Source organism: Gymnogyps californianus, chromosome 10, assembly GCF_018139145.2.
Source record: "Gymnogyps californianus isolate 813 chromosome 10, ASM1813914v2, whole genome shotgun sequence".
Classification (NCBI taxonomy): domain Eukaryota; kingdom Metazoa; phylum Chordata; class Aves; order Accipitriformes; family Cathartidae; genus Gymnogyps; species Gymnogyps californianus.
In genome coordinates, this window is record NC_059480.1 from 6,090,227 (window position 1) to 6,234,405 (window position 144,179).

General features: G+C 42.2%; 4 protein-coding genes across 6 annotated transcripts; 2 read left to right on the forward strand and 2 right to left on the reverse strand.

The window, feature by feature from the left end:
• Window positions 1-12: 12 nt before the first annotated feature.
• Window positions 13-1,741, forward strand: LOC127020352 (transcription cofactor HES-6-like). Its single transcript, XM_050902867.1, has 4 exons — window positions 13-75; window positions 536-631; window positions 773-851; window positions 1,293-1,741. Exons 1-4 carry the CDS (start codon window positions 13-15, stop codon window positions 1,739-1,741), a joined length of 687 nt encoding a protein of 228 aa, XP_050758824.1.
• A 31,560-nt stretch (window positions 1,742-33,301) lies between these two features.
• LOC127020162 (transcription cofactor HES-6-like) lies at window positions 33,302-34,496 on the forward strand. The gene is made up of 4 exons (XM_050902628.1): window positions 33,302-33,382; window positions 33,468-33,554; window positions 33,631-33,712; window positions 33,794-34,496. The coding sequence occupies exons 1-4, from the start codon at window positions 33,302-33,304 to the stop codon at window positions 34,234-34,236; spliced, it is 693 nt and encodes a 230-aa protein (XP_050758585.1). The 3' UTR covers window positions 34,237-34,496.
• A 15,816-nt stretch (window positions 34,497-50,312) lies between these two features.
• Window positions 50,313-93,090, reverse strand: PER2 (period circadian regulator 2). 3 transcript variants are annotated; one of them, XM_050902231.1, is made up of 25 exons: window positions 93,046-93,090; window positions 91,955-92,008; window positions 89,666-89,816; window positions 82,561-83,035; window positions 81,910-81,978; window positions 78,631-78,785; window positions 77,989-78,110; window positions 76,167-76,368; window positions 74,558-74,609; window positions 73,616-73,758; window positions 73,195-73,273; window positions 68,290-68,396; window positions 67,516-67,669; window positions 66,993-67,101; window positions 66,424-66,555; window positions 64,830-64,926; window positions 63,914-64,070; window positions 63,704-63,831; window positions 61,914-62,087; window positions 61,392-61,652; window positions 59,097-59,950; window positions 56,395-56,581; window positions 55,677-55,869; window positions 53,837-53,987; window positions 50,313-52,767 (listed from the first exon to the last, which is right to left on the reverse strand). In XM_050902231.1, exons 4-25 carry the CDS (start codon window positions 82,932-82,934, stop codon window positions 52,618-52,620), a joined length of 4,050 nt encoding a protein of 1,349 aa, XP_050758188.1. In that variant the 5' UTR covers window positions 82,935-83,035; window positions 89,666-89,816; window positions 91,955-92,008; window positions 93,046-93,090; the 3' UTR covers window positions 50,313-52,617. The 3 variants fall into 3 exon arrangements, with proteins under 3 accessions (XP_050758188.1, XP_050758189.1, XP_050758191.1); XM_050902232.1 differs by lacking the exon at window positions 89,666-89,816 and adding an exon at window positions 89,845-89,908; XM_050902234.1 differs by lacking the exon at window positions 89,666-89,816.
• A 32,715-nt stretch (window positions 93,091-125,805) lies between these two features.
• On the reverse strand, window positions 125,806-137,789 carry LOC127020163 (vesicle-associated membrane protein 2-like). The gene is given in 7 exon segments (XM_050902629.1): window positions 125,806-125,862; window positions 128,057-128,108; window positions 130,107-130,265; window positions 133,865-133,979; window positions 137,124-137,146; window positions 137,148-137,252; window positions 137,784-137,789. Coding segments are annotated over 7 exon segments (477 nt in total). The 3' UTR covers window positions 125,806-125,845.
• Between the last annotated feature and the right edge of the window lie 6,390 nt (window positions 137,790-144,179).

Genomic DNA, 144,179 nt, shown 5'->3' on the forward strand with positions numbered 1-144,179 from the left:
AGCTGGATTAGAATGACTGCCGCAGCCACTGCTGGCGGCACCCACAAGCTCGCCAGCACCAAGGAGGAGAGGAAGGTAGGTCCCCTCCGCGCTGCTGCACCCATGCGTGCCCGACGGCAGCCCCCCGTGTGGCACATGAATGATGAGTGCCGGGGCTATGGGCAGTGCTTCTGGGAAAGAGAAAGGGGACTTTTTTCCTCGTTATAAAGATGCTTTCTCTGAATTTAAGCCATGTGGCTGGTTTTTCTGCTTTTCTCTGCCTTAGAAAGGCTTCTCTCTGTTTCATTTGGGTAAACTCTGACTAAAATGAGTGGAAGTGGGAGAATTGAGACCTGATACCGTCTAAGGGACAGGCCGTGATGGGAGCTGGAGATGGCACACTCTCCATCCGTATCTTGTCCCTGCTGAGCATCGTGTCACCCTGCGCTGGCTTCACGCAGAGGGTGGGGCTCTCTGCCCTCGCTGAACTGCAGCAGGGAGAGGAAGTAAAAAAATCAATTGCAATTTTTCCTCCTCCTTTTCTTTTCCCTGCCAGTTAAGGAAACCCCTCATTGAGCGGAAGCGAAGGGAAAGGATTAATAACTGCTTGGACCAGCTGAAGGAGACTGTCGTTGGCGCGTTTCATCTGGATGTAAGTGCTCATTTTTACGCAGCTTTTTGTCCTTTTGCTGGTGGGGGATCGGATTTTGGGGGGTGCGTCCCTCTCTTTTGAGAAACTGGGCATTGTACAAACCCTTCATTGCCTCTAACTGCTGCACTCTTTCCTTATCAGCAGTCTAAACTGGAAAAAGCAGACATCCTCGAAATGACGGTAAAGCACCTCCAGAACATCCAGAGCAGCAAGCTGATGGGTGAGTGCCTGCTCGGGGCAGGAGAGTGCCAGCAGGTTTAATGCGCTGGCAGCTTGACAAAAGCATCTTTCAAACCTGTTGAGGCCCGGCCTGCTGCTCGGGTTTGGCTGTCTCCACTAGATGGGGAGATGGAGCTGGGCACTGGTTAACTCACGGAAGGTTTTTTTTCCTTCCAGAGCCGCTTTCTGCTTTTTGGTGTAGTTTTGCCCTTGGCAGTGGGCAGCAGGACGCGGGGGCTGGCTGCCGGGGCGGCTCGCACCCTGCATCACCTTCCCCCTGAGCTCTGCAAACGATTCACCTTATAGTAAAGCCCAGTTGGCTTCAGCAACGAGCCCCCCCAGCGCCTGTGCGCACGGGAAACCTGGTGAATGCTTTTAAGCAGGAACACACCGGGCAGCTTTTACCCACTCACCAACTCCCCTTGTCTCCTCTCCAACGCAGCCGACTCCAAAGTGGGTCTGGAAGCCCAGCAGAGGTACAGCACCGGGTACATTCAGTGCATGCACGAGGTGCACAACCTCCTCCTCACCTGCAAGTGGATGGACAAGACCCTCGGGGCGCGCCTGCTAAACCACCTGCTGAAATCCTTACCCAGGTCTGGCGAAGACACCTGCAAAGCGGCGTTAAGGTCTTCAAGCCCATCTCAGCAGCCTCTCCTGATGCCAAAAAGCCCCCTGAGCCCGAAGGGGAGCACTCGGGGCACAAACCCATCATCACAGGAGCGCTTCTACCCCGCGGAGAACAAGCAGGCTTCGAAAAATTCCTTCCAGCTGCCATCGCTGTCGGTTTTCAGCCAGGTTGATGCTGCACCTCCCAGACAGGTCCTGCAGCCAAATTTTTCCCATAACAACCCTAGAATGGGGTCATTAGATATGTGGAGACCGTGGTAAAGTGCGTTTTAAAATGTTTATCCTAACCTTAGACACTCTTACATATGTATCTTATAGATATGTTTCTTTAAAACACTTGTGGAGCAAGTCAGTTCCTGTAGGTGTACTAAAGACCAGGGTACTTCAAGCCGAAGTAAACCTATGTGTAGCCTGCATTGTAGAAGGCTGCTATTATTTTTTATTTATTTAATACATCTAAATTATTGTATAGAATCCTCTCATGCTCTTTAGTGTATATTAATTATATAGCTTTCTTGTCTTAAATTCTTAAAATAATTAACTTTCTATTAATAAAAATACAAGACAACAAGCAACGACCCTCTCTGGCATCAAGCTTACCTCTCAGATCTCACATAAGCCACTGAGATCACTTCGTTGGATAAAGGGGTAAACGGCCGATCTCTTCTGCTTTTTATTTTTATTATTATCCCTGTGCAGCTGTAGGAGATTCCAGTTCTGATTCCTGTAAAAATGCTGCAGTGATTAGGAAAAAAGAGAGAAAGGGAGAGACTTGGTTTGGACTTTTTAGGCTGTTTAGAAATGCTCTCTGGATTGCTCACTCTGGCTGTGCTGTTCCCAGCCACCTGGACATCCTGACATTACTGTTAAACTAGTGAGCTACGTGTATGTATGTACATATGTTACATATAGTTATATTTAGGGGTTTTGTTTGTTTGTTTCCGTAACTAAAAGTTCTAAATAAACTTTTGGAAGATAACGAGTGATATTTCTCCCAGCCTTGTCCTGTCTGCTCTGAATAAACAGTACTTGGGGATCTGCTTTTGTTTTCTTCTTTCACAAATGGTTTTTCCTGAATGTGGTTGAAAGAGATGGTTTGGTTTTTGCCCCTGATGCTCTGTAGAAAAAGCAGTGTGCACCACACACACACAGAGTCAGAATCACCTGGATCACACTAACGCTTAGAAAGTTATGAAAGAAATCAGGAGTTGGATTTATCAGCCTGGATCAATGCTTTAGCTTTTAACTTATAAGGGAATCGCAGAGATAATCTAAAGGGCAGAAGGTAAAATTCCCTGCAAATCGGACCAAGGAGACTGGGACAAATCTGCTCGGCTTGTTGGCAACATTTGGTCCCAGTTTTTCATCTCAAAGTTAAAAGTTCCTCGCAGTTAAAATAAAAGAGTAAGGAGCTCTTAAACAAACACCGCGCATACTAATTAATGGACCCACAGTTCAGAGGGGCTCATTATGCAGCGAGATCTATTTGATGATGTGCCGAAGGAGTGAAAACCATCACCTCTGGGTTTAGCATCTTTTTTCTGTGAAGCTCTCACTTTTATCCAGCCCTCTTGAAAAGCTATTAGGAGCGGTGGCATAAGGGTGGTAGGAGAAACAACTGGCCTACATATGGCTGTGCAGAGGCAAGGCAGGTTCCTTCAACCATGGGGTCAGAAGGCAGGTAAAGACACAGAATTGTACAGATCTAATCGCAACCTCAGTTTCCACCCTCTGCCTGAAAATTAGAACTTCCCCCTTTACTGATGGGAACCTCCAGAGTGACCATCAATACAGAAAATACATCCAAATCATCCCACCACAAAAATCCAGATGAGGGTGGGAGCTGGGGCCAGCCCAAGCAAACAGCCACAGCAAAGTGCACAGAATACTCAGAGGCAGGGAAAACATTCAGGCAAAGCAAACCACAAAATCCTGGAAGAGGAAAGACATTAAAGACCTTCCCAGTTTATTATCATGCATATTGCTGAGTTTAGCTAAAGCCCCCATGCCACAAAAGCCCGCATGGCTGCACCCAACCAGAGGAATCTCCATTGCCCAGCGCTGGGGTCTGCACACCAGTGGGGCAGATAAGAGGAGCAGATGGGGCCTGAAGTTTTCATTTACTTCTAGATGGTGTCAGTAATGCATCTCATGGCACTTGTGGCCACTTTATTGTTATGCTGGGAGAGGCTGTAATGAAAATATTTTACTATGGTTTGACAAGATCAACTTGAAAATGTACTTTCCCCCTAAAAGCTGTAAATCCCCAGTGACTATAATTATCGGCTATGGTTACCGTGCTGAAAAGAGATCAGTGGGAAATATGTATTTCTCACCATCTCTGCTTGTTTACTTTGCACATTTGAAAATACTTGGTGGTTAGTGAGTTTTATTATTTCCTGTTTCTAATCAGTAAGGTTTTTTCTGTTGTGGGTGTGGAGGGAAGGGTCACATTGCAACTGGCAAGAGAGTTTTAAAAATAGAAAAGTGAGACTGCAATACTTGGCCAACAATCTCCAGGAACAGTTTTAGTACAAGACACTCATTTTTCATTGCCTTCATTTCAAACTGATGGTGACCTTTTATATGATCTCCCTGTCACGTATCCAACTAATGCTGCAGGAATCCATTGCGAGTCACTAGTTTTCAGTAAAGAAAACATTTCTTCAGAAAGACAGAAGATTACTAATAGCACTTCATATACACGAATTTCAGCTATTACTTGTGTTTGACAAAGGAACTCTGTATTTACTTCAAACCCATCCAGTTTTACCAAAACCAGGACTGTACAAGAGCAATAATACTTTGCTCTTCAATATAGGCACCTCTCCACTGACAATCAAAAAACGCATTGCCAGCTACTACCATCTTCTCGCCAGGAAAAAGGAGGCAGAGCGAAGCTCTCCCAGCCAGCTGGCTAATGCAGAGTAGATAGCACTGTCCTCCTAAGTCGGCGTTTGAAGCTGCACCGTCACACACGCTCTGGACACAGCAGCAGGATCCATACTGATGCTATTTTCACATCTGCAGCAGGCGCCGGCAGTTGTGTCTCTTGGCTGCCGGGTGTGCCTCAGCGCAGCCTAGGGCTCGGTCCCCCAGCACCCAGATGAGGCACCTTCAAGACTGCACCACCGTTCCCACCTGGGACTGCATGCCCAAGGCACTCGGGGTTTGGAGGCGCAGACAGTGGGGGGATGCTGCACACCCAGGTTTTCACCTCATATGCAGACTGGAAATGGCCAAGATAAGCACCCAGACCAGATTCCTCGGCATGGGCATGGCCAGACAGACCTGTTTGCTAAAAGCAGTCACAAGATGCATCACATCTCACCCAGCACACGCAGGGCTGGGACAGCCTGGTGCAGATCTGGGCTCTGTTCCCTGCCAAAGTGCTATTCCAGATGCGTATTTGTGAACGGAGCATTAAAAAGCAGAGGCTGGTTGCTATGTACACGGGAACGTGGAGAAGGCTGGACCCGAGGCTCAGGACCCCACGTGCCTTTAACACAAAGCAACTACAGATTTATATAATAACATAAGCCCAGGTAGACAAAATATCCACGTGCGTAGCAGCTCCCTTTATATAAACTGCACTCCCAGACCAGCTCTCATGGAAACCAACAGGAAAACTCCCACTTATTTCTCAGAAAACGGGACCAAATCCTTTCCCATTAGAAAAGTACAGAAGCTTATGTGTATGTAAGAGAACTTCTGGCCCTGCATGCTGTCTTCTCCCAGACACACACAACCCTCGGGGCCTCTGAGCATTCCTGCCTTTTCCCTTACTCCTCCTCCCACCCGGAGGGCACTGGAGCAACCTCTTTCTGACCCACACAGTCCCACAGTCACCCACAGCAACCAGGCCAAAATGCTTTAGGGATTTAGGAGTGGTGCTGAGCCCCTGCAGATCATTACCCAAGAGGTCTGCGCATGCTGCTTAAAAAGGGAACACAAGCCAAATTTTCAGCTGACCTCTTCTTTGAGGGCTCCCTTTGGCAAAAAGGAGACTCCAGGCTGCTGGCATGACCTCTCCAGGAGCCGTGGAGGGGCTCCGAATCCTCCACACGCACAAGCAAGCAACCTTGCAAAACCCCTTGCAAAAGCAATTCTGGGGCAAAACGTTTGCAAACCGATTTGAACCACACCGCTGTGGCTGCGAGCCCTTGTAGCTCGCTAGCAAAGTGCTCCTCTTGGGAGGGAAGTGAAAACAAACCCACCGACAGCAGAACACCAAAGACCTCACTTTCCCTTTATATATGCCATTATCTCACAGCTTTCAGTGTATACATTCCTGTCTTAACAGGGACACGTTCATATTTCATCTCATGAGAAGTAATGTTGTGTTGAGAACCTAACCCAAAGTCTGTCACATTTTTCAGAGCTTTCACATACTCATGAATAACGCAACAGAAGCTGAAGCCAGCCCTGGATCTGATCTGCACTGCTCAGATGTTTCATTTATAAATCGCAGCCCTGGTGAGAACGTGGCTTGCTGCCCAAGGCATCACCGCAGACTTACCAGAGCCTGGGAACTCGCTCTGCTTCTGAGACTCTCCTGTGGTCCCTGCATTAGATGTGACAAATCCTACCACACATTTGGAGTTAAAAAGCATGTTAGAGCATTTTCATCAAGTTTGCTATGGCTAACACCACCAAGCAAATGGACTTCTTCAATCAATCCCACATCTGCTGCCACAGAGAGATCTGGTCCTCTAGAAACAGCTCAAAGGGGCTCTTCTTTGGGGCTGGAGGACTGTCCCTTCCGCTCTGCCAAACAGCAAATGCCCTCAACAAGAGCTGGGAATGATGCCTTCTCTCCAGGGTCTCCTTCCAGAGGAGGCCAGGGGAAACGGCAGGGCAGAAGCTTCACGGCTGTGGGAAAGCCACTCAGCAGAGAATGGCATCACTGGGGTAAGAGGGATGGAGAAACCACTGCCGAGCTATCCCTTCCTTCACTAGGAGCTTCCTAAAGTCCTCTCCTCTCTCCATCTGCCCCTGCCCAGCACCCATCATCCTTGAGTGTACCCACACAGCAGAAGTCTGCTATAGGATTTCCCACTCAAATTGGCATAACGATGCAACCTTGTTTTAAACCCACAGCCCGCAGCCCTGAAACTTTCTCTGCGTTCCTAGATAGTTCAGCTGTAAATTTGTTTGCAGAGAGGAGAAACTCAGTGGCCGGTCCTGCTACCCCATCAGAAATGCTGTCCTGTGCTGTAAAGAGCGGGTTTACTGCCTTTCACAGCCATCTAATGAAGTGCTTGCCTCTTCACTTTTATCCTCTATTGATATGGACATTTATGGCAGCTCTTGCATGCTCCTGGCACACCCTGTGTGCCGCACAGGACTTAGTCAGCTGTATGAAACAAGGCTTTACATAAACCACGCAGGCATTTCCACAGTTGTGGCGTGGCGTCTGCTTCGCCCTCCTGCGCAGCCTCTGTCAGGACCCCGCTCGCTCTCGCCGCCCAGCCATCAGCAGCTGGGCTTTGCACAGCACCCTAACAGGATTATCCGGGGACCCGGCCAGCCCCTTAGGAGCCATCTGTCACAGCCCCGGCATTGCCAACCCCCAAGACAGCACGCTGCAGCTCCACCACCTTTAGCCGAGATGTTGGCGTTTTCCAAAGCCCCAGTGCTCACCAGGAGATGCATTCCCATAGGGAGGTGGAGTTCATACCGTTCTGGGCCATGAGCATCATTTTTGGTGGCTGCCGAAGGGAATGGAGCAAACCCTGCTGGAAGCACCTTCCTGCCCCTGTACGTCCCTCACCCTTGGCTCCAGGCTGCTACAGTAAAAATGTTTTTCAGTTGAAAACTGTAAAGCCAGAAGGAAGCCCTACACAAATGCAAAACTACAAGGTGAGGAAAAACCCCAGAGTGGCTCTGGAAGGCCACTCCTTTTTGTCCCAGACAGCCAGTGGACAGAGTATGGATCATGCCAGGGAGCAGGTAACCTGCAACACAAGCCACGTGCAAAACTGAGCTTAGCAAACTGCTTAGCTTTCCCCCAGCAACCTCTCCGCATGGTCACACCATCTCCCACTGCTGAAGCTGTTTCTTTCTACCTCCTACGGACTGAGAAGGGAGAAAGAGAGAAATAAGCATTTCCACACAGTTCAGAAGAGCAGATGTTAGGCAGGATGGTGAAGTGAGCCAGGAGAGCCATGACTGAGCTCCTCAGGACAGAGGAGCTCCCACAGCAAGGGCAGAGCGTCACTGTGCAGGAGCTGGGACTTTCCTGGGTCCCTCTGGGGCTGTGGGAAGAACCACTCAGGAGCAACCACATCACCTCAAACCTCTCTGCCCCCTGCCCTTCCCCTGCCCTACCCTAGTTAGCCTACGTGAGTATTAAAGTACAAAGCCAAGCACTTTAAGATATGCACTCTTCCCACTGGAGAGGCTGTGAGAACAAGCAATCCGCAGGGGATAGCAATCACATCACTTCATGCACTCCTGAAAAGTGCTGAGATATTATTTTGATAGGTGTGATAGAAGAACCGTCCAGACCATCGAACACAACAAAAGCAGTACCTGGACAGACAGGTTCTCCAAACCAGACATGTTGCTGTCAAAATCCTCTAGGGAAAAGGAGACCAATGCCTCCTGGCATTTCCCATAGTTTGACACTGCACTCACAAACACACACGTATTAGAAGACCTCTGCAGCAGTCCAAGGCTTTGTCCTCCCTTGTCCATAAGAACCCATAAGCAGAGAGCACCTTCCAACTCAGAGCCGAGACACTAGTGTGTCCAGTACAACTTATCTCAGCCACGGCTTGGGACTTGGTGTCGATTGCCCCGTGGTTTTTCAGAGCAGATGCAGTTACAGCAGCGTAGTGTGGGGCAGCAGCTAAGCATGGCCGCATGAGACAGCTGATCTTGTTCTAAGCCCAACTCTCACCTCCACCTGCTCCGCACCTGAATTTTTCCAGTCTCCTACTTGGGGGTGATGATTGCATTCATCTCAGAGATCTCTAGATGAAAAGCACTAGCAAGATGCCAGGGATTACACAGATTAAAGAGATGAGGCAGGACTTGAAAAGCACCTCTCCAACCAACTGTCATCTGAATCACTTCTCCACTGTCTTCCCAACTCCAGCACTTGCCTCTTTGAAGTCCCTCCATACAAACATACCCTTGCTACCACTGGAGTCTTCCCCACAGTGCGGGCAGTGCCTGACCCAGCCTCCCTGCTGCTCTCAGCCTTGTCTGATCCACACTCCCCACCAGACTTGTGCCACTCAACTGCCCTCCTACCATTCTGCCCTTGTCTGCCCAATGGTACGGTCAACCCAGGTCTTGCTACCTGATCAAAACTGCCCAGCTCACTTGATGCACAGCATCAGTCCTGTCTGAACTCACCCCGACAGATGAAGTGCACGTCCCCCACCAGATCATGCATTGCTTGTCCTCCCACAGTTGACATAAAGGCAACACGAAAGCATGAAGCTGTGCTTGGGAAGATTAATTTGGGACATGCCTTGTTTTTGCAGAGTGACCCTCTGTTTCTTTCACGAGGAATTTTTTCCAGCCCTAGCCCCTTAACAGGCTGGGAGGCGACACCCGTATCAGAGTAGCAGGCTCTGCTCAGCATCTCTGCCCCTTCCTCCTGGAGGTGGTACCTGGTCAGTCTGGGAACTAGTGATTCATTCGGGAAGTGTGTGATTTGAGGTGATACCTGCAGCTGGGCAAGAAAACGCGGGAAAGCCTTGGCATTAAGCATGAAAAGAGCCGTTGTCTGTTCCAACTGTTCCTCTGACAGCTGCAGGGAAACTGGCACTGCTCTGAGCACTCATCGGCTGGTTACGCTGCCATACTCAGGTCAGTGGTAGCTGAAGGACAGAGCCCGAAGGCGGTGAGCTTAGAGGTGCTCCCGGGGGTATTCCCTGGCACACTGCAGCTCCTGGTCAGGTTGCTCAGCCTGGCTTCGGCAGAGCCAGAGCACAGTGCCTGGCAGCTGAGCATATCAGCCAGCAGTACTGCCGGCAGTGAGGCAGGCTGGCACACCTCACTGCCCAACAAAACGCTCCCAACAAACAAGCCCATTGCCTCCCACACCCTCATCTTCTCCAGTGGAGGTGCTTTTACAACAGGAGAGGGTGGCAGGCAGCCTCCCAGGATGGCTGCAATTACTTTCCAGACCACAGCGACCCCAGGGAAACCCCAGGATCTGTCCTGACGGAGGTCTCAGCAGACAGAGGTGGAGGAACAAAACCATTCTGGCCATTCCCTGAAACACCTAATGTATAAAACAGCAGCCTATGTTCTTCCTGCTGGCCCATGCTGATCCTATCACAAAGGGGGAATACTTAGCCCTCGCCCCGGCAGAGCGGAGCCTGCAAACACTTCAGCACAGGCCATACTGCAGTTGTAGGTGTGGGACACAAGCATGATGACCTATGGTCCCTGGAGAGCCAAACTTCAACACGCACTTAAGGCCACTACTCACCAAGGGCTCAAGGTCACATAGCTCAAGGGCAGCGTCTACATCAGCAAACAATTGTGTTTGATAGAGGAGATCAGTTGGCTGAAGCAGTTGGTTTTGAGGCTCCTACATCTACCATGTGTGCTGCTCAAGGATGCTACTTCCAGCTAGGCTTAGTCACCCGGACCAAACCCCTGGACATGCATGTGGTTCACAGCTGCCCAGAGGACCAGCTCCTGCTTCTGACCACCACATCCTCCTCTGCAGTTGGAGAACATCTGGTGCAAGCTCAGAGCAGAACTTCTGATCTAGTTTCCACCAAAATGAACCCAGTTTATATGCACAAAAATTGCGTCGCCAACTGATACAGTGGGCAGAGAGTGAGGACAATTAGGAAATTTGCCTCAAAACCACACGATTGCTCCAAAATGAAACGCCAGTAGAGTTGGAGCCTATGATCTCTCAACTCCCACTGGTTTTGAAGGGAAATATGGCTACCCCAGGTGGAGCCTAAAGTGTCTCCATAAACTTTTGGTTTCACAGCTTTAATCCTAGCCCCTCGGGGGGATTTTACACACCTTTCACCTTTCATCCAGCTGTCTGTGTCTATATCCAGCTCCTGGCACACAGATCAGAGAGGCCTCGCCCAGCGTGCAGACAGCTCTCCTTCCCTAAACACGGGACAGGCGCTGCTCCAGCTGCGTGTAGAAAGCCAGCCCGCAGTACTCCTGGGGATCAGGAAGCAAGTCTGAGCGGGAAGGGATCTGCCTGCCAAGGGCACACCCCTCTACCCGAAGGGCCACTGGGCCAACAGTCTTGAGACGCTTTTGGGTAGCACCCACCTGTCCTCAGCTGGATGGGGTCCCATCGCGAGCAGGGGTTTCTGCTCCACATCGTGTACCTCTGCAACCGCTCGCGTAGTCGGGGTGGATCCCAAGAGAGGACAGGGAGCTTGAGGTAGGCATTGGGAAAGCACCCATGGCGGAGGAGCAAATGCGGGCTGCGAGGTCCCCCTCTGATGGACCGACTGCTGCCAGCTTGAGAGGACAGAATTCTCCATTTACACGCGATTCTGCCTGAAATGAGAAATACTGTTTTTAGTGGCTTTCATCAGTCAAAGAGGAAATGCAGAGAAAAAAATGACCAACCAGGAGAGCAGGTACGCAAGCTGTATGTTTTAGAACAAGAGCAGGTTCACTCCAGCACCTATGTGCCTGCCATCCCCAGCCAGAAGTCCCGAGTCCTTCCACAGCTGGGACGTGAACAACAGCGAGGTGGACAATATCTGCCTCCTCAAAGGTGAGATGTCCTTGTCCCAGCTGTGCTTTCATAGCTTTGACAATACTCTTTCCAGCCTTGTCGCCTCTTCACAGAGAGGCAAAGAGCTGAGGAGGAGCAGATTCTGGCTGTCTCGAAGCCACGAAACATCTGGGGCTGAATCGAGTCCCCAGGTGTCTGCACTGCTGCGTGGTGCAGAGCTGACCTGGGGGTGGTTAGCCATGCCAGGGCTCTGCGCTCGCCACCGGTACGTTGCTGCCACCTATTAAAGTTCCTTAAAATATATGTGAAAAGCCCATCTCAATAAATACGTGAAGGCAATACACGCTCATTTTAAGCGACATTGCAGTAACACAACAACTAACACAGTTTCTTTGGCCCACCATATATATCCATATGTGTGCGTCTCTGTGTGTATGTGTATATATATATATAGGTGTATATGCATACATCTTTGTACATACCTATATACATACACATAAAGAAATATCTGTCAGACTACTTGGGAACAGAAAGATCAGGAAGCAGCAAAACATGAGGAGACTAAAGCCACTACACAAAACAATTGCTTCTCCAAGAACCTCCCTACGTTTTTCCACAATAAAGTCAACAATACTGAGGGCAGAAGAACCAGCCCAAAGCAGTGGTGAAACCCGTGGCAGTAGAGCAGAGAGAAACAACCACAGACAGAGAAATAAATGGAGCATAAGGTGAGCAGCAAATCGCCCTGTACACGCTGCCATCAGAGTCCTACTGTGGCATTTTTTGGTGTGTCCTGGCTTCCCAGGTATTCTGAAGGAGTCAGAGATCAGTTCCCGGTGTGCCCCTCATGCACAGCACAGAGACAGCTAACCTGGCGCGGGTGGGAAGACAGAGCAGATTTCATTTCAGGCTTCCAAAGATTTACTGTACTCACAGACAGGATGAAATGGCTTCGAGATTATGCAGCTTGTTTTCTGTGGAGAAGGGGCCTTGCCTTTTTTGAAGGAACACTTCACAGGTGCAAGAGCAGGAGGACTACCATTTTCAGGAAAAAGAAGGATAAAAATGCTAATTATTTCCATGCTCCCCTCCTTCTCCAGCACCCTCAAAACCATCAGCTCCTCTTTAGCGTCCCTCTCTCCCCAGCTCAAAAAAAGTCATTTCAAAAGGTTGTTTTGCCCTGGCCATTCCTAGGGACAGAGCACAGTGTGTATACATTAAATGAAGGAAATGCTGCATTCCTCCAGGGGAGATAAGGAGGCGGAGGGGAGGGACGCTTTCCCCCGCATGTCTGTGCATGACCTAGACCCAAACAGAAGCAGCATGCGACTGGGGAGCAGGCAGCTCCCCAGCAGATCACTCTCAAAGTGCTTGAATGCAAGTCAAGGTGGCAAAAACGATCAACCAAAAGGCTTGCCTGCAGACAGCCCTTGCAGACCTCTGGGACACGGCGAGAGGCCGCGGCACAACGCTGTCTGAGGGCTCCCTGCATGCTTGAGGACCTGGGTTTTACAGAGAGCTCAGCTCAGGCTTTGGATGCTGAAATATCTGGCTCTGGGGCACTCTCAAGAGAAACCCTCAACCTCAAGATATGATGGGGTATGGGCACACGAGCGTGGGTCCACACACGCGCATACAGTGAGTTCCCTGACGAATACTCTGCTCCCAATGATGGGAAGCCCAGCACACATTCCTGCTTCCAGATATGAGCAGGGATTGGCCGTGCCTTACCCACAACACATTGAATACTAGCTTAGGAAGCAAACACCCTCAGTCTTCATATCACTAAGCCAGCAGCAACTGAACGGGGAGATACGGTGTATTGGCTGCCAATCAATTGATATGCATCCAGCTCCTCTCACCTGCACTTAACCAGTCTTGCTGGCAAAACTCTCCACCACAGCAAAATCCACCAGTGGAATCAACATGTCAGACAAGCAAAATCAGCTTCGTTTACCCAGCACTTTTATGCTGGTATAACTGGTAGGGATTTTGCAGCAAAGCAGTGTAATTAAAATCAAACAAACAAATAAACCTTTGCCACCAACATCCTGCGCTGACCAGACTTGACAATGTGAGGCTGTTTGATCCAGGGGTCCTCTGCAAAGCAGGTACAAAGGACTATTTCAATGGCCAGTGAAAAACTCCGATCTCTGGGGTGAAATACAGATGCAGAAGGTGCTTTGGCTGAGGTAAGCAATCAAAAATACTGCAGGCAGCTGGAAATGGAGGAAGACAGAGAAGCAGAGGAGAACTCTTAGCATGAGGCTTTGCCCACCATTACTCTGGGACTGATGTACTTGGCCTCTGGCCTGGAGACCCTCCAAGTTGTGGGATGTACGCGTGCAGGCGTGTTTGGTGTCTAACAGCCAGGTTAGAGACCGGCATTTCCCCTGTTTGCACCGTTGCTTGAAATACTTGTTACGATACAAGAGCGTAAGAATTGCTTTAGATCAGAGCAGGAGCCCACCTAACACAGCATCCCGTCCCTAATGGCCCAGGGAAAGAGGAAACGGGGTGAGCACAGAGCTGTTATTCCACAGCATACAACCACCACCTTTACTTTTTTTTTTTATGGTTTCCATTTGCAGATGGCCTAATTATAATCCCTGTATATTGAAATCAGAATTAAGCAGGGCCAAAAAAATGAAGATTATGGAGACTTGAATTTCAGAGAGCTAGTGCTGAGGTTCCTTTTTTAGGTCCAGTCAGATTTAGGGCTGCCAATCAAAGGCTCACATTTGCCTTCAAAGACTGCTGTGCTATGAGGCATTTCCTGATGCTAAGCGCCCTGGCTTAGCTGCCCATTGCCACGGCGGGTGGAGAGCTGCGAGACCAATCACTCCGACATATCAAATACCCAGCAGCTCAGTGCTCTTGTCTGGGGGATATAAAAAAGTATTTGCCCTAATCTCATTTTCCAAGTGATGGTGCAGCCTCAAAGTGAAGGAGACGTTCTCCAGAAGAGCCTGCCTCTAGGGTGCATCGCCATCTCAGGGCGACACAGCCATGGTGTTGGTCTCTGCAACAGCATTTCTCCAGAGGTGTCCCTCCACCTCTAGCAGCCCATTGGTGAGGATATCTGATGTGGTGAGGGCCTGTATTTTGTTTCCGTGGTATCCAGTCTCTCCAGGGGAGGCTTCCTGATCAGCCAACACAGCTAAGAGGGAGGACATGGGTGAGTACAGACACGAGGTCCCTGCACGGGTACCCCTGGGAAGGGGGGAGCTCTGCCTGGGGCAGCTGCAGCATTGACAGAGCAGCCAGGGCAGAGATCTCCCTTGTGCTTCCCCTCTCCTCCCATCGCCTTGCCAAAGCTTTTACAATTACTTTTATGACTTTCCCCATGGGAATAAAAAGATTAAGGCATGAGTAAGAAAACCAGAGGCATGTGGAGTCTGGCCACGGCGCGGGGGCTGGCCCAGGCTCCCACCTGCACTCAGGGGGATGCTTTGATGCCTGCAGGACGCTGGAACTCCCATTTTGACTGCCGGGGACCATTTTCTCCAGCAATTTTGCCACACCTTGTGCTCCCACCATGTTAACCTCCTTTGCAGATCTGCCCCCGCACAGGAGCGTATCTCACCTCATCTGCCCAGGGACTGCAAGCTCTTCTCAGCTTACATCAGCAGTGGCTATTAATAGGGGGAAAAGCCATTTTCAGAGTTGAGTTTTGGCACCCCACCCCTTCCCCAGTCCAGGGGAATTTGGGATTCTGATCTGGTCCAAAGTCTGCACAACCAACCCCTTTTACCAGATCCATGATTCCTCAGCTGTCTGCAACAACTCAGCCTGTGGGGAGCCCTCACTTGCTTCCCATGTGGTTTCTTTGTGTTGCAGGAACACAGATTTGCAAAAAAGGAGGTGAAGCATCTTCTGGAGGAGACGAAGCACAGGCAGGCCAGGGGACGAGAAACTCCACACTGATCTCTCTGAAAGACCTCCTTTCACACGTAATTTTGGCATGGCTGACCACCAAACCTGCTTTGGGAAGCCAAAAATAATACAGGTACATTAGACCTGTGAGAAAAACAAGCATGGGGATGACTGCCATCAACGATGACTCCCCTGTACGGGTTGTGCTCCACTTAGGAACAACCTGCTCTGAGTGACCCCACATCCCAACCCCAGAGCATGGGAGTCAGAAATTTCAGATGCAGCCAGAGCCTGCCGAGGTACTGACCACGGGCAGCCCTTTCCAAACTGGGATCAGAGGGGTAAACCATTCTGCAAAGCCCTACAGGCCAGTTCCCCATGCCCGCAGGACGGCCCGCTGGAAAGCCTTGGCATGGGCAGAGTTTGCAACACCTCCCTGCTGGTATCTGAAATCAGAGTGCAGCAAGGGGCTCATCCACAGTGGTAACTAGTGGGGAACATCCTGATGGGGAGAGCATTTCAGTGCAGTATGACAATCTATATTTACGGGAATACAATATCCACAAGAATACACTGAGGACTTCCCAGCTGGCAGAAACGTGGCAGCTCCTGCAATTACACTCGACATACGAGAGACGGGATGCCAGCTAACACCTGCCTCGTGTTTGTACAACACCACAGTACAACAGCTGCTGCATGCCCTCCGCATCCCAGACCGCTTGGAAGGTAAATATACCAAGTATAGGATAACCCAAAATTTCTCAGCAGCTAGGGCAAACACTCGATGCGATTGCTGGGCTCTGAAAAGGAAGGGCACATGTGCAGGGATTTTTACCAGGTTCTCTGGGAGGGAGCTACCAAAACACTGATGCCCACGGGTATTTTCTTCTGTGAAATCTGCATCTCTTCCTTCTTCCCTTCAAGTCAGTGTGTTATTTGCAAAAGCCGAGTGAAACCCTGAAATCCCACTTGAATGAGCTCTAGGACACAAACCCACAGCTGAGAGCTTAGCTGCAAGCACTGACTGCAAGAGCAACCGATGCCTCTAAAAGCTGAGCAAAGCCAAATTTCAGCCCAGGTGAGCTGCTCTGAGGGAGTGCGGGCATATGTGGCCCTGGCTGGTATCTCTGTACAGAGCAGGAGCTGGCTGCTGTGGGCTGGGTGGAGGGATTGTGTGCAGATGCCATTCTGGTTTATGATCTGGAGAAAGGAGAAATACAGTCATTCAAGAACCGAGCAACCCTTTGGTCTCCTGAGGGAGAACACGCAGTCCCACACCACCACGCAGGACAGCTGGGCCCTGCCCTCAGCTCTGCTGCTGGTTTTCTCTGCGATGCTGCTGGAGTAACTCATTTTCCCTTTGCTCATCTCCTGCTTTCGCAGCCCTCTCCGTGCCTCCCTGGCGCTGCCGGGCTGGCGCTGCCCCTCGCCCCTGCTCCTGAGCCGGTGTGCATGAGGCGGGGAGTACTTTGCCCCGTTCTCCTTGAAAGGGCAAGCGAGAGGTTATCGTCTTGCACAACCCCAAACAAAAGCTCACAAACTTTCCCCTGGGTGTTTTTAATTGCTGTTTGAATGATTGGTTTCTCCCCCATCCTCCTTTGCATTCTGCATCAAGTGTGAAAGGCAATCATGCCAAGCTCCAGACCCTTTCCTGGCTTCAGACCATCATGGGACCAGCTTTTATGCAGCACAGTTATACTTAAGGAAAATGAAGAGCAAGAGAGAAAAATGGCCCAGGTTTGCTCTGAGCAGGCTGGATTCTGCTAAATTACAGCGCACAGCACTTAACCCACATGAAATCCTGCTAAATTTAGTGAAGCTAGACTCAGTGAAAAGCCAGGTAAAATAACATTCAGAAGTAAAGCTGCCAAAATACATCCCCCTGGGAGGCGTGGCAGACACTGCCCAGATTTCCATGGGACAACAGCTAACTTAAAGCCAGAGCTGATGCATGAAGATTTCAAGAGGATCCGCTGATTCCAGTGTATACCTTTAGTATGGTTTCAGGAGACAGATTTCACCAAGAAAAAATGGGATGATCTGAAAGAAAAAAACTCAACAAAGTGGTTCCATGAAGCGTGAAACCGTTGAGCATCCATGGACCTGTGCCACGATGGTGTGGGGTTCCCTGCTGTCTGAGAGGGGCTGAGCTCCCACTGCAGCATGTCCTGCAACTGGGATGCAAAGAGAGTCTCTTTATTTCCACCCGGCCGCCTACTACTCCAGCCCTGGAAAGCAGGGGCTGCGCAGCACCCAAACCCACCTGCTCGCCCCACGGCCCGGGCGGACGCGCAGTGGAGCCCCGACGGGAGCGTGGCAAAGTGCCAAACGCTCCCACTTCAAAGCCGAGCCAAGCAACGAGCTTGTCTGTTGGCTTTTATTATGCAGCTATTGCTTGCATGGTGAATTCCAGGTGGGGAATGTAATGACAGACGGGCTAGGATCGCCTTGCTCATGATAAAGTTCAGGTACAATGTGTAGCCTATAAAGAAGAAACCTCTGGAGTTTCATCCTGAAATCACTGCTCTGAGGTTTGCGTAGTGTGGATGGAAGGTGTGATGACTGGCAGTGTTTGTCACCTTTGGGAAGAAGGTGGATTTTTAGCCCAGTACTGGAGATAGTAAGAAGGTACCAACCAAGTTTATTCCTGTTAACAGCTGGCTCATCTGTTCAAATCCTTGAGCAGGGTGTTGGTTGCAAGTAGGGTGAGTTGTGGAGCTTTGTCTTCCAGATGGAGCTCAGCAGCCCAGCCTTTCCAAATCCATCCCCCCTCCACCTCACCCCACAGGCTGGAAGGAAGAAAGAACAAGGGAAGGGGATATACATAAAGGAATATCATGGGCCGTGTCTCAAGAAGGAACAGTACAGCGGCAATGCACTCTGGTGGGCAGGGCAACAGAACTACATCTGCCAGCTGTCTACTGTGTGACTTTAGGGGAAATCATGTCATTTCTCCACCTCACTTTTCCAGTCTATGGAATTATTTAGATGACAGTATTTGCAAACTAAAGAACAAAAGTCCTATATATAAAATAGGGCTACTCAAGCCCAAGTAACTTCTGTTTGCTATGTTCAGAAAAGGGCTGTTTTCTTTGGCCACAACTCTTACACACGTCTAAAGCCCAAAGGTGTATACTGGTCTGTCAATCCTTGTAATGTTACACCCCTGAAGTGTACAGCAAAGCAGAGAACAGAATCCAAATACTAGGAGAGCCAAAAATTCCCCCACACTATACCAACAAGCAGGTGATAAGTGAGCAATCGTACAGCCTGAGCATTTGGGACTGCTGGCACGTCTCTATCAGACAGTGACCCTAGGGGCTAACATCCCTTGAGGATTTTCAACAGCAGAGGCAGGGCCTGGCATAACAAATCAGTCACCGGCTGACAGCACCACTCAGATTTGGCACTGTGGCAGAGATAGTAGCAGAGATATTAGCAGCCAGGTGTACACATCTGGAGCAACATACACAGGGAAGACATTCAGACCCTTCCCTTCCTAAGACAGGCTGGGCATTGCTTGGATCTCTTAGGGCACCAATCCACCAAGACCAACACTACTTGCACTGACATACCCTCAAAAAAGCTGCGAATATGCCCCTGCTTTGCTGGAGTGACAGGCTGGGGAAAGGAGCAGGGAGTGTGGGGAGTGCCTGAAGGCAGCCAGAAGCGAGTGTATGCTTAATCAGCTTAGCCAAAATAGATCAATAGCCACTAAAATGGGAGGGTCCCCTCAGAGAGCCACGCAGCAGACAGAAGCCCGCTGGAAGGAATGGAATGTGCAAATGAGCAGCTCTCCCCAAGATATGATCTGAATCAACCTGAAGGAGCCCCAGCCACACGCACCATCTGCTCAGAGCATTCCACAAGGACATCCCGGTCGACGGTGTCAAAACCAGCAGACAGATCAAGGAGCGTTAATACAGGACATACCCCCGAGCCAGCTGGCAGGGAGAGATCACGGCAGACCTTCAAAAGGACTGTCTCAGGACCATGCCTCCTGCTTGAGCCAGACTGGAATTTATCAATGGCATCGTATACACAGAGGTGTGACTGCCGCTGTAATGCAATGGCTCTCTTGGAAAAGGGGAAGGAATGGCAGGATGGACGTCAGACAGCAGCTGACAAATCATCCAACAAAAGAGACGGCTGCCGCGAGACAGAAGACGAGACATCCAATTTTAGTGCTCTGACAAAACAATCTAGCAGTAAGGAAGCCCTGATAGAGGACACGGTTTCACAAGTATCGTTGGTACACTTGCAAGCAAAGGGTCACTCAATCAGATCATAAGGGTAGCAATGAATTCACATCACACTTGTAAAATTCACCTACTTGGTGTGATCTCCAGAGAGTTCCCGTAAGATGCAGGATGTGGCTGATAGAAACACATGGCTCACAAGTGGCCCACAATGTGGGGATGTAGTCCGATCTTATGATCTGCTGCCCATCTCTGGAAGGGCCAGGTTATCTCTGCTTTGCTTTTCCTCTTGTCATCTCCTGCAACAACAGATGCAATTTTCAAGAGTTCGTGGGCAGACAACGCAACTCCTCCTGGTCCTGTGTCACACAAAGTGAGCCAGTGCCCTGGAGTACTGACGAGCGTAAACAAGGCCAGCCAGCAGCAGGCCAGCACTGCATGCTCCTCTAAGCCTCACCTCCCTGCACGCTGCAGCAAGCACAAGTTTAGACTATCAGTCCTTTTGGAAACAGCATGCACAGTAGCCCCTGAGTCTCTAGAGGATGTAACCTGGAAGAGATCACTCTTGCCCTCACCCCAAGGACCCGTCAGTGTGCATGACTCCCTTCCAGACACCATCACTTCCCTCAACTCTCTGGCCACCATCATTCCTCAGGTGTCTGAGGTCCAGCAGACAGAAGAGCAGCATGTCCCTACTCTTCACAATCCTGGCACGCGGGGAGGAAATACAGACCAGGTGATTTTCTCTCTGCACCTCAGCTCCTCCGTGTGTTTCATACACCGCTGCGGCTGTCTGCGGTAACGGGGGGAGCAGAGGGAGCCATATTAGAAACCTAGCTTTCTTCCTTAAGGATTTCAAAAGGGGACAGGCATTAATGGGGAAGATGAGAATTATCCCTCTTTTCTTTATGGGACAGTTATATCAGCAACAACACGGATAACGCCTGAAATAGGCAGCTCAGGACGCTGGCTGGACATGGTGCTCATATCTTACCAGCAAGATGACTCAGTGCAAGAAAAACAAACAAACAAACAAACAAACAAACAAACAAACGCTGGAGGCCAGCCAAAGGCTAATTAGAACTGTACAGCATTTGCCAGAAAAGCCCCCTGCTGAGCTACAGCTTATCCTGGCAAAGGGAGTTGTTGTCTGTCTGTCCAAATGAATCACAACCTAGAACAGCTCATGAGCAGCCGAGGGGCGAGAGGGCTCTCCTAGGGGTGCCCCTCCCGCCACCTCCCCAGGACATCCTCAGCAGCACCCTGCAGGGCCAGGTGCCCTTTCTTTTTAACTCCCCGAAGACAAGGCTATGCTGTGAAAACGTATTTAGGCTGAAGGAATGCAATTCACTAGAGGACAAGCCTCTTCTGGCAACCTGGATTTTAAGAAAGAAATGTGAAAATTTTACAGGTCTTCCTGGGAAAGTTGGAGTGTCACCAGCCATTTGCAGTACAGCCAGGCAACACGGAGCCAGCTCAGTGCCACCGAGTATGCAGCTGCTTAGTAGGGCTCAACGGCACAACATCTTCACGCTTGGCTTGTTCGGTTGATCTCATTCATACACAAAAACAAGGCAGGCCCTGGGAACTCAGTGTATTTACTGTGTTTGAGGTGCATTTTAAAAACCTGATTCCAACTGCATTAAAATTGAATAACTTGGCAGAGAGTCTATAAAACAGACTGTATTTCAAGACATAGCAAGAAAGGAAGATGGTTCATACAATTATGCTGACAGTAAAATGCTGAACTTAATTATGACTTCAACAATGATGACATATTTGTGATGATTAAGTTCAAGATCTGCAGATAAGAGGACATGGGTAAACTGCTGGGTTCTCTGGACTCTCTTTTCTCCTCTCTTCTCCTCCCCTAAGGAAACAATCCCGCTGCAAGCCTCAGTCTCTTCCTCAGCCTGTCAGTCCTCCCCCAGTAACGTTCAGCTTCTCTAGCTAAATTTAACAAATGACCAAGGAAGGAAAAAACTATGAGGAAATGAAGTTCCTGTAAATTCTGTGAACATGGGCATCTGGGCCGAGGTGAGAGGTCCTGCAACAGGAGTTCACCTTTTGCTGAGATGCAGAGGAACAAAGTATGGACACGAAGGAGAGAGGGTCCAACCAGGGAACACAAAGCCATGGGGAATCAAGCTTCATCGCTCCCAGAAAAGCTTGCTAGATGGCAAGTATGGATGAGACTTTCTCCTGGAGTCTCACAGTACATCACAAAAGATATTAAAGATAGCTCCATGTCACTCCTCCTCTCTTTCACTGGCTACTTGTATTGCACAAGTGGTAAAGAAGCAGCTTGTTACCGCTCCAGGGTCTCCTGCACACCGTGCTGCACACACACAACAGGCCTTCTGCTGCCACAGCAAACTTTGCCTTGCTTCTATTCCAAAATTCAGAGTGGGTTCAAATGAAATTCCAGCCACCTTGGGCTGCTAGAACAGCTCCCTCGCCTTGCACCCACCTCCTGGTCCAGGGGCAAAAGTGACTCCATTCCACATCTACCCCACTTCCCGACCTGGTATTCTTCATATTGAGATCATACTACGCTAGTAAGCTGCAGCAGACAGCTTCCATCTAGATCTGGGTTGCTGTGTCAAACAAAAACCGCCAGAGATTTAGATCCAGAAATTCTCCTTGAAAACTCTAACAGCATGCTGGCAGTCTTACCAGAATGAACAGAGTGACCGAAATGCTTGTCGGAAGGGACCTGTGGAGGTGTCTAGTCCAAACCTCCCTGAAGCACAGCCGTTGCCAACAGTAGGTCAGGTTGACTGTAGCTCTGTCTAACTGAGCCTCAAAAGCCACCCAGGAGGGAGATTACTTGACTCCTCTGGGCAACCTGTCCCAGTGCTGCACCACCCCCGTGGGAGAGAGGGTTTCCCAATGTCTGATCTGAACCTTGCAAGCTGCATTGTGTGGCCACTGCCCCTTGGTTTATTATCTGCCACTGATGAGAAGAGTCTGACTCCACCGACTCTGTAACTGCTCTTCCAGTAGTCGTGGGATGTTGCTAGATTCCCCTCAGCCTCCTCCTGACCAGTCTAAACAAGCCCACCTCCCCCGGGTCCTGACCATGTTGGTAGTTCCCTACCAGACCCCCTCCACGTTCTCACAGCCCTTCTTGCCCCAGGGTCCCAGAATTGGATGTTACTGCACGTGCTGTTGGCACAAATCCAGAGTCCTGTCCATAGTCTGGCACTCAGCGTTTCTGGAGCTCAGAAGCAGCCTGATGCTGAGTAGTCTTACACAGGCAATTTCTATCCAGCAGGACCACAGAAGAGGTGTTGCAGTGAAATACTGGGCAGTCTAGGGTGAAAAGAGAACTTTTAATAATTTGTAATAAAGAGCAATACGATCGTTGAGCATTGCTCCATTATCTAGTGATGAGCTGCTCAAATGCAAAACATGTGGGTCCAGGATGTCAGCCCTGCTCACGCTGCTGCACCGACATGGCAATCTGCTACAAGTACCGACTGATGTTTCTCCTGCCCTCCCCAGGGACTTACCACACACCGTGATGGGGCCCCTCTAGTCTTGGGGAGCCTCAGGTAGTGGCTCAGTTTGGAAAAGGAGCAGGAAACTCATTTAGACCAGAAGATTTCAAGATCACTTCCTCCTTCAGACAAATTCTGTGCAAATAACTTTATTGATACAACAAAGAGACAGACGGCACTAAAGTAAATCAATCAATTGCCCCCCCTACATGGGCCTGAACACAAACATCATAAAGCCTTTTCCTGGGAAACACAACACAAAAAGAATAAAAGCAGGCCTTGGAGTCAGGACCCGAAACCACAGTTCCCCTCTCTGAACCCCTAGCCCACAGCCCACATTCCCCTTCCCTTCTTGCTTTCACAGTTCCAAGAGGTGGGTTTGCCTGGCCTGAAAGGAAAAATTGAAAGCAAGTCTCCTACTTGATGCAGGACTGGGCTCTCCAAGAGACTACAACAGCAAAGGCAGTACCTATCCTGATGGAAGCAGCGCTGCTCATGAGTGCTGTGTGTGCCCACCCTTACAAGATGGGTCTAGATCCAGAATGGATGACCACCTGTTTGAAGCCTTAGATCAGCTCCAGGGATCGGGAGGGTTTCAGATACACCCATACAATGTCTCCTACTGACAATTTCCAGACAGCTTCTTGTTAAGCACATGGACTTGTTAGACATCCCTTTCAAGAGACTTAACTCTCAGACACTATGTTTACATGGTAGATGTTTAAGTTCCTTCCTGGAGCTCAACTCTTCTCTCTGCAACTCTTTTCTTCTATATAAAGCCATAAGAAATACATGAATACACAAAACCAAAATAGTCATCATAATAAAGGAACTTTTCCTAGAAGAGAAAATCCTAGAAAACAGGAAGGGTTTTTGAAGAGATGACTGTGTCAGCAGAGCTGCGGGGAGACACTGAAGGAAACCACACACTCTGGCACTCACAGTACCTGCTAAACACAACCCACATGACAGCCAACAGGAACTTGTGACAGCTTCTTCTGGCTGCCCTTTGGACTACATTTATCACCAGAAGACTTTCCCCAAAAAACACCACATGCTTTTGGCAGTATACAGAATACTAAGGAATACATGAGTATCAGCTGATTGAGGAAAAGCAGCAGAAAAGCATGACTAGAACCTCCACGCATCTGTCTGACCCAGCTCCAGAGGGTGCAAAGCTGTCCAGGAGAGATGGGAGGAAGACAGTAAGAAACTGAAGGAGTTCAGGATGCCACAACATGTGACATGCCCAGAACAGAGGCTGTAATCACAGCACCAGGCAGAAACACGTTCAATAGTTATCTACCACTACCACATGTCATCCCCTGCCCTCCTGGGCTTATTGCTTTTCACAAGAAGGAAGAGCTGGCAGGCAGCGGGGCAAGCGCACATCCCGCTCCAACAGAAGGGCCCTCATCTTGTGGAGTACGGTGCCAGGCCCAAAGGGCTTGCCTTCTTGCTCCATGAGCAACAGCATCAGCGTCTCTGAGGACTCTCTCCTGGAGGATGCTGTGCCCTGTTGATCCTCTGCCCAGCAGAGGCACATTTGATCCTGCACTGCCTCGGTCCAGCCTTGACGGTCTGCCACTCACGGTCGCTGGTGCCCTCACTCTGCAGTAGTCTCGCACTCCAGCCACCATGCTGGAGTGCCCAGGGCTGAGCGAATTCTCCGTTCTTGTCGAGGTGAGGCCAAGGCTCTTCCCAAGCAGCTGCAGGAGGCAGCTCAGCCCCACCTGCCCAATCTGGGCTGTTTGAATTTCAAGCACTGACAGGTAGGGACTTGCAGTTTTGCCCATGCTTTCCATAATGAAAGTCCCCAGAGGATCTGTTTACACTGACATCTAGGGTCAAGCCTGAGGGTTGACTCCACCCAGCTTAAGCCTACCTCAGAGCTCGCACCAAAGCCATCCGCTCTGTCCTTCCTGATCCTCCAGATGAGCTCTTCAAGGAATCAGTCTTGTTTCTCCTTCTGGGCTTGTCTCTAATTACGGGTGTTAGAGACAGGAAGTGGGCTCCGCTCAAGACCAGGCAACTGTGGGTTTGGTGTTGGCCGACTGCTTGAGCTTACATCTTGCAGGTGAACGGTTTGATCCCAGGCACACAGCACGGAGGCGTGGGACTGACAAGTTGATTTCTTCTCAGATCCTGAAGTCTAGCAAAGCTGTGCCAGAAAGCCTCCAAGAGCAAAGCTAAGGGAGGTGTCAGAGTAGGTGGCCAGCAGAGCAGGAGCTGGAGGTGTCTCTAAAGTCAAGCTTTAGTGACTTCCCTGCTATGGCCTGAAACCACATCCCTAACAAAGTTTGTGCTATATACCCCTATAAGCCAGGGACATTTTATAGACCACCTGGAGCAAGGGCCACCTTCTGCACCTTCTCTTCTTCTGCACGTGCCTCTTGTGACACAAATGCGCTCATGAAGTCAGCAGCCGCAACCCCAGAGCTCTTGCTCCCCAACGTCTTGCTCTTTGATTCCTTGTTGCTCACCAAACACTTAATCAGGGACAAGCAGCTCTTCAAATGCCTGGTCTCCTACCTTTCATCGCCCTACTTTTATCCATAGACGGTTTAGATGGTACAGTTGTCAAGTGAGCTTGCTGGGATCCAGACAGCTCAGCAGCTCTGGGAACAAGCCACCCCTGCTCTCATGCCGCCCTGGCAGACCACATACCACACCTCTGAAAGGGGTTGGAGAGAAGGAAACCAAGAGGAGTAACTCAGACAGTGTACCAAAGTTGCCTGCATTTTCAGTTTGTATGTCATTTTTCAGAGCTGCCCTCTAATTACAGTTTTAGGCTGTATATCATTGGGATTTTTATTTGACACAGCAACATGCACTAGCCTCTAGTGAATCTAGTCCTACCACTTTGTTCAGAAGTCCCTGTTTGTGCATGTGTGCAAACTTGGTGTTTGCTTTGTCTATTAATTGCAAGGACACAGAAGCTATAGTTGTGCTAAGAAATTTTTACTGGAGTTTAGAGAACATCAAGTAATCCCCAGAAGCCAATAAAATGGCTTCCCCCCCAAACTAGCCATTTCAGAGTCCAGTTAAACTGGATCCTGAATTCATCAAGTAAATGAACCCCTTCCTAACATGCTCCATAAAACAAGGCATGCTGCAGAGGATAGTGCTGCCCTTTCTCCAGAGCTTAAAAACCCAAACCAACCCCCAAAACAAAATCAAGCATTTTTAATTCTCTAGAAAAAAATAATATTGTTTTATATGAACTAGCATTTTTTTCTCTTTTAAGTCGTCCTGCATAGCATAAATAAGAGCCTGCATGATGTTCCTGGCTTCCCGTGATTCCATTGCTCCTTCCTGAGCTTTTTTGTGTCTAGTCACGTGAGCTGGCTACAATGCTCTGTGCCTATTGACACAGGCATAATCATCGGAATGGCAATTGTTTCTTACAGATTTTGGAGGCACAGCACCTTCACTTCAGCCCTCTGAAGGTCCCTTCCATCACCACCCCATGACTGCTGAGAGGTGAGTGGAAGTACTGAGCAGCCCCACATGATCAAAAGTCAGCACATGGAAAACAGCAGGAAGACATTTTGCATTCTCCTGCAAACACCTATGTCCCACTAAAAAAAGACAGGAAGAAAAATTACTATCCAAGCAGAGGAATTATGTTCTCCTCTGCAAGCTGTAATCCTGCATCACATTCATGAGCCTTGGGAACCCACCAAGCCTTTGGGAACAGGAGAGCCAGGCAGGTAACATCCACTGGCCCCATCCAGAGAGAATATGCCTACCCATAGTTTGCAATGTCTTTGAACGGTTTTGTTTCCACCCCATTTCTGACACCCACAAGTAGCCCAAACAACATTTACTGGGACTGACTTGCCAGCTCCACATTGGTCTCCCAGTTGAACTGGAGGCAGCGGGTTTCCAGCCAGCAGCAGCCCCGTGCTCTGTAGCTGACTGGGTTCAACTGTGTATTGCCTGTATCAAAAAGCTGTGAAGAAGCACCTCGTAGAGGTTACATTTCTCTGTGCTGAAGTTCTAGAGCTATTTCTCAGTCCAAGTATTCAAAAACATTATGCTCCTCTTAAACTGTGCTAAGCTGCTCCAGAAAGAAGGGCAAACACATACGGAGAGGAAGGAATGACAGCACTCGTCACCTCTTTCAAATCTGCTTGCTAAGCTTCCTTCACACAACCTCCTCTCAATGCCTTCCAGCATCACTCTAACTGATGGCTCCTCACCAAGTTGGACCTAAGAAGCTTCTGCAGCAGATTAAGGGACTCAACCACCAACATAAATCAGCTGAGCAGTACGCCAAGTAAATGGGCAGTGCAGGACAGCAAGGCTAAAATCCACTCTAGACTTAGAGTAGTTAAAAGACAGGCTCTTCCATAGTACACAATAGACCAAGTCCTCAGAAGGGCCCTTTTCTGTACCATTAAAAGGAGTCTGGGCTATAAAGTGTCACCTCCTTGGAGAAACAACCAGCCCAGAGTGCGAGCATGGCACGGTTAAGACAAGATCCACAAATATCTGTTACTGTGGTCATGCCCCAGGTTGTCCATGGATACCTCCAGGAAACACATCTGTGCAATTTGAGGTATCTCTTGCAATAGGGTCAAACCCAGTATTTATACAAAACACCAAGAATGGGTGCCAGGACTCTCAAGTAAAGGTGATTGGTCTCTGCCTGTAAAATATTTCTCATTTTGATTTAGAAAAGACCAGTGTTTATCAAAACTGACCATAAAATACATTCTGTCATTGCTAAAAAGGATCTCTCAAACGTCTCCCTGAGAGCACAGAGTTTTTTCCCCCACCTACAGATACATGATTTGCAATGTGAATGCAAACCCGTGAGAGACTATGAAAGCAGGCATTTTCTAGTGCATTTCACAAAACACACGGGAGCAAAGTTCAGAGCCTGATTACGTACATGTTAATCTGATAAAAATAAAACCTGTGTCCTGTCAACAAACTTGGAGTGTCATTGCCAGAGGTACAGACTAGGAGTTACCCTGGCCACGCACCGCATGTCAGAAGAAATATGCTCTGAAGGGCACACACTTAAAAAAGCTTTCAGCCTTAGTCAGGATTGTGTTTAAGGGATTCAGCACCTTCTCTGAAGAAAATGTACTTTAACAAGGATGCCTGTAAGTCATTTAGGAACTAATAAAAATAACTTGCAGAGGAGGACCAGTGATATACACATCACTGCTACAAAGATAGGATAAAGCCTATGATGAAGTCAGCTCCATAATTAGGATAACTTCCAAATACCAAAAATATTAGTGATATTAAACACAAGAGGCTTCCCTGGAAACACCATGAAACTGCTCCCTGAAGCACCACAGGCAGATTACTTTTTTTAAATCCAACTGAAAAAAACTCTGTACTTGCTTCAGATAGTTACTCTCACCTCCCTGAAATAACTTCTACAAACACAATGCGACCAAGTGACGGTCTCTCTAACCTCACAAGACACGGGACCCTGCCACCGTCACTCACAACAGACCACAGGCTAAATGGTACGAGTTAAAACAGTTTGCAATGATATATGAGTTTAGACATATCTCTACTGGAGCCCAATAGGTTGAGGGGAAAGAAGGACAAGGTAATAAAAGTGGCCCACAGGGTTTTGCTGAGGGGAGCCCCCCAGTGCACAACACTCATCCGTCACCCACCCGCAGGGAGAGGCTCCGCTGTCCTCACTACCTGCTCAGCACAGCCCCCCACCATTTGTTGCATTTGAATATCACCACAAGTACCTTTGAAATGACGGAAAGCAGGGCCCACCTCAGTCAAGAGGGAACCTGAGCCTTCACAGGCAGCAAACGCAGTCTTGGGGCTCTCCTGTGAACGGACATAAGACCCTTTTGAGTGCCACTCATTAGCGTTGTGGCTGGCATGAACTGTTCTTCTGTGCCCCGGCGGATGAACATGGGCACTGCTGCCAAGTCTGCTGATAAATAAAAAAGGATAGGAAAAGCCTTATGGTTTTTGAAAGGGGCAACAGAAACTCAGCGCTCAAGGCAGCAAACACAATTTGCAGTAACAAACAGATTGAAGTCCAAGAGCAGCTCAGTGGTGATATTCAACCCGATTTTTCTCTTAAACATCTGCTTTTAACAGCAGAGAAACTGATAGCACTAAAGGCAACTAGGATCAAGCTGATGGGGAATGCTGCAAACTTCTCCAAACAGCCTTCCTCATTCACTTCATTTTCACCTACAGCCCTCAGCTATTCCAGCTCCAGGCATGCTCCCCTCCACCTCGGTTCTGCAAGCGCGACTAATTTTCATCAGAGACAAGGCAGGAGACTAATTACAGTACACATGTCATTTGTGAAGGGACCCCAGGGAGAGGAGGAGGGGGAAGATAGCTCTTTGCTTGCTCTGCCACCTAAACAGTTTGTGTTTGTTAGTGTAGAAATAAGTATGATGACAGCACACTGATGCCTAAGGAGCAATTCACCCATTAACCTAACATCCACCACAGTTCACACCCACCGCCATTTATATGAACCATTAATATTTATAAGGATGACGTGTCTCTTTGACAGAAACTTGTGCCTCCGACGACAACAGATGTTATACCATTTATGAAAGAAACTACTCAAGCATTTCCAATGGACCTTGTCCATGCTCATCATGTCTTTATCCCGTGCTCTGATTATGTTATCCACGGAGAGCCTGGGCGACCTACTGACTCGAGCCCAAGAACATGCATGGCAGCACACTTGCCTGTAGAGCCCTTAAAACTTTTCAGAGTTGCGTTATGTCTCTGTGGATGTTCTTCTGGGAGCCGGAGACGTTTCAAATGCACCTGATATAGCTCAAAGAGAAGTGTGTGAGGCATTACGTGGCAGACTCCCCCATCTCATGAGGATTTGCCACGTGGGCCTCCAAAACACATGGAAAGTAGCTGAGGCTGCAGCATTGTCTCCCACAGTTGCCTTTGCCACTGTCACCACAGCTGCGTTAGTGATCATACACAATCTACAAAGAATTAAAACCTGTTATTATATGCTGCATTATACTGCTCTACGCATGGACTTGCAGAAAAACACATGCAACAAGGCACTGATCCCATTATCTCTGCTAAAACTATGCCGCTCCTCAGGTAAACTGTAATTTATATCATGTGTGGGAGCACCAGCCTCTGGCAGGACAGAGCTCCCTGCTCTAGCAACGGTTAAACTCCTGCCCTCCACTGAGGAGAAAGCAGTGCCTGTACACCTCCCCATCAGCAGGCAGCAGGATGGGTTTAACCTGGAAAGAATGATATGGGTAAGTTGACGGGTTTACCGAAATCTCCTTCAGGAACCACCATGCATGGGCAAGCACTGAGGTATTAGACAAGGTATCTAAGGAACACTTTCTTTTACTAGACTGTAGTTGACATTTCCATTAAAATGCATGAGGTTATCATGAATCGCTTCGCCTGATGTGACGGAACTTGTTTAAAGTGGCACAAAAATGTCACATTATCTCTGCGGGCTAGAGCAGATATAGCCTGCAGTGACTTCCTCCTCCAGAATGGCAGCTCTAGTAATGCCCTGATATTTATGGCACATACATTTTTAATGCCCAGCACAAACGTCTCCAGCATTTGTCAACTCATTTGACCTGCAGCTTTTCAAAGAAAATACAAAAAGACATGCTGCAGAGCAAGAGCTAGCAATGTGTAAAATACCTTGCCATCAGCACCCATCAAGTCAGAACAGAAACAGAGTGTTAAAGCCATGGCCAACTCTCTCTGGCCATTCTTGGCCAAGATTTACTAGCCCGCTCCTGGAGTGTCCTCGTGCATCCAGAAGTCCTCATCCTGTGCCTGTGGCTCCTCACTGCTCAAAAACATGCAGATCTGAGGCTTGTGAGAAATCATTGCTGTTCAGCAGCCACCAGCGTTTCATCACCCAAGTCCTGACACATCTGAACCACGACTGAGGTGAATTCAGGAGCTCCTTCACTTCACATTTTCCTAGATTAACACTGCAGCATCTCTAACCTAAGTTAGCTCTGAAACACAACTGATACAAACAGTTGCAGTAAAGAGGCCTGACAGATTTGGGGACTGCATCTGCAGCCACAGCAGTGCAATGTTTCTTGTGTAAATCAGCAGAATTTACAGCAGTGTAAAACCCACTGTTTGAGTGTCTCTGATTACATATGCTAGGAAAAGCTAAGCTTTCTCTGAAAACAAGCTCACAAACTCTTGGAGTTCATCTTTTACCATGGGATTACATACATTCAGTGTGTTACTGCACATTTTATAAACGTGTGTGTGTGTGTGTATTCATGTGTTTTTATACATGTCTGCTGACCTTACTTGCCTAGTTTTGGTTAAGAACAAATATGGCTCCTTCAGAATCATGACACCCATTACTTCACTGTAGTTTGCACCCATACAATTGTCTTTTTTCCCCATTTAGGCTATCTATGAATAAACTATACACAAAACGCAGCCACAGGTGTCTCTACTTGCTTAAAGACAAAAATCTTATGTACCTAGCCTGGCCTAAACATTTCTGCTTAGTCTGTGTTAATGGTGTCAATTAAAAGGATGAGCCAGTTTCCACATTGCGTTACACGGAGCGTTGGGTGCATCAGAAGCAGAAGGACAGATTTAGTCATCCAGCCCCAGGTACATCCCACTCTGCTCCTGCCTGGTGCAAGTAAACGTGTCACCTACAAAGCAAACTCTGCCAAAATCCAAGCATCGTTGCTTTAAAATAAAAGGAAGAAACATTAATGGAAGCACCTTTCTGAAAATAAAATCTCCTGTCCATTGCGGTACAAAAAGCAGAGTGGTCTGAGCTTAGGTCTCCAGCCAAGATATCCTGTGTGCTGGCTTTATCTCTGATGCGCTCCTCTGCACGAGAAGACGGTGCTCAACATCTCTATCCCGGTTTGCTCTTTTATCAGACGTGGATTAGCATGTTACAGGCACGGATGTTTATACGGTGCTTTGAAGACGAACAGCGGCGTTAAGTAATAGTGGGACTAAGAGCTACCCTGGCCTTTCTCAGAGCACGTGCCATTACCCACTGGACCACGTGGGACGAGTCAAACACCAATCTACAGATGTGGATCAATAAAAAGTAATAGAGCCAGGGGTCCCCGGGCTCTCTGCGCAGCTGTGGGCACGCCAGCTCACGCCGGACCTCTCAGCAAGGAAAACCTCAGCACCACCAAAACCAGAGGGTTTTCCCTGGGCTTGTGAATGGTGAAATAAACCAGTATGCCAGAGCAGCAAGGGAGCTATGCCGGACACGTACAGGGAGGCAAGCGTGCGGCTCTGCGCCGGCAATGCCAATTCAAGCGGGGGACGCGTCTCCCATTTCCTCGGGCAGTAAAAATATGACATGCATTAGCGAGGAGAATAAAAGGAGGGAAACAAAGGAGCGGGAGCGAACACCTGTCGCTCTCCTCGGGGACGAGCCCTAATGCTTTTATTTGCCTCAGTCTGCTGGGGGAACTGCAGCTGCCAACTGTCATCAGCATCAAGTTACCCGCACAAAGCTGGCCTGCCCGGCTCTTTCAGCCAAGGGAGGCGGAGGGCTGCGACGCGCCCAGGGACGGCACTGAGCAGCCAGGGCCCAGCTCCCCACGGCCACCGGGCAGGTGAGCAGCCCCCCCGGGCTGGGCAAGGGCTGCACGGCCTCGCCTCGGCCAACCGCCGGAGAACAGCCGGGGTGCGTTACGAGGCACTGCTACACAGCCTGAAACGAGCGCGTCGTCCCGGGCAGGCACCCAAACCCCGGCCGGTCGCGAGAGGGCCTGACTTTAAAAGCCTCCCCATCCAGTTGGATGGGGACAGGACAAAAAGACCCGACCCATCGTCAGCTGTGCACGCTCAGTCCCCGCTGCTTTCCTGCTCGGGGCTCAAATTGGCCTCCTTCGCGCCCAGGTCGCTGCTGACGCCCGGCTGTCCCTGCCTGCAGCCGTAACCGCAGATGCGGCCGGCAGCGAGGGGCACCGACAGCCCCGAGCACGCACTCCGGCCGACGAGCGGCAGCACGCTCCAAACCCCCGCACAGGTTTTCCAAGGCTTTGAACCCGTAAATGGTGCAGGGTTGGGGCTTCGGGGGTACTACGGAAAGCGACTGACATGACCCAGTGCTTCGAGGCCGCAGCGGGAGCTGCCACGCTGCAGGCAGGGGGTACGTCCCCTCCCCAGCACCCCGGGCCCTGCCAGCCTCCAGGCTGCTGCTGCCCGGGCCGTGACAAGCCCCGGGGAGCGAAGGGACGCTCGGCCCGGCCCAGGCGGCGGAGCCGTGCCCGGGCCGGGCCGGGCCGCGCCAACAATGCCGGCTGGGCCGGCGCGCAGCGCGGCGGCCGACGGCAACCACAGGCTCGGCGGCGCGCACCCCCTCCCCGCCCCGCCCCGGCGCAGACAAAGCGCCCGCCTTCTATTGGCCCGTTCGGCCAACGCTCCGGCGGCTGCCCGCGCGGCGCGGCCAATGGGCTCATTGACATGCAAATCGGAGGGTATAAGTAGGGCGGCGCGGGGCGGGGAGCGCAGCGGAGCCGCCGGAGGGCAGCGGGGCCGAGCGGAGCTGCGCGGGTCGGGCGGGCCGCGCCGCGCCATGGCGCCCTGCTTCCGGCCCGGCAAGGGCCGCCCGCCGCGGGGGGACGAGGACTGCGCGGAGGCCAGGGCCGACAGGAAGGTGAGCGACAGGGGCGCCGCGGCGGGCGGGCGGGGCCGGGCGGGCGGCGGGGCTGACGGCGCTGTTGTCGCTGTTGTCCCCGCAGACGAGGAAGCCGCTGGTGGAGAAGAAGCGCCGGGCGCGGATCAACGAGAGCCTGCAGGAGCTGCGGCTGCTGCTGGCCGACAGCGAGGTGAGGCGGCGGGGCGGGGGCCGGGCCGGGCGGCGGGGCCCGGGGTCGTGCTGACGGCCGCGGCGCCCCGGGTCAGTTTCAGGCGAAGCTGGAGAACGCGGAGGTGCTGGAACTGACGGTGCGGCGGGTGCAGGCCGTGCTGGAGCGCCGCTCCCTCGGTGAGTGCCGGCGGGGCGGCGGCGGGGGGCCGGCCTGGCCCGCGCCTCACCCCGCTCCCCTCTCTGTCTCCCGCGGCGCAGAGGGCGGGCGGCTGCACCGCGAGGCCAGCGAGCGCTTCGCCGCCGGCTACATCCAGTGCATGCACGAGGTGCACACCTTCGTCTCCAGCTGCCCCGGCATCGACGCCACCACAGCCGCCGAGCTGCTCAACCACCTGCTAGAGTCCATGCCCCTCAACGAGGGCGGCTTCCCAGACTTGATCGCGGACATTTTGGCAGATCCCGCCCTCGGCCCCTGGCCTGGCGGCGAGGCGCTGGCCCCGGCGGCCGAGGCCTCCCTGGGTGCCCTGGGCCTGGCTCTCCCTGCCTCGGCACCCTCACCCTCCCCCAGCGAAGAGACCTGCTCCGACTCGGACGAGGCGGAGGCTGAGCCGGGCCAGACCGCCACCGATGGACTGGACACTTCCCGGACGTGCGGCCTGCCTTCGCCTAGCTTACCCAAATCGATGTGGAGACCCTGGTAACGGAGGAGCATGCAGGAGTCAACGCAGACCTACCTAGCGGGGAGAGCAGCCGGGCCCCGTGCTCCCCTGCAGCCTTCTGAGCAGCATGGGGGACTGCCAGCTCGCGTGCAGCTGGCATCGCTGCGTTTCAGGACTGCATCAATGGCACTCTTACGCTGTCACGCCCTGACAGGCTAATAGCTAAGCGCATTAACATTTCATCCGTGTGTATGTGTGTGCGTGTGTGGCATTTTGTAACTTTAGGGATTGTTTTTATGAGAGGTTGGGGAGGGGATGGGGGGGGGAGGAGGAGGAGGAGGAGGGAGTTGGGGTTTAGTAGCAAAGCTCTTTGGTGGATACACAGCAGTTATTTTATAACCCTGTCTCTTTCTCTTGGCCTTTATAAGTGGCCCAAATATCACTACCTTTTTCTTTTAAGAAAAAGCCCTTGTGCATTTTAAATCGTGATGGTTAACTCCATGAGAAGCTCGAGTTAAGTCTGCATGCGCAGTTTTAAGTGTTCTCAGTGATAGCAAAGATCCCTGAAAGGGGTTGGTGTGGTTAGCATCTGTACTTGGTAGCAGTCTAGAGTCTCACCTTCAGTGAAGGAAGAGAAAACTAGAAACCTGGTGGAATTAGACAAACATTTAAAAGATATTGGTGGCAGGGTGCCTTTTAGAAATGAGTGTCTTTATGCACATTTTGCTTTTAGCACATTTGAGTTTATTGTGACTTTATGTATATTAGGGTGTCAAATGTTTTTTATTTTTAATCTTTAATAAAAAAATACTGAATTCACAACTGATCGCATGTATTGTGGAATGTGATGCACTTCTAACCCATTTAAAAAATTAAAAATACAGTTCCCTATTGTTAACTATTAACAAAAGTATGTATGTATATATTGCGGAAACAATGCTGGTAATGAAGCACTTAATTCTTGTACTAAGCATTGTTAGCTCAAGTATTGGAATTCAGATGTTTCTTTTGTTCAATACTAGAAGACACTTAAGTTATTGCAGTGAGCAAGGTCATACTGGTGTAAGGTTGATCTTAGGCCACAGATTTCTGGGCTAGTTTATCTGGATGCCAGTCTCAAACCTAGTCTAGTTGATCTGCCATCTGAAGGTGTTGCTCATACATCTACAGTCCTAACTTCAGCAGTGCTAGGCAAATCCTGCCCTGGGGCATGACTTCACAGGGGTTTGGGGTTTGGTGGGTTTTCTCGTTTTGGTTGTTTGGAGTTGTGTTTTTTTGATCTTGAATGCAAAGTTGAATAGAGCGTGCAATGGATTTGGAAAGTATTCATTAAAATTAAAAAAAAAATGTTTCTAGGGGGCTGGGGGGGGTTCCTCAGCATTCTTGTACATGAGGTTTGACACCTCCCCTGTTCCTACTTTTAGGAGATGCCAGGTTATTTATGCTGTGATAATACCTTTCAGAGCGCTGTCATTGTAAAGAGAAAAAAAAAAAAAAGGATTGTAAAGTTGTTTAATACATGGAAGTTCCCATACATAGAACAAGCAAGAAAGGAAGCAACCTAACTACCAAGGGACTAGACATGTAACTTTCTTTTGTTAACAACCCTATGGAATAATAAAAATGGAAACTAAGATACTGGTAAGACCTCTCCTTTGTAATTTTCTTTAAGTTAGCTGAGGTGAGCGTTCTTATTCAAAGGTGGCCATCAGATTTGTTTGGTTCTTCTCATCCCCTTTTGTGCTAAATTCCCTTTGAACTGGAGAGAGAAGGGCAAAAAGCAGCTGAGCAGGGGGAGGTGAGAGCTTCTGTAGTGACCTTTCTGCTTTAGGGAGGGAGGTTAGCTTTCTGAAGTGTAAATGAAGGAGCAGCCTGGGACACTTGCACTAAAAGTAACACCCTACACACAAGATGACCTCTCGGACTGAGCCTGCACCTCTAGCCCCAGTGGAAGGCCAGGTTTATTTTTATAAAGCTACTTCCCCCAGGTATCACATAGTGTTTGATACTTCACTCTCCACTTCTGCTTAATTAGCCCAGAGAACAATACCTTGCTGTAATCACCACGGGAAGTTCACACATTACACATTGCAGTATGTTACCCTGCTACACTAAGACAGAGCCCCTTGCTTTTAACATCCAGAAAACACCCCTTTCTGTAAGGCGTTCTCACAAGAGGGAGGTAAAGCCGCAGCCTGTTTCCTTAACACAACAACAGCAGCCACAGCCCAGCCTGTGGCTCACAACAGCACACACGCACAGCAGCGTTAGGCTGCAGACACTTGCCTGAGCTGGCTGTCTTTGGGTGTGACATCCAGGGTTGATCCTGAACTGGCGCAGCCACTCCAGCCCCTCTGCTGCTGCAGGAACACCGGAGGCAGCTTGGCTTTGCTTTATTTCCATGACATGAAAGACCCCCAGGTTAGGGCTCTTCTGTAAAGCTCCTGTGAAAGCAAGTGCAAATCCTGACACTTCAGTGACAGAAACACAGCCAAGAGTCAACATAAAAGTGCCAGCTTTGGTTCAGCAGTGGACGGGGGGGCAGGGGGGCTAGCAGCAAAGTCATTTCTGCTAAGCAACATTGCAGATGTGTTGCTTAACTTTTCCTGTATTGGCCCTGGAGAACCAGAGCTGAAGCTGGCCTTCCCCATTTACCTGCTCCCTTTCCCATTCCTGTGTATATTGCTGCAAGTGCTGTTGCACTTCCCACACCTGGGGTAACCCTCACGGGCTGGTGGGCCCACACAGCTCCCTGCACATCTGCCACGACAGCTGGAGACCTGGGCACATCCCATCCCCGCTGCTGCAGAAGGAAACAGGCAGAGGGGCTGCAAGCTTGCTGGCCACGGCCGCCCGGCCAGCTGCTCTCCCAAAGCCGGGATGGTTAGGAAAAGCCACAGCAGAGGGATAAGAGGCCTTTTCCCTGCACAATTCTCAGTCCTGTATTAGCTGAAAAGAAAAAGCCAGGTCAAAGCAGTACTATTAAGAGTTTTTAAAAAAGTGTCAAAAGCATTTTAGAAATGTGTTAGCAATATGGCTTTTTTTTTTTTTAAATCCACAAATTAGGTTCACAGAAAGTTTACATCCTCTGATTAGGTGTTGCTGGATTTCTCCATTTGCATTTCTGTACCTTACTGCAAAGGTGTCAAATCTGACACTTCCCTGACAAAGGCAGGAAGAGGTGAGCATTTCAGGGGTGGGACTGGGGAAGGGGCAGTGGGGGAAAGGAAGGTTTCCAGCAGCTCTGATAAAAAAACCAGTGAAGCCTTTTCAAGTCCTTCTTTATAGAAACTACCTTTATTCTTTTCCATTCCAAAGTAATACAAACAGACTATCTGATCTGACAGTGCACCGCCTTGTAAAAGGAGAGAGGAGCAGCACACTAACAGGAGGACTCTCGTTTGATATGCAGTTGAAGAATAATAGAAAGAAGGGCTCATTTTCCCCTCCCTTTGGATGTCAGTCACCCACACCTGTTGCAGGGGAAAACTGCTCCTTGTTAGACCAGGTCAGCTGGGAGGACTTACAGTTCAAACCTTCTCCTAACCTCTTGGCAACACGTACCAGGTCTTTTGTCGGAGCCCTCTGGCCAGGAGGCAAGATCAAGCTTTTAGATTGTCCAAATCAACTTACATCTTCCTTTGTCTCCCACTAGCAAGTATCATGTAGCTCTCTACAGGGTTTTCCTCTCCAAATAAATAAATGTTTCAGTCTCTATTCCAATTAAAAATAAAGCAGAGGAACAAAAATTCAGTCCAGCCCTCAGCAGTAGGGTTAGGGGATGCACACAGACATGATGAGGGAAATTTCTGCTAAGCAGACAGTTCATTCCTGTCTGTAACACAGAGAACTTACATTTCTTACCTTCCAAGATGCTGTCATTAGCAGAATGTTATTGAAACAAGTCACAAAAAAGGAGGATTTATTTCTATGAGAAGCGTGCTGGGATGAGTGTTGGTTAATCCTGGCATCCAGAGCCTTGCCACATTATGGTAAACTCTTCACAGATAACATCTCCAAGGGGCCATCCAGTCTTGACATCTCCAGCTGTTGGAGCCCAGTTTCAGGATTTTCCAATTTATGGGCCCATCTCCAAGCATAGCTATGTGCACACACACACACACACACACACACACACACACAGAGAGAGAAGCAAGTCTCCAGCCCTAACCACTCTTCCACCCTGCAGGGACATGGGTGCAGACACATGGGTTTTACAAACCTGGTGTTCAGCTTTTGGAACACACCGAGACTTTTGACCAAGCAGCTTGCTCTTTTTTCTGGTGATGAAATACAACTGGGCCAAACAGCATGTCTCCTGCTGAGTTTGCCCCACCAGCCATGGCTTGGGCCATGCTCACCTGGACCACGGAAACACACAAGCCAGGACGGACGGGACCGGGAGGAGAACATCTCCTTGCTCCACAGATGGGCACAATGGTTTGAACAAGGTCATGCAGGAAGCACATGGAAAACTCAAGGATCCAAACAATCCACTAATCCAGCTGTCTTAACCAGAAGCCTATCCTTCCTCTGCTTCCTAAGACATATTTTCATTTTCTTGCATGAGATGCCTGGTTCCAAGTTGCACTTATACTCTTTCTTATAGAGATTTCCTGAGTCCACAGTTATCTAAATGGATAGTGTCACTAAATTGTGCACTTTAAGCCTCTCAGGCTTCTGCATGAGCTAAGCTAAAGAAAACGGGAAAAAATAATCTCTGTCCTTCCATGGGATTTTTAGGTCCCTATACAAAATCAGCATTTCATCACTGTTTTCAGCAAGTGCAATTCACTGCACTGCATTTTCAGAAGGTTCAAAAAAAAAAAAAAAAAATCAAAGCTTGTGCAGAAAACATTCAAACATGAAAATACACCTTACAACAGGAGACTTTAAGCTTAATTTAGTTAAGATGATGATTGAGGGCGATTTGATTAGTTATACTGCATATGTTATATTATACATATGTTATATTGCTCACCAGCTGAGGAAGTCATGGGTTCAAAAAGTCTTTTGATCCAATAAAGTAGAGCCTTAAATGCCAAGAGCTAGATAGTGGGTCCAAGCTGTTTGAAATGAGAAGGAAAAAGATTGAAGTTAGACACTGGAAGAAGCCATGCATTTCCTTTCTCTTAATGTCATCAGGTCAAGTGAGACAGAATACCTTTCCAGAAGCAAACACAAGTTGTTTTGGTCACAAACAAAAACTACTTAGTAAAACAACAACATACAAACAATTATATTAGCTGATCCCTTCTGGCCTTTAGATTTCTTAAGTATAAAATTACCTCAATTTGTGGTTTTATAGTTTTTACATCGATCTCAGGCTAAAATATAGGTTGAAAGCATGGTGAGTAGTTTTCTTTGCATCTGGGAAGGTGCAGACCTAGGGCATCTTCAAACATATGTTTGCAGACAGCTTCAGGAATTGCCCAGATTCATTCACCCTCAGCTGAACTCTGCAAAGCTCCTAGACCATTTAAGTACAAAGTAAAGCAGCCTAATTTAAAATCACCACCAAAGAGGCCCACTTTGAAGTATCCTTAAAATGATGTGCCCATTAAGAGGCAAGGGAAATTACTGGGCATCACCCAGAGCCTGCATATCCACCCAGATACGTGTTTCAAAATGGGTTTCAGCTTCTAGTGGCCCCCTGTGGAAGCCTTGCTGTGTTTTGGGGTTTGGACCATCCATGATTGAGAGGCACACTAGTAAAACTTTAGAATTTCATTCTCCCTACCCTAAACTGAGTTCACCAGAACCAACCTGTGCTAAGCAAAGTCACTGTAAAACTCCTTCTACTGTCACCATGCAACAGCCTTTGCAATTGGTGTTCCACAGATAGAGAAGGGGGGAAAAAAGCCCAGAAGAGACACATCAACTCCATTATCAGCCCCATCAAACTTTTCCACCAACTGGGAGAGGTTGTTCACAGCACCCATATGCCTCACTGAGGCCTGAATCACACAAGTTTCTAGCAAGTTTGTCTCCTTTCAGCCTGCAAATCCTATTTGGTGTTTATGACCAGCCTTCATAAAACAAGGGTGTCTTCATTACTCACGGCTGACCCCAACATGGGTGGTATCTACCTACACATTTCCCCTTTCCAAAACAACATACAGAGATGCCTTTCCCGCTCAACGGACCTTCACCAGACGCCTGCAGAGTACCACGAGTCCAAGACTACATTACACACATCTGAGCCTGGTCCAAGTTCTTTCTGTCCCTCACAGGAGCAGATTAACTGGTCAGAAAACAAGTGTAATTGAATCCCCTCATCCAGGCAGAGGGAGTGCACAGCTTCTTACCAAAATCTAGGATTCTGGAGCAAATCTCTACTGAGTAGCTGCTACTCTCACAGCAGCTGCAAGCCTCCCACTCATTAACCTCTCCATTGAACCAGCAGTTTCTTAATAAGCCAACACAGGTTCTCAGAGAAGTCCATGACAGCAACCTACAAGCAAGCAATGATGTGCTCCTCAGGAGCTTTGGGATGCCTGTACAGAGCGCCCAGGATGTCCTCTAGTTCCCGGAAAGCTTTATATGAAGTGACACATAATTTGGAAAGCTCCTGAACGGGCTTGGTCTCAAAAAGAGGGTTGTAAGACCCAAAGGGCACAACTACTCCCACATCATACCTTACATGCCCTGTGCAGGTGCACAGAAGCAGCTGCCCAGAGCAGCACTGTCATGTGGACAACAGGGACAACCAAGCCAACCAACAGGTCTACACAGCTGCTTTTCTGCTGTGGTGTGTTACCAGCAGCACTTGGCTGCTTAGCGGTGACCACGCTGGCTGTCACAGAGCACAGCCAGTCAGGGTGACTCAGTAACAGTGGGACAGACTGCACTTTCAATTGCTGCAGGAAGCAGGAAAAGTGATTCACATCCTTTCAGCCAACGCTGGACCAGAGCGTCGTTCCAAGGCTCGAAAACTCCAGTGACAAAGAGAGTCTTCAAAATACAAGGCAAAAACCCAAGCCCCTGATGCTCTGTGCTTAGGAGTCTGTTCCCACCCCCATTCCTTCCCAGAAACACCACTCCTCTCTATTTGTGAAATTATAATCTACTCCCTGAACCCTTTTTTAAAAAAAACAAACAAACCAACCAACCAACCAAAAAATCCCAACAAAACAACACACAGATTCTTACCTCTCAAGCTTTTTGCTAGAAGGTCTATTGCATGCATTTCCAGGGAGGACAAGTAGTAATACTTATCTGCTTGCTTTAGCACCTTAGAATTTATTTATTTTTAAAAAATTTTAAAAGATGCAATGAAAATATTATTATACTGATGCACCAGTTATAACGGCAACCAATAACATTTTGCTCTTGTATAGTTCTAACAACACTTCACAAAGAAGGGAGAAGTATTATCTCAGGGTTTTTTGAGGGGGGAAGAGGAGATAAAAAGAGAATTTGCCAATAAATTGCCTGTGTCTTTTGTGGGTTTATACAGTTACACACCAATTTACAGCTGTTATAATCAATTTATAGCACAGATACAAGGGGGGAAATGCTGCAGAGGAGCTGATGAAAAAGCTTTCCTATTGCCAGAGAAAAAAAAAGGGAAGGGGACTACAGTGAAGAACTCTCATTTAGACTAACAAGGAGAATGAATCTATAAGGCCAGAGCATTTCCTCATCTCTCAAAACTGTCAAGTTTTCCCTGAAATCAAGGCCCTTGCTGCCAGTCACAGGAGGGACTGCTGTTGAATGTAGCCAGTGGTTTCTTGCGCTTTAATTTGTATTATACATGAGATTCAAGTAAGTACACTCAAAGCAAGCAAAGGCTTCTCCGTTTCCTAGGACGGAGTCTGCCGCCAGACACTCCTCCCTCCATCCTTTATTTATGCAGTCTGGATTTAACTCCAGAATTACATTAATGAAGAACTGGTCACATGTCTCTCAAGGTAGGGTTTTTATTGCCTAACTGGCCAATTCAGCTGAGAAAAACCTCCTCAAAATTTATGTTCTGAAGCCTCCTATAACTGAAATATCATGAGACTCAAATATTGAGTGAAACACTAAGGTTTTGCATAAATAGCAAGTGTTGATGTATCTAGGGTGAATGACAGATGCATATGCTCTATCTTCTTGCTTTACTTGGTTACCCAAACAGGTTTTGTAAGTCTCATCCAATCCTGAACACTTCAGAGACGAGTTCTCTTTGGCCAGCCTAGCAATGACCACTCTGACTCAGCCACACACATGCATGTTAAATTAATAGAGGTAAATTGCATAGGCCAGATGGGAAATGAAATATGCAAACAAACATAAAGAAAAATCAGTGTCATGTAAAATACATAGATCAGGAAAGAAGAATTACATGCATTCAAACATTTTTTTGGTTTGGTTGTGGGGTTTTTGTTCTTCCCCTCTTGCTCCCAAATAGCATGCTTCCAAGCATACTGCCTGCCTAGTTTGGGAAAGCGGATCCCCACAGTGCTGGCAATACCAAGGGAATTCTCAAGTATTACCTCCCTCCTTGAATACATTAGATGCCACACCAAGTTCTTTTAAATCTTGTATGCACAAAGAGGTCGACTTTTTAGTCTGGTAATCCTACCGTTAGTCACTTTTACAATACAGCATATGCAGACAGTCACTACACAGTCATTCAACACATTGAATCACCTGCAACAAACAGGTCCTTGCCACAAGAAAATAGCGATGGTTGGCCAAGCAAGAAGTAAGGGATTTAGCTGTGGATCCCAGTTCGTTTCACCACTTCTGGGAAAACCTATCAGTTTGTGGGGAGGTCTCCAGCTAAGTGTGTTGCCTTCACCTTTCCTTCATTTCTTGTTGATGAGAAACCAAAACAAAACTATTGCTCATGATACATTCCCCCATGAAATGTAGCAGAACCCCACAATGTAGTGGGGAGGATTCGGCTCTCTGGCCCAAAGTAGAAGATTTTCACATCTGGTCCTTTCTGTTGCTGAAATGCATCAGCATCCAGCCTCGCTCCATTTCCTGTTAGAATCCCACTAGCGGGCAGAGAAATCAGGACTGCTGGAAAATAGCGGGGGAGCCTACCTGGTGCCACTGGTTTGTTTTCCGTAGTGCTTGTAACCATGGCATCTGAGCAGCGAGAAATAAAAACCACACACCTTCAAAAGCGGAAGGGCTTCCACTTCCCCTGTCCTTCCCCTGAAACAAAAGAGTATCATTTTTTACTTGTTTTGTACTTACTGATTTTGTTTTTAGAGAACATTTAATCTTAAGAAACTGTTTAGACAAAGTTATTTTATACATTGCTCTGAATAAAGCCATAGACAGATTCAAATGGCCCAATTACTTATTTGGGTTTTGGTTTTCAAAGATACCAAAATCTGAACTGTCTGAACACATAATTTTGATTTGACTCTGTTTCTAAATGTTACCTCAGAGTTCAGATCTGTACCAAGACTGACAATTCGGGAATGTAGCTTAGCAGAGAACCCAGGCGAACAGAGCCATTTATGGGGCTGGGTTCTGCAGCTGTAGCTTCTTTTGCCAAAAGCTCTAAACATCACTTACTTTCTCTCTCCCCCCCCCCCCCTTCTTTTTGCCCCTTTGTCTAGACATGGGGCAATTCCAACCTTCCCAGTTTTGACAACTTTCTCATTTGTTATGGTCACAGCCCATGGAGGCACTCAGATTTAACCCTGTGCCTTCCTTTTGTGTCTGTATTTTAACAACTCCCCGTCTCCATTCATCTAAACTGTTCTTAAAGGTCCAAATATCAACATGATTCAAGAGACATTTGTCTTCACCTCTTTCTCAAATTCTCTCTCTGACAAGGAACCACTACATCTTACCCAAAGAAAGATAAAAATTATGTTTTGCTATTGATAAAACTATTTTTAAAAAGGTAAGCATTAAGCAATTTCAAAGAGGACGCAGTGCCCTTTGGAACTGTGTTATTATCCTCTTCCTCCAATTCTTTCACAAAAGTCACAAACCAGAGTGCAACAACCCAAATGTTTCCAGAGCAGCAAACTGTCACCTTCTATATATAGCCCAGGTGTCACAGTTCAACCCTAGTCTTATCTAACAGGCTTAGAGGTATGGAACACACAATGCTTGGAACGCTGTGGATACACTTAATTACAGCAATTTACTCACAGTAAGTTTTGGCAATCGGCTTCAAGTCACTACTATGTGCGTTCATAAAGTCTGCAAAGTTTGGGGAAGGCTGTTAGCATCCATACTCCCAGGAACACTCCTGCAGAACAAATAATACAGATTTCTCTCTCTGACACCCTCCTCTCAATTGAAAAACAAATTTTATATCTGAAAGATTTAAAAGCATTTTTCGGAAATGCTTGAATAAGCAAGTTAGACTGTATAAACCAACTAGGTGATAAATACCATCTCCATTTATAGACGCTTCTTAAAACAGATTAGAATGCAGTGCTGTGCTTCCCGGACCTAATTTACTGCCGGCTCATTCAGACACATGGAGGATTTACATTATGGTGGCCAAGATATCCCAACCTTCCTCTGTATTACTTCAGTTTGTCCCCTTGGAAGGCACTATGGGCAGCGTCACTGTTCAACAACTTCCTGAGCATTTGGACCCTTTGATCCTGTCAAATACATTCAAAAAGACTCTACCTGTAAAGCCACTGTTGTCAGCATAATGAGTAAAAGTTAACACCATAAACTTCACAGGCCTATGAACGCTAAATTAGGTGACAAAGGCAGTCATATATCACTTCATCAAACTAATTCTGTCAGTAAGGGAAATCTGTAAAACCATTTACAGTATGCAGTCTGGTTCAATTTATGTAATTCTGCTGTGAAATCGACTCACAACTATAAACTGTTTACTCAGATTAGGATATAGACACCTTTATTTTGCTAATCTGTTAGCTAATAGACTATCAGACAAACTTCTAAAAAAACCCAAATCAACCAAAAACCACAAACAGATTTTCCTCAAAAATCCAAACCAGAAATCCCTGAAAATTCTATTCTTTACGTTTAAGACTTACGCATCACCTTATAACAGCAGAGTACATACAGGGAAGGGATTTTAGGTGGACTGGTACAACTAATAAAACAATGTTGTACGTAAGTGCTTTCATAATCAGGTCTTTATAGTTGATGTCATTTAAATTCACTGCTCATGTAACACAAGGTAATTATTATTAAAAGAATATTAAATACCCTGCCTGACAACATCCAAAGCTTTAGGAGCCTCCATTTGAAGTAGTTTGGTAACCATCTTTTTGGATACGCTTAGCTAAAGACAATGGAAGAATTTCCTAGTTCTTTACACGATGTGGGAATCCTTCATTGTTGACATGTGATTTCAGCAGTTACAAATTTCAACACAATTCTAAAATATATATATTTATATTTGGATTGTCTCTGAAAGGAGGGGAGGCAAAAGAGAACTTCAAGGCAGCCAACAGTGAACAAAAGTCTTCCAGCCTTCAGCAGCAGGCAGGGAGGTGGAGTTTAGGAAGAGGCATGCATCTTCCTAGAAATCAGATCTGAACAGAAGGCACTCCTCCCCATCCTCCCCTTTCCTCCCAGCCCTGCACTGAGCAGCTGGGACAAAGTCTTCGCTATTCACAGACAGGCAGCAGCTCTTCAGAACACAAAAAAGGAGGGGCTTGTAAAGACAACTGCATAGAGACACTGGAAATACCTCCCAATCGCCACATTCTTCACATTGTCACTTCCTTCTGCATTGTGTCATACCATATGCTTTTTTAAATGCACAAATTGCAATACTTAAGACGCTGCTTTTGGCCCCAGGCTAGTAACGGAGTCTCCGTATGAGGGCCTGAAGGCACAGGCGGAGCAGCCCCGGAGCTTGCAGAGCTCAGTTCAAGGGCTGGGGTTGTTACTGAGCCTTCCATGCCACGCCGGAGATCATCCTGCAGCCAGAGCAGTTTCAGGTCATTCTTGGGTTTTCCATGCCCTGATGCAGACACCTATTTTTTTTTCTTCAATTCCATTATTTCCTGGAGGTTTTGGGTTCTTGGTTTTTTTTAGTAAATTAAAACCTCATTTAGCCCAAACAGGAAGAGAAACTATTCTAGCAGATAGTTATTACATTGCACAATAAAAAATACAACAAAGTTCACTTAAATACCATCTGATACAGAAATATACTGGTTGGTATAGCAAATTACACATGTTCTGTTGCTGCAAGAGGAAAAATAACAAGATGTTATTTTATTTCTTAGAATTCTGTATTGCTACAGAAACAAAATACATATTTTAGGACTCTAGAAACAACCGTACCTCTGCATTGCAGCTATTGCCACTCCCAATTGCTTAGCACAAAGAAGTTGGTCTGCAATCTAATTAAGCGTTTTCATCATAAACCTCTGGTTTTACCAAATTTAGAAATGCAACTGAACCATGAAAAAACAGTTTTCCACAATATGGGAAGACAGATTTGTCAGTATTCAAAATTCAAACTGAAAGTTAAGGGAAGTAGGAGATGTTTACTAACATAAGCACAAGAAAAGCACTGAGCCCAATTTATGTATCAGCTTCAGTCTTTATATGTTCCAGTCACTTTGTATATGGTCCCAACAAAACTGCAAACACTTAAAAGCTGGAGAGATGCAGTCAGCAGGAGCACAAGTCACAGCATATAGAATGGACAGATGGTTCAGATTAAATCATTAGTATAAATGCCTGTGTACAACCCACACCATGGATGTGGCTCTTACCTGGAAAGCTGAGAGCACTGAGTCTGTCTCGCCAGGGCTCCGCAGAACTGAGCCATACCAGTCCCAGTGCTCACCTAAATCGGAGCAGAGGTAAGCACAGGGCCACCCAACCCTTCTTCTGCTTCCTGCAGCTAAGAAGATTAAAGATTAAAGCCAACTAGAGAAATGCATTTGCTAAATTTATCCAGCACTTGTATGATTGGGTTCCTGGGTTTTCTGGTTTCTACGTTTGGTTTTTTGTTTCTCTTATGCAAAAAGGAACAGGAAATTTCAAAGGGAGTCAGCTGGTGACAACAGAAGGGAAAGCAGTAGACCTTACCTTAGAAAAGCAATGGCCAAATACATTAAAAAAAAAAGTACAGCCAATACTTTCGTGGACAGAAGTAGAATTTTTGAAGTTGACAGTGCAACAGCAACACAAGCAATTTACTTTTAGACCACTATAACAATTTAAAGAGGGTAATAAATTCACTATGTTCTGTCTTATTGTATTAATACACAGACTACAGAGAGAAACACACCTTGATAAATCCTGGAATACCAGGAAATTCTAATCCATCCTCAGATTTGTCTCCTTTTGTCTAGTTAAAACAACAGATGAAGTGCGAAGTAGCATGGCCCTCTAAGGCTGATGGTAAGAGCTCCCCCACCAAGCCATCTATCCTGGCTGCCGCAGGTGCTTGAGAACTGTTCCCCGTTCTGTATTACACAGAAATCATTGTACCCACCACTGGAAATGCATCACAGTTATGCCACAGCACCTGCTCATTTTGGTTAATCCAGTGCTGAAAACAGTTCTGGGTTGTTTTGTTGGCATTTGGGGGGGGGGGGGGTGGTGTTTGGGTTTTTTGGCAGTGGGAGGGTGAGGTTTTTTCTTTTTTTACAGGTGTAAACATGTGTCCTGTGAGTAATACCAGAAGCAAAGGGCCTGCCACCTAACTGCTCTTTTATAGTGCCTCAGAACACTGGACCTCCTTCAGAGCGTGTTCTTCAGCTAAAAAGCATTTTCTTTATTAGTGAATGGCAAGAGTTTTCATACTTTCATATTGTCCACTAAGGTTAAACAGTATTCATGTGCTGCCACAGCATCTTTTTGTCTGCAACTACTAGAGCCAGAGCCAGAAATACTGTAGAATGAAACCCCATCACACACACTCCTATTGCACATGGCAGCCTGATGTACCTCTGATTTTTTCAGCAGATGCCAAGAGAAATACGCATGATTAAGAGTTCAGTTGTCTCAGTTTCGACCCAGTCTTATACTACTTCTCCACTTAGGAAGCCTGGCAGAAGTTGGTTTTTGGTTTTTTGGGGGTTTTTGTGTTGTTTTTTTTTTTTTAAGTTGCACCAGCAAAGCACACTGACAAAGTTGTTCTACACCTTGGTTACCAGCCCTAAAAATACTGTCCTCTTCCACAACCCCCAAGGAAAAGGAGCTGATGAGCTATTCATTACCTTGTTCAATAGATCAAATATATTTCTCAAGTTCCTAACCACTTGTGAGCAAGTAAACACTGGAATTTCTGGAAGTTACACCTACAAACGTTATTCTCCTTTTAAGTCATCCGTTTGTCACTTTGCCAGAAGCATGCAACTCATTTCACCATGTTCTTTGAGTCAAAGGCTTATCAATGCATTAGGTTCTTTCCACCCTTGCTAGAGAGACAAAAAGAACCATCAAGGATCTTAATTCTCAGTAAGGAGAGCATTTGTTTTTCCCCTCCAAATTCATGACAGCTGTTAAGTGGACTAAAATCTGGTGCTTTTCAGTAGTCCGTTTCCCTTTTCCAAGCAGAAAGTTTATATTTGCGTTCACTGTCATTGGGCCAACAGCTCTTTGTTATGAATTTTGTCATCATCTTATTTGAAATTCAAGACACAGATCCTTCCCTTTACATCAACTAATGTCATAGCAAACTCAACGGCCCCAAAATACAAGAAGCTGAATAGAGGAAAAAACAAGGCTGGCAAAACTGCCAAATATAATCACAGGACACCAGTGACGCCTAGGGGCTACTGAGGTGGGAGAAACTCTCTCTGATGAAGACTGTTGCCAACAGTTCTGCAGTGTAAAGCAAGCCATTATCTTTGAGTGCTGACAGAAGGCACATCACCAAGCAGGAGTACATGAATGCCTGAAGCCACATTTAACTCGTACTCTTATTATATTTACGACTGCAAAAAATTACCAGAAGCAGAAATAACTGTGAAACATTACCTGGTAATTTATTGCATCAGCAGCGCTTCAGTTCTCCCAATGTTACATATCAATTATCAAAACTTACATCCAAATGCTAGCACAATACTTTCTCTGCTGAGTTGCACAGATACCCTATGTACGGGCATGACACTCAGATTTGTAGTTCTGTAAACTGCTTCATCAATACATCTCCCCTCTGCATGTTTAGCTAACCAAGGAACCAAAGTGCTATTAGGACAAAAGTGTTTTCAGACTTCACATACACAGAACCGCTCATGTATTTAGGGTCAATTCAGAAGACTTCAAAGGGACTTGGATGATGTGTTGAACAAGTATGCTTTAAAATGCATGTCTCGACAACAGAGTGCACAACACTACAATTCTACCCTTGCTGTGAAGGCAATTCACCTGTGTGGTGAACTATTTTGTGGTACAGAAACACCTTGATTTTGCAGCTCTCAGAAATATCTGGGTCCCTCATGACCAAACTAGGGTTTGCACTAGCTTGTTCTGTTTTAAAAAACCACAAACCTCTCAAAACAGTCATGGAAAAAAAGACCTAATGAGGGTCTCATAACCCGAGTACCTCGTAAACTGGAGGGGTGGTCCAAAGCAGCATCACACACCCACTGAACTACATCACTGCTCAAAGTGAGAAAATAGAAATCTTCAAGCCTCCCCACTTTCTCCACTCAGAGTATAAAACAAGAACATCAACAGGAAAGTACACTAGCTTGACGAGTTTCAGCAATCTTCAGAAAACATGACACTTCACACCATGACAGACGACTAATAGTCACTGTACAAAGCAAATTCAAGGGGCGTAACTGGAATTCTCTACCTCTAAGCTACCAATATAAAACCACAGAGGGCTGCAGGAGAAAAGGTATCTACAGCTGACATTAAACAAAGCGAAAAGGACAATGTGTCTTCTGGTGGTTTTGAACAACAGACACAGAGAACCTAGCTGCACACGCTCTTCCAGGTAGTAAATTTGTACATGTTTTCAGAACGACTAGTCAATATAAAGATTAATCTTCCATTTGACCACTAAACTTACAGGTCAGACAAGCTGGCAACAATTTTACTTTAGGACAGTAAGCCACAACTAACTTCATAGCTCACAAGTTCTTCAGTTTGAAATACCAGTTCACATACCAGTAACACACATATTTTTGCTTCTTACATGGAGTAGAAGGCTCAAGGAACAAAAAGGCAACTAAAAATATATCTGTTTTATTTACCAGTTTTCTAAAAAGCAAAGTCATAAAAATTAGTCACAAGTGGCAAAACCAAAATATATTGCACAGTGTACAGAAAACATTGTTGACATGTTGACAAAGTGTCATCACAAATAAGTCATCTTACAACAGTTTGGAAAAATTACAGCTTCAGAATCTTATCTATAAATGGAGGCATGTAGATTTAAAGTTACAGGAAAATATTTTAATACCACCCTGTAAATGCAAACACTTTAAGGATGCAAGATTAAGTCCATAAGTAAGCACATCCACAAAATGCTCTAAATATACTTTTCTCTTCCTTTCACTAAGTTATGGTTACAAGATGGTCATTGAAAAAAACAAACAAAAAAGAAATGAGAACAAATAAAGGAAAAAAGCATGCTAAAGCAAAGAAGTTCAAAGTAGTTGAGAAGTCCCTGAAAATAATTTGGCTAATTATGATGCACTCCTTTATATAAAGCTTTTATTTTTCCCAAACCCTGGTCCAATTAAAACTATTTCTGTTTACATGTAAAAATGGAATATATTTAATATGTTGGTATAGCTGCACTGTTCCATTTATGATTAAAACATTTAATACATCAGACTTGAACACCAACATTTTAAAATTTCTCATTCAGTTTATATTTACATATATTTAAGTTTAACCTTGCTAAACTATTAAAGACAGGAATCAGATCTTGCTGGGTAGTGCTTCACACTACATTTAAGATGCTTATTTTTTAAATTGTGATTCTACTTGTTTCACAAGTTCACACACTCTGGTATCTGCAGAACCTGTCTCCAATGCAAATTTCCTCATGACACTGTCCAATTAATAACTAATTACTTTATACAAATTATTTCTTCCACTGAACAAATACCAGTCACTTCTGCATGTTTTTGGTGGTGTCAGATCTAACTTCACATCCTCTTTGTATGCAAAGAGAAATATTTTTATAGAATGAAAATAACCTTAAATTTCAGTGAATAGAAATGTTATCCTAATAAAAAAGGAAATGCTTTCCATGAAAAATATTTTAAGACAATCATATCAAAGTGAATTGAATTTCTCCGTGTTTTTCACCCCAAGACCAACAGCTGCTATCTAGCAATATTGCAACTAAATGTCCTTTAACTAACCAATATATTAAAGTTGCTCTTTCATGTTCTCTTCCCACATCCAACATGTATAAACAGCACAAGAACATAAAGTACACATATTCAAGTCAATACAATCTCAGAGGCATTAAAATTAAATCCTTGACAGCAAAGGATTCCAGCCACGCTAAGTTTTAGATTATGCAATTCAAATATAGTGAAAGTCAACGCTATTCTCAAAATCACTTCTTTTTTTACAAGAACTATCTTCAGATGACAAGAAATGTCTAATCCTCTCTTGCCACATACAAGTCTGATGTTTGTTTAGCCACACAGGAGAAAACTGACGGCCAACCTCCTGACAGAAAATCAGAAATAAAGGTTAAAGTTATACCAAGCTTTGTCTAACAGTCACTGGAGCATACGCAGTCATCCTCTGTGGTCTTAGTTTTTAAAATCTTTAAGCATAAAGATTTCTTGTGTATGAATTCTCAGAAATGATGCTTCAAGGTAATAAACAGTTCATAGTATTGCAGCGTCCATTTAAATAAAAGGCTACAAAGTTGTCAGCACTCATCTATACTTTCTTACACATTCACGTAAGTATTTTAACCCAAGACCATCTTACAAAATTAGTTCAACATTTCTCTTAGACAAAAAAGGTTCCTACATTGAAAACTATAGGAAACAAACAAAGAGGATGGGATCAACTGGTATGAGAAGGGCAAGTGCGAATTGATTTGCCTGAAGGTTATTTCTTCTACTATGCTGGACCACTTCAAATATTAAGAACAATGCTAAAGAGCCACTAAGCAAAATTGTTAAAACAATTTATAATGCTGAATCATTACCAAAAGGAGATTTGAATAAACCGTATGTATGTAAGGGGATTTTCAGTACTCATTAACCCACTTTACAAAAAACAGTAGGCATCAATGAAAGCTTCTATAGTTTATAAAGAAATATTCGAGGCATATAAGCGCAAAATATGAGTCTGTCTTTTTTAAAGAAAAGCTATACCATCTTCAACAATGTCCTTACTGGGAAGAGATTGCCACCATTTAAAAAAGAGATTCATTCACAAATGACTCTTCTAGAGCAAGGAAAAACACATTTGTTTTTATGAACTGGATTCATCTTGCTGGATACAAGATTAAAACCTTTATGGATCATCACTGTAGTTTTGAAGCAGCTTTGAAAACAACAGGCTCAAAGGCTATGTTTGTTCTTCACTGACTTGACTCAGGGAAACCAAGTTGTTTTCCCCACTGTCTTCAATCATTTCATTAAGGTCCATTTCATGGATTTCTTCATCATATGATGTATAAAAATTGCTCTGTATATTGTCCTCACAAAAAATACATTCCTAAAAAGAAAAAAAAAAGAAAATTATAGAAACACTCATAAGTGAAGGAAAGAAAAAAAGGGGGGGGGGGGCGGCAAAAAAAAAAAAAAAAAAACCAAAACTTTTTCAAACAACAGTCCATTTGCATGTGATCCCTGATTCCAAGGGAACCTTTACATCTGTGCTACAACTACCAGATATATTCCATTCCCCAACTTTCCCACACACAATCATTTTATAACATGTAGTAAATCAATACCGGTACTTGAGAACTCTACTGGAAGCAGTTATGTCATTTATAATGCTGACATTTTACATGCACTTCCAATCACCTTTTCCTCCATTTGATTGCTAACCCTGCAATAATATATTCATGTCAGTTGCAGTTCTTAAGAGACTGAAGTAGTATTAACATTGCAGTAACATTAACATCAGGATTAGGATTCCACTGCAATTCTGTTACACTGACTTTTGAAACACTCATGTGCAAAGAGAGCCTCTGCATTTGATAACTTATGTGCAAAAGAGCTACAAATGATGGAAAGCTCAGGGAAAAGAGAACGCAATCAGGTATTTGTGTGTGAATAAGTAAAATACACAGACAACAAATAAAACTGCAAGGATGCTTTGTTTTCTTTTTTGCTTTTCAAGCCATTAATCGACTTACAGAATCAAGGCAAGAGATGATCTTGCATGAGAAGGATAGAAAAAAGGAACAGTGTACTCCTATTAATTTTGTACTTTCTAGAGAGCAATGGGCATAAATTTCTGAGCACAAAATAAAGATTTTTATGTAGTGAAGTTTCTGGCTGTGTTGATAAAGGATTTCAAAACAGATAGACAGAAATTTAGAAATAGAAAGGAAATTTCTCATACTGTATTCACAACTACTTTGACTTTCCCCATTGGAAAGACGACTTATGGTAAATTAAATCTAGCCAGAAACCACTGCATGGAAGTTTGAATTAATTTTTTTCTCTGCATAATTGACCAAGATTTCATAGCAACAAGAATGGAAGAGTCTAACATAGGCAGCTAATAATTTAAGCACTGTTACACATGCAAAAGTAACTAACTCATTTAAACTTACGGAATTAGCAACAGTTTTTGGCAGTCCACCTTGCTGGATCCATGGATGAACTTCAATAAGCTCTCTTTTTTGTTCTTCTGTAAATTTTGGCTGTAGTTTCTGCATTTGCTTTAATTTCTGCTTATCTTCTTTTAAAACTGTTTCCAAATCTCTAAAATAAAACATATTTAGAAATTGAGTTTCAACAGTTTCTGGGCTTTATGCCTATATAAGGTTACACAGTCAAATACTAACAGTTTTAAAGACTATTTTTGTTCTGGAATGTTAAGCTTACAAATCTTATATTGGAAGAAAATTAAGTGTCATTACTTCAGCAGCTTTCTGCATTTGCAGACAACTTTAATGCATCTCTGCTGGCTCATTGTCTTTTTAAATTCCATCAGTGAAAACAGTTTTCTTAGAGCTATTCAGGCAGCACCACTGGTGAAACCACCAAGAACTCCAGTTTCCCTCTGCTGCTGCTGCAGTAAGTTCCAAGTTCCCCTTCACTGGGAGGACAACCCAAAACAGACGTTAGATGCACATATGAGATACTAAAGCAGAAGTAGTAAGATATGTTTAAGAAGGTCATCAAGAATGGATTAAACTTCAGGACTGAGAGGGAGAGGTTTAGAAAACATTGCTCTATTTCCGCAGCCAAAGTTCTTTCTCCCCATAACGCCCCACCTTGATTCAGAAACTTTAAAAAAACCCACACCACACCAAACATTTACAAGCTGTATACCTCCATAAAAGATGACAATAGAAAGCAAGTTCCAAGAAACCCAGTACTATTTCTGTTCCTTACAGCATACCCAAGAACAGGTTGGCTTTACGCTTCTCTTCTTGGGCATCACGCTCTGACAGTAAGCTTAACTCTTCTTATCACAATATCCTGTTTTATATCTACTATGTTCTCTTTGGCAGGCTTTGTTACTCTTAGAGTCTATGGGAATTCCCATCTATAGTTGTCAACCCTTCAGGCTACAACAACTGAGAAATGCCAAGGTATTTTTAAATCTAGGGAAAATTTGTGAAGTTCTTACGATGAGTTCTCTATTTTTTTCCCCATCGTCCCTGTGCTTCTGTATTTTGAAAGCTTGTTTTCCTTCCCTTTCAAAAGACTTGTCTTTACTGAAACTTCCTTTCAAAATACCATTTACTGCTCCCAAGAAAGATAAACAAGAAGATTAAAAAAAAAAAAAATCTGCAGACTTGTCACTCCCTCTCCCCCTATATCTGCTCTTTGCTATTGAAGCAGGGAATTTTTTTTTTTTTTTTTTTTTTTTTTTTTTTTTTAAGTAAAGGTTCTTCTGTTAGAAACCTTATGATTTTTACCTTCTACTTCCTTGTCCTGTTTGAATGGGGATTTATGGAGAAGAATGAACACATGGAAGTTAACAACCCAGGGAAAAAACAACACAAGGCAGAGAAAGCAGCGTGCCACTGAATGTGGCATCTCAAGGACACCAGCCAGGGAGTACAGATTTTCCATGCTACAGACCATCATTAGATCTAAGCATACTTGCCAGGATCTATTAATCGGACTACAAGGATTTCTAGGCAAGTAGTTACAAATCACTAACTGTAAAACAGCTTCAAAAAAAATACACACAGTTAATTTCAACTCAGGTAATTGATCTAAAAATATAGGTAAGCCTAATAAAATAATTTTTACTTTTTGAGAACTTGTGTAGTATACAAAAGATATAAAGGAAGCAAGAATTCTTCTTGACACTGAGCTAAACATTAAAACCAACTTACTTCTATTGAGACACAGATTCACATATGTCTTTCCTTCTGTACACCCTGCTCCCCCCACATATATATAGTTCATGAAGGACTACAACATTGGCATTACCGTGAAGGTATCTGGTAAGTCATCATAACAGTGTCATCTGTGTTTGCCATCAAAAGCCATATAGGATCCTGAAGGACATATTTAATGAAGTGCTCACTTTCTTCCATTTCTGCCTTCATTTTAGTTTTATGATGATTTTCTGAGGAATCAATACTCCCAAAGTATTTGCTGGTATGACTAGTTTCACTACTGCCTTTAAAAAGAAATTTAAAGTTTCATTTTAAATTGTCAAATACATAGATTATCTGAATGCTTTTGAAAATAGAGAAGATTAAAGAGAACTGAAAGTATAAATACAACCACTATTTTATTTCATTTTTTAAACAGAGGGAACTTCCACCTCTAAGTAACTGCATTAATATTTTTAAAACTCAAATCCTCAAGCTAAGTCTCCATTAAATTTCAACAGAATAATTAGCTTACTTAAATTAAAAACTCTGAAATGAAACATGGAGTACAGTATTTTCATTATTCTATCATACCTACATACTATCTTAATGGCTATTTTACACACACTTAAGGATTCTATACTGTAAATCAAGCACAAATAGAAAAACTTTCATGTTGCGTAATAAAAAAAGAAACCACGAATAAACTATGCAACGAGGATTAAAGACAAAGATTTTTACATAAAGCACTTGATGTTCAAGTGGTGTTTGCAATACCTCACGCTCCAACTCTTCTAAAATGCTAAGAGAGTACTCCCTGCCAGTGTTACCTGTTCTGCTCCCTGACATGCCACAGCCATTGGATCCAGACCCCAGAGACTCAGCAGCTGCAGATACACCACTCCCTGAAGAAGCTGAACCAGTGCCTGAACATGCGTCTTCTTGAAGTAAAATGTCAAGCAGGACACTAGACATGGAGAGTGCATCACTATTTTGAGCATCCATTGGAGATTCAGCCTAATGATAAGAAGGGGACGGGAAAAAAATAAAATTAAAAACCCCAAACCAAAACCCAAGGCTATTTCATTACTAATCATTTACATTTAGTATTGATCCATTTCACTTTATATTCTAATATGTTTACACAGTTATTCAAAGACAGACAACCACCAATAACATATGCCAAGACCAACTGAGGAATAATGAAGTGGACTGATAGGCAGACAAGTGGTCCTTCAGTAAGGCTGAGACTTCAATTCAATGTCTCTTTAAAAAAAAAATATATATAGTTTAGTGAGGAAGTAAGGAAGGCATTTGCTATTCACTTTTGACAGCCCCTACTGTCCTGGACGAGTCAGAATTTATCCAAGCCACCTAAGACATACTAGCAGTTGCTCCTACTATAATCTACCTCAAAGAGATTTGTATCAACAATCCATCACCATTACTACTCTCAATGCACGATGAGAAGGAAGAAGGTGTTCCCAGATCCAAGCTTCCTAGGCAAGATAATTTATTCGTATGTTTTTAAGGGAAAGAGCATTAACTACGCTGACTTCTAACATAAGCGAAGCCTCACTGCAAGTCAGTTTGAAGATTAAATATTAGAAATTAAGGTTGACAGAACTTCACAAAATACATAATAATGGAAAGAACTAGCTTTATCCTTAACACATTCCAGAACAAGTGCCTGTACACAACACATTTTCCAGTAAGTGATGAGGAAACTACAGAAAGTTACATTTTGCAGGTTTCTAAAGAACAGGAACTAATAGTTCAAGGAAATTCAAAATAATTTGCCAGCAAAATTGTTACTATTATGTTTTATTATCGAGCTTCTTTTAATCCAGCAGAGGCATCTCAGAGCATGCTGTAAGTTAGACTGTCACAGATGGCACTGTTATACCACAGCACAATTCAGAAGTCTTTATAGAGAAGAGATAAGATTCCAGACATGTTATGTAATGCACAGAATATATTAGTCCAACTATGGCACTGGATGCACATACCCCTGAAAATTTCTCCATAAGTGGCATTTGCATGACTAGTACGATAGAATTTTTTTTAATGAAAACCAAATGCATTTGTTCTCAAGATCATGAGATAACAAGCATGTAATAACAGAATGTGACAAGTTTTTGCACTGTATCAAACAAGTTTGGAAGTTTCTCTAGAAAAACATAGATACAACAAAATCCATTTCTCTCTGTTCTCCCTCCATTTGTCCCCCTTAAGGATCAATATCAAGAGTATTAGTTAAAATAAATCATCTGGAAACTAACCAGGGAGAAAAGTTTAACATGGAGATCTAAATGTTCCCCACAGTGTGGGGAAACAAGCATTTTCAGAATTTTTTCCTTGCTCCTCCTTTATAACTTCTAATATAGATACGTGCTTATGACTCACTGCACAAAGAAAATCATCTAATCAGCTGCTGGCATCAACACTAACAATGGTTTTTACTGATTACTTACAGTAGTTTAGATCTCAGACATGCCTAAAAGTAAAAGCCACCCCTTCCAATGCCTGCTTTCCTTTTATCAGCAGTGAACTCAAGTTCTACTTTGTAACTGCACCATTAGATGCAGAGACCAGTTACAAACCACAGCACAAGAAAAGCAGGAGGGAGGAAGGAGCCAGTCTAAAAGGTTTAGGTTGCAACTCAATCCCATCAGTGACTTAGCATTTACAAAGATATTCTATGGTGCCTTTAGAAAACCCTAATATTAGCCTACCTATTTCTGTCATAAAAACCTTTATGGACATATTGCTCCATCTGAAGTTTCTGTAAGGTTATTTGTTAAACTGACTCGTCAAATTTGAATGAGCCAGGAAAAAACCAACCCTGAAGTTACCAAATAGCTCAGCATAGTTTTAGTGTACCAAATAAAAATAAAGTTATGGTCTGCAAGTAATAATTCATTCTTCCTTTCCTTTGGTTGCTTGTTTGTGAACAAAGATGTTATTTTATTTTAAATCAGCTTCTTTCAGACCACTTACAGATTGTTTCCCCCTCCACACAAATTCACTAGCCCAAAAATTTTTGCTCAAAATAAAGTGCTCATATTATTTTAAATCTATTTCAGTGCTTTTCAATGGGCTTATCCATATTCATATTTAAAAAAAAAAGTGGAACAAAAATGTTTCAGGATGTATTGCCAAGCTTCCTAGTGTAACTTCAGAAGAACAACAAGAAGGTGGTTTTAATTTTTAAAGGTTAAGACTATTCTAATCATCGGATTTCATGTTTTACTCAGTTTGCTGAAGTTTGAATTTACTAACTACAATTGTGAGTCCATCTCCTGGCATTATATTGCCCGATTACTGTCCACCACTAAAAAACAGGTCCTACAAGTGAAAGGATTGAAAATGACGTAGCAGAGACAGGAAAACGGGGGGGAGAATAATCCATTTTAGGCATCTCTACATACCAACAACTTCAGATATGTCCAAGAATGTGAAGACTTTAAAAAAAAAAAAAAACCAAAAAAACCAAACCAAAAACAAACCCAAAACCCATCAGCATACTTACTGGTAAGGATCCCTTTCCACTACAGTTATCAGTTGTCATGATTTTGCCTACGGCTCCTTCCTCACTTAAACCTCCGCGTAAACCCACAGGAGCTCCACTTTCAGCAGTTTTTGTGGTTTCTTCTAATTGTAGAAGGTTTAGAGGAGAACTGCACCTTGACTGGAACAGAGGTGGTGAAGACTGGTCTTGAGGACCCACCGACTGTGGAGTGCAGGAACGAGATGGCTCATTTCGTGGCTCTGTGATAGGAACCTTTTCACTCTCTGCTGGTGGATTATAATGGAATGGCTGTGTTGGGAAAAACGCCTGTTGTGGGAAAGGGCTGGGTACAGCGAATGATGGCTGTGTCGGAAATACTGTCTGTGAAGAGAAAGTGGAATGGGCAGGGAAGTTGGGTTGGCTGTGGTACAGCGTTTGAGGCAAGTTACTGTTCATCTCTGGGTAGACATAGTTGGGGAGCACAAGAGCTACGACAGGTGTCATGAGGGGTGCGGAGAACTGGGATGGTTGCACAGGGCAAGGATTTCCAGAGTCTGGCAACTGATTAAAACCAGAGAGTGAAGTCTCAGGAGCTGGCGGCACAGTCCCTGCTGCTGGAAAAACAGGAAGTGGATACGCAGGCATAACAGTGGGAAAAGACATTGCTGAATAGCTTGCTTGTGAAGTGTCTGATGGTGACCAAGCAGTAGTATTTAAACCTTGAAGAGGGAACCGATGGGGGAATTTAGTTCCAGAGGTTGTACTGTCCGAAGACTCCTGTGGTTTAATGCGCTTTGATTTCCTGTTCTTTCCACTTTTCTTCCAAGGCTGATCCATTCCAGAAGTGCCATTTCTTTGTCCACGGCCACCTCCACCTGCGGAAAAAAAAACAAACAAAAACAAAATCAAACCCATCAGGAAGGATCTTACTTGCAATCTGATGGATCCCTTTCACCTTGTCATCCCTAGAAGTTGCTCAAAACTGCAGTTCTGGACTTAGCCTACCCAAATGAAAGCATTTGGGAAGGTGTCAGGTTCACTTTTACCTCTAGCACAAGAGCTGAGCTAACTGGGCAGTGAAAACCATGCTGACACACCATGGAAGAAAACAGTAGCAGTGGATCAATTCAGGCTCAAATGTGTATCACCCTAACAGCACAAAGCTGCAAAACAGCGGCTCCCAGAGTGGCAAACTTCTAATTACTCCAGTAATTACAATGAAAGCAGTATGGGACATGACTGAAAGCATTTCTGGAAAGTTAAGGTCATGCAGGTCCATAATTGAAAAGGTGGGGGGGGGGGGGGGGGGGGGGGGGGGGGGGGGGGAAAGCAGGAGGAAAGTATACATAAAGAAAAGAATTTCCTGAGGGGAAAAAAGCATGCTACCTTTACAACCTTATTTTAGGAGGTCAGCACCAAGCAACTCTTCCCTAGGTGCAGGCTGTCAGTTCATCTGATTACAGACATGGGGAAATCCATAAAATATCTTCCAGCACTAAAAGCTGCTCAAACTTCTAGTTTGTCTAAAGCTTATTTAGACAGCCTGCAATTTTATCATGTATAAAGAACACAAGGGGACTAAAGGGTTCCAGAACAGGTTTCGTAAATCAAGGACCTGCATAACTATTTAAATAAAAAATGAAATATAAGAACCTCCAAAAAATGCTTAGTAGTGTCTGACTTCTGTTCCAAGTCAAGTCAGGACTGAAATGGGAACAGAGTCAGATCAGTATCAAGCACTTCTGAAAATGCCATCCAGAGTTCCTAGTCCTAATAAACAAAACAATCTCACTATTACAGCTAGTCTGTGCCATTTCCATCCCACTGATCACATTATTAACTTAAAGGCAACCAAACAATTATCAGATTGTTTCACCAATTACACAACAGTGGAATGGGGGAAACTGGATGTAAAGCAAGGGGGCTGAAAACAAAACCAAACCACAAACCTGAAAAAAAGACAGATGGAAAGACAGAAGGAAAAGAAAAGCAAGGGAATACAAGCATAGATACAGTAAAGCAAACACACTAAAGCATGTTTTTTGTCCCTTGAAAGTACATGCATGAGAGTAATAATATAGTGAACAGATAAAAATCAAAACATTAGTTACTAAAACGTCAGTTATTACATTAAAAGCTATATTCCACTCTCTAAGCAAGACTTACCAGAAAGAATTTTTCTGTGGACTTTAAAAATAGCATGCAACTGTCACTATTCACAGTGGCCCCACAATACAGCTAAAAATGGAAATGCCCTCTCAACAGGATTTACTTCCTATATAAATACAAGTTTTATCGTGAAAACTATTGCCATACCACGTTCACCAGGCCGTCCTTTTGGTTTATCTTGTAAGTAGTAATTGCAGTGGGACTGAAAAATATTAAATCTCTTGATTTCTTTAAACTTATTCAAAAAGCTCTGCTCCTCTTTTTGCGTATGCACTGCAAGGACTTCCTTTGTAAGTCCCAGTTTTTTAAATGGCTCCTTTTCTTGATTTACATGCGCAGAGCTGGATGGAGGGGCAAGAAGTTGGCCATCTAAGAGTTCTGCTCCACTTGGACCATCTTCTATCATTTCTACAGAAATAGGAGGGAAAAAAATAAATCAAGATAAAGTAAAAAAAGCTCTATATATGCATTTTTAAGCTATTACAATTCTGTAATAATTTTGCTCTAAGTTTAAGATACAAATTCTGTCCCTGTTTATTCCATTTCTATAGGAACATTTTAGCTGTAAGAAAATGTAAGTCACAAGCAGATACTAGCTGTTCACATGTCTGAAGTTTAAACTTGCTAGCAATCACCATTTTGGAGAAAATTTATTAGCAAAAATCATACCTAATTCAGGTTGTGGTTTTTTGTCTCCAACATGAACAATAGTGCTACTGTAGCTGCACTGACTTGTGAGAGAGACAACACTTTCAGGCTTGCCAGGTAAAGCCAAAGACGTTAAGTGAGCACCAACCACTGGGGAACCATTTGATTTACCAGATGCCTTCAACACAGCAGGATCTATTAAAAGAAATAAAGTTGTAGTTTACTGAACATAAACAAGAGTGAATGCAAGTTATATGTTGCTAGGGTTGCAAAACAGTAGAGGCTAAACTGTGCTTGACAAGACACAAAATGAAGTTTTACTTTACTTTATGCATTCCACCAAGAACATTTAGGAATAGAACGACTTCTGAGCAACTACATCCAATCCTCTACTTTCACATACAGCCAAACCAAACCTTTTCAATGAAGGACTTCTTGCTCTTTCCTGATCGTCACTCATCTTTCATGGCACAATTTGGGAAGAAAGTTTCTAGCCTCTTCCAGCCTAAGATTAAGTCCCACCCAGCTCCAATATAGTTGTACGCTAATCTCTGTCATTAGCTGGTTATCCTGACAGCTTTGCTCTGAGCATCCACCTATTTAAATTCTCTCACCTGAAAGCTATACACAATAATCCAGCAGAGGTCATACCAGTGCCTCATAAAACAGCACTAAAACATTCCTTCTCTAGTAGGAATACTTAGCATAACACATATTTAGGACCTAAAGTTTGCCTTTTTCCTGATTAGAGTATGCTGATGGCTTCATCGTTCTCAGTCATCAGTGCACCAAAAAACTAGCAAACCCACATCTTCTCCTGTCAACTAGAACTGCACAGACTCCAAATGAGAGCAGAAATTGTGTTCCTAATTGCATGATGCTAGTTCCACCATTTCTTCCTCTCCAGTTCTCAAGGCATTCCAATTCCTTCTAAAGGACACTTTGTTCCTATGTATACTGATACCTTCCAATTTGATTCTAAAAGCTGCATTAGAACTTCTTTTTGAAGCTCATCAAAAAGGAAATATAGACAAGATCATTCCCAAGACCAATTTTTGAGAAACTCCACTAGACACTTCCCCTTCAGCCTCATATAATGACAAGGTTGAATCAGCAAGTATCTCACTGACATATAGTTCTTTACCAATCTCACAACTCTTGTACTAACCAAACAGTTACGTTTTTCACTTTAGCTCCCCATCCAGACAGGGACCATATCAAATGCTATACCTAAGTCCTAACAAATTAAGTTAATGTTTTTGCCTACAGCAGACTTTTTAGATAACTATCCTCAGTAATCCCCATCTTTTATATTCATGGCTGGACATTCCTTTCAAATGGGTTCTTGTGCCTCACACAACACAGAGCAGTCCGATGCTGCATTTTACCCTCTCTTGTTCCTTTTTTTTTTTCCCCTAGTGTCCACAAGGAAATAGAAGTGTAATATGCATATTTTTGTTGCAATTAATTAGCTGCCAGGTTCTTCAGCTGGTTGTTCCTACAAGTCCCAACTGTGAAACAAACTTTTACATTTGATAATGATTCAAGTCCTAAAACTCAAAGTCCTGCTGTATTTTGTACAGTATAGATAAGCTTATTGCATCTACAATCCAGATATTCAATCAACTACTGAGTATTTTGATTGGAGGGAAGATTTTAATGATAAAAAGTTAGATCACCAAACATCTAACACTGAGAAAATGGCTATGAGGTCATGCCTAAGCTACACTTGTCATTATTCTGCAAAGAAGTAACATCCAACTGGCTGCTAGCAAAAAATCAATCAAGAAAAAGCTGTGATGTAGAGATACCTCCCAAAGGCCGTATAGCATTATCAGCTGTTTTTTGTTCACGAACTCCAGAATTCAGTGATGCAACACTTGATGAAGGTTCACATTTTCTTTTTGCTGTACCAGGCACGTTACAACTCTCCAAGTACCTAAAATACAATGATTTAGCAATATTAGATATGCAAGTCTCAAGTCTAGAGGTCAAGAGTAATTTGCACACTGGTTGCTTACCTGATGACACTGTCCAAACAGCTAATCTGTTGGTAAGAATATACAGGTTGTTCTTTCCAAGCCAACTCTTCAGTAGTCACGTTTTTAGGAGCAGCTGTTACTGCAGTATCCTTTCCCACTACATCTTTCACCTGACCACCAGGACCATTTTGTTTTTCTGTGAAAAGAGATACTGCCATTATGCAATTATGGCATCGAATCCTCGCAAATGCCCCTAAAAGCAACAGTAAAAGCTCTCATTTACACATATTTCTTAACAGGTCACAAGTCAACAGCTGTAAAGCAAGTAAGAGGTTTGCAAACTAATAGATGAACATTGTGTAAATATTTTCCTGTCCTTATGGATTCATGGAGGTGTGAAGTTTAGTTAGGTTGATGCATATGGATCCAAAGGGAATAGATATTACGGCTGTAAGAGAATAGATATCATTAGAGTTGAAACACACTCAGTATGAGGACAACTCTAGTTGTCCCATAAGTTATAACAAATTATTAGAATAATAACCTATTAAAGTATACAGAATTTAAATCTCATTAGCAAGATTTTCATTTATCAACTTAAAAATTCCTGAAGTTACAACGCTAACAGGAAAGACAACATCTATAACATTCTCCACCACCTAACAGAAAAGAAGATGTTTGACTTGTATGAAAACATGAGCTACAATTAAGGTACTTAAAAACAACAGCTTTAGGACACACCTTAACTGTGTGTTATACTATTATCAATTCAGACATAGCTGAACACAATATTTTCCTGAACACAGTGGAGAGACACAGGACAGTATAATTTTAATTGATATAAATGCTGTCTTTATGCATTGATTAGAACTAAACTAGAAAAAAATCCTACTGTCATATTACATGGGGCACCAGCGCAACAGACTAATACTTAATTAACTTGCTAATGTCTTACCTGCAAAAGGCTCTCTCTTATATTCCAGCTTTGCTTTATTGTCAGTGAAAATACGCTGTCCTTTATTTTTGACCTTACGGGCATCTTGACAAACCTCCTGAAAGCAGGTCATTAAAAAAAGCTATTACAAAATTCTGACATAAAACATCATGCATAGTGATTCCCCAGTAAACTAAATCTAACCTTAGTTAATCTCTATCTACAATTAGTCTGATCATGACAGAAATCCTGATGTATAGAATTTTATTGTGCAGCAGCAGAATTTTGGGAATTGGAAAGAGAAGAAATTTAAAATATGTTTTTTGTACACAATTACTCTGTTTTGTTTAATATGGTTGAAAGACTTGGATAGGAAAAATATAAAGATACATTACAAAGACGACTTCAGAAAAAAAACCCAGAATCACTTGGCAAACAAAATATTGCTGCTAAGACTGAGAAGTTTTTATGCTAAAAGTTTAACCAAGCACTGACATGATGTTATAGAACTATACTATAACAGTCTTCACTATCTGTGGAAATAGTGAAGGAAAGATAGGTATCCGTTTCCCTCAAAAACAAGATCTCCTTAAACGTTACTTTTCTGCATAGCTCTGAAATGTAGTAAGTTATCTGTTAAACAAAAAAAAAAAATCCAGAGACTTCATCTGCTTACGCCACTAGCACTTAAGGACTGAAAGCCAGAGAAGTAACCACCTTGGCAAGAGCGGCAGTCTGCCATGCCTGATCACAGAAGCAGAAATCAGATTTGGGAGAATTAGCGTATAAGCAATATAACTAAGTAAAGGAAAATTTTGGCTTTCAGAATTAAACACAACTCAGTGAGCTACAACAAATTTGGGAAGAACAACAGGAAAGCCAAAATGACTAGAGATGTTAAAAGGGGCAGTTCCTTCGACTGCATCCACATTCAGTACATTACTGTCCGTCTGATTTACTTTGCCGATGGAATAGTTCTGTTAAGCATAGGCACAAATATAACGCTGCTGTTTCGCTCAGACTAATGGAATTAAAAGAGTTACATCTCACTACCAACTAGATGTAGCAACGACCCAATCTATGGTAAAGTTAAGTTTTAAGCTCAAAAAAATTTTTATTTTATTCCATTCCATTCATTTCATTCCATATTATATAGTGTATTTTTGCAACATAAAAAGTGATCAAGGTCAAGCTATCACTTGGTTATGCAGACATTACTGCATTTTATCTTCTTAGTTTCATTTGGGAAAACAGTAATTACGGACTTTCCCCTCCCAAAAGAAACTGCTTTCAAATATCCAGCTGGTTTTCCCAGAAACACAGCATATAACATATAACAGACATTAGAATAAGTTAACACACTGTACAGGTTTAAATTCTTTATACACACCAACTTTCATGCCTATAACTGTGCTTCAGTACCCTGAGACTTCATCTACACCAGAAATGTTTATTCCCCTAAACAGAAAGGTTTTTTCCATGTTAAACAAAAAAGAAAGATGACTTTTTCCTTATGCTTTCTTCCATCCCCAATTTGAGAGTTATGCTAAAAGTAAAAAACCCTCACTTTTACTAGTTTTGTGCCACATACTTGAATAAGAAAAACCAAACCTACTGGTTTATCCTTATGAGTGTCTTCATTATTATTTCCTGTGCTGTCACTGGAGGATGCCACACTCATTAACTGCTCATGTGAACCATTGCTACCTAGACTTCCATAGCCACTGGATCCACTGTTGTGTACAGGCTGTTAACAACAACAAAATTATATATATATACACACACACACATACCCCTCTCAGCACACCAGCTTTAAACAAAACTGAAATTGTTACCAGTAATTCCATGTGAGGCAAAAAGGATTTATTTTAGGTTTGGGCGTTTTTTTTGTGAGGACTCCATAGCTGCATGGAGGATTTTTAAGTATTTTAAGTATTAAGTAATTAAGTAATTAAGAAAATTAAGTATATCCTTAAGTATTTTAAGGAAATCCTTAAAATACCAAGTGGAGCTTTAACATACTTCAGTAAGTCTTGTCTGGTAATCATGAGTGTAAGTAATTTCTAGGATTGTAGCCAGAAATTCCAGTACAGTAGTAGACAGCTAAACAAAACGTCACACAAAGATAAATGCCCCTTCTTCAGTGGGAAAGTGAAAAGGATAACATTAAAGCACATGCTATACCTGCAATAATAGCCGATATATTTGCTCAGTGATTTCCTGAACACTGGGATGAAGGATTCTATCCTCTGTATAGTTGGGAGCGGCAAAGACGTCTTCGTTTAAGGGACCTCTGCATAAACCAAACATACCCAGCTCATTACAAAAACAAGTACTTCAATCACAGAGAGACCACAACTTCAATTTACCATCTATATATAGTAAACAGAATCTGATGTTTATTCTAGTGCACCTACAACATTTGAATCTGATAAAATACATACCCTCGCTCACTTTGAGCATGACTTCCCTCTTCTGAAGCAACTCTTGACAGTATTGGCAGAATTTGAAGGACTCCAAATTTCTTTTTAAAGCAGTTACTACATCACAAAACCCAAATTTAAAGAGGAAGCAACTTGTATGTGTGATTTTTTTTTTCCCCCCTGAAAATCCCTTATGTCTTCCTTAAGGATTACTATGTAAACCCGAGGGGAGGGAAAAGAAAATAAAAAAAAAATCTTAACGTTCCAACAGTTTATTGACTTACGTCCTAACTTTGTGTCTTCCAATAATAAACGAAACTTTTCGACTCCAAGGGTTGATGAAACTGGACCAGCTAGTGTCCATGGTTATATAATCTCCATTTCTAGTGCAAAACCTGATTGGCGAATAGTCAAAAGGCTGTCCTCCATACTGAAGTACTGTAATGAACAATTCAAAAAGAAATTTCAGATTCATATTTGCACAATTCTACCTAGTGATTCAGAATTTTACAATGAATTGCAAAGGAAGAAGACTATATTTGAAGGAACAAATACCAGATACATCTATACATTTAGAAATGCTGGGCTACCAGAATAAGCAGACCTTCATAATTTATTGGACTATGTAAAGAAAATCACCTTCAGAAAACAACAAGCTAAAGATGACTGAAGAAACAACTTTACATTTTTAAAGTTTAACAAATTAACATTGCCAGAATGGCTCTTACTTTCTTCTCTATGAAATAAAGACTACCATTTAAAGTATGACAACTTCTATCATTGCATTCTCAAGAAAATTTTCTTTAGGTACAAAATACTCATTTACAGTCAATTTGTTTACAGCAGACACATATGCTTCATATCAAACACGAAATTGAGTGATTTCTCATTTTCATCTATTTACATTAAGAATCAAGTCATAAAGGATTCAGTATTTACGTGCAGAAAAATTCAGTCACAATTAATTTTCACTTCCTACTTACTGAGGTCTTTGCAGTCATTATTATTAACTTTTAGGGGAAAAAAAAAAATTTCTGCCACAGTAAGAGATTACATACTTTTTTTGTGAATTGCTAGCATTAAGGGTCTGTCATTTGGGTGAAGATGCACCAAGACTGGTGTTCCTATTAAGTCCTGAGGTAGGTATCCCAACAGAGGTACTGCTCTGGGGAAAGAAAAACAAAGAAAAAAAAATAAAAATCAAGTGGAACAAATGTATGTTTAATCTTTAAAATGTTTCCATTTTAAGTTTTCTTTGCTCTTTTTCCTATAAAGACAATGAATAATTTTAGGTTTAAATTTGGGGATACAGCAGTAGTACTCTCTGAACACAGGGGGTTTTGTTTGTGGGGTGGTTGGGGTTTTTTGGTAACTTTACAAAACAATGCGATCAGACCAAGTCAAGGAGTCTGCTACAGCAGTTTTGTCTTTTCTATGCTACCTAGCTCTAGAGGATAAATACTTACCCTGATTTTAAAGGAGCATTAATAAAATTTAATCTTGTAAAACTCTCATGAAGGTAAACACTACCCCAATCTATGGGCTGCAAGCCAAGGCTAAGGATCACAGGATTACTATAGCTGAACTAGCAACAGGGTAGTTGAGTAGGACTCAAGAAAACTCTCTCACAGGCAGGTTACGAGTTCAACTGATAAAGGAGCTGCAAGGAAGCAAGCTTAATTAAAACAGAGAATTAGAAGTAATGTTACCGAATTCCTGCACATTATCAATGACTACTTCTGATTATGTGAACAACTAATTTATGTGATGAAATAATTTTCATTGATCATTTAAGCATTCATATTAAGAAGAAAGAGTGAAAGTTCACAAATGTCAGTTTGCACTTTACTCTGAAAGCTAACTGCCAAAAATATGCTCTGGGGAAAAAAAAAAAAATGCATTAATACTACTCAGTAATGTTTAAGAAGTTGCCAGATGCCAACAAGTCATCCTGTAAACTCAAAGTGCTGTATACCTTCCCCCCAACCCCATTCACTGACAAAAGCCCCAGGAACAGAAAGATACTCCGGTATCTGAATACCTTTAAAAACTTAGCCGCAGCGTGCCACAGACACAGGATCTGTGTTGTGTTGGAACTCAAAAGCATTACGGGACAAATGCCTTCACCATTGCACTTCCAATAACTCACTGGAATTAGATTAGTTCCCCAAAACATCAACCATACCCTTCCAGCACAGAGGCTGAGATATTCAGGGGAAAATGAGGATAGCAACTAATGCCTTATTATTGAAGCAATTAGTTAAATAATGAGTCTTAAAAGCTTGTGGACGATCTAAAACCAACAACTTTACAAAGCTGAAACTGGCATGAAACTGATACCAATCATACCATTTTGACACACTGACATTTAAGAACACTGCCAAGTTCAAAGCACATAAGAAAAGTTATGCCGCTAGAGGAGTTTAACATACCAGTCAACTCTGACTTCAGTTAGGACTTCACCAAATAACGTTGTAAGAAGTACAAGGAAACACGAGTTTTTGTTCACACTGTTCCTATTCTTTGCCCCCTGCTTTATGAAAGCCTGGCAAACTCTACACTTGTTTGTGCTGTGACAGAACACCTACCCTAAAAGGGATCAAATTTTAAACTATTACTTATTAACCTAGTTATAAAGATAGATTCAAATTCAGTCACTTCTATGCAAAAAAAAAAAAAATCCCCTATGCATTTTTATAGTGATACGAAGATCACTGGAAGAGTCAGGGATCTAGAATATAAGACCAATTAGTAGAGATTGAGCTGGGCTCGCCTGTTCCGATGAAGAGGAGGCTAAGGGATGATCCAGGAGCTTCCCACAACTACTGGAAAGAGGAGTTACAAACATGGAGCTAAATTTTCTTGGTGATGCCAGACAATAAAACTATGGGCAATGGCCCCAGACTGCAGTCTGGAAAGCTTATGCTGGATGTTAGGAAAAGTTTAACAAAGCGAGCAGTGCAACACAGGAACAGTTTCCCATACAGATTGTGTAATCTCTGTCCTTGGAGGTTTTCAGGCATTACTGAGACAAGGTCACAGCTGACCTAACCCAGAACTGGGCAACGGTTTCGTTTCAAGCAAAAGGATGGAATAGAGACCTCCAGCAGTCCCTTCCAACCAGCATTTGTGTGATAGTAAATTAAGTATTCTCAAATACAGCATTATACAATCTACTAGAGGCAGTACCTCAGCATCATTATGCTTCCTCATAATGAATAACTCAAAATAATTCAGAGTTCAAGTTAATAAACTTATTTTATGAATGCAAATGTGCATATGGCATAAGAATGGCTGATGAGGAGAGGCAGCAGGTTTAGTTTGTGTTTTATAGAATGACATTTAAAGTTGTCAAAACAACATGGCTAAGAAGTGTCTTTATATTCTTACTGCAAGTTAAATAGGAAACTACTTTAAATTCATTTACTAAGATCACTCCAATGCGAACTATATAGAACTTCTTACACCCATCATACACATCAAGTATCAAATACATTTCAAAGACAAACATATACAGGAATGATCCATTTAGTTTCAGGAAAATATTTATGTTTACTTAACATATTCTGTGCAGAGATCCACTTGCAGAGTTAGGACAAATAAGCGTTTTTTCAACCCATGAACACATACTGATTACAGAATTAACTTTATTTTATGCAAGTCAGGCAACTGTTTCAGCATTACATTATGAACAATTCTCACTCGACAGCAGGTGTTCAGTTCTATATTTTTAAATATTAGACTCTGTTTTCTCTAAGAATCTATTGTTTTGTGTATTCCACCTAACCCTGGAGAGCTTAAGAGTAATAAACTGCATATGCATATCTTGGCAAACATTTATCTGGCTGCCAATGCTCTCAGGAGTTAAATAATTAAAAGCAAAATCAACCACACAGATCGCAAGAACAGAAATAAATGAAGCAAAGTCCTAATATCAGACTAAGATGTAATCAACCCTCACTCTGAGTGTTCAAAAACAGTATTTAACAATAAGTGGTAACACCAGACTAACAGGAAAGAAGCTTCCACAGTAGCCATAGAGAAGGGATTTACTGTACTCACGCCGCCCAAGAATAAGGGCGGAGCTCTCCATTCAGTAATCTTGCCATTTCTGTTAAGTGAGTACTGGAAATAAATGAGCTGGGGGTGCATGGAAGAAGGGAAGCTTTACACTGTGCCATTAGCCTATTCAAAGAGATAAACCCATCCTGCAAAGTTGCAGTTGGCTTGGAGCATGTGTGGGAATGAGGGAGAGAGAAAAATCCATGAAGAGGACAGAACTATACTGGACTAAGTAGTTCTTTTGTCAATTTAAGCTGTTTAGAGAGACTGTATAAATCATACCATGGAAAAACAGTTCAGCATTACATTGTCTTCTATCCTGCAGGAACTCTCCACACTGAGCCACAATGTCTGCACAAGTTAGCCAAAAATAGCTGTACCTTAAACTCCAAGCTTACCCTCACTGATTAGCCATTGTCGTCTTCTATAGTAGTCTCCAATAGCTACCTTTTGCAATTCTCATTTAATAAAAAACATGTGCGCTGCAGTAATACTGATGTGCCTGACCTCTCTGCAGATAAATTGTCTCAAAAGTCAAACGGTATTTTTTTTTACCTTATTGACTCCAGCTTAGCCAAACTTCCCAATAACCTCCTTTCCCCCAATCCCCCTCTCTTCTGCTGCAGTTAAAGATTTTGCCAAGAACAGCATATTTCTTCAGAAACAAGATTCCCACCCAAAAGATACCACAGAAATCCAAAATTGTCCATTATACTGCTACTCTGTCTGCAGACATCCTCCCCATCTAGACCTACAAAGAAAATTTTAGCATTCTTAGAATGCTTAAAAACAAGAAGAGAGGAGAATCTCAGAAGTCAGATGCCACTATTGCAGCCAACTTAGTGAAAACTAACAAGGAAAAAAAAAAATCAAAATAAAATCCCACATATAGCACATCAGAAACCATCATGAAGAAGATATCAAGTAAAACAAAGGAAGAGGAAGAGAAAGAAAGGGAAGAGGCAGCCTGTGTTTTCAGCTCAGGAACAAGTGAATTCTCTTGTCAAGTCAAGTCCTCAAAACACTACGGTATTACAAAGTGCATCCCTGTCCTTAAAAGCTCGTTGAGATTATTGTCGTCTCCTCAGCCAAGTACTCTCCTAACTCTGAAGGAGCATCTTCTGTTCTTTTCATAGACCTCACATTTCCATCACCTAAACATCCTTTGAAAGGCCCCAGGCAAAAGCAATCCAGAAGACTAAAGGAAAGCTTGGTTTACACCTTAGTTCCTGAACCTCTGTGTATGCCTTAAGATCACAGGCAGCATACTTGGTTCCACTCTGAAATATGAATACTTACTCTAATCAGCTTCCATGATTGTCAAAGCAATATGAAGTCTTCAGTCAGTAGAATTTGAGCAGTTTTTGTATACAGAACTATGAAGACTGTAGTTTGAACTGAGAATACAGACTATGTTTTGTGGGTTTTCTTTTTTTTTTTTTTTTTTAATATCTAATGTTGCCTTTAAAAGACATAGTTCTAGTTGTATCTGGGCCAGCAGAAAGTGACAGCAGCATATTATTTGTTATTAATTGGATCAAACTTTAAAAAAAAAAACCAAACCTAAAAATTTCATACAGGTAATGATTGTTAGCACAGGAATTTTCCTGACCATAGGTTTCATTCATTGAATTTACATCCAGATTTGCCCCAGATGGAAGGAAAATGGAAGAACAAGTTGTTAGCAGGCAAATAGTTTTCCACTTAAATACCACAGTGTAATGTGTTTTCATGCTTAGTGAAAATTGAGGGATGTACTTTTCTTGGGTTAAACACTCTTCAGCAGTCACATAATTTTTTAACCCCACACAGACATCTTAATTAAATCCTAAAAATACCTGTAAAGATACTGGATAGCCTGCTTATCAGTAAATTGAAAAAGAGTACTTTTTCTAAGTTACCTTTCATCTACATCCTGGAACAAACAGGTAGGTGTGTGCGTAGTTGTAAAAATTCTTTTGTCAGGAGGAATCCTGGGTGCTGAGAGAAAAATAAAAGCAGATTAACAAGTGGGGTTTTTTTGCATACATAAAATACTTCAAGCTACATGTTTCTATTAAAGACTGAGTAAAGTCTAGAAGTCTGTCTAAGAGCATACAGGAAAGCAGCTTGCTAGCTCACAGCCTCTCAGCAAGGGCAGAGAACAGAACCAATTATCTTTCACTTTAATAAAACTTGAGATCACTGACAGTAACTCATGTAGTTGGCTTTCTTCAGCTGAAATTCAGTTGTGCTACGCCGCATGGAAATTCCGGTAGCAGAACACAGAACAGTTCTTACTTTCAGGAGACCAAACTAGTCTTTGAGCATTCAAAGGATTACCTTCATAACCAGAATGTACTTTTTCTGCAAGCAACACACAGCAAAGCTGGTCCTCTGCTATTTCTGGATCTTGCACTTTGATAAGGTAAGGAGTCATCCGAAACGGGTGATAGCAAATCTCATTTTCACGCTCCTTTCCCGCACTAATAATTAAACAGAGTTAATTATTTCAACAGATTCATCTTATGCTAAACGAAGTTTTAATTTATCTATTGTAATTTCCTCGTGGCACAAGGACTGCATGATAGCTCCTAAAATAGCACCCAAGAACTTAACTTTCTGAATTCTTTTTTTCTGGTAGAAGAGAAGCTAATTCTGATGGCATCCTTTACCTACCAACTGCAATAAAGAATACGCTGTGCTCTCTGCTGCCTGAAATAAAAAGATCCACAATAGCTTTAAATGGAAGTTTGATGGAAAAAGAAAAACCCACCTCCTATGATAGATTAAGTTATTTTGTTGATCCAATAATCTTAATCTGTGACATTATACCCTTCAGAGGGATGAATTTATAGTTGTATTTTATGAAGACTGCTATATACCCTCAGTTAACATAAAGATCTTCTTTTACTCAATATTTATCCCGATTAGTCTTCTAGAATGAAAGATACTCTGCAGCAGGTGCTGAACAGAACAGTTCAATTAACATGAACTGAAGACTTTTCATAGCAGTAGGAGATACCGTATCAGCTTCCTTTATGGTGCAAAGCTCAATATTCATACTGATTAACTTCTAAGATGCAACTTCCTGAAATCACTTTGCAGTTTTCTCTGTAGATTCTAGGAGTTAATCAACTAGAGGACATGCATATGTTTTGCCTTATGTTCACATTATGGAAAAGTAAGAAACTTACATACCATATGGTTCTTATAAAAGTCAAATACTTTTGTAATGCATGGTTTCATAATATAACACTAAGCTTTATAATATTGTTGTCTTACCTGATGCGACAGAAAAAAGATTTCTCTTCCATGCAATCCTGGGTGGAAGACTCTAGAAAATATTAAACGTATTTCATACCAAGTTACAAATTACTACAAGATTATGATATTTAAACCAATAATTTTTCCTTAAGTGACAAACGCTGAATTCTTTAAAGTTTATGTTCCCTGAAGTCTCCGTATATATTTGCTAAACAATGTACTTCATAAACAACTAAATATGAATACCACTCAGATGCTGAGGCTGGCATGTGAATCACAGCTGCTTGCTTCCTAAGCTTTTTGCCAAAAACGTATCTAAACAGTTCTCCAGTTTGAGCTGTTTACTCTTATCAGCTTTTCCACTGTACTTTATAGTGTTGACCAAAACTGTTGGACCCCAAAGTTTGACCTTTTTCCTAGAAAGGCATGAGGACAGCTAGATCATCAAATCCACTTACCACCCCGCCCCCCTCAAAAAAAAAAAGTATTTTTCAGGAAGGCTTCCTCTCACCTTTCAAGCCCATTTCCCTCCTTTTCCAGAGTAGCCACAGACTGATTTTCAAGGCAAGCTCTGGTCTTTCAAAGGCCTCAGTGCGCAATACTTTTGGATATTATATTCTGTGGCATCTGATACATGGGATAGTGTGCATAGTTCCACTTACTGCATTTTTGAAATTTGAAGCTATACACAAACATAATAAAACTACAGAAAATGTTTCAGAAAAAAATGCATAACGGAATAATATCTGTAATTAGGATCACATGGTCAGAATTCACCATTGATCCTGTTTGGAGCCACAGGTTGGACTAGAGACCTCACAAGGTCCCTTCCAACCTGCTTTATGTATGCATTACTTAGTATATATTTATTGCTAATTGTTTTTTTCAGATTAAATATGGTTCACACTGACTTAACTTAATAGACTTAGTATACAATGGATTGGAATTTCAAACATTTAGAGCAGACTTTGAATTTCAAGTGTTTGGTTAAAATAGTTGGCAGCTATTTCTCAATTCCTAACAGCTGTAGCTACACTAGTAAAACAATCCTCCCACAAACAAATACCACGTGCCCTAAGACATCTGATCCTTCACCATTAGCATGCCTAACATCATTTTTATAAGGCTAAAAGAATAGAGATATGATTACACTTGGTGAATGCACAGTGATGGTAGCTGAAGTACATCTTTCTACGCTGTAACCAAGGTGTCCAGTATTCAAATCATAACCATTTTAGAAGGAAGGAGGCAGAATATTGTCCCCCTTATATCTGAAGAAAAGAAATTTTAAAGAAAAACTGTGGTCATTTGATTGCTAGTAAGAGCGGTAAGCAAACCCACTATTCAGCATGAACACCTACTTTGTTTTCATTCATCATTTGGATGAAAGGGGCACGAGAACCAATAAACAATGACGTTCAGAAGACTTTTAGCCAACAGACAAGCCTTGCTGATCTATAAGAGTGTGTTATACATCTAGTATTGTTTAGAGATGTTCTAATAATGCATCTGTGTTATACCCTCAAAGAGTGATGGAGAAGGATGGAAGGATACTAAAAATCAGTTCAAGTATTCGCATTTGCATGACTGAAAGGTCAGAGTAATATCTGCCGTTGAGACCACTCACCAGCTCTATTGCAAATATTCCATGATGGTAATCTGTATGGGGTAGTAGAAGTATAGAACACACTGACATCCTGAGGTGCCAAGAACTCCACAAATTTGGCATTTTTAAAATAACCCCTCTTACAGCGGAGGATAGAAGCAGCTTGATCAGAGATGTACAAAATTTTCCCAGTAATCAAAGAAACAGCTACAGCAAACATATCCTAAAAACAAAAATCTCAAATTATTTAGAAAGTTTAAAACATTCTTCAATCCAGTATGTATTTATTAGAAAAACACTTAAGATATAAAAGCATTAATAAGTTCAAAATAAAAATTAAGGAAATAGTGTTAAACTGCATCTGTTTAGGGAGCAATAAAATAAAATTAATCTGCTTACGAAGTAGACACAGACAGTACACTTTCTGAACTATGCAATAATACACTAGCATCTTACTGGGTTACAAGCCCTCAATATCATTGCCTAAATTTTTGTGATGCAGAATGAATTTATGAATTAAGAATTACAGAGCTTCCAGCTATAAAACTGCACATTTTGCTTGTGCTTGTTACAGGCATATTTTACATCTATGAAATTCAACTGTTTTGTGAAAGGCTGTTTATGTTAGCTTGCCCATCCACTGCAAAATGAAAACAAGTGCTGTAAACCACTTCGTAAAATAATGAGTAGACAGGTGAAAAAAAAAAAAAAAGTCCCACACAACCATACACACACTCCACTTGTATCGTTTCACATTGTTGTTGTTCTTGACACAGAAGAGCTTCCTGCGTCATAACCTTTAGTGTTCTATTTGCTAACATTATACACAAACTTAAGAGCTGTCATCAGAACACCGGTTTCACAAATTCAGATGCTTCAGATCAGTTGAACAATGTTTATGATATCTGGCTGAAGTTCTCAGTTGTACTCTAGACCTCCTATTTATTTTACCTTGTGGGCAACCTTTACTATTCATAGATACAACAAAACCCACCTACTTCACGCTAGGGAACATCTCCCATCATGCCATTATTTTATTGATTTCAGAACTTCATACATTCAGGCAGAGGCTTCAGGAAAAAAATAATAGTGGAAGGCAGTCTTATAAGTTTAGATGCAATTATTTTTTGAAGACTCCATAATATATCCCTAAAACACTGGGAATGGGGAAGATAAATAATAATTTTTAAAAAAATCATTCAGACTATCATTTTACTGTTAAAAACTACGTTGATCATCATAGCTGTTCTTACCTAGACAAGAAGACACAGTATCACTGGATCACACAGTAAGCCTATACCAGTTGCAAAGACTAGACAAATACCACAGAAGAGGACAGTACACAGTGATTCCAACACTTTCATCACTTTTCAGTCACACTAACACAAAGAACTGGTGAAATATCAAATAACCCCTCCTGATAAGGATAAGCTGAAATGATTCACAGTGTGCCTTGACTAAAATTTGGGAAGAGTTACACTCCAACTTTAGTAGGTGTTCTAAAATGAAAACTAATGATGTCTCACAGTGCATTGTATCACACGGATGTTGAGGTATGTCACACGATCGTCTCTAAGCATGAAGCACAATTCAGAGGACCAAGGAGTTTAGACTACTTATTTCCCACCGAACTGACAGAAAAAAGCTTAGATCAAGGTGCTATTGGCAAAGTCTGCAAAGGCTCAGAGTTTCTACTCAACATCCTCTGGAAAGCAAAAGGCAGCTTCTTCAGCTTATTGGCCTAGCTACCAACTCTTACCTTGTAAAAAGAAGGCATGCCTGAGAATTCCAGTTCTAGAAAACACTTTCAATACACACTGTAGACTTGGGTCACTGTACTCACCGCATTTTTCATAATGTATTCGGAGGTTATAGTCTCAACTTCTTCCACCGTGTAAGATGACACATTGAGTCCAGCAGGCTGGGATTCATTAATCATCAACAATTGGTAGTATTCCTCATTGGCTACATGAGAACATTAAACAACTTACATTCAGAATTTAAAATCTCACCAATAAGCATCCAGCCTCAAAGCAGTAAATGGCCAAAATCTTTTTTGGCATAAGCACAGAACGGGCAGTTGGGAAATCTAGGTACTACTCCAAATTAGTTTTTCCTTGGTAGAGCTTCCTCATCAATAACCCAAATAAATTTACCCATCTTAATATACCCATATGCGCATGATCATATATTTTGGTCTGTTTGACAGTTCAAATAGTATGAACTTGTAAGTTGTTTTCAAATTAATTTTCTAACTCAACAAAATATCAGTAAAATATCAAGCATCTAGAGAGCTGCCTTAAGTCCCAAAGGAACACAAGTTAACAGAGCCAACAAATGGGAATACCATGAAAACATCTGTTTAGAGAGGTTTTCAAATGTAATCAACTTAGCTTTACACAGACAACTACATTTAATTTCCTATTTTAAATGTTTAATTTTATCCAGGTTGGCATTATCTAGGTAGTGTATCATACTTGATTACCTTTAACTTGTTTAATGCTTTTAAGTGCATATTTCAACGTTGTTAGGACACTAGATTTGCCTTTAATTCTCTTTTCAGAAGGAAGGTGAGCTTTCAGCTCTTGTAACGTTTTCAGCAATTCCTTTTGTGTTTTGGCTTTAGTGGACTGCTCACTACTGTAAGATTAAAGACAAAAAATAAAACGTCACTTGAATGCTTGAAGTGACACACCATCCTCACAGAAGCCCAAATGTACTCTGACACTTGTCACGTACCTAAATTTGTACAGCTAGCCACATTAACTTTTCCAGTACTTAGTATCAACATTCAGAACTTACAATAATTCTTAAATTAGCTAGAATAGTTTAAAATGAAAGGTTTACCACCATCTGAAGACTTATTGTAAAATGTACTCTGTATGTGCAACAGTACATATATCCAAGCACCACAGAATTTTTTTTTTTTTTTCCCCCCCACAGTCTCCCTCCTCCCTTTAGTGGTATTTTCCTTAGCTCCTTTCAAATTCAAACTCATAGAAATGTTCATGGACTTCAAAGGAGAGAAGCAGGAGGTCCATTCAAGTCTTCACCTCCTGTTCGAGCAGGTTCTCATAAGAAAGGTCCCTGAAAAGGGAATGGCAGTGGGAGAGCATGAAGTTAACAAAACAAATGGAGAAATCCTTGGAATAACGTATCCCAGTTAAGCATGGCAATACATTAAATAAGACAAGGAAACTTGACTAAATATGTAGGGTAAAGAATCAGAGGAGGCTGAAGACAGAAATTGCATTCACATTTCTCAGGTGCATGTTCAGAAGTGCCGTCTCAGTGTAGAAGGTCAAGCTACAGAGATTATCAGTGCCAATGTCAGAAAATTATCACCTTCCTTTGCAGTTCCTGATCTCTCTCCCCATTAGTAAGAGGTGCTGACAAAATCAAAAAGGAAGAGAAAAGGAGGTAAGGGAAGGGAGGGGGAGGATGACAAAGATGGGTGGCAAGCAGGTAGGAAGTAGTCAAAATGGAAAAAAAAAAAAAAAAAAAAATCACCTTGTATTTCTCATTGGAGTAGATTTTAAAAAGCTAATCAGTCACAACAATCAAGAGGATTCTAGAGCTTTTCTTAAACCTTCCTGAAAATAAATTCTTTCCCATCAAAAGGAAGGTCTTCTCTTACCACCTGATTGTCATGGCTGGTAGTCTCTAAGAAGTTACCCTAACAGAAGAAACAATAGTCTTGGCAACTGCACTGCCGTGTCTGAAGTGCTCAATAAAGTGGCTTCAGCTTCCAGGTAATTTTCAAGTGGATTTCTAAATTTTTCTGGGAAGTTTGAAAAGTTCTTCAGGTAGATCAATCATCTGACAGGTGTTGGGTGTATTTCACCAAAAATGCTTGGAAAATGACAAAGCTGGCTTGTACTAGAGAATACACATTGTTCTTGCTTACATCACAACGTACTATGAGAAACAAAGCATTCACTTAATCAGTGGTCATTTTGTACTGAGAAATAATGGCAAGGGATAAGACAAAAGAGTATAGCACTCCCTTGGGAAACAATTATGTTCATGCTGTATATTAAAATCACATCTACAATGTGGCTTGACAGTTTGGACTGATGCAATCAAACAGGGCCTTGTTAACAGAAGAATCCTCTATGCCGGCAGTAGGGAAGAAGAGAGAGGGAAAAGATTATGAAATAACTGAGCGTACTGCTGGTTTTGTACTCTCTGAGTATGCTTCATGAGAGTGGTCAGACTCTTCTGCAAGAAAAGAAACCTTTCCAAATTAGCCTACAGCAGCAGCAAATATAGAAGACGGGCCTCCTTGGAAAATAAGTTATATAACTCAAAAAGGTTTTTCCAAAGATCAGTAGCATCAGGCACAGTAGCCAACCACAGGGAAGGCATGACTTCCAGAGAACAGAATAAGCAAGTTCTATAAAGACAGGAGCTTTCCATTTTGCTCTATGTGGACACTGAACTGGAAAGGTACCTACAGATATTAAACTAAGTAGCTGGTTAGTGCCAATATTGAATCCAAAGCCCAGTAGTCTTTGAATCGAAGACTAAACCTATAGTTTATGAGCCTCTTTTAGTCTTATCTTTAAAGATTATTCTCTAGTTATCCTCAGTCTCCTATTCCCAAAAGATGATCAGATTCTGCTCTGTAACCCTGAAGCACTGTGCCTGACAGCTGGGGAAAACACTGTACCACCTGGATTCCGATTTATTTCTGAGCAGAGAGGTATTAATGAAATTTAAAATAAAGAGGTATCAGAAAAATTGTAGTAAGTAACCCCCAAAAAATCTTGCAGTGAAGAAAGTGGAATCAATGGGAAAGGAAGATTAAGAAATGCCTTTGGTTCGCTCTGTCTTTCATACTAAGGAACATGAACTCCAGAACACAATTTCCAATTGAAAAGACAACATGGAACAAAATCTCCAGGTGCCTGCAAGGCAGGCGCAGAAAATAAGTTCATCAAGCACCAAATGGTGCAAAGGGGTAATTTTAATTTACCACTTCTCTAGGAACTGCATCAGGTAGAAACACTTTCAGGTAGGTACATGTAGATAGGGGTCTTAACATCAGTATGTGATAGCTAGATATCCTTGATCTGCTCAGGATCAGGTTTTGGTCTCCTGATCAGAAGCTGACTTAAAAAACCACAACAAGTACAGTAGGGCACTCTGAAGTGTCCAGATTTGAGCCTTCAATGCCACCAGGTTTCTCAAGGCTATCAGGGTCAGAAGCAGAGTTCATACAGAGGGATTCCTGCAGCTGATGTTGGTTTATCCTTACAGACTTGAGGCTTGAATCCTGGCGAATGGAACACAGGAGAGGCAGATGACATGGATGCTGGACATCAGAACACATCCAACTCAATGGGTGGATTCTGATGTTAAAACACTATTAGGTTTTCCCCAGGCAAGGGCTTCAGACTAAATTCTGAAGTGCAGAAAATGTAAAGAAAAGCTTCCAAAAAAGTCACTAGAGTTGAAGCAATATACAAAGTGAACCACAAAAATAAAATTAGAGTTAAGCTACCAAATCAAAACAAAGTAAGATGACTTGAAAGGTTATCGCACAACTTGCATGGAACAGCAACAAAAAGCTCTAATTCAACCAAGTGGTTAATAGGACATACTACTGATTACGGACAGGAGAATCAAAGATAAGACTTCTTGTGTACTCCTCCAGGTTTAGTCAAGACAAAACAAAAACCCAAAACACAACACTATTTAGTTTTCAGCATTTAGCATTACATACATGCAAATTACTGAGAATATATGCACATTAATTTACCTGCATCCACTGCTAGACTGATTGTGTTCAGAGTTTGCAATCATCAGACTAAACGCATTTGAGCTTGAACTAGAATAAGGAAAGACAGGAAAAGATTAACATTAGTAAGCCTAACAAACAACTTTTAGTTCATTTTAGCTTTATATTTTCCTATTAATGACTGGCTACCGGCGGGGGGGGGGGAGACACCAAAACAACTTTAAAAGCTTCTGCCTGGTACAACAAATGGAAACTATAGCTGTTATACATTTGTCTAACAAGGTTCTTCTTACTGTAGCTTTGCTCTGTACACTAAGCTATTATTGAAAAGATGAAAATAGCACAGTTGCATCCTTACACATAAGGATAGACTGACACTTTTTGATATACAATTATAGAAGTTGGTTTACAAGAAAATATATAAATAAGGCCAATTAAACACACAATGACGAGAAGAAAGATTCAAATGAAGCTGGCCCCACAGAACACTACAGACGTTCTCTTTATGAATTATATTACACAATTTACATCATACGAGAGTACAAGTTAACTAGAACACTCAGCTTCAATCTGAAGATACACTTTATACCATAGTTGTCATTCAGAAATTAGATTCAAATGGAAGAAGCCTTTAGTGACAAAAATAAAAGTGAAATTTATTTAATATACTACCTTTTGTGACAGTCTGAGGATTCCATAAGCATTGCTGAATCTTTCCCGTTTTCATCAGATTCATGGCCATGAGAATCATGCCCACTCGAGTAGTTTTCATTTGTGTCATTTCCACTGAAGTCATTTCCACTGGATCCACTGCTCATTTCAATATCTTCCTGAAGAACTTCATGAGAGTGTTCAGGCTTTGTCTGACTTTCTGCATCTTCAGCAATCATCTGGCTATGGTTATTTGCAAGTCCAGAATAATCACTCATTTTCTGTTGCTCTTTTAAAGCGAACGATGAAGAAATGTTTTCACTGATACCAGGTTGCTGCTCAGGGTTCTGCTCCTCAGTGCTAGAGTAGAACCCCCTGAACTTGATAGAGTCCATGGGATGCTCATTAGAAACACTGCCAAGATCAAGAGCAAATCAAGCCATATTCAGAATTTTCTCTCCGTACAAATTCTGTTTGCAAGTACAGACCCACAAATCTGAGGAAGAAGGGAAGGAAGAAAAAAAATTATTTTCTTGTTTGCCTTTGCTGACAAACTGGAATTCTCACTGACTGGTGAAATTAAGAGTGGTAAGTGATATTCATGGTTAATATATTCAGCATTTGAACAGTGAAAAGTTTAACTTAAATATAATTGCAAACCTAAAAATGTTTTATTGTGGAAAAGGTATTTATTTTTTAATAAAAACCCACACAAAAAGAGAAAGTGGAGTAAACATGAAAAACTCCTTAAAAGTTTAAATATTCACTTGTTTTCTATTCTCCTACTTAATACTTGACAATTTTACTGCCTGGATTTGGACAATAGCTATTATTATTTTCAGTGAAACCATTCCCCTGGCTTCCAGTTTACCTTGATAAACAAAAAGATTCCATTCGGACATCAGAGGACTCCTTACTTGGTTTGGAGGTTATTTGGTTGGTTTTTTTTAAATACATAGTCTTATTTTTTTCTTTTAAGATCAGTTTTGCCATTTTGACCAATTCTTCATTTCTTTCTTTGTACAAGAGCCACATAAGGTAGGTAGACTGAACATACAGTAGGAACAGGGAAACTAAGTACACAAACCTGCCTATTTATCATCAATAAAAATTTTAAGACACAAATAAGCCTAAGAATAATTTTATCTACTGATTACCACTAATTGGGGGGGGAATAATTCTGCATTTTTAGCAAAGTAAGCTTAAAACAAAACAAATCCCTGCTTTTAAAGCAAATTCTAATGCACCAGGCTTAAAATCAGAGTGTATACAGAAATGAATTAAGAACAGACTAATATTGAAGAGCCACCAAAGGAGAAGTACTAGAGAGCAGTTCAACTTTATGAATGAAATAAAGACATTTAATCTGACTCATTTCCTCATCTATTTCAGCAACCCAGACACAACAATACTACAAAACCATGAACTAAGATTCTCTGAACAATGCAATTCATCATCAGGAAAAAAAAGGGTTGTTTTTAAAACAACAGAACCATGTTTGTTCCTTCCTCTTTGTTCTGTTAAAATAGTCAAGATGGCAACTGTTGACTAATAAACCTCTGACGGGAATAAAGTCAATGAAAAAAATTTTCAGCTAAGTTTTGCTAACATTAACTGCAGCAGCTTCCTTTTAAACACAAATAAATATACATATTTTTATTATTTTTTTTTGAAAGCCTGTAACAGAAAACATTAACTTAATACTAAATTTAAAACACACTATGATTCAACTCCCCTCCCCCCCAAAAAAACATTGAAACTATTTTCTTACCCTCCTAATTGCTGTTTTTCCAGACATTTTACATTTATTTTGTGTTTTTCAAAAGAAAATACTACTCATCTCCTCGTTTGACCAAAGTAATATGCAAGATATCTGTTTTCATTTGAAAGAGGAAGTGTAGTTTAAGGACATTCATTTAAGCTATCAGTAATGGTATACAAATATAAATAAATAAATATTTTTTTTTCTTTACAAGATTATTCACTAGTACTTCACTATAGGTAATAATAAACAACCCCCTTTGGGTAGAGTGAAATATACTGACATTTCACTTCTGCATGTATTCACTTCAAATACTCTAATCCAGACTAAATAGACATCCTGTTATGCCGTTGTATTGAACAGTAGTATGCAGGCAGTAAATTACACTTTAGCAGCTCTAACAGTTTTTTCCGGACTAAGCAAGCCACTTCTGTCTTAAAAATTACATAACTTGAACATGCAATAAAAGAATATTTACTCTTAGATGAAACTAGTATTATTTCACAACAGCACATACTCTGGTGGCCAATGATTAACTAGATCAGACAGTCCATCTCTGATTTAATCCCTCTGGTAGACAGAGCTCACACCTTCACTTGCCTTACTTAGCTAGACATTTTAATGAAGTTCTGTCCCTGTATATAGTCTACACTCACCACACATGCTCCCAATGAGCCCGACTGGTTAGTGGTACCCACACTATTATCTGCAGTAGCACGGCCCATGCCTAACAACGCAGGGCTAGCCATGACTCATTTTGTCTGAGAGTGACTGAAAACGTCAAAGGGCTCAGGAGAGTGAATATAGAAGGTGGCACTGTGAATATTTATATGGACAGCACACGAGACAAACCTCCTGTTACTGTAAAGGCAAGGAGCGTTTTATAAATGTGCTAATCCATTCTCACCCAGGAAATGCTCTTGCCACTACTTCAAGTATTGCAGAAATAAGAGCAGCTGTCTGCTTAAGTAACTGAACCCACTCTCAAGAAGCCATTTCTCATGTGTCATCTGTACTATTATTTCTCAGAGGACACTGAGGTTGTAAGTTCTATAGAGGGTTCAGTGAGTAAAGGTACTCCAGCAAACTACTCAGCTAGCAATGGGATGGCTTTTTACCTTCTCTGTGAAGGTTAAAGGTAACCTTGGAGATCATCTACAGCATTTTGTCCACTTCAAATAAATGCCTTATGCACACCAAAATTACACAAATTAACTCCATCACGATTAAAATGAAGCTTGTGGAAAAAAGACAGCCACAGCATCACCGGAAAATGAGGTCTGAGGTGAGATCGAACATTCCTCACACTATATTCTGTGCCCAAGGTAGAGGTTTCCTCCTATTTTTCTCACCAAATACTACTTAGAAAGAGCTTTAGATACAAGAGAAAAACATACTGCCATAACCAAAACAACACTATCTGCTAGTAAACTATGTTACATGATTTCTTTAGAGGTAGGGAAAAAAGCTCTCAAAAAAACCCCAAACCCAACCCACAACTTTGGGCTGCTGTACTTAAATCCCCTAAAGAAAACTATATAAATCACTATTGATAGGTTCATAAGCATGAACTGCCAGAAGACAGACTCTCAGCGTAGCCCTAAATTCTCTAAAGATAATTAACCCAATATTACAGTAATGCATATATCAGGAAAATTGTTCTATTTATGGGAAGACCAACGATTGTACCACAGCTTTCCTACTCTGAATGCAAACATTTTGTATTTCAGTCTTTAAGCACGAGAAACCTCTTCTCCTGAATTCTGAAGCCAAAGAGTATTACCTATGCCGTAGTATTTTTAGCTTCAAGAGTTGTTCGCAAATATTTTTTTGGAACAACCTTTCCTTGAAAAATTATTTCCCCAAAGTCTTTTCTGTAATCTTTGGAAGTTTAAGAGTCAATTAAATTGTGCCACAGCTAGCATGTAGAGTCTTACAGTTTGAAATTCTGAGCTGTTAAACCACTGATGAGTAATTTTTTCCGCCTCCAAATATCATCTATTGTCTCGTCTCCTCTTCTTTCCCTGACACCTAGGCTAGCTTTGGCCAGGTATTTGTAGGAAACTTCAATAGTGCTTCCTTAGGTGGGCGAGAATTGTTCCCCCTCCAAAAATATATATAAGCTGTCCAATAACTTTTGAGGAATTTCCTGTGCCTCCTTGAACAAGAGTTGAGTAATTCAACGACAGTCAAGATTTCAGGGTTTTAAAAATTATTTTTATTTTAAGCAGTGAGTTCAAATTAAGAGAATCACCAACAGAAAAGAAATAGGTACTGGCCTACAGGAGATACCATATGAATTTTCTTCCTCTTGATACCTGGCAGAAACTTGTGTCAGGAAACGCTTAAGTTGTGTTACTTCTGTCTCTAACTAGCAACATGCCGGAGCTTCTGCAGCTTTGCCCATCTATGCAGTTCCTACATAACTACATTACAGTGACTACAATTTGGAGCCCAAGGACAATGGTGCCAGAAACAAAAATGAGTATCCCAGTAATGGAGAAGATACAAATTTGACCTTTTTAAAGGTATCTTTCAAGAAGAATTGGCTCAACTCCTTGAGGTGGAATGGTGTTCTTAGGCAGGACGGGAAGATTAATGTGACTGAAAGTCAGCCTTGCACAAAATTTCTTCTGTTTCAAAATCTCAAAAGCCTCAGTGCCAGAGGCACATACCAGAACAAAGAATACATGAAGAATAAATAGGAAGGAACAAGAAAAACATTATGATAGACTTCCAAGAGCTTCTGGGGAAAGAATGAAGGGGAGTGTTTCTAAAACAAGAGCTTGTATAATAAATAAAAAAGCCAAGATCCCCCAAAGTAGCAATGTTAATATATGCCATAAGTTTGGAGATGTTTTCTAAGAAGAGATTGGAATAACTGTGAAAAAAGAACAGACTGGCAATTATCCTACACCATGCTCTGTGCCTGTAATTTTAAGTAAGAACTGATGCATCTGGCTTGACTTTACTCTCAGACAGAAGACGACCTTAAGTGGAACATCTGCACGCATATGCAAGCGCCATGCAAACACTTCAGGAGCACAGAGGGTCAGTCATCCCAGAGGGATTAATTAACGTTGAAACTAATCTCAGTCAAAGTGCCGTAATAAATTGCACATATTCATCCCACTTCTATGCTTGAATAAATTTCCAATCAATAACCAAACAAGAATGAAAAGGTAAAAGCTAGCATGCTTTCCCCATCTGAAGTTCTCTCCTGTTACCACAGTTTGAGGAAGGTAATTGCATCTCATACCAAGTTCAGCAAGCAAGTGCAGACAGTCACATGGAAACAGAGGAAGAGCTCATTCAGGTTTGATCTTGAGAGAAGTACATTAAGCCAGTTTTTTCTTTTTCTGCTCCATCTTTCTAAACTTTTAAGGGAGGTTGTCTATTTTGACTCTGTAAATAAAAACTTCTTTTTAATCTTAAAATCAAGCTTAACTGGTGCCAATTTAAGGCAACTGGCTCACAAAAAAAAAATTCTACTCTTCTAGACAGAGCAAACCTCCCAAAGTCACTCTGGCAAAGACTAGAATTCTAAGATCCTGATGCAGTGTATGAAAAAGGCAACATAATTCCACTGAGCACTGACAAATGTAGGCATTAATATACCAGGTTAGATGTGCAGAAAATGTCTTCTGGTTATTCATTAGCGACAGTAGCTCCTTTATCTTGCAGTAAGACAATGGAAACAGCCTGAACTTTAGTGTCCCCAGAGAAACACACCAAAATATGTATGGACAAACACTTGAAGAGATAAGAGAGTTTTTCAAAAGCATAAAACCATTAAGAAGGACTGTAGAACATCAAGGAGACAAATTTCTTTTGAAACTATGGCATTTAAACTCAACAATCTTGTTTCAGCAGAGATCTGGTTACATTCAGAGAAGAGGTTTTTCCAGATTTCTTTTCACACAAAAAATACCATGTCTAGTACTGGCATTTAAAGAATGAAAAACTAAAAATCCAGAGTGAAAATTACCTAATTCAAGAACTGAGTAAGAGAACATCTGAAGATTTGAGTCTAAATTTGCAACTAATACAAACTTACCAATACTCCCAAATGAAGCAAGAGGCACACCACAGTTTATGACTATACTTTAGACATGTGAATATTTGGGGACTCTTAACTAGCACCAATAGGAAACATTCCTAATGGTCAGGATTCAATTTTACTGAAGATCTTATTAACAGGAAGAGTTTCCACATGTCTTCTGGATGATTGCTTTGGAAAATGGTAAAATTTTTCTCATTTGTATGACAAATAACTAGCAGGGGTTTGATCATATCATGCAAGTTTAGAGAAAATTGAAAATTAACATCTACAATGAATGTATTCTCCCTGTGCAATCAGATGATAATTAAATGCTTGGTAGCAGCAAAACGTTAGGAAAAAATGTTGAAAAACAAACAATAATCCAAGAAGTGACTTGTCTAACTGCACAACTTCACCAGCAATAACATTGAGAGCTTCACTTTTTTGTGACAGGAGACAGAACAATTAACAGAATATCTTCACTAGAACGCTTTCTAACAAGGGGAAGAAAAAAAAAAGAAAGAGATGGCAGTATTCTCAGACTTCACTATAAGAAAAAATAACAAAAGATGCTTAACAATTTCCTGCAAGACTTTTTGAATAAAAAAAAGAAACTTTCTTTTTTAATAGATTCCTCATTTCACTGCAAGTGATCATAAACAAGTTTTGCTCTTTTTCTTAACAAGGAATGAGGTGTAAGTCAATTTTCTACTTATGTCAATAAAATTACCAACAACATCTAGAAATATCACAAGTGCTTCCACAAAATCTGAATTTCACAGCATTCATTTCACAAGTTGTTGATAAGGATTCACCTTTCAGTTCAAGAGAATCCTGAACACGGGACTGTTATTTAAACAAAAGTTAGTAATATCTTTATAAAGGTGATCCTAATTAACCACTGCTTACAGCCACCACTTTACAACAGAGGAACTGATCAAGACATAGCCTTGGTCCAGAGCCATCCAAGTGCCACCCTGAATTTATAGCAGCACCTATACAGGAAGAGGTCAGCATAAGCACCAGGCCAGGGCCCTTGCATCCATAGTAACGATGCTTCCAACCAGACTGTTTCCTCAATGAAGAAACTCAGACTTGAATTTAAGAATGGTTTTAGGCTAAAAATGTTTTAGCTTCAAATAAGGTAACTCCCAGCTTATACCCAAAAAATAGTTCTGAATGAGTGTATATATATGACTGAAATCACAGTTTTAAGATAAAACAAACATAGAACAACATATTTTCTGCATAAGCTCTAGGGGGGCAGGAGAGGAAGCATCTTTCTACTAACATGAATCATAACAACTATGCAGGTTTCTTACCTGTTTTTTCTATGAAAAGTGTTTATCAAGCTCCCTCCCAGCTAGCATCAAAAGCATGAAGTGCCTAGGTCCAGAGTCTCCCACATGCATTTAATTCTTGTCTCATCCTCTTCTACTGGAAATCTTTGACCATTACAGAGTCCGGACACCTCTATAACTATAAAATATAAAAGAAATACCTGGGCCCCCCAACAGTGTCCTCTTCAAACAGATACCAGAGAGATGCTCACAGTTATGCCATGCCTATGCAGATAAATGTTGGTTAAATATGAAACTGTCATCCAGCAGAGGAATCGGATACAAATTTGCATTTTAAACACTTCTGGTCTAAAATAAGGTCTTAAAGAGTTTTAAAATAACAATATCTTCTACACTAGATAAAATAACCCTTCCAATTCACTATCAGTATGGTATCATACTATGTACATGCATAGTATGTACATAGTCTGCACGGGCCAACACAGCCACTAAGAATGAAGGGCCAACCTCTCCAGTAGATAATAGAGCAAAATGCCTGATGTAGTCAACAGGAGCTCCAAGTGCTTAAGAAGTTTGGTTAGAAAACCATTTTAACACCTGAACTAAACTCATCTACATCACTGTAGGCTTGGTATGAGCATTAAAGAGTTTACTAGGCAGTTACAAAATTTCAATTCACAGCATCACAGAATGGTTGAGGTTGAAAGGGATCTCTGGAGGTCATCTTGTCCAACTCCCTGTTCAGGCAGAGTCACCTAGAGCAGGCTGCCCAGGACCACCTCCAGATGACTTCTGGATATCTCCAAGGATGGAGATTCTACAGCCTCTCTGGGCAATCTGTTCCAGTGCTCACTCACCCTCACAGTGGGGGCTGGGGTGGGAAGTGTTTCCTTACATTCGGAAGTCTGTACTAATAAAGTCCATCAAGACTATTATTCTTCCTAATAAAAACAGTTTCCTAAGAAAGACACTGGGAATTTTGGCAGGAAAAAGAAAATCTGAAAGCTCTTCTATTAAATCTAGGAAACTAAGTCTGTTGGTACATGCCACTGCCATGTAACACAAAGAAATAGTAGAATAAAAATCAGAAGTTCAGAAGATCAACATTTGTGTTGCAAATTGTTGCAAACAATTACATCACTTTAAGTGCTTCATTTGAATATGCAGAAGGAATGTTTGGAACAAAAATTTGGAACAGTGTTCAAATCCCAAGCTAACCATTTTGGAAGACAGCCCATGTTAACATGCCTTAATTTAAAATGCTGCACGTCTACCAACTGTTAAAAGTACATTTGTGTTGGCCAGACTTAAGGAAGAATTTATTCGCAACATTCCATTCTGCATAACGTCGCAAAGCCAATACGAGTTCTACAAGTCTCAGAGTATGATACAAATCTGTGTACATTGGTTCTTTAAAAATTTTGCCTCTGTCTTTATCATACATTGATAAAACAGGATTTAAATTATAAGCTCTCTATCTCTGACCACACGAAGTGTTAGATATTGCTGTATCCGGAGCTACTTGCAGATTTTGCAATTTTTAGCTTGGACACTGAAAATGTAGAATGTCTTTCAGCACCAGTTAAATCCTGGTTTAAAGACAGCTCTTCCAATTCCCTCACACTAACTCATCTTCCTGTAATCTATATTTCCTTAATGGAGTTAAGTTTCTACCTTCACTAATCAAGATCTACAAGAAGTTAGCCACAAGGTCTTGCCTGACTATTTATGAAGTGACATAGTACTTCCCTAGTTTGATGACCTCCATCATGACATTTTCATAGGTAAAAAAGGTTTAACGAGGATATTCGCAATAGCAGCATGTACTGTTTTAATTGGTTATCATATTGGCTTCACCTACTTAATGGATTTAGGAAGACATTAAGAAAACACAATCCTTGTAAACTACTTAAAATTCTCATGATAAGCCTTTCTACAATTTAACTGAAAGCTAAGACAAATCTACGCCAAAAGGATTTTTTCTGAAACTAAATACAAGTCATTCAAACCAGGCATTTATCAGTTTGAGTAGAATTAGAGGCAGCTAAATTTAATCTTCCGGTTTTCTATTACTTATCAGAGGAAATGTACAGGTGACTAAGTATGCCCAAATGCCAAAGAACTAAAAGAGATCATCCATGTATGGCATCTCAACAAGGTCTTTTCCACAGAAGGAAGTCTAATTTGATCAGTATACAAAGAATATAGAAGTTGTGACAACATTTCTTTTGATACTGAGATATAACTATTCTAAGCACAGAAGACTTCAAATATCAGAAAAGAATGAACAACCTGCTTTAGGGAACACACCTGTATTACAGCATCCCAACCAAGTTCACTTCCTGTAGAGAACTGAAGTCACACCTGCAGCATTGAAAAGAGAATGTTGTCAGCTTTAAGAACCTTTTCAGATCACGCTTTGTAGCCATAGAAAACCAGCATTTTTTTTTCAATCATTTAGACTAATCAGACACCATAGTATTAATCCTCAAAATTTCAGTTACAATTTCATCTGTATTGCAATATTACACTACTATCCAGAACTGCTATCCTTCCCTTTCCTGTCTTGGGCCAATATTGTCCCATCATCAGACAAAACCACTTGGATAAATTTTCTCTGCATCACAGATGACATGCCTCCACCGTTCTCCTTTAAACTCTCAGCCGTTTCCTTTTTTTGCTCCAATAACCATCAACTGTTCTTAATTTTCAAAATATTTCCATAGTTCTGGCCATCTATTCTGCTTTCTTAATCCACCACACATCCCACCTGAGTCGTAATAAGCTTTTATTGTCATCAGCTTCTCACACATCAAACATAAACATGCATAAGTCAGTATCTCTGATGCTATGTGTTCAACTTCCCAGAGATTAGAATAGTATCAGCCAGTTAGAAAGTAGAGCACAACTGACCAAAAAACACTGTTGGAAGCTATGACCTGCTTTCTAAATCAAAGCTGAGAAGCATAACATTTTCCTTTCTCCTCCTGAGCTATCATCCTGATTATCTGAGTAACACTAGCTACTTTGTTTTCTGGACTACAGAATTTTCCTCATCATTAAAATTTCTTAACACACCTGCAAGAGCAATCAAAAGACTGGAAGTTATTAATAAACTTCTGCACAGCAAACAATGCAGATGTAGACTTGATACTGGACACTACACTAAATTTCAGTTTCCTAAAGATTTAGAGAAGCCACATCATTTCCATGTGCTTCATGATTTGTACAACAGGTCTTTAAAAATTTAATGCCCTGAATATCTTTTTATTTTTCAGCATTCTGACATTACAGCTCAAAGGAAGTATATAAACCAACAACAACAAAAAAATCAGTTCAGACTCACTGAGAAAGAACTGATATTATAAATCACTTTCTTGGGGACAGCATAAGACACTCACCTTAATGAATGTACTAATCACGATCTTTCCAGATCTGAAAGTGTCATCAACATACTCCTATTAAAAAAAAAAACAAAACAACCAAACCACCAAGTTTTATAAGCAAGATAAAAAATTATTTATGAAACAAATCAAGTCCATTCAATAATGCAATACAAGTCCAACCATGTAAATATGCATTCCACAGTGAAGAACAGTTATAAAGACTACAAATATAAAATGAGAGGAAGTGCAAGAAATTTTACTGATAAAAATATTTACTATTATTGTAACCTAACTTCTAAATTGGTTCCTTGAGCAATGCACAGAATAACTACTCACTGAATTCTGTTCCTTTTATAAACATAAGAAACTCCCCAAAATTCCACCTCCATGATCTTCATTTATTGTTAGAACATTGTTTAGATAATACTGGTATAACCACAGTGTATTTCAAAAATCAACCATTCATCATCTGAGAGCACCCAAGCTGAAGAATGAGTATTATCTAGCAAAAAATTTCAGATCACATATTTGAATTCAAGTTATGTTTCTTCTTCCACAGATTACAATCTTAAAAAATTTCACCACTGAAATACAAATTCCAAATTAGCCTTAGCAGATGAAACTCTTCAGAGAGTTAATTCAACTGAGCAAAAGTATTGATATCATGACGAAGACTAGTTTCATATTCTAACATACAAGTATGTATTCTTAAAGCAAAAGCTGTTCCCAGCTTACTAAAACTTATTCTTCTTTTACTTACATCTGGTTAAAAAAACCAAAAAACAAAAACAAAAACAAACAAACCACAGAAAGAAGCTTCCTTAACTGTGTCCCAGAGGGTCAAACAGGGGGAAAAAAAAAAAAAAAAAAAAAAAAAAATCAATCCCTCAGTCCTCAAGCAATGGTTCCTAAATGGACCTAAGCTTATGTCACCAGTCACTTCTATCCCTGAAGCACCCACAGCACCACTATTATTTAATTTCCTCCCAGTTTTAGATTGGTTTTGTTGTTTTTAAAGCTGTTTATTCTCCCCATGGAGTAACTAATAGCAAAAAGATAGCCTGAGGTAACAGGACAAATTCAACTCAGTTTTACTATGAATAGCACGGTACCAGCACATTGTTGAACTTATCGAGTTCACCTCGTGGAGGGCCAATCTCATCTATGCTGTGCTGACCAACCTGGGCCAGCTCCCGATTCATCATTTCCTTTCCTATAACTATAAGAAGCCAAGTACCAAAGTAATCTCCCCTTCTCCCCACCCAAAAAGCAGTCAGAGCCACTCCTCCATCATCTAGCAGGAACTGTTCTCTTTTCTGCCAGACCAGAAGCAAAGCTTATTTTACCCTTTCAGGTAATTATTCCTTGTTCTGTTAAGCCCACCACCTGTGCTCAAGTCTCCACAGTGGATCTGGACTGATAATCCCCAAGAGCCAACAGAAACTGCCTTTCTCAAGTTTATTCCTTCACCTTGAATAACAAGCCATGGCCCAGAGCTAAGTTTAATTGCCAACAGGTTGGGTATTTGCCATAAAGGAAAAAAAAGTGAGCACAGACATACACCCCTGAGACAAGATTATTGCAGCCTGTGCCAAGACTTCTTGTGAAGAAGCTAAACACAGTCTCCTTTACCTGCCCCATGCTAATTTCTAGACATCCTTCCTTCTAGTCTTACAATATGTACCTTCTTAAACGTGAACTAAAATTCTTTGTATTAAGTGTGAATTTAAAAAGACATTTGATTTTCTTTGTAAACAGAAAACGCTATTCTCTTCCTAAGTGGAACTGGAGAAATTATTAAGCAGGAGATCAGTAGTCAAAACTCTTTAATATCTGCATATGTCAACTCTTGTCCTTTTTGAACAAAATAACAAAAATTATACACTTGAGGAAGTGTTGTCACAGAAAGGAGGGAAAAGTTATCATGCCCCACCATGCAGTCATATATTTCACCTTTATTATAGGTGAAACCAGATCTAAAGTATCTACAACACCATATTTCAACTTTAATATTTGTTGACATCTCTATTAAGCAGTATATTTGCACGCCTGCTGCTCCCCTCCCTTACAAAAGAGGGCAGAATTTCACCATGGGGTATTACATTTACAAAAGTTCCAGGCTAATGCTGCTCTTTAGACATTGCTGCAGTTCATACCCAGTTAAAGATTTCAGTCAGAATGAAAGTCCCATTCTGGAAGACTCTACGCCAAATAAATTCTCTGACTATTACTAATACGGCCCCCACCGCATCAGTAATACACTCCACAAAGTGTGGCAACCTAACAAAACACAATGTACTTGTCCTATGAGTTGGCTATATGAGTACTAAGAAATAAGAGCGAGTCACAGAGGAACCCTTGGTAGAGATGTAATTGAAATCAAAGTGCTTTATATACTGAAGATCTTTGTACAATTCAAGAAACTAAGTAGCAGAAATATAAAAGTACATGTATTAAAGTCAAGGACAAAAACCATACTAAGATACAAAAGCTGCAAGGAATAAGGATAGGAAGCAAAGCCAACAAAAAAAAAAAAAAAAAAAGAGAAGTACTGGACATCCTCACCACTTCATCTTGTCTCCCTAAGCTTCAGTTAGGAAAAATTACAGCTGTTCTCTAACAGTGAAGTGTCTCTGTTTTAGGACAGGATGTTTGAAAGGCAGTATAGCTTTGATTCTACTTTTAAAAGCCATCTATAAAAGGAAATCTCTTAACATCTGTAAGAAAAATCAGGCATTAAGAATTACCATGGTACACTCAAAAACAGCTGGAAGCAAAACCCCAAAGTCTTTCCCACACATTTTGACGTACAAATGAGCTCTCTTTCCCACTATCACATCTTTTCAGGATGAACATCAGTGCCGCTTGCACTGAACTTGAACAGCCTGCTCACACAATCTGCAGAACAACCTCATACTCTTGCCCCAAGAAACATGCTCTCTGGGTATTTCAGTCCACTTGTCATGTAAACAGCATGTTAAATCTCTACCCCTTCAGCACCCCCAATAAATTTTTGCTTTCTATTGGGAGAAAATGAAGGAACAAGGAAAATCACACTCCATGATTATATATCTCAAGGAAGGTAAATTTAGCCTCACCACTTACTGTGTCCTACAAGTTGTCTAAATCAGACTACCAAAATAAGTCAGAGAAATCAGAAGGCTCCTCTAGGACTACCACACACTACTTCAGCAGCAGTTCAGCAGCAGCTGAAAACATCTGTACAAAAACTTTTTTTGACCTTACAATAGCTTTCACACACACAAAAAATTCTTATAACCTCACTTGCATATGTGGGAAACATGCTCTTCAGAACCACTGCCTGTGCAACTTTCATGAAACTTAGTTCACTGCTGCTGTACCTCAGGAACTCTTCAAAAGGGAGAGAGGACCAAGTAAGAGGACTCTGTACCGGACTGGTACAAGTCCGGTGCAGGCACTCAGACATAAAGACACTATCTACACTTAAAGGATAACCTTAGAAATACAAAACAGAAGCACAGAAGCCTGATCTGCCCACATTCCAGCACTGCTGGCAGGTAGAGTACAATCAGGCTCCACAAGCATGCCTGGTGATCTACTAAGCCACTTACTAGAGTACCAGACCACTGTGGATACGCTCAGGCATGTGGATTCCCACGTGTTCGGGTGCTTTCCTACTACATATGGTTGCTGGCTCACTGTCAGCATGAACAGAATGTGCTCTAAAGAGTAGCTTCAGAGCCTCTCCACAGCCTTTGCAGACATAACCAAACCATCTGACCCTCTTCATTTTGGTCTTCTCTGCCATACTGTATTTCACAGAAGTGGCCTGGGGCCACAAGAAATCCCAGCAACAGATCACAAAACCATTAGCCCATAAAGCGTGTTTTTAACTGCTGCCTTCTCTTTTCCTATGCCCTTTAAATATACTTCACAGAAGGAAGTATCTCACCTGTAGCTAAAAAGAAACAACCCGCAAAAAACTCCTCTACGTGTCAGAAGGCGGAGTTTTTCTTTACTAACCAACAACTACAAAGCAAAAGGTTTGCCTTGCTACCAACAGCACATGCAATGTTAACAGCCTGGCCCCCACTACAGCAGCGGTTAAGTTTAAGGCAGTGGTTAAAGCAGGAGAGGGGACAGACACCTTTTACACAGCACACAAAACATCAGCGGCATTACTTTCAAGACCACCATTTTCTTCATCCAACCTCACCCATACCCAAAAGTGCAAGTCAAAGCCCTTCAGAGTAATAAAACTATATCACAAAGAATAATACAGATATTAATTGATCCATTTGCTGTTCAGTGCTTGACAAGCTAGGTTAACACAATAAATAGTCAAGCAGTTTAAAACTTGCACAATAGAGATATAACTGGATGTGGAAAGTAAGAATATAGCAAGACAACCCAGTTAAAAATCTCTGTAATCCACCATCCTCACAGAGGAATTCTAGGCCACGCAACCAAAACTGGACACAAAAATTCCTTTTCAGAAACACCTGATTATCTAGTAATTATGATGTGGTAATGTTATGAGTATAATGCAGTGTCTACAGGACATTCGTGCCAAGTATTACACAACACCTCGCTAAGAACATGATGTTCCCTTTTAACGTAGGCCAACCATAGCAACCCTATATAAAACACTACAGTTGATCTAGACTAGTGATAATTTACTTGTTCTACTGGCTAGTGGTAATCTACCTGCTTTTAAACCACAACAAACATACCTCATCCCACAGTAACTTGCTCATGTGCTTATACTTTAAGGGGTTAAAAAAGCTTTTCTGCAGTAAGGCACATTTTAATACTGTAAAGATGTTAGAGAAATAAGGGTGTGGCAAGAACCCAGGAAAAAGAAAATTGGTTTATCAGTCTATCTAAACCAAACACTTCCTGGTCATAATAAAGCCTGAGGTAGAAGAAAAATCCAGAAGTCTACTTCTAATCAGTTCCCCTATTTCACTCTATTCTGGTACTATGGCTAAACTCCGTCAAAATCTCAGTTTACTCAAAAACCATGATTCTTCATACAGGAAATTTATTACTATAAAAATGTATTGTCCAGGGACAGGCTCAACTAAGTTTATTTGATAAACTGAGCTGTTACATATTTTAATCTTATGACTGGGGAAAAAAAAAAAAGTGAAAAGGTATTACACCAAGATCTGCCACAATATGCTGTCTCTCTAATGCCTCTGTGGAAATCCAAAAGGAATAAGAGTAAGCCATAAAAATGAAGATTACTTAGATTTTCACAGATAGCATTCATGTATTAAAACAAATATAGGAAGCCTACAACAAGTCCTACCAACTGACAAATAAACAAAAAGCCCAGTAAAACCATGTAGTCTTTGGATCATAAATGAAACCAGAAAACTTGCTGAATCTGAAGAAAGTGCACAAAAGCCAAAATCCTGCTTTCCATGCCTTCACCTTCTGGACTAGGTCAAGTCGAACTACACTTTACTTCTTCACAGCACAGGACAGGCCACGCTCTTTCACTGCACAGTGTTGGACACTTATGCCAACTACCCAACTAAAGCATTCTCCCTACTACCTTGAAATAAACACCTGAAATGGCCAAAAACCCACCAAAACTGAAGGATATTAATTTTTTCTTCTACTCTAGGCCAAAGGCCCTCTCTTTTCCATTATGTCTTACCAGTGAGGTAAGCAACCTCCACAGTCCAGAACAAGGAATTCCACACCTCAGGACAGTGCCCTAATCACAAAGCTAACAGCAAGCCTTGGATGAAGCAAGGACACAGTCCAGTTCTCCAGTGAAATTTCTTCACTTTGCAGAAACAATACAAGTTTCAGTAAGAAATGGCAAAAAGAAAGATCACAAGAACATGCAAACACACATAAGCATAAGCAAGAAGGAACTTGATGTTACAGAACAACAATGTGGGCACTCTCCCTAACATGAATCAAGTTCTAGGCCCTGCTCCCAAATTTTGTATTCAAGAGCCGCTGTGTAAAGTGCGTAAACAGCACTGTGCCCAAAGCTGAGAAGATCAAGGACACATACAGACACTGAGGCACCCTAGAAGGTATGAAAAGTTTGAGTTTCAACAAGTTCAGTGCCCTCAAACCATCCAATACACAATAGGATCCATTTATGGAATGGGGCTACACCATCAAGGCCTTAGCTGTCAGCTTGACATCCTTAAGTTTTATCAACAACCCTACATTATCAAAACTACCCATTTGCATTCAAGTAGATATTCCTCACTGCCATCATTGTGATTAATTCAGATTTTACCTTGACAATAAGCAAAAGTCAGCTCCAAAAGATAGCTGCAGTTTTGACAAATGTTAACTAACATTAACTGTCATCTGTAAACAAACTGTGTGGTTAAAATGATACTGGCAACCTGAAACAGTTTCTCACTATACTAAATCAGGTTTTTACTCTGCTTTTGATTTGACCAAACAATCTTACTGCTAGAATCATTACAGAATTTCCACCTTTTCCCCTTTACTTGTAAACACGTAAGTGGTAGCTATTCAATCTCAGATGTGCAACATGGTAAACCTCAGTGTCTTACATTTCGAAAAGAAACAGACAGACATCTCACGGCCTAAAAACATAAACCAACATGTTTCTTTAAAATCCTTCACATGCACTGTCTCAGCCAAGTTACTGTTTCACTGGAATACAATTTCAAAGTGCTTCAGTTTCCAAGTACCAGAGACCCCATGCTGACCTCTCTGGGGGCTTTTTAAGCTCCTGTGGTACACAGAGAAATGCTGTACCCTATCCTAATCTATTACAAAAAGTCAGTTGTAAAGTGTCAGCTTGACTGTTACCATACTGCTCATCTATTTGCATGAAACTGTACTTACATAAACTGTTTTGTAATCATGCGTGTAATAGCATGCAACTAATGTCAACAGCAGCACAACCACACGGTCTCAAGGAACAAAGTGTCCTTGCAACTATAGGCAACACAAAAAAGAAATTCACAGCAGCTGTTGCCTACTCTACCTGTAGCTCACGCATCTCGGTAGCGTGCCCAGATTCTGTTACTTACTGCCACACAATTCCTCACGTGAAAAAAGCCACCCAGCCAGCTGCGTACAGCACCATCCCCTCAACAGGAGGACGGCGGAGTGCGGGGCCGCGGTCCATGCTCACTGCACCGGGACACACGTGTTCCCCAAAGGTGCTACCCGCGTCTATTTTCGCTCTCTCCAAACGCCGGCGCTGACCTTTCGCACAGATGCGGCCGCCAGGGACGCCAGAGCGGAGCCCCGCGGCAGCGCCAAGGGACCGGCCCCGCCGCCACCGGGCCCCCCGTCGGCCGCGGGGCGGGGAAGTCACAGCCGCCCCGCCGCGCTCCTCCTCCACACCGGCCTGGCAGCCTCCCCGCAGCGCCACCACCCCGGACCAGACGCGGGGCACTGCCGCCCCCCTCTCGCTCCGAGGTGCGGGCCACCGCCGCCCCTCGGCGCCCCGGCCTGGCCCCACACGGGCGGGGGGGCGTGGCACAGCCGCCCCTCGGAGCCCCCGGCTTCCGCCCCGGCCTGAGTTAGGGGGGGAGTCTGTGCCCCCCGCCCCCGGACGCTCCCTCCCGTACGAGATGGGCGGGCGGCGTGACACACTCGCCCCCGGAGCCCCCCACCCCGCGGCCCGGTCCGAGGAGGGAGTCAAAGCCAGTGCCGGCGCCCCCTTCCCCCGCTACTGTCTGAGGTGGGGGGTGGGGGGTGAGTGTCACAGCCGCCCCCTCCCCGGTTTGAAGGGAGCCCCACCCTCCCCTTCCCCGGCGGGCCCGAGGGGAGCAGCGGGCCGGACCCCCGTGGCGACGCCCGCCCCACCGGCGGCCCCGTCCCGTCTCCCCGGCAACGGGAGAGCCCCGGCGAGCGGGGGTTACGTAACCTCGGCCCAGCGGGCGGGGGAGGAGAGGGAGGAGAGGGAGGAGAGGGAGCCCCTCTGCCCCCCACGGCTGCCGCCTCCCACCGCCGCCCACCACCGCCAGGGCGCCCGCGGGCCCCCAGCCCCAGCCCCAGCCGGCCGCGGGGAGAGCGCCCGGCGGAGCCCGACTCACCGCGCACACGGCGTCCACTCAGCCCAGCGCAGCCCGGCACCGACTTCATACAGGCAGAAACGTGACTGAGCCCGGAGAGCCCGCCCCGCCCGCACGGCCATTGGCTGCTGGCGCGTGACGTCGGCGGGGGACAGCAGCGGGGGCGGGGCGCGCGCCTCCCCCATTGGCGGCGCCGTACGCCGCTCATTTTACATAAGCCTCACGTGTGGCACCATGTTTCCACCGGCAGCCACGATCGCCTCCGAGCCTGCCCCGCCAGCCTGCCCCTCCCCCTCCTCCCCCGCCGCGGACGCGTCCCCGCGCGACCACCACAGCACTCACCGCCGGGCGTCGCGCCGCCTGCCGCCGCAGCTGCCGGCCGCTCTGCTCCGCTCCCCTCCGCCCGCGCTACCCCTCCGCCGCCGGACCGAAGGGCCGAGGAGGGCAGAGGTTACACCACGCCTGAGGGAAGCGGCTCCGCCCCGCCCCCTCGGAGCCGCCCGTGACGTCGGCGCGCGCCCGCCCGCTGGGTCTGCGCGCGGGAGACCGTTGGCGGCCGGCCGCGCGCTCGCTAGCTGAGGCGGGGCGGGGCGCGCGGCCCGGCCCGGCCACCAACGGCCGCGGCGCCCGCTCGGCCCCGCTGAGGCGAGAAGCGAACGGGCGGGGCGCGTTGCCCGGGAGCGCCGCACACGGTGGCCACACGGCGCCCGGCCGCCTCGCGGCCCCCTCGGCGGCGGAAGGGTGGGCGAGGGGCGGCCGGGCCGCCCGCCGAGCGCGATCCGAGGAGGCTCAGGAAGCGCTCCCGCCGTGCCGGCAGGAAAAGGCCGCTCTGGAAGAGGCTGCTGCGCGGCCTGAGCGCCGCCGCCGCCGCTAACGGCCTGGCGGGACCCCGAGCTGAGGGGAGAGGGAAACGAGCCCAGCCGGGAGAGCCTCGCGCTCCCGGTGAGAGGATATTGACGCGCTGCTCGCGGTGTGGAGGCAGCAGCTGGAGCCTTGGGAGATTGTCCTGCCGGGGCCAGCCAATGGCCTGCCGGGGGCTCGGTTCGCTTACATAAGGGAGAAGCGCCCGTATCCCGTTTCCTGGTGTTGCCACTCGTGCTGGGTGCACGCCCCGAAGTTTCGAAACTGACCCCGTGTAGTGTTCAGAAGTTGCCGGGACACAAACCAACGTGCAGGACAGGCGAGCGTAGAGCTTCACCTTTCTCTGGCACCATCCAGTTAGCATCAGTTTGAATAACTACAAAAATGGTTAAACTAAGAGTTTCTGAGACATTAAAGGTATGTACTGTTCTGTTGTGGAAAACTAGTTCCTGGTATGCTAATTACCGTATGATTACTTCCTATTCCAAATGTCTAAGAAACAATTTTTCATATTTATGCCAAAAAATTAAATCATTTCCCCTTCTGTTCAGGCAAAATATTCAGAGGGTATTGACATTTCCCATCTTACAGTAAAAAAAAAAAAAATAAAAAAAATTCCTGTGATGTTGGTCACACAGGTTTTTGCTCAGGCCCCTGCTCCATCCTAAATTGTGGGAAGAGAGAACCCAAGACTTGAGTTGCTACAGTTTAGCAGTGAGATTACCCACGTAAATAGTTCAGCATGTTGAGTGGTACTGTTCTAGTCTCCACATCTTCCAAGGCTGAGGAGAGCAATCAGTAGCTGAGAAATTAATGGTAACCTATCCATATTCTGAACTTCATTTATTTTCGTAGTTGTACATGGCTATGCAGAGAAGGAACAGAGGACATGCCAAAGCTCTGTCAGTCTTGTTGTGAATACAGCAGTCTGGTATAACAGCATTTTTACACTCACTGCATACGTGCAATTGCTCCATAGGATGTAATGCAGTAGAGAGCCATCAGGGCTTCCACTGTTTATCTGCAAAATGAGGTTAATGCCGCTTCCCTCCCTTACTGTGGTGTTAGGGATAAGTCCATTAGGTACATAGATATTTAAGCTATGACTGTGACAGAAACAGCCTGTGAGTAAAGTACTGTGGAGTATTTAACTCCTGGAGAGGAGAGGGGGTGGGCAGCGGAAGCATTAGGACCAGATTCTGCAACTGGATTTGTTGTGATGCACAAGTCAGCTTATCAGGATCCCATTCTTAGATTGCACTCCTCTGAGGAGTCTAATTTAAAGACTAATCCTAATTAGATATTCTGTGTGTAGTTTGGTCAACTTGCTGTTAGGACTTTACATCCAAAATTTCATTGTCTTTTCTGTTTAAGTTCTCTGCTTTAGGTTTGGTTGGAGGGATATGGAATGACATTCTTGGTTTCCATGGGATGTTGTTTTTCATGTTATGTGCCAAAAATACCCGTCTCTGGCTGCATGCTAGGGGCTATACCTCTTACCACAGATTCAAAATAAGGCACTTCAACCAAAGCAAAACTTTGAGGTTCCCCCCTGCACCGTCAGAGTGCAAGCATGAGGGGCTGGAGGCAAACTATGGCACTGCACTAGAGCTGAATGAGTTTCCAGAACAGAGTAGGAGACATGTTCATCGCTGTAGCAGAGCATGCCAGTTCTAGCAGGCAAACAGTAATCACCAGGAGCAGAAATAGCCAGTACCTTTTCCATCTTAGTAACTACCAGAGGCATTACTTGAGTTCTGCTTATTTTAAAGGGATACTAAACAGTTATTTTGGTCAAGCTTACAGGAATAATTTTTAAGTTCTATTCCTGCCACCTTTTAGTGTTTATAGCTTTCTATTTAATTTACCAAAAACCGGGGAAAACAGTGTTACTCAAAATGTGATTGTACATCTTGAACCAGTTCAGTCCAAATTCTTCTGTTGTGCCAATTTCCGGAAAGTTGCAATTGTGTATAGATACAAGTTCCAGGCAATACCAATATGAAATAACAAGAAGGCAGGCACATGGCTTCTAGAGGAGTGAATATTACTACTGACTCAATGGCTCATCTGCTAAGAAACAAAGCAAAAGAAAATGGTTGCAAAACGCCACAGGACAAAATTGTTTGTTTTGATTTTAAGGTCACTCTACCTAGTAAGTAGCTATAGCATAAGGGTTTTAATAGCAGCATGAGTAAAATATGTTTGTGTGTGCGTACACAAAAAGTTTTAAAGAACACAAAGATTGTAACAAAAACATTAAAAAGGTTGTAGGGTTTTTTTCCAGCTTTGTTTATTTTTTTTTATTCAGTTGTAACTCTTGGAGCATGGTGAGAACAAATCATTCATATATAAGGCAAGCCCTTTATATACATCTATTTCACCATATAACACACCACATCTCACACTAACATTTATCCAAAGCGGCTTTTGGTTGGTGAGGTGGGGGACTGTCCTGCTTTAAATTCTACTTGGCTCCCTCATTTGGTTTTGCAAGGCCAATATCGGTCTGTAAGAAACACCATGGAAGATAGCAGGCATTCTTAAGTAGGGTCCATCCATAAGCAGGCAGGTTTGGGCCTTGCTGTTTTCTTTTAACTGCACAACTAGCATTGCTCAAACTGCACTGCTAATATGTAGTTTCCACCTGCTATTGAATCTCTTCCTTGCCTAGCTTTTTTCCCAGCATAGTATCTTTCTGAAATCACAAAAGATGAATTGGTAGAACTAGGCCTTTTCTTTTTTTTCTTTCTTTTTTTTACCGCAAGGATTTTACATGGGAAAAAAGTGATTTAGAGAAGCTTTTTTAAATGAAGCTCCCCCTGCTTCTCACACTTTCCAATATTATCAGAACTTTACACACACACACACACAAAATGCTGAACCTTTTCCCAGCATACTTAAAGAAATAGAATTTTTTCTTAACAAAAATATTTCAATCAGTTTTGATAAGCAGCAGCATACTGACAGTATGAAAATTGGGGGGGGCGGGAATAATCAAGTCTTTCAATGGGGGGGGGGGGCGGAGAGCATTTGAGACTTCCTGAAAAACTACCCAAGGATTGCTTTCTTGGGTTTGCTACTGTTAAAGAAATAGGGCTCATCTTTTTCAAGTAACTATGCTTCTCTATCCACTTTTCCACTTGCAGAAGTTGCCTGTTATAAGTTATATGACAGCACTGATGGAACTGTATATTGTTTAAAAAAAAAAAAAAAAAAAAATCAATATTTTGCAGCTGGAGCCCACGTCTAATTCTTCATTTCCTAAGTCTAATTACTCATCATTTACAGTGACACTGACAGTCATTGATTCTTGCAAAGATCCGGAAAGGCTTTTTTGCTAATGAGCAAAAGGCGTCATTGTTACTGTCTGTACAGACAAAGGATGAGGGAAGGAAAAAACCCACTTTCCTCATTACCAGTGAATATATGGACAGGTTTTTCTAAAAGCATTACAAAGTGTAGGAAGAAACCATAACAAGCAGAAAGATAGCAATATCCATACAGTCTTGAAAACTCTTTGATTAAAATGTAAAGGATCGTAAGAAACATGATAAAGAACTCTAACTCAAGCAGCAAGTTCCTGAGAAGTGCTGCAGCTCAGAAGTCCTTTGCAAAGGTGTATGGCTGTCCCCAGCTAGAAAACCTTTCCTAAAGAGTTCTGTGGAATGTAGTTTTTCATTCTGTCCCCATTCTTACTGTTTGCTAGTTATTTTTATTAAATTCAGTTTCTGTTAGCAACTTCAGTGTAATTTTAAGTTCCAAATATCTTGAAAAGTGACACATAAAGGAGCCTTGAATTGTTCTGTTTTAAAATGACTAGAAGGATACAAATGGGTGTATCTCATCACTGTAACTACATGCGCTTAAGTCCGTTAACATGATTTCAGAAGCAGAATACAGCTCTAAGCACTCCGGGTCCGGGATCCTGCTGTTTACTGTGTATCAGCAACTCATTTTCTGCAGTCACCCTCACAGAAGGCTGAAGAGAGCCTGAAATTGAATCCACAGTGCGGAAAAGGGGTTTTAAGCTTCCTGTAATATTCAGAGTCCTAGTTTGTGATTTCGCAGTCTACCTAAGGTGATCAAAGACCTTACACATCCACCAAAAGGAACAGTCCTACCACCTCCACTGAGTTAAAAATTAGAGATTATGCAACTGTACTGTCAGCCAGATTAGGAAACTGATTTGACTGAAAACATCCCATGAAAGAAGTTTTTGGTTGGATCACATCACAGCTGCAGGAGCACAAAAGCCAAAACAAAACAGGATGGAAGAACGCATTTTGGGTTGAAGCAAGGGTCCAAGACCTATTGTACATGGAATTACAGAGTTAGCCACTTGAAATTTGCATGTCATTAGACTAGCATAAGAGAGCTAGTAAGAGATGCCAAACAGAAAAGTGCATCCTCATTCCTGCCTACTGTGTTGGATTTATACATCCTCTTCTGCCCTGAAAGAAAGTGAGTACATCAGGTTGGGGTTCACCATTCAAAAACATCCAGACTTAGATGCCAAAGACAGCTTTCACGAGGTTTCTGAGCTGATCTGACATTTCACTTTCATCAAGGAGGGGCAGTGCTGCTCTTCACCCCATCCCTGCCACCACTACCACCTTGCTACCATGTACTCATGGTTATGTGGTCTTGACCCTTCCTTTTGCCCACTCTGCTACTTACTTGGCCCCTCAGTGAGCCAGTTCGATTTGTTAATCTGTCAGAAAGCTGAGCTAGTTTCCTGCCTGTTAAGCAACTGAATCTGATCCGTTGGTGAGAAAGTACACTTCTGAGTCCATGCATGGCATAGACAGGGCATGGGAAAGCTCTTTTAAAGACAATAAGACAGCAGAATAACATTTCCACAGCTTTTGATACCTGAGGCACACTACTTTCTGGATTAAATGTGGCCACACATAGCAGATGTTCTTGAGACACCTGGATTCCTCAACACACACCTAAGCAGCCAGGCCTATGACCTGGTGCTGGGCCTGTAACACAGTGTATCCCAACCCTTGACTCCCCACAACCACCAATTCCTATGCACACTCTTGGTATTGGTTTAAATTGGTTTAAACTCTGTAGTTACTGACCAGAGTCAGTTTACTGACCTCCATCACGTTTATGATCTCCTTTTGGACTCACTTCAGTAGAGCGAAGTCAGTGTCTTAAAAAAATGGAGTGAGACACACACCTTCCTTTAAAAAATAGAGTAAGGACAGAGAGACAAGATCTGGGTACTGGCTTCCCCACCAGTGAGCATTTATGCAATTTTTATTAAATAGTTATTACATAAAATGTTGGACTAGGTCTTGGCACGGGATTGGAGCTGGACTCTTTCTTGTTCCCAGGTAAGCTCCCAGTCATTGTGCCACGGCGTCATGCTGCTGCTCTTAGCTGGTAGGAATCTAGAGGCACACTTCTTCCTTAATTTGTTCTCATTTTTAAGAAACAGATTATAACATTAACAGATTATAACAGAAACATTTGTAAGAAATTGGATGCTAAGTAGCAGACTAGCTAGAATCTGTTCCAACACACCTACAGCTCTCCTCATCACAGTCATAGGCCTAACTTAAGCCAGACAATCAGGCATTCTTTCTACTAAGAATACTAATTATAGATCAGTGATTTATAGTTGGTGAGGAAGGAAGAGCCAAATTTTAAACGAGAAAGAGCCTCTTTCTGTGTAATTCTGGAGAGTGTCTCTTAATTAAAAACACTTCTTTTTCAGATTGAGTTTCCCATTACTGTTCTGCCTCAATTAGTTTTCCAGCGTTAGTTCACACATGAGCTGTTTTGAACTGAACGTTGCTGCTACTGAAGTCAGTGGAAGCTTGGTTTTGTTTTCAGGAGAGAGTGTCTACTGACTGGCTGAGTTTGCTTCAGGAAGAGAAGCCTGACATACCTGGCCACACTACGGGAAAACAACGTAGGGATTTTAATAAGCCTTTCAGGCATTGCAGAAGTCCCTTGTAGACTAAGTCAATTCAAGATACTTCAGTAAATGAAGTTTCACAGATTTTGTCCATAAATAAATTAGAAATTTCTGATAAGCAATCAGAAATTCTTTTAATTTTAATAAATTAAAAGAAAAAGAGAAAGGACAGCTCACTTCGCACGGTGTCATTGATCCACAGCACCAAGGAGTGGAGGATTGATACAAATTCTATTAGGATAACTCCCTTCGATTTAAATAGCTTTGGGAACTTGCTCTAAAGAAGACAGTAACTGAAACAAAGAGGACAGAAATCTTTCCCATCTTTGTGGATTATCTGGTGTTTAATTGGTATGAGCTTAACTACAGCCCTTTCCTCAGTGCAGCTTTAGGGAGACTTTCCTCATCTACCTGGTTTCCCAGGTATATAATTTCTTCGAAATTATGTAGCTGAAATATCCTTGGGACTTATTCCTGTCTGTCACATTTGTAGACACGGGCCAATAAATTTAAAATTATCAGGTGAACGGGGAGAGGCAAGCAAGCAGACAGAATCAAAGTGATCACATGAGCCTTATTTACATAGAAAAACACTAAAATATAGTACTCATTGTCATAACGAAACACATTCTATCCACTTGTAACCTGTGATACTCCATTAGCAGTAGGAGAGCTTTGGAATTCAATGCTTCTGTTGTGTAACTACACAGTAAAAGAAATTAAGCAAGCAGTTTAATTCAGTCAAAACGAAAAAAAACCCCTTACATTCCTTAAAGGAGAAAGGTTAAAGGGCATAAAAGGGAAGGAGGAATTAGTAATCGTAAGTAATATTAGCTAATTGTTGCTCATTAGAGGAAAGGCTGCTGTCATCTTAAAGCACTGTGCTACAGGAAAGCTAATGAACTATATTTGAGAAAAAAGAGGTAGGCAGAGCAAAACAAAAAGATTGAAAGAAATCTTACCTTGCCAAAAAAGCAGAGCCATGAGATATGCCTCCTGTAGGCAATTATAAAAATGCTGTAGGGCTCATGGTTTCCTTGGTGTCTGGGTAGAAAACTGGATAAGCGTCAGGATTTCTTTTTTTCTAGTGGGTCTGAAAAACATATCCAGCTGCCTTTCAGCCCTTTTATTGATCTGGGTAATTTACAATGATTGTTTTGTGTCCCCAGCCCTGCTCTTTCACAGCGCATTACTAACCAGCTATTGTTGTTAATAATGCTGGTAGCTTTTGCTGGCTTCATTTAACACTGAAGAAAGCAGCGCTTCATTAGGGAGGCTGATTCCTCTCATGCAGTAATAGCATTCTTGTTCTTTTTTAAATGAATACAGTGCAGGGAAAACAGTGACTTGGGGCAGCCTTAGAGTACAGCTGCATTGCAGGGACAGCCTATGAAGGCATATTCAAGCCAGCTTTAAAATAGTGGAAACTCCCTGGATAGGTACAGAGCTCAGTGTGGATGCAAAGCCCACCCAAGGAGCTCAGTCAGTGCTGAGGCATTTAGCCCATTCTGCTAGAGCATTCCTCCAGATGGCTAGTACAAAGCAGGTTTGGGCAGGCTGGTCTCTACTGCAGTCCTTGCAGCTGGTATCCTCCTGAGTGGTGGTCCGTAATGAGTTTGCTGAAGTATTTCCATATGTGTCCTCCTGCTCATGTGACTACTAGAAAGAGCATAATTCCCCTCTGCAGAAAAAATTTATACCTTTACTTTGTAGTTTGCATATGGTCCTATCTGGGGTTCACTAGCAAGAGTTACCTAGCTCATGTTAAGAAGAGTGATAAAAGCAACATGTGTTTTGACTAAACTTAATGGCTTGTATTTAAACACAAGGCTCATCTACTTCAGCTGTTAACCAAAATTAGTTTCTAATTTTTATCATCTCTGCTCTTCTAACCTGAATTAGTCCAAGGCATGTGCATATCTCTTCTTGCAGCATGGAAGGCAAATTTGAGTTTCAGCAGAAATTCCACCACCCCACCCCCCCCAGTACATAGTAAGTTACCTACTGTGGCATTTAAGCAACTTTACCAAAACTAAAAACTGAATAACTTTAAAACTAAACCATCAGTTTGTCCTTACCTGCAAGTCAAAGAATTTAAAAATCAGTCAGGCCAGTTTAAGCCTTTCCTTGCCTTTAGCTCTAGAGGGAACAAGATAGGTCTGAACACCAGCAGAATTTGAGGTGTTTTGGCCTAGTCAGAGAGGATGCGTGTGCTACTCTTCCAGGCACTTCAGAAAGCAAACCAAACAAGGGAGAGTTTTTAAAATGACAGATTTTATACTTCACTGGAACCTAATAACCAATGAATCAACTTTTCTTGTCATACACTGTCTGCTGAGACAACATCTCCTCAAGCTGTAAAATGCAATCAAAGCACATTGTGTCACTATCTAAAAGCCATTACCTCACTGCAAACTTGGTCATTAGAGCTTGGATTCAGGTCCCTCAGAAATACAGATCAGTGCTCAAGACCAGAGACATGGCACTCCACAACATGTCATGAGGTGGTTACAAGTAACCATGCCTCAAATCTTGACATGAAGCGTCTTGTAATTCACACTGAGTCAATGTGAATGTCAGTTACAGAAGCCAAATCTACTTAAACAAACTCTTTCCCCAGCCACGTGGTGGACTGCAGTACAATGAATTGTGTAGGGAGACCATTAACAAATTATACTTGAAAATTGCACTGTGCCCATCTAGACACAGCCATTACTGGTGAAGTGAATGCACTCTTTAGGATGCCGCTGCAAGTTAATTATGTAGGATTAGTCCACTACAATCAAATTGAAACAATAGGAGAAGACCTAGTATGAGGACTAGTGTATTGCATATTCAGGAAATTATGCTGCTATTTGCATGCTGTAATAGCTTAATCTGAGATGAAGCCTCAGTTCCACTTATATAATCGAGATTTTTTGTTGTTGTTGGCATCAGTGGAGTTGAGATTTTATAATACCAAAAATATTTCACGAATAAAGTTCAAATTTTCAAAGTTTAACCTGACATGTTATAATTTCTATTATCTACTTTCTCAAAAAGACCTTTACCAAAGTGATGATTGATATACCACAAGGTGGAGAAGCAAAGGCATAGCAGGAATTAATTTCTTAGCCCCTTCTTAAGAAAACTGAGTGTGGAAGTTGAGCGCTCTTGGGTGTGAAGTCACACGACCAAGCCTTGATGGCTTGGTCAAACTAGACACAAATCTCCTTATTTGCAGAACCCTGTTCTCATCTCAACACAATTGTTATTATCATCATCAAGGATGATGATCTCTCCTCAGCACACCAACAGTTTGTATTTTTGAAGCTTTTTGGTTTTAAATCCAGAACATAGAACTGTTCATTTGTTAGTATTGGTATTAGTATTGTTAGTGTTGGCAAGTCAGTATCTGCTGCTAGCGGTGATTACATTGTGAGAGCTTGCACATCATCAGAGAAGATGTAATTGTGGAAGGACAGTTGTTTCAAACATGATCCTGCAGCAGAATAAGTGGCATGTGAGAATGCTATGCAGAGCTGACTGAAGAACTCTTTGTTCTCCCTTCAGTTCTAGTTTACCGACTTTGGTGAAACCAGTTATTAAAAGGGAAGGTAGGGAATGTTCTTAAATGAGTCATGTTTGTTCTATGACTGTCAGACTACATCCGTAACTGGTTCAGTAGCTCTATTCAACTGGTGAGGTCATTCCCATGCAGCACATGACACAGGCAGCCTTTGTACAGACAGCTGCAGGCAACATGCTTCATATTGGCTCCTGACTTAAGAGATGTTCTATGAAGGGATCAACAGGTACTTGTCCACGTTGATGCGGTGTTTTCTGATGCTTGCAAGAGTACAAGAAAGAGCTAAAATACATGAGAAACTTAGAGCCTTTCCTTCCAAGACAAAGGTGCATTTATATTATATACTTGTTTTTTAAACAGGAGTTGAAAGAGTTTATGAAGGACAAATGAGACCATGTAATCAGTCACCCCGAGCAACGCCAAACCAGAGAATGCCAGTATGTAGGAGGCAGCCCTGGAAGCATCAGGAGAATACAAAGACCTTGATGGCTTAGTCAAAGTGTGCAACCGTTGTGGCTAGACACAAATCTTCTGATTTCTTTTTTCCATAGAGAAAGTGGGGAACATAAGAGTTAAATGAAGTTACTTGAGAAGTAATAGCTCTTGTAGACAAGAGGGAGAACAATATTTCATTGAGCAGCATGAAACAGAGAACAGGTGGGATGAAGCAGAGAGGGAGAATGAGACAATGCCAAAACCACAAAGGAAAATACCATTAAGTTTGAGAATGCTTGAGAAATTTGAAGCCTGGGCTGAAGTAACTGGTGTACAGGAGATGAAAAAGAGATCTGAAAAACTGTTAAAATGAACGCCAGTTACAGCAGAATGGCTAACCCAAGGGATGGACAATGCAGTTTAATCCCAGACAGACAAACTGTGACCAGATTTGTTTTGCATTTGAGATTGAGTCTGACACTGTTAGTCTATGTTGGCATCATTTGTGAAATAAATTCACTAGAACGATAGGCGGTGACTGACAGTGCCCATGCTGTCACAGGGTGATGCTGCCTGCGTCGGCTGCCACTGTTTGACATTCCCCAGGCTGCACACCACAGGGTGCTCACAGCTCGGCTGGCCGGATGCCTCCCGAGCCTGGCACAGACTCACTTTGGGGCGCTGCAGCAGGCAGGCGCCTGCACTGCTGGCCAGCTAAAACCTGAAAACGTGTCTTCCCTCCCCCATTAAGGCAGTTTTAAAAGCAAGACGATTTCCTTTTAAATATTTATTTATTTAAAAGAAAACAAAGCTTAAAAGACAACCTGCTTTCTGGCATTGCAGATACTTAGTGATGTGCCCACTCTTGTCAACGCATTTTAGGGAGGCAAGAGTGATTCTGCAAATCTCTCCCGGAAGCTCCCACAGATTCTGCTATGGTCTGCAAAGAGAAAACAATCAGGAATAGAAGCTGCTCGTTTGGGTGGGTTGAGGTTTGATTCCTCCCTCATGTCTGGGTCAAATAGGAGCAGACAGGTTATATGCTGAAGGGCTCCCTTTTAATGGTTATGTGCCTTTTTGCTTCTTCTCTTTTTCAGACACACATCATGTAAGTATGATGTGTTGCACAGCTATACAAGGCTGAAGAAGAGTTCACACTGCACTTAGTCATGTATTAATGAACTATCTGTCCAAAGACGATTTTTTAATAAAATCCAGACACAGGGATACCTGTAAGATGGCATCTTAATGGCATCAGAAGACTCTTCAATATCCTACATGAGAGCCAATAAGTCTATGTATAGCCAAGGGAAGCTCATAATGGGCACACCACCACCAAAATGCAGCAATACTGCTTATGCAGCCAGCTTGGCTTTCTCACTCCGTAGGACTTCAAGTTCTAGGCTCAGCTGCAGAACAACATGTGGGCTGGCTCTTCATCTAGATTCAAGACAGGCCTTGAGGATACTGCTTTTGCCTACAGCTCCCCAGTGATGCCTTTTCTCATCAACAAAGACTGCTACTGTATTTTTTCCATCTAGCTGCCAACCCTAGGCATCTCAAAACTAATAGCATTTTTAACTGGCATTTGTGTTCAAAGAACAGAGATGTCTGAGTAGTCAAGAAATGCTTAAGCTGGTGAGTGCAGTAAGCAAGAGTTTTACTTTTGGTATATTAACACTTCTGGGGAAAAAAAAAAAGTCATCATAAGTGATGGAACTGGCAACTATGCAGAGATGGACCGTCAGGATGACTAAGGAGGACATGGGCTAGTCAAACTGAAGAAAAATAGCAAACAAAAGAGTAAGAACTATACATTGTTCCCAGATAGTAACCAGGACATTCGAAGGAGTTTTCTAGCCAGCTCAGGAATGAAGTTCAGATCAAGCTTTCCAGAGGACTGAAGGGGGCCAAGAGTGCATGCGGTTATCAAATGGTACCTGATAAGCAGGTGGAAGGATGGCAAAACTAATCCAGACAGTTCCTGGTGATAAAAAAGATTGCACTTTGTCACTGGAACTTGTAGGTGTCTCCAAAGTGGTTTGAAAGGAGATGGAATTGCACTGGCAAAGAACAATATGTACATTGTAATAACCCCATATTTCAAGGCTTCCTTTGTCTAGAAAGCTATATAAAACTGGTTTACTTTCCCAGCTCCTCAAGCGCTATTAACCCCAGTGTTCCTTGTGGCACTACAGTTTCAGATGCTTGCTTTCTGCATCCTATTCACAGTTAAACTAACTCACTGGATTCCGAGCTGAGAAAAGGAACTCCTCCCCACTCCCCTGGTCATTTGACATGGATTAGGGAGAATTTTTGGTTTTCTCTCCTCTGTAGCTTTCTTGGATCATTAGGAAGGAAGTTTAACAAAGCCTGGGTTGGTGCAGGGCTATATGATGCTGGCGACACCCCTGATCTGTCCAGCTCTTTCAGTGCACTGTCATTATGGCTTACTACAGATTATATCCGAGAGGCATGCACTGTATGGTATTGGGAAGTCTTTCCAGGCTCCTGGTGAAGCTGGACTATGGAGCAGGTGTTTTCTAGGCTAACCCAGAGAATATGTAAATAACATGATGCTGTATTGTACATCTTCTAGTAAAAAGAACAACCTGCCAGTTATTAGGTAAGTACTAGAAGTTTAATTACCAAGTCCACTGACTACATTCAACAGAGTAAAGCTACATTATGGCCAACAGAAGGTAGAAAAGCCAGGCTTACGTGCCTTTGTAAAGTAGTTCAGCTAACAGCTGTTAAATTATAATTAGACTGTTCAGATGCTAAGGGAAAAGGCAAGGGTGTTATTTCTGCAAAATCATTCTAAAAGCTGCCTTAAAAGTGTAATAACTCAGTGCATTTGGTACCAGGAAATTCCCATAGTAAAATGTATTTAATATGTCTACCACATTGTGGTAAGAGCTTTTGATGATAGCTGCCCAAACCACAGGTGGCGTTACAAGGATATGTTCCCCTAGATTTGAAACACCTGGGAAAGCAAAAAAAGATGGTTTGATTTTATGTACTGATCGTCACTGCCTAGCTCTCTTTTATATAGCGTTCTAGCAGTCTCAAGATTACCTGCTTTTCTTCTCAGATTGCAGTTCTGACCATCTTTAGTCATGTGAGACATTTTTTTGAAATTTTAGATCTGTCAGGAGCATTGAAAAGCATTTTATTCATTCACTTACCTCTGTGTACTTCAGCTCACAAAGCAAAGTGTATAGACAGTCACTTCAAGGTTTGTTGTGTCTTTGAACTATCTTCTATTGACTTTCTGAAGCATATGCAAGTCCCAGAGCTCTTCACCCCACATAACTTAGTAACCCCTAAGAAGCAGTCCTTCCTTTTGCTCCCTGAACTTCCATGAATTATGTGAATCTGCTATCTGAACAGCATACAAAAATACATTAGATTTTTCATATAATCTTACTGATTCTGCAATATCCACCTTAATCTCTCCATTACATTACACATAATTTCATTTTCACTTGGTTTTATCATTTGCTAGAATTCTTTGTAAGCTCAAAAGTCAGAAAGTGGGACATTTTGTTTCAACAAAACTGAGCTAACTACGCAACCTGACTGTAAGAGTGCTAATGGAGTATTAGCCCATTGTGCTCTCTTAATTATTAGCATAAGCCTCATTTTGGCTTTGACCAGTTTCCTGTGTTCTTCAATATCACATTCATATGCACCAATCAACTTAATTCACCCTCTCACTTAGTCCTTATTTGCTATTTCACGTAGACCAGAATATGCACTGTATGAAATCAATGATTGCTTTTTCAGCTCCTCCTTATATGCTCAAAGTGCCCCCAATTTATTGCAGGTATGCTAAGAGTTACCAAGGAAAAATCTATATTTTTACTAATAAAGCACTGTCATACAAGAAGGCATCTTGACATTACCTGGTTTTGGTGTGTTTGGTTGGGGAGAGACGATACTGTGCCCTTTATATGTGCTGAGTTGATTTGCAACAAAATAGAAGAGCTGTTGAATGAGAATAATGCCCCATATGCATGAAGGCGCAGAGCTACCCAGGAGTTACTGTGATGCTTATATATTTAAAAATGTAGGTGTAGTCACTAGGAGGGGGAGAAAAGCAGCTTCCAACTCTTGTCTCTTCAAAGAGCTTAATTACTCATTAGGAATAACGATGGCAACAGTTACCATACCCCATTAGCCATCACACTAGTGGCCAGCATCAGCTGTTTCAAGTTAAGGCAGAAGATGACCCTGCAAGAGAGTCTGTATCCCTCTCTCACAGAGAATCCTTCTTTCTTTAAAAAATGTGTCCAAAGTACACCAAATTTGTGAACTAAGACTATCTCGTGGCAATGAGTTCCCTGAGTTAACTGTGCCCTATTAAAAGGAAAACATATGTTACCATTAAGAAAGTTAAGAATAAGGTCAAATGCACTAAATGCATTCTCCCATCTGCTCCTCTTCACAATTCTTTAATAGTTGTACCACTGTCTCCCCTCCCCCTTTTTGTACAGAGTTCATTATTGTTTATACAACAGAAGTGGGTTTTTTTTCTTTTCTATTAGACTGAATATATAAAAACTCAGTGTGAATTAGAAAATCTTAATTTCCAGAAGTCTTTAGCACTTAACACAGAGAGGGAATGAAAGCTGAAGCTGCTTAACTGTCCTTAAACTGTGTATATTGGGAACAGAAATGACACAAAAAGAAACTTCTTAAAACAAGATTTATTGGCACAAACATACATGTTACAAATGTCTATGATATTCTTTGAAAATATGTTCACCACTTCAAAAAAACCCACTGTCCACAGAAAAGTACAGTAATATCAAACTTTGTAAGTCATCACAATTTTAGCATCAAAATGCATGCATTTATCATTTATAAATGGAATTCCACTGACCTCCAGGTAAAGCACTTTAAGAAATTTCCTGGTCTCCACAACATTATTTTTCCTCCCCAGGTAGCTCTAATAAGATGCAAGTGGAATGTTTTCTGTAGAGGCACAAATCACAATTTCTTGCTCAGTACAGCTGAGTCTATGAGGTGAGAGACGCTGTTCTCAGCACAGACTTTCAGATCCTTTCTGAGTGTGTTACTACATAGCTTAACACTACTGTGTGGCCTTTAAAAGGATGCAATTAAAGATTTGGTCTGGAGTTTCGTTTTTAAAAGGGCAACTGAAAACTTATTTCTGGTTATTCCTATTAGAGGAAGTAAAGCTTGAAGAATTAAAAGGAAAGAGGTAGAAGAAGGGTTTTTGTTTTGCATTGCCATTCCAGCAGCATTTGAAAGATGGGCGGCATTGCTAAGGTGACTTGTGAGGAGAAATAGTAATCTCAGTAAATTCTCTTCTTTCTTTGGTGCCAGTCTAGTAACTTAGTAGCCAGTCAAGGTTTTGTCACTGACCTCAGACAGTACAGAACTACACTTTACCAGATGTCATGAATCTGATCCTATGCCTGTCCTGAGCTTCAGTGTCAGAGGAGCAGGCTTCACGTACACAGAGGGGAGAGAATGCACTGATATCCTCAGTGTGATCAGATCTGGCTTAGTCCAATGTAAACAAGGAGGAAAGAAAAGTTCTTTATGTCAGTGGAAGCTCTTAGAAAAATGGGGGTTGCACTTACTCCCACTAGATCTGAATTTGACTCTAATCAGATCAGTGTGCAAAAAAAAAGGCAAAACCATAAACCACATATACTTATGAAGGTGCATACTGCACTTTTATCAACCTTGATAGGGCAGAGAATATATCCCATGGCAGAATTTGGCGTGGAATCACCAGCCTTGGAGATTTTCAAAACTCATCAAGACAAACCCTGTGCAACCTGATCCAACCTCAAAGGTGGCCCTGCTTCGAGCAGGAGATTGGACTAGATAAACCCCAGGGGTCCTTTCCAACCTAATTTTTCTGTCATTCAAAGGAAAGGCTTTTCCTCTCCTGAATTAGACCATGGCACATATTCCGTATCGGGCCTGGATTTAGTAAGGATAAATGAGGTTTTTTTGTTGTCTTAAACAGAGAATGGAAATTCTCTATATGCTTAAGCACATGTTGAAGTTGCTGCCAGAACCGGGCATGCTTTGCTCTTCACTCTGGGCCGGGGAGTGTGAAATACTCAACCATCTGTCCATTTTAAGTCTACAGTGCTGAACTGATTAATTAGCACCTCCAGAGGCTGCTTTTCTGTGTTAAGACTCAAGCATAAGTCATTAAGGAAAATACTAATTAGCTGGCTACAAACTCATTTCCTGCAATGACTAAAACAAGTTTATAATAAGAGTTCATATATTGCTACTAAGAGAACTTTTTATGCTGCAAAACAAACTAAAGATTGCTCACAGTAGATACTGGCTATGTTTCATCTCTTTCATACTTGGAAAGGGAATGTATCACCCAAATGGCAAATGCTTTTCTATGTATATAAGCACTTCTTTCGGAAAGGGGGAGGAAAAAAGGATAGGAGTTGTCAAATAAAAATTTAACCTCTACAACAGTTGGTGTTTCCCCCTCAAAATGTATTTTTGCAACAGACAAAGGATGTTTTTAAGCCCCGCTCTTGAGTAGGAGGTACAAATTTCTAGTCTTTCAGTGGTGCTGATATACATAATGTGACTAATATTTTACCATGTATGTGGTCGGGGGAGGGAGGACTTTTCATTTACAAGACAAAGTAATGATGTTTTTCATGACAAGTAGTGGGCTATCAGTAACATTTTGTTGTGCAGACCTGGGAGTGTGTCTTAGCTACATTAGTATTTTATTTTATTTCCAATCTGGGGAAAAAGCAAATGGAACATAGATTGAACTTAGCATTTCTAATGAGAAAAAATATTCTTTCATCAATAAATAGGCTTTGGAAGCTAATTATTTGACTTTTTATAGCTGCTAATCGCTTAAATAATAGATAAATAATACTTAAATAAGTAATGGTTAAACTGTATCCCCATGGCCTTTACTATACATTTCTACTTTTATTCAGAATCTTTTTTCCCTTTTAAGTTTCATGAAAGGCTGAACTTGCATTATTTAGTACACTGTAGCTTGCTAGCGGCACTGTAGCCACGCTGACCACTGAATTTTCAGGTCCAGCCAACACTACCATGACTAATGGAGAAATTGTTGCAACCTTTCAGGTCAATACTATAAATATTAATAGCTGAACTTCTGAAAACAATGATGCATTGTGCATCTATGAATTTGTGGCTCCATTATATGCACTATCTCAAACATTGATCTTACAAAGAAAACAACAGCAGCTGCCATTATTTACTCTTACTTTAAACAAACCTGCAGCTTATCAGGGGGAAAAACTAATTTCAAAGGATAGATTAAAATATTAAGACCTCTTAATTCTTTTAAACTCTTTTCATTACAAAAGCTCAGACCACCACCACACATTCACATATACGTGACAGGAATGTAATGGATTCAGCAAAGTGATTTTTCCATCCTCTCTTTAGACCATTTATTGGTGGACAAACATAGATACTAGAGTGGAGCAAGGGTAAGCAAAATAATCATGCTGTGTCAAAAAGACTTAATTACTGGCAGACCAAAGTGCTATACAACAAAGTGGGCATTCAGTATGTATCTTTACTGCAGCAAGCACTCTGGAGCCCTTATTTGACTGAAGTCCTTGACCACTTCAGCAGCTGACAACAGCAGCATGTCTTTGGATGGTATACCCCAAATGGCTCTCTGCAAAAAATACTAGATCATCCTTCCTGCATATTATCTCCTGTGTTTTCAAGAAAAAAGTGAAAGGAAGTAAATTCAACTACCATTTGTCATAGTTCATTTTAAGTAGTAGTCCATATGTACTTCAATAGACTAGCACTGCTTAGTTTTAACATATGAAAGGTACTCTTAGGTATAGCCACTTATAAAAAGGAGTTTACTGAATGTTGGCTATATTTCACTTAAACTGTTTCCCAATTTACTATCTTGTCATTATCACACTATCCTTATTTGCTGTTTCCTCTCTTTTCCATCAAAATTGTCGAAATTACTGTTACAGGAAATGTTAAATACATTTAACTAAAATTCCAGTGTTACAATTAAAGTAGTGTAGCAAATATGCTGTTGTCTAGCAATCAGGAGCCTTCTTTTGTATCACATCATTTTGAACCAAATTAAGATCCAGGAGCCATATTCTGCCTCCAGTGTTCTTGTCCCATCAGTGGAGACTGTTTTGAGGACAGCAAGGCATTATGGGGACGAGGTTCTGCTCCACTCAGGCCTGCCTCAGCTCTGATTGAGGTCAACAATAACAATATGGCAGAAGGCAGGGAGTCAACTCAGAGGGCAGCAGAACAACCCTAGCCCCAAAATGCTATGTTCCAGATACACTACACTCCAAAAACACAAAGGCTTTCTAAGAGAACGAAGAGAGACTTGAAGAACAATGGAGAAGCCAGACACTGTGAGAAGAGCTGAAGAATGGAGAAACTTTTTTCATAATTATCTTTGTTCTTCTCTATGATATTTTCTCTTTGAGAACAAGTACTTTGCCCTTTTAAACTTATAGCACATGGCTTCTTTGGTTGAAGACAGCGTTATGTATGAACCACGATGCTGTATGCATGTTTTAAACCAGTACAGGTTATGATTTTTGCTTTGGAGAGTTAGCAGATGTGATACAGTCATGACAGAATGAGGTTACTGCAGAAATGACTCATTGTTGAATAATCAAGTGTTTACTCCACCAAAACTGCATGTAACTGGACTGCCACAGTTTTTCTGCTTTATTGTAAGATGTAGCTTTTAAATGTCAGTGCCTCAGGAAGAAAGGTAAACTCCTTGGGTGGCTCAGATCTCTTTTTATGTATGTGTTTAAATGCAGACAGTCTTCTGGTTCTCAATGGAGGAAAAAAGCTACTGAGCACATCAATGGAGACATACATTAATGAAATATGGAAGGGAAATTAGCTAAAGAGGAAAATAAAATCCTTTCTTGAAGTGGAATAAAGAAGTGTTTCTGAAGAAGACCAGATAAAGAAAGAACAATTGATGTGAGGTTCTGGTTTGATTGTTTCATACATCCCAATCTAGTATCCCTCCTGAAAAATAATGTCACCATCTGAGAAATCTTCAGCCAATCATTTCTCTAGATACAATTCATTTTTTTCAAACTACATTCTTCGGCCTTTTTGGTTGTGCTTTTAAAGAAGGCAATTTGAGGGTGCTTGTTCTTCCTCTTGCATGAAGAAACACACGCTCAAATGTATCTTGTCTAGCAAGAGGGACAGGAATCAGGTGAGAGGAAGAACTGGCTGGAAGAGCATCTCACTCTTCTGACTACACAGGGGGCCCAAAGGTTATGATCTGTTATGGGTCTAAAGTTCAGGTCAGGACACGAATCCAGACCAAAGAGACTTTGGTCTCTTAGAGGCGTTTCTCCAATACTCACTGTGTACACTGGGAGCGAGCCCAGTGCCTTATATTGCTACTAGTTTAGCCCTCTTCCCTGTTTAAAGTGCAGGAGAAGCAGGGTTGAGATCTAAATCCTGGATCACACCCAAGTGCTCTCTAGTTTCTTTGCGAAGGTCTAACACCAACCTGTGCAATCAAGACACTGTCATAAAAAAATAATAGATTATACATACTCCCACTGGGTGGATAACCTCCCATGGAATAGAGAAAAACCCACTCTGTAAAAGCATGAAAAAGAGTTGAGTAACATCTGAGCTTCTAAAAGTTCCTGAAGTTTGAGTTTCCCATGGTAGATGCACTTCTGAGAAGCAGACATCACCATTTTACAGGTGTGCTCTAACACAGATGTCGTCATGAACTTGCTCTTAAGAGCTAAAATCCATTGTATTCAGACAAGAAGTAGCTCAGCTGTTCATAAAGTTAAAGTTATGTGAAGCCTTGTCAGAGGAGCAGTGACAGAAATGAGACACAGAAACAGGAGAATTTCAAAAGTTCTTGCTACCCAGACAAAAACATAGCAGATTGTGGCTGTTCTAATTAATTCCTTGCACAGTTAATACTGTCCTGTTCTTCCATCATTGTGAGTGTTTAAGTCACTTATTGCAGAGCACTATTTTAAAAGAAAAAAGCCAAGTATTTTACTTGCCTGAACTGTTCCCAGGGCTGACCTCATGCAGGTTCCGATAGAATTAAAGTGCCACCTTTAAAAACCAAACTGACTACATTTCTAAATCACTTCCTGTCTTATAGACCCTAGGTTACATTCAGAATCTTTATCAGATTCTCCTCTGCTCCTTCTAACAATATTGGATTATGTTGGACTATGTTGGATTGACTGTGCTGTTACATAATGTTGTCAAGTGAAAATCAGGTCAAGTGCCCCGTTTGGTCTTCCATGCTACTTGCTCCTGGAAGTTCTATGTACCAATTTTTTTAGGTTTAAAGCCACATTTATGTTATTGCAAGGTGAGCTAAATTAGAAGGAAGAAGGTGTAATGCCCAAGCAGGACCTTACTAGCCTGTGGATAGTGGATTCAAATAACACTTCTTCAACCTCAGAAGCCGATGTGCAGTCATTGGCAAGCCAAACAGCAGCTGTGATACAAGCACAGACCAGCTCCTAACCATCCCATTTCAGCTATGCTGTTTCTGAATGGCACATCATGCTAGCATCCTAGCTGCACAGATGTGGCCCAGAAATCAGAGGAAGAGTAAGCGCTTCTTATAAGGACAGAATATGCAAGTCTCAAACAATGTCTAACTCTGGCTAAAGCTATCAAAATCCTTGCTTCCAGCCAGAGAAGTCTTCAGTTCAGTCCCCAAGATGGCAGTCAGAAAGCAATCAGCCTTGCAGTCCCCTGAGGGTTTGCTGGGAAGTGGATAAAAGGAAGCCCTTTTTGTGCCTTTTTACCAGCCCAAGGTAAAAGCCTAGGCAGTAGTTAGTGATGAAGAGTAGTAGTTGAAATTCTACCCAGTAATTGAAACTCTAATCAGTGCTGACTCAACAAGAATGAGTTAACCTTTTAATGGGAAATTTACTATTACAAGTAGGCAGTTGTAACTGCATGGACATTTTAAATGTAGAGGCAGTGAGTGGAAAGCAATCAATCCTGGCTTCAACACAAGTAAGATCTCCAACTGTGTTTATATAGATTGTCCTCTGTACCAGTCTACGTATAGGTGATGGTGTTACACAATCTATGACCCTGAACAGTCCTATATTACCATATTCTTCTTGCAGAAGAATTAACGATCTGCAGGAGCAGTTCGACTCTGGGTCTGTGCATCAGGGAAGGACATACTTGTTCATGCTTCCTGGGCTGAATTAGAAATGTTACATGGCTTATCTTACTGATTGCAACCAACTGGCACAGCACAACTAGCAAACATTGAGCATACATGAGCACACTATATGCAAACAACTTAAAAGAGTTAAACACATTAATTTAGCATATTTCATTAGCACACAGGAGGCAATTGTCTCTTCGCAAACATTTTACAACCCACTAGAGGCTAGGTTTCTTGACTAAACTCTTCCTTGCAAATTCTCACCAACATTTAGGAGTCATCCCCATTAGTTAGAGTTTTGAGGGAGAACGAGTACACATTCCACAACCAGCAGTTTCTCTTCTCCACTCTCCCCTAAAGCTCCCACTTTGATTTTTAAGTTGCTTGAGATATGTTAGCTAGGAGGTGGTAAGCTTTAGCATCCTTATAGCAGTTTCATTACCGTTTCATTTGGAAACTTTGCATCTTTGTAGCTAGAGGATTCAAACTCTGATGCATATTTGCAGCCGTATCAGCTAATTAGTCAGTTCAGACTCTCATAGGAGAAGGCACCGTCTACATTAACGATCTGTATCAGCAAATAACCTTATTGATTGTACCATCTCCACTGAAAGCTATCTTCATCTCATGAGTCCTTTCAGCATTCCTGTACAGAAGCCCTGTGAGGATCAAGCCATGCTCAACATGGGTATGGGTGGCAGGGTCTCACTCTTAGGAGATAATTCCTTCGTATCAGCTAGCCAAATATCTTAGTAGTTTAAAAAGGGTCCTGAAGTTGGACGGCTTACTCCTTTTCCAGCGAAGGCTCAATTATACCTAGCATTCAGTTGTGGCACCTCTTGGAGTCAGGCCCTTCATGACAGCAGAGTTTTCTGTTGGGCCCATGAGGATTTTAGAATTGTTTATGGACTCACTCAGCTGAATGACTGAAGTGAATAGGGCATACCAGGGAGTCCAGTAGCACATTAGTAACTTTCAAAGTTAAGTTTCATTAAGACTGTGGCCACTTACTACTTAATGATATGAAACAGTACATGTGAATATGAAGTAATAAATATAGAGGGGAAAAAAATGCAACTGGAACCTTTCAACTGATCATTGCTTATTCTCCCTGCAAAATTCTACTTGAGCACAATTTGTATATACATCCACTACAACAAACTGGTCTGGGTCTCTATTTTTTTAATCTAAGACCATGTCAAGAAAGATGCTCCACAGTGGGAATATTTATACTACTATTATCACCATTTCTATGCCCTAATTAAATTGTGGACCAAAGGAAAAAAACCAACCAACCAACCAAAAAAAACCCACATTTTTTTTTTTTTAATTCTACAAGTTCTTAGAAATTCTGAAGGAGTTATCCTAAAAAGATCCTTTCAGAATTTTCTGGCTTAAAATTTGATAATTCTTTTTTAGTTTGGTTAACTATGATTAAACTATTCAGTGTTTAAAAAAGAAAAAACAAGGAATTCAACATTTGGGAGAAACCCTACAACAGTAGCATACAAGAACTTTCTCTCAAACTGCAATATATCATTTCTTTTAATTACATCAAATGTTAGTTTTAACTGAGTACGAAAAATATCTCAGCTGAGCACTTTACAAAGACAACACTATAGTTTATGAAATATACACACACACACACAAATTAAATTTTTAAAAAGCCTATTAACACTATCACTTTGGAACAGTGTTTCTCTGCCTTCCTCTTCTCCAGGAAAGCTTTGCTAGGCACCCTTCCCTTTCTTGGCCTCTCTCCACTGTTCCCTCTATTTACCCATACCTTCTTCTTCCTAATTTTTGAACAGTCCTCACAGTGGGGACCATTTCTGCAAAATGGTGCAGAGGTAGCTTCCTACAATTGTGCTGGGAAGCCACAGACATCACCAAAGTTGTTCATGTGCTTTAAGTTAGGGCCATAAGTATTGGGGATTGGTGTTCAAGAGAGTCCCATGAAGTCTGACAAACAGTGCCTTGAGTTTTCCGCAAGAGTCTGTATCTTGGTCATTTATGATGCTTGTATTACCATTTTTGCATTTCACTTGACTTTTTCAAGATGGTGCTAGCTAATGCTTTTTTGCTTGTCATACAGTTTTCTTTCTGGCTTTCATATTGAGGCCATCCTGGTTGTACAGAACACCTCACAAGGAAAAATTTAAATCCATAAAGGATGATAATCCAGTCCTATTTATTTTCTGCAGGCAATGCTTTTAGACTTGGATGCTACAACTAATCTCAAAAAAATCTGTGTTTGGTTGGCTAAGTTGAAATAAGATGTCTTACATGAATACTTGTAGGTACCACTCTCTTCAATGGGAGTAGCAGATACTGACAACCTCAAAAAGTTACATCTGATAGTGGATTTTGCCATCCAACTTCAGGTGCTCAGATTGAGAATTTTGGCCCTAATGTTTGCTGCAACCTTAGGTTTGGGTCCAGTTCACCTGACAGTGTCCCTTCAAGCAGGAGCTTCCCCATAGCTGCATTCTCTGATTCTGAGATGTTTAGGATGCTTTTCATATACTACAGTTTCTGAAGGTCAGTGTGTACACAATTTAAGACACAGTGATAAGACAGTGTATGGAACTACTTGGCAGTATTTAGCTGGTACAGTTTCTTGTGGAAACAACAGAATTCCAAAACACACCACACTGAACGCTTATGGGTTATTACAAGCAAAAATCCCAAGACACCGGGAATTAAAAAGCGGAGTTCAACAAAGGAACACTGATATCATTGGTTGATATGAATAAAGTTGTGCCAAGTCTTCCTTCTTTGCTTTTTCAAGTGGAGAAATAAACTGGGAAAGGAAGCAGAAGGGGAAAAAAAAAAAAAAAAAGACGTAAACCAACAGTTATTACAGAGCTACTGTTGCACTTTATCTCACAGAAGCATGTGCTGTCAGAGAATGGCAAACACTGTTAGCACATCTTTGCTGAAAGAGCATGACATGTCTTGCACACAGTATGCCTTCCTAGCTGGAATGGGGATGTTCCTCCTGTGTCAAAAGGAGTTCGGAGGGGGAACTGGAGTGGAAAGCAGGGAAGACTGTGGCTCGAAAGATAGAAAGGGCAAGGACTGATGGTGATGTTAGCTGCAATCCCCAGCTCCGGCAACACCTGCAGTCCCGCATGTTGTAACTCTTCCTTCAGCAGGGAGCCAGCCTGCTTCTCCAGGGCCCCACTACCAGGATGGTAGGAAGCCTGGCTTAGGCCATTTCACCACCCATGGTAGCTTGTTGCTGTGAGGAACTACCCAATTTATCTGCATCTATAGCTAGCCCTGCGTGGAGGCTATGATCTTGTTCCCATTCAAATCAGTGACTGGAGAAGCCATGCAGGCCTTGGCTGTGACACCACTTGGACATTTGATGTCAACAGGATTTAAACACATAATTGAGAGCTACTGTAAATAAATACATCATTGAGTTCAATACACAGGGTCCTTCCTGAACCTGCAACCTTTAGGCACTATTACAGAAGGATCAAATAGATTGAAAAAATAATTTAAGATCCAAAGTTTAAATACATTTAAATCTCACTAAACTTGCACTAGGTCTCACTATGGTGAGCCACGACCTGGGTTTGATGATGTGACACTCAAGTTTATGATTAAATACCCTAAACCCAACCTAGGTCATGTCAAACCTTCTGTATCTGTTTCTAAACTTACCAGGACAGGCATCCAACATTTAAAACCAGGAGGGAAGCAATGTTATTACTTGTATATAATTTCAGCCTTAACTTCTAAGGAGAAATTATGAGCTATCTTGTCTGCTTCTTACTTTCTTGTTAAGATACACATAATGGTCAATGATGCATATATACACAACAATCAGTTCAATGGCTGCACATCTGTCTTCCCAGGTTGCTGCACTAGACTGCAGAACAAAGGCCCGTCTTTCCCTTGAAGCCAGTTGCCTTGAGTACCCAGTTAATATAGTTAATTAATATCTAGCCATTTTCCATTCTTGCCGTATCAGTGTTACGAAACCCTAGAATTATTCTGGGTCACTCTGGTGCCAGCATTCATAAGACTAATAAACTGCCACATGTATCTCAATCCATTTAGTCATGTTTACAGGTGATTCTGTAAGCCTTCTTTACAGAAGCGTCAGAGGAAAATGGAAACATGCCGAATACAAGGCATGTAATTTGAGAGCTGGGAATTAATTCACATCCACGGTCTAGCCTCCTGGTGAATCTCTTCTGGGTTACTAACTGGGTTGTCTAACTCAAGAAATCTCCCTTTTAGGAGTTAATGCCATATTACAGTTATGTCACATAACAGCTGTTGCTAACACAGAGGTTACATAAATAAAATGTTCAGTTCCTGTCATTACAAGATCCCTGGCTCCCAACCAGCGCGACTGCTATTATTCATTCATATGCTATCTTTCCTATAACAAATATGTGGAATGAGATGATCTTTCAAGACAAGAAATCAGTAAGACTTTGGGCCATGTTTTAACAATATTTAGGTATTCAAGATGCAAAGGGATTTTCAGAAGCACCAACATCTCAAATTCCAGCTGATTTGGTGGGAACTAGGCACCTATGTGCTTTTAAAAAATTCATCAGATGCCCGTTTGCCTGTGGGCCTTCACCCTCTTTTTATAGGCCTGAGGTAATTCGAGCATTACTGTTCTCACTAGAAAACACCAGGACTGTGGCATTGGTTGTAATGAAAGGAAGATATCTGAAACTGCATAAAAATTTATATAAACATGAAAAGGGAGACTCTTTAATCCTAGGGAAAGTTATGTAACATGCTAATGTAAAATACATTAACTGTCAACAAATTCTACCTATATAAGTGTCCAGAGAGTTTGCAGTAATTCTCACTATAACAGCATGACACTAGAAGGGGAATTTCACAAATTAATCAGTTTAAATATTTGATATCCATTTTTTGTTTTGTTTTTTAATATATCAGCACTTCATAAGTCACAGAGCTATTGAGATCATAAATGAAAGAGAAAATTAATTACTCACTTATAATTATAATGAGAATGACTGCGCATACTACACCAAGGATGATCATCATCTATAAAAAGAAAGTTATGAGAAAAAAAAAAAGAGAAAGTCAGGTTTTCACATGAAAGACATTAACCCTTCAGTTTTTTTGTTGTAACATAGTGGCTCATTCCTTGCACTTTTAATTCTTGCAAAAACTCACTGCAACAGACTTATTAAGGTCCCAAATTTAGTGTCAATTTTAGGAACAGCTGACCACCAGCAATGGACATAGCCTCTTGTCAGGGCTAGCAAGTTCTTGCCCATCAGCTAAAATGCAGTGACCAACCTCGTCCATTTCCAGCAGTAAAGTAAAGAAAAAGTAAACTTCCCAAGTAAAACAACTCCAGAGGTGATTTAAGTGGCTGGATTCACACATGACCATGTACCACTTTATAGCAGAGTAACCTGACCGCTTTTCACCACATTCCCATAGTCAGGGAAGTGGCAGCTGGAGGTGTCTAATGCCTAGCAGCTATTTGTGCTGGCTTTGTGTACTTCTGCTGTTCAGAGCGGTAGCCCATGCTAGCCAGCATGGTTTCCAGCATGTTAGCCTGGAAATAGCTTATTGCAAAGTTGAAGTCTGTTCCCACAGGAACAGATACATCAGAGCCAGCTGTACATAGACCATACCAGCACTGAGTTGTGTGGGGTAGAGGCTCTCACATGAGACTTGCTGAATGCTAATGAGGCCACCAGAGATGCTGCAGTCCAATTCCCATCATTACCCCAGTGATAATGGAAAGACTGAAAAACAACAAATATGGACATGTCAAACCAAGGCCTTCATTCCTCCCAACATATGTCTGGAGGACAAAGCCAGCCATTGGCTTGCAGGAGATTTATTTATTTTTCCCTCTCCTTCCAGAGTTTGGGAGCCAGAGGAAGGACAGGGGGATTCTGTTTGTCAGGGTAAAGCAGGAAGGGACAATGAGGGTAGGTTTGAAGGTCTAATATAGTGTAGGTCATTGTGGTGACTGCAGTCAGTATGGGTGAACCTAACTCGAAATCTGTGTCTGTAGCTCCCAAAAGCCTTGCTTCCTGCACTGTCAGGCAACAGCTAGAAGAGGCCCAGAAGAACTGCTCAGTTGAATTTCTAACCTAGATCCACTTATTTCTGGAGTGTTTGTGCGTGTAGTTTACCCAGAATATTTTGCCTTGCTTTACATTTCATAGCACTGTGGATTGAAGAGACAAAGCAGGCAACAGACTGGTGAGAGATACATGTGGGATTCTCCTTTGGGAACAGGTGGTTTTATTTGGGTGTACATGAATGGTCAGCAGCAAAGACGGTATTGAAGAGAAATGGAAATGAAGCTGAACTTTTGGCATAGTGTTCATGTTGGTGGTGCATGAGTAGAAAGAAGCAAGGATATGGGGTCTTATATGAATAAAAGGAGCTGAAGTTTCTGGGTCCAGAAAACACACATCTTGGAAGAGGTCTGAAAAAGCAAAGGAGAGTGAGGTTCCCTCTGCTCATGGGAAAGGATGAGACTTTGAAGACAGCAGAGGAGCGAGCTGGTTGATTAAAGTCCTGCTCTATCCTAATCTGCCCCTCTTTTAAAGAGACTGTCATTTCCTCACTTCTCACAGTGGTTTGTGGAACCAAGTATTGTTTTGGTAGTTTACCATCCTAAAGAAAGATCAAGAGGCTGATGATCTCCCACAAGGAAAAAGCTTCTTTTCTCCCACTACTAGAATTCACTACACCTGTTCAGGTTTTGTGGTTCACACAGGGAACTGACACAAATTAACATGGAATGCTCTCCCATCCCTATCTGCAGGCACTAGCTGAAGCATCAAAATTTGTATCTACATTTTATATACTGCAGAATTATCTAAACAATAGGGTCTGGTAAAGATCAAAGTTGCTTGACTTATTGTCCTGGAGCCTAGAGGGCAAGGCATCTCTTTCTCCCCTTGACGAGACCGCTTAGAGATGCCATCCTGCAGGCAAAGTCCCATTAAATGCAAGTGAAAGTAATGTCTGCCATGAAGTGATTCTGAACAAGAATTTATATTCCTTTACCTTGCAATTTTTCCACCAGTATTTTCTCTTCAGTTTGGCTGCACTGGTTTCAAACTGTGAGGCACCTGCTTGCAATGCATCTGCCCGGTTGTCAAGCTCTGATAGCTTCTGGTCTCTTTCTAGCACCTTGTCCACGTTCATTCTCATGATGTCTACCACCTGCAAAGGCACAGCCTAATGTTAGATTCCACACACAGTAAAGCTGAAGGTCACCCATATGTTCACACTCTGGAATATCACATATCATACTGAAACCAGCCATTTGCCATTATGGTGTGTGATGGCAATTACCTGGACAGTGCCCCACAAACCACACCTATGGAAAGAGACACAGTGAGAACAAGATGAACATAGCTATACTGTGCTCAGATTCCCTTAAAGGTAAAAAATAAAGGGACATTATGAAATACCGTAATTAGTTTCATTAAAGCTTTTGATTTCTTTTAGCCTACAACTAGCTACTTCACTATAGATACAAAAAACTGGAGACCAGTACCTCTATACTACAATTTGGTTGACATTTGTCCAGTCATCACTAAGACAAAGCCATTATTTTCCTTGTACATTTAATATAACTTCCTTATCTGAACTAGAGAAATTGGCTAGATAAAGGTCATTCTAAAGGGAACTGTATGCATTTCCCGACCGAGGAATTTACTCATTCTGCAGATATTTCTTGGACAAGATGACTTCGACTTCCAGCCATAATTTGAAGTCCTGCTTGAAAGTGGAGGAGGAGAAAATTTTACCTGAGAAAATTCAGCCTGAAGTGTAGCAGGGAGCTCATGCCACCTCATTGCACAGCCTCAGTGAAAAAAGTGTGCACAGCCAGTACACAATAGGTAAGGCCCATTCATGCATATATTTTATACATTGAGTTAGATGAAAATCCTCTTCTAGCAAGCCAATAACTAAATAGAAATCCTATACAAATTCATCACTAATATAAATGTTAGACAGTATACCAATCTCAGTGAAGTTGTGTCCACTTATTCTAGCAGTGGATATGGTTACTGGTCTGTTACTTCTTATACTCTGTAATAAGGAAGTCCATGTTGTTTGTATTTAATATAATTTAACTATTACCTGCAAAAACCCAGAGTTATTAAAAAAATACATTATTTAAATACAGTGAGATGAAACTGGTAGTGAAAGAATCTTTGAAAGGACTGGCATAGGGTTAAACACTGTTCCAAAACGCAAAAGATTTGTTTCACTTGTCTACCAAACCTAAAACAAAATCAAATGTTTTGGTCAATCCAAGTTTTCTTCCTTGCTTTTGCAAACCAAAACCTTCCAAGTGTTTAACTTCATATCAAATTAAAAAAAAAAAAAAAAAAAAGGTTTTCATTTCTCAGCTAGTATTTAGTGGAATTTTGTCTTGGTACCATGTTTCATAGTGAAAATTTTAAACTATTTGAAAATGCTGAAACAAAATACTGTAACATTTCCTACCCATTCTCTCCTTTTTTTTGCCCAGAACTATTTATTGAATTTAACCTGACTACAGTGAACACTTGTCCAGATGAGACTGCATTTTTGTCAAATAAATAAATGTTTCTCTAGACTAAAACCAAGTTCTGGGCCTTAGAAAATAAGCTCTAGGATGCCTAGAGAAATCAGAGGGGAAAACCCAACACGGATATAGCTGAAATACTATGTCAGCATTGATATTGCATTAAAAATGTCAGTTATTTTACTAAGGCCAAAAATTTTCTCTTAAGCAAAGTCGTGATTGTGTTGCTGAGTTTTGGGTTTGGGTCTGAAGTGCTGTGCAGAATAGCACTTGGAGCAGAATAGCCAGAGGAGTGTAGTGCTGTGCTGTGGTGTTTGGTGCCACCTACAGATTACTTTCCCACAAGACATGAAAGGAAAACAGGAAAGAGCTAGTAGGAAGGTCAAAGCAATGCTTAACAGATGAGATCCTTAGGTGCTATAAACCAGTTTCACCCTAGTGACTTCACAGTACTGAAAGCCCAGTGGCATTTTTCTCCCTTGGCTATTCTTATACTGTGATTTCCCTATTAAACAAGGATCTGCTGACCATGTGCTCTCCACTCAAAACCTATACCGACCTTAGCCTCGCCCTCACATGGGAGGCGAAAAAAACGTGAATCCTGATTATCACCCACATAATCCTCAAGTCCAAGAGCTACTCACTATCCCCTCATACTGGGTAAGAGTTCCTGCCAAAATTACCTCATCATGCTTCACAAGAAGACAAACTTGCATGGGCTTGAGTGAAAAGTCTCAGAATACAGAGTATCTTCAACACAAAGCGAGGGTTGAGTATCTTAAACACTAGCCTCACTGGAGCCATCTCCATTGATCTGCTTGAAAAGCCCTATGTATCTGACCTGCATCACTCATTTTAGACAATAACTAGCAATTATTTTTTATCTTCTAGGGACAATTACCTTTGCTGTAGCTCACATAAACAATTACAGCACCATCATGATGTAATATGTTCAGGACAAGAAGTTTATTTCATTATTCTGACCCAAGACAAAAGCTGAAATGTAATATTCCTTTCCCCACTGCAAGAGACACTCCACTAATGTCAATGAAGTTAGTGTGATGTGAGAATCAGTGATAATGAGAGAACCCAGCCTAGAAATTTCTGCAGACGTTTGTGCAGCCAGAGGATGTTCTTGTGATCAGCTCTGAGCATCAGCAATGGGGAGGCCAGAAAGACCCTATTTCAGATCTTCAGCAAAGAAAAAGTTCTCAAAAAGACAAAGCTCAATTTGACAGATGTATTTAATTCATCTTAAGAAATGCATTTGAGTTGGATGTCGTGACATCTTCTCTACTATTTTTAAAGCATACCTGGAGCTTTTGAAAATAGAGGCCTTTATGCATGTAAATAGCTATTTTCTAACGTGTATTTTATTGAATTAGCATTAAAGAATCACACAAGCCCTGGCCACTTCCCCATGGACAGTAAGCAATTAGTTACTTAAGTCTTTGTAGGGGTTTAGCAAAACTCTATACTTAGTACCCAGCACACAAATCTGCACAGCAGGTGTGCAAGGATGCTACAGCTGCTACTGTACTGCTGGTATGCTCAGGGACTACACCTGTGAGCGGCGGTACACTCACTTATTCCCATTATCACAGCAGTTAGATGGACACTGGCATTACAGCCAAGGTGGCAGGGTAGTCTGTATGCTACAAGAATTTAAGGATCCAAGCTGGAACAGGCACATGGTCCTCCAAGATGAACAAAAGGAGTGGGGATTTGTTGAAGATGCTGTTATGACATTATGTGTGTATGCCTTTCTTTGGGGATAAATTGTGATGATTAATCAATAGAGCTCTGGCTAATGAACACAGCCCTCAGCTGTACAATTCTCATGGCTTGAATCTATCTATGAGAAGCTGATGGTCTGTCCCTGTGAAACAGCCTGTGAGATTAGCGTCTAACCTTTAGGAATGCAGGAACACATTAAAAGAGCTGGTTCCACTATGACATTTCCTCCTAACGTGACTGACTGGGATGAATTCCTGAATTGGCACCAATGCCCATGTTTATTCTGCGGAAGTGTTACTGGTACAAGGATGTTCATACTCAGAAACTCTCTTGTACTGTCTGCCTCCTCATAAATGCCATCCTTTGGTAAACCTCATTTCCTAGATCCACTGCCTTCAGATGAGCAGGAGTTGCTGGATCACTAGGGAGGAAAGCATCTTAAAGAAAAGAAAATAGCCACATCAGCACCCTTGTGGTGAGCAACAAATCACCTGGAGCCACTTACCTCATCCACCCGGGCTTGTGTCTGCTGCAGCCGTTTGCTGCTTGACACATTGGTAGCAGGAGGTGGCCCTGCAGCCCCAGCACTGGTGGGACCTTGGGTAGGAGCTGGAGCAGACCTAGATCAAAACCAGAGAACATAAAAAGTGACTGAAACCATCATCACTTGTTCACTACCCCTTTTCTGGAACAATTCAAAAGTACCTGTCTCTTAAAAGGAGTTTTCCATTGTCTCACAGTCCACATTTTCCATTCCTGGATCACAACCCTAGTGTCCCATTCCCTCCCATGCTGCAGTTAGTTTTCACACTATTTCTTCATAGGACCATATCAAACTCTTCCCCTCCCTTGCTGCCTTTTTAAACAGCAAGCGATTCAGATTATCTACCCTAAGTTAGGCCAATGGCCAAACTGATCACAGGCCTGACTAGCAGGGCAGAGCTTATGTCCCACTGAGGAAACAGACTCTGCTCCAGGTACTTTGTGTTGATGCTATAGGAGCCAGGGCTGCGACCCTGCCTTCCTCCTCAGTGTGCTGAGTGATGCTCTCCCCTGCTCCACGGTGTTTGGCTGGAAGCTAACCAAGTAGAGATAAACAAAAGGAGAGGAGAAAGAAATGGAGGAGGAAGTAGGGGTGAGAATTGCACACAGCATGGGGTTAGTCATCTCAGGCATTCAGCAATGCTTAACCACCCCACCGGTGGTCACCAAATGCCCCACCAGAGCAGTTGGCCAGGCTTGAACATCTGCCACGGACCCTGGATGAATATTTGCAGCAATCCTGTAAACAGAGCCCTCATCTCCTGCGTATCAGCTCTCTTCTTAAGCATCAACACTGGCTTTCCCCAGCTTGCTCGAGAACAAAAGACAAAACAAAAGTCCCTTAAAATCCAAAACAGGTCCGGTCTGTCTCAGTGCACAAGCTTGTGCAGACAAGTCACCCGGCTGGTGTGAACAGGGTCCCTCAACCTTAGCTAGTCATTCTTCACACCCACACTTTAACCTGTGAAACCTTACCTTTCCTTTCAAGGGACCCCTGTCACTTCTTCCTGCAGAGAAATAAAACCCTTCCTGAAGCTGCAGAGGAAATCCCTAAGCATGTGAACTGAAAAATATCACAAATCCCACTCATGCATTACCAATGCCTTCCCACAGTGACAGACTGAGAGAACACAGTGTTTCTCTGTGAATCATTCCCTTTTACATCCTGGGGTCTGATTAATACTGCTGGAATTATGGCCTCATTAGTACACTGTCAGAGCGCCTAGGGGCACTAAAGTTAGTTCCCCAAAGGTACCTTAAGCTGCAAAATTCAGTTTGACAGTATCGCCTGTGGGCTGAGAACCCTACAGATAACACTGACACTCACAGACTCCCAGTGATGGAGCAGCTGTTTGCAGACCCAGAGCACTGCTGTATCTTACACTTTTTTTTAACTGTGGGTGAGAAAGTCATTATCAAGCTTTAGTTGAAAGAAAAGAACTTGAGGTGTACACAAATTACTCATCCTTTGAGGACCTCACAGCCACTATTAAAAACATAAAAGACCAGATGCTGCTGCCACATGCAATGGAATTACTCCAGGATCCCAACAGGATTTATTCTGAGTTTACGCTGTTGTCACAAAGGATCAAAATCTGACTATAATGTACATCAGACTCAAATAACACAAAACAAGATCTCCCTGGAGCATTAACAACTTCAAAGGGAGTTCCTTGTACAACAACAGAGCTAAAATTGAAATTGTAAAATTTCTTTGCAGTCAAGGAAGTAAATAGACTTTTTCCCAATTAACACAAGCAGCATTTTTTCTATGGAAACATTGTGTCACACTGTTCACTACTACAAACGTTAACAGAGCGCCCCTCTTGAGCTATGTACTGTTAGCATCCCAGAGACTACAGAAGGGAAGTGCGTGAGAAGTGTTTTTCCTGGCCATGTGTTTTCGCTAGTAAGCATAGCTTATAAGTGCAGCGGTGTTCTTGGTCAAAGCTATGTGATAACTCAGAAGTTCAGTGCTCTGCCATATACCTTTTCTGCCCAGTACTTTTCATCTGGTTTTGCACCTCCCAAGCTGTCCTTAAAATGATTTGGCATAAAGTAGACACTTCCCACTTTGTTCTCTTCCAGCATCCTTGCTGCCATCTAATTTGCTTTCACCTGTATTTCCTGGGGCTTCTCTGGTCCCTGTGTAAGGGAGGAATGGATGGGAAGAATGGGTGTTTTTACAACTACACTGACCATCCAGCAGGAGTTACTGTAACTACCAAAAAGAGATGGCAATCTTTATGCTAAGGTACAGCAAGCTTGTAATTAACATATCCATCTTAATTAATTACATAAAATCTAATACAAGAGCAACCAGAGCTGGGTGCTGCCTGCAGTGCAGAGCTACTCTTTCCAAACCTTTTGTCTCCGGAGTTGTGCTCTCCTTACACAGTAACAGCAGCTGCCTCGCTCATGGCCCCGTGGGTCAGAGCAGTGAGCTGCCACAAGCAGAAGAGCGCTCACCAGAAGAGATGTGGCACCCACTACAGAGGGGACAGCACACGTTCCCAGACAGGTTCTAGGAAGTCAGTCCTTAAGCACATGGCTTTAATGCCACCAGCAGCTCTTGCAGGTTACCAAGGCATGAGCTGCCTTGTTAATATCCAAAACAGACAAAACAAGCACGATGATACCTGCATCACCTCTCCTCCTCTCAGGGCGCTTCAGAACAGGACAGAGGGGTATCCATGCTTCTGGCTCAGCCCTACCAGTGTTTGAGCTCTGTAGAAAGCATCCTGCCTGGGCAGCAGCAGAAGGCAATACCTCTGTGAGCTAATGTGGCTCCAGTCCCACAAGGCATCCATTAAGAGTTTGTCTTTGAACCTAAGTTTTCTAGTAAAGAAGGGAACTGAAGGCCTACATCACTGGAAAGCACCAATATTCTCTGGGATATCTTAGTGCAAAAACGCTAGAATGAAAGTCCAACCTACATTTACATAATTATTCTATTATTGCCTCTGTACTGTGTCATATCAGCTTATAATTTCTCAGAAGCATTGTTCAAAGAAATTTATGCAAAACATTAGCACTATGTTAGAGAGGCTTTCTTTTGAAATACATGAAGCATCACAACTTTAAAGTCCAATTTCTCATGGCCTGGCATGATTTTTGGGAGCTACAAAAGAATGCAAAATCCATATAAAAGCTCCAGCATGGGGCTCCTAGCTATCAGACTTGTGTACTTTTTTTTTTTTTAGGAAAAGGAAAAAAGTTACCATTGATGCTGAAAATCTTCACTCCCAAGAACAGGTCAAATTAATTTTGAAGGGGGAACAAAGCTCCCAAATTATTGTTGGTGAAAAAGGGTATAAATCCCTAGCAAATGTTCTTAAATGGCAACCACTCTGCAATGTCAGAGCACTGGGGTATACTCTGGGAGAGTGATGAGTACACTCACTTCAGGACAACTGTACCACACACTTAGAGCCTTGGCATTTAGGTCGTTCTTTATATAACATTAGTTACATCCTCACTCCCCACCATGCCAGATTTTGCTTCAGTTAGCACATGAGCAATCTGACTGATTGAAAGCAGGTGCTGGATCTGTGTATGTATGCAGCCACCTAGGAAGAAACATTTGGGGACTGTCCTAGTGATTCAGTAAAATGGTCTCAGCTGACTCAGATGTCCTTAGTTCTTCTGGTTACTTGCTGGGCCTGAAACTGGTAGGTCAAAATCATGACTAAGACATTTCTCATCTCACCTGGATATTTTGGAAGCAGTTTACTACTTAGCTCTAACAGTTAAAAGGAGCTGCAACTCTAATTAAGAGAGAATTGGAGATATCCAGTGTCACTGTTTTCCATTTCAGCACTGGCTGAAAGAACATTAAGGATGACTATATCTAATGTTTTGGGAAGCTGCCTGACACATACTTCCATTTTTGTTCATATGTGTGAGCTACGTAGGAGAAATTTTTCGTGTTAGTCAGGCTAGGGAAGAGAGATGCACAATGCGAATACCAGGAGGATGCCAGGCCACCGCTGTGACTTTGGTACAGTTTACATTAGGACCTCGATAGCTGCTTTTAGCAACTTGTTTTATCCATCCAAAGTGCTTTTTAAAGCCTCCAGCTACAGGACCTAATCCCTTCAAAGTCTTTATCCTGACAACAGTGCAATAAGCTGAGGAAAAGCTATTATCCCTGCATATGGCTGGGGAACAGGTATAGGGAGATTAAGTGACTTGCTCAGTGGCACAGAAAACCTGTGGCAAAGCAGCCCAGGCCTCTTCATTGCCATCTTTCTGCTCCCCTCTTCTTTAGCTACTGACTCCAAATCAAAGCTCACAACCTATTTCTAATAGCAGGAGTTATTTTCTCCCTCTCAGACTTAAATAGTGAGAAACACACAGTTAAAGGTTACAGCATGAGGAAAGTGAGAATTGCATCAGACAGCTTTAGCTGGTATCAGCTGGCAAAGCTCAGGGCAGGGGGCAGTGAAAGTGCATCAATGCAGCAAAAGATTGACTAATGATCCTTATAAAAAGTGAAATGAAGGAGGCAATTTTCTATGAATCCCAGTTTGATTCCTTTTCCCTCAAGCCCTTTCTCTGTTGTTCAAATAAAACATAAAATTGCACTGCCTCTCTTCCTCTTTATTTTTTTACTTTTATTTTAGGTACCATATTTATGTAGTAAATATTTACTGTTGTAACCAAACTTATGTATATTTAAGACACTGTTCTTCCATTTGGACCCCTTCAAAAGGCATCTACCATTTGGGCTTCACTGCTTAAGTGGGGTTTGACAGTCTGTGGTTCCAAAGGCATTTTAAAAAAAAAAAAAAAAAACCACACCACAAAAACCCCCTTTATTTAATTGTAAAATAAATCAGAACACTTCCATAGCTCTGTACTCTTGAGATTTAACTCTAAAACAATTATTAAAATTAGCTACAAATGCAAATTCATACACTACTTCAGTGACTATGGATGTCAGTGAAGATCCTGGACCTAACACTAACTGTAAAAACAAACCACTCTCACATTGTCCCTGGTGCTGAGAGTGTTCATCTGTGAATTTAGATGCATCTGAAAGCTTTGAGGCAGGCAGGATCTCTAAGGAAATAAAGGAGCTCAATAGCACTGGGGGTTTGCTGTTGGTTTTGAACTTGCTTTGTTTATTCCCATGCAGTAATAGCTAAAACAATTTTTCCACTACTAGTTTGCAAAGGGGGACTTTTACTGATAATACTTAGTGTCTTCTGCATTCTGGAGGGATTTGCTAGTGCCCAGTTTTCTGTTAATCGGATTCTACCACATAGGATTTTATTTCTGCAGTAGGTCAGTTTAGTCAACACTAGCACAAAAGCTTTCTTAACAATGTTTGGCTATATGCGGTTTGACATAGTCCTAACAAAAACCAGTCTAACCAAAGAGGGCAGACTAAAATTCTGTGCTAGCCTATTTACATGTCATCTCTCAAAGAAACTGGTACTTTTGATATCTAAACTCCTTAAAGTTCTGGGCCTTCCAGACTTGTGTGCTTAACTGTACAAACTTAACAATAGTACAGGCCTAACAGTTGTGTGTGGACAATCATTTTTTCTGTTTGGGAATATATAGATGTGTGTGTCTAGAAATCAAGAGACACTAGCTATCCATCCCACCACCTCCTACCCAAAGTTTTGCTTTTCCCATAGTGAAATGGGATAGTGTCAAATGGCAGGTCCTGTTACTCTTTCAAAACCACACACTAATTCTGTCAGGAGAGGTTCAGAGAAAAGACAACTTACTTGTAACGCCCCCATAAAATTAAATGTCCTTCAGAATTAGGTTCTCAGCCTTCTTACAAGTAGATAATGATGTTCTCTGCTTGTAAGGTGAGAGGACTCTTCAAAAGAAAACCCTGGCTAGAGAGCATGACCTACCCAGTTCCGAGATAGATGCACTCAGTAAGGTAATTCGCTTTTCAGTTCAGTTGCCCACTAATTGTATGTATTTCAGATTTCTAGCTGATCTTCCCCCCTCCAGTTATTAACTAGCCCATTTTAATAGGCTAAGTTTATCCTTGTTTTCATGCTACTAATCTCAATTTCACAGGGGGAAAAAAAAAAGCTGCTTTATGGGAGTAAAGAAAGTCATGATATTATAAAACTGGTTAGGGTGAAAACATAATTAGGATATTGACAGAGAAGTATCACTGCTGGGCTAGTGGACATTCGCATCCTTGGGGGTGGAGGGATTTTCAGACTGTGGAAAGATGTTTTCAGTCCCCTGAGATTTCACAGAGGGAGCAGAATTAATTCCCAACAAGAGCAAACAGGCTTCTTTCACTACCAGGGAACCATCACTGCTTTAACAGAGATGTTGTTCTTAACTGTGCTTTTCAGTGTTCCATCTGAGCCCTTCAGTATTCAGTAAAAATGTGACTATTGCCAATTAAATGGCTACAGACTTTAACTTAGAATTAACATAGAATGGTCTATGGATCTACTATCAATTTTAAAATGATTTCTTATGCTATTTGTAATAATTGGGTAGTAATGAGTAATAGTGAATTGGTGGTAGGAAAAAACCCACCACATATAAAAGCATTTTGAGATTTAGCATTTGAGATGTCTTAATTTTGTGAAGAAAGTTCTGCTTTGAACACATTTCTGTTCCCAAATGTGATTTTCATGTACCACCAGCAATATTCTACAAGGACTCTCCCTTATTATAAAATATTTACTCTGATCATCAGCCAAAGAATAATACCCTACATTTAATGTCCTGGGAACACATTTAATTAAATATTCCCACCAGTTTATTATGACTGCATTGACCATCTGCTGTGCTAAATATGCACACAGAGGAAAAACAGAGGAACCTTAAGACATCATCTTTAATTTGCTCATCATTTGTTATGCTAGTAATGACTGACTGATTTATCTTCTCCAGTATCTTCTATTCAAGCCAAATGAGTATTACTTACAAGGCCCAAAGCACCTGAATTCTAAATCAAGCCAATTAGTTCAGCCAAATGATTTTTGTGACAAACATAAGAATTTGCCAGAAAGAGTTGCATTTCCATAATTCCTCTAAATTGTAGTCTTCACAACAACCAGTTGCGGTGACTCAGGCGGGGTTTCTGTTAGTCAGAAAAGTAACACAAGGCAGGATTCCTTTTCTGAAATATCAACACTGCAGATTTTTTTAGATCCTTCTTTCCCCTTGCTGTCATCTTTTGCAAAGGCTGTGGCTTCAGAAAAAGTCAACACAATGCAGGGATATTGATTCATGTGTTAACCACTGACCACACTTTGCAGAGTAGTCTATGGATTTGCCTGAAGGATGATTAAGGGTTAGATGACTCAGGGTGTTAGCATACATGTTTTATGTTCACAAATTAAAAACTCAGAGCTACACTATAGAAGCCAACCATCTAACATATGCTAGTGTTAAGTGATCACCTATCCAAAAAAGCACCTGCACATACAAACTAATTCTACCATGTCATCCCAGTTGACCAGTCTCATCTTCACATTTAACTGGACAAAAGAAAGGTTTAACAAAAATGTATGGAACCAATGAAGCAGACAACCAAGCAGACAGTCACCATTATAACCTGTTACCTATCTGATCCACTTAAAAGAGTTCAGTATGCTACTTAAACCTCAGTTAGGAATTGAGTTGACCCAGATTAGACTAACCAAATCTGGGCTCTAACTCACTGCGATATGGGTTTTAATTTTTACACCATAGCACTTGCATCTCGAAAAGCAGTGGCAGTGATGAGAGTTCCCCATCTCTTCCCAGAGGGGCAGAGCAGCAAATTAGGTCTCTCTGGGAACAACTGCAAGAGGGAAGGAAGAGCCCCACATTACTGAGCACTCAATGGAGCTGGTTAGCTTGTGGGGCAGCCCCACTGCACCTCGCTGCACATGGGACCTCTGCTCGCCTACTGCCAGCAAGGCACGCCAGAGCGGGGAATCTCCGCTGCCCTGCTCAGATCAGCAGGGGACTTTGCCCTAACAAACCTCTGCATTAAACTAGCTACAGATCTGGGTAATCTCTGATCAAATTACATACTTTTTTTCACAGCTACAAGGACTGCAAATCTATATACTTAAATATAGAGAACTGAAATAACTAAACAACTCTAAAGTAAATAATCTCCTTTTGAGGTCATTTCCTCAGACTGACCAGTGACTTTAGCCAATTTTAGCCCCATATTGGTTTTTTTCTTAGAAGAGAGTTAATTCTCATTATTTGCTGATTTGAAACTAACTGTAATCTTTACACTAAATGAGGTTTATTTTAATTAGAGAACGAAAGCAAACACAGGTCTAAGCAATTATAAAAAAAAGTTCTCTTAATATTTACGTTGGCATTAACATTATATTGTGAAAAAAGAGAAATGTAATTTATTGTTTTCTAAATTTTGTTTAAATTCTTAATTTACATCAGGCTGCTTTTGGATAGAAATTACAGTTTAGTAAAAACATGTGGAAGATCCATCATGTGAAATATTCATGATAGTTAATAACGAAAAAATATCTTCAGTGCAATGCCTACACAGAAAAATACCAAAACACTGTATTGCACTAGAAGTCCTTTTTTAAAGGAAGTATTATCTCTAGTTCCTAGGTAGTATTGACTGGACCTTCTATTACTTCTTACAAGATTTCAGAATTAGCAGGTTTCAGGCTCTTATAGTAATTTCTCTTCATTAACTGAAAGAATACATGCTGCTGCTTTTTTTTTTAAATTTTTTTCACTTTCCTTAATCTGTTAACCTTGAGGGTTATGATGTGGGCTAAGGGCAATAAAACTGGCACAAAGATCAGTTCTGTGATCTGATTTTGTCACACAATGGTTACTATTTCAAGTTAGTTAAATATAGATTAAATCTAGTGCTCAGCATGGGTTGCCAATTTCAAACAGATTCAAAGGTGTAGGTAAACGAACATACTGTTACAAAAAAAAACCAGAATTTTGTTTAAAATAAGTTCCTTATGCTCCATCAGCCCCATATGTTTTTATCTTAATCTAGCCCATTTGAACTGATGTGGTCTTCAACTCCATCCCTGAGAGCTCTTGACTTTGCAACGTGCATTGGTAGCAGCCTTTCTCCAGTTACGACAGCTCTGTCTTACACACTGATGTTACCTTACACACCTGGAAAAATAACACAAAGACTGACCATCACATAAAGAGTTGCATTTTTCTCCCTAGAAAACTTTATTAAAGGAATTTTAGTTTATAAATAGGAGAGTGCTTTCACTGGGCATAAAAAAAAAATCCCACAACCCAAATCAAAGAAGAGATTCAACAGAGAAGTCAAATCCTGGATAACACAAAGCCTTTATTTTTCTTGTGCTAAGTTATTGATCTGAAATTAGGGAAAGAAAAAATTGATTGCAAACTGAAACAACACTGGATTAAAGCAGAAAATCGCCAAAGCATACCAGGCTGTGAGAGAGAGGAAGCCTAACAGAACAAAGCTTCACTCAGTGCCTTAGTGAGATATGTCTGAAACAACTCAAGAATAAAGCAATAAATACACTGAAAATGCAGTCAGTATCATTGCTGTCATTTTCCTCTCCATATTGGAAGAAAAAGAAGAAACACAGTCTGTCTTGGAAACTATAGGGAAAAGATATAAATACCAAATACATTGCTAGAGAAATGTTTCAAAAATTCAGGACTCTAAAGCCAGAGTACATTTGAACAAGCCAATGATGTTAAACATCCTGGTCTGCCAGATATTCCAGATTCACAAACCTCTATTTTCAACCTCCAGAGAAATCACTAAGGTTCAGTGGAAATGGTCAGCTTTAAGCAAAGTCCCAAGTCCTATTTCTGAACAGGAGCTGATGTATTTGAAGTTCATGCTGATGTGGTACATTATGGTTAGACTTCACCTATGTTTCTCATGCAGAGGAGTAAGAGCATCCACTATTTCTAACTTTCTGTGTACGCTTCCAGGATCATGGGCTATACCCAAAGGAGTAAACAGGCAGCAGCTGGGCAGGGAGTGGGAGGGAAGGATCAGGGTAGAGTTTGACTCAGCCATCCCCAACTCACTGACTCATGTACTGGTGCAGAAGAAACTGCTGTAATTTGTTGCTGGTGGCAGTCAGTTAAAAGTTAACTCTGATACAGAGGAGCAAGGAAGACTCTCAAAGGAGTGGTAAGATTGATATGCTTTTTCTGCTTTTAAGTAACATTTTTTGGATCAAGGATGTTTTCTATGCCTGTCTTTTGAGAGACCCAAATTAAAACCTAGGAGGCTTGGGGGCTTTCCATTTGCCTGTAAATTACTTCCCAGCATTCTTGTTGCACTT

Bases quoted from the DNA above. Each gene is read 5' to 3' on its own strand.
- LOC127020162 (XM_050902628.1), top strand. From the start codon at position 33,302: ATGGCGCCCTGCTTCCGGCCCGGCAAGGGCCGCCCGCCGCGGGGGGAC. The intron at 33,555-33,630 runs GTGAGGCGGCGG...GCCCCGGGTCAG, and splicing joins TGCTGCTGGCCGACAGCGAG to TTTCAGGCGAAGCTGGAGAA. The intron at 33,713-33,793 runs GTGAGTGCCGGC...CCCGCGGCGCAG, and splicing joins GCTGGAGCGCCGCTCCCTCG to AGGGCGGGCGGCTGCACCGC.
- LOC127020352 (XM_050902867.1), top strand. From the start codon at position 13: ATGACTGCCGCAGCCACTGCTGGCGGCACCCACAAGCTCGCCAGCACC. The intron at 76-535 runs GTAGGTCCCCTC...TTTCCCTGCCAG, and splicing joins GCACCAAGGAGGAGAGGAAG to TTAAGGAAACCCCTCATTGA. The intron at 852-1,292 runs GTGAGTGCCTGC...TCTCCAACGCAG, and splicing joins CCAGAGCAGCAAGCTGATGG to CCGACTCCAAAGTGGGTCTG.
- PER2 (XM_050902234.1), bottom strand. From the start codon at position 82,934: ATGGACTCTATCAAGTTCAGGGGGTTCTACTCTAGCACTGAGGAGCAG. The intron at 78,786-81,909 runs GTAAATTAATGT...TTAATCTTACAG, and splicing joins CAGTCTAGCAGTGGATGCAG to TAGTGAGCAGTCCACTAAAG. The intron at 61,653-61,913 runs GTATGATTTTTG...CTATTTCTGTAG, and splicing joins AAAACCACAACCTGAATTAG to AAATGATAGAAGATGGTCCA.